This window comes from Tiliqua scincoides, chromosome 2, assembly GCF_035046505.1.
Source record: "Tiliqua scincoides isolate rTilSci1 chromosome 2, rTilSci1.hap2, whole genome shotgun sequence".
Taxonomy (NCBI): domain Eukaryota; kingdom Metazoa; phylum Chordata; class Lepidosauria; order Squamata; family Scincidae; genus Tiliqua; species Tiliqua scincoides.
The window spans coordinates 127,468,544-127,612,722 of NC_089822.1; the positions used below are offsets into that span (position 1 = coordinate 127,468,544).

Genomic DNA, 144,179 nt, shown 5'->3' on the forward strand with positions numbered 1-144,179 from the left:
TCACTGAGCCTCTCTGATCAACCTGGTGCCTGGGTTTTTTCATCAACCATGGTGAAAATATGCATTAATTTTTTTATATTGGAAAGGAAGCATTTATATAATATCTTGACAATATGTTAAAATGACCTTTGCCCATTTTGTATCCCTGTCCAACCTGATCCAAGGGCAGCTATATCTATTGCTCCATGTGTCTTGCCAACTGGCCACAAGAAGAAGAGAAGGTCTGTCATGCTCTTGTCTTTTAAAAGCAACTTGATGTGCAGAAATCAATAGGTTGAGCTTTTCACAGCCTGGACGTGAACATTATCACCTGCTAATGAGTGCACATCAAGCTGCTGTTAATGGTATAGTTACTCTGGCTGGTTGGAAAGATGACAATCCTGTGTCCCACCATCATTATGCTACTGTGTCTGGGGATGAGAAGCACTGGGTTCTAGGGGACAGGTGGATCTTCCCATCCCAGTTAAGGCATAAACTATGCTCTGACGGTCCTGCGCTGTCTACTCAATCCAAATGGTTTAGGTCAGCCCTGATCACAGTGGAGGCATGAATCGAATAGTATAGTAATAAATCTGTACTATCAGTTCTGCATAGTTTGGAGTACATAGGCAAGGACAATATTATTTTTCTCCTCTTTATTAGGACTGAGGCTTGCCCACACAAACTGATTGGCAATAGATGCAGGAACAATCAAAAGGAGATCTTCCTTCACACAACACATAATGTATGGAATTTACCACCAAAATATGTGGTGGTGGCCACTGACTTTGATGGGTTTAGGATCAGACAACTTCATGAGAGATGGATCTGTTGGCCACGATAGCTAAATAGGACCTTCATGTTCAGTTTCATGTTCGCCTACTCCCGTACAATCCGGCTCGTCCTCTCAGGTCATCAGAGAAGGCCTGTTTACAAGTGCCACCGCCTAAGGAGGTACGTGGGGCGGCGGCAAGAAATAGGGCCTTCTCAGTAGTTGCACCAACGTTGTGGAACTCCCTTCCCCTTGACTTGAGAATGGCTCCCTCTCTTGAGTCCTTTCGGCGAGGCCTGAAGACCTTGTTGTTTAACCAAGCCTTCTGACGTTATGGCCTTTTTAACATCTTTTATATATCTTTTAGTTGCTTTTTTACAGGCCCGATTCCTCTAAGAACTGCTGTTTTATGCTCTTTTATTCTGACTCTTCTGACTACTGTTTTTATGGGTTCTGCTAATGTGTTTTTTAATATGTTTTTATCTGTGAAATTATGTTTTAATTTGTTTTATATGTTGTTAGCCGCCCTGGGTCCCTTTTTGGGAGAAGGGCGGGATAAAAATAAAGTTTTATTATTATTATTATTATTATTATTATTATTATTATTATTATTATTATTATTATTATTATTATTCAGTTTGCCTCTGAATACCAGTTGTGGGCAAGGGGAGAGCTGGGTGTCCTGGGGGGAGGGTTGTTGCCTTCATGCCATGCTTGTGGGCTACCACTGCTGGAAATGGGATGTTGGACTCTATGGACCTTTGGTGTAATTTAATGTGTTATGGATTTTTAGGACAGAGTACAATTGTCTTTAACTGTGCTTTTGACTATTTCTGTATCTGCACTTTTGTAAGCTGTCTTGGGTTCCCTTGGGGAGAAAGGCCAGGGTAAAAAAGCTGTAGGTAAATAAATAAATTCGCTGGGCTCTTGTTCAGTTATTTAATCAATGTTTACCGCCCCCCCCATTTCCCCCTGCAATGGAGCACCCAAGGGCTTACCGTGGGGTAAGATCTTATGTTGTTATGTTTACTCCATGATTCCTATTATCCTTGGATTGGAAAGGCTACACTTGAAAGCATGCCAAGCCAAAACGCAGCAGTTCAGGAGATCATGACAGTGTTATGAAGTTTGACTATGTGGAGTTTCTCTTGCTTAGTTTCTACAAGCGAGAATTTTTGTTCAGTTTAGAGGAGTTTATGGTGTACAGCACATGCCTGAAAATCTCTGTTTTCTCAGGTCTCGTTTTAAATGAGGTGCTGAATGGTGCTAAAAGCCTTCAACCATGCAAGCTTTCATGTGGGCCAATGTTTAGTTGTTTAAAGGGCTATTGATCCATGCTCTGGTCTCTTCCTGTGCAGCATTGCCATGCTAGTGACCTGGATGGAAACTGTGCTGATGTGTGGACACTGTGGTGCACACATTAAGGGAGCAGCACACACATTAACACACATTAACAGTCCACATATTAACAGCACACACATTAACAGTCCAAGTCCTAAATATTTACTTCAGTGTTTTAAAAACCATCCTTAAACCTAAAAACACTTGTTTTAGCACGTACAGGAAGCCTGATTAAGATTGAGATCACTGTGCACAAGGAAGAGGGGGATTAACTCTTCCTCTGCTTTCATGTTCTCTGTTGAAAATTGGTACCTCAAATGGGAATTTGTCCATGAAGCAATTGCTTGCAGCGAACAACCACTTTTAGGGGCAAATTGTTTTCATAGCAGTGTGCAATTTTTGGTGAGAAAAACGGCTCAAACAGACGGAGTTATCCTGTGCTCATGGTCCTGATCGTGCACCTTCTGTGCCAGTCTTTCATGGAATAAGAGGCATTTCTGGTGTAAAGCAAGTGAACATCTAGGTTGGCCCTCGGTAACCAATGAGGTGGTTAGAATGAGAGAGCAAGTTGCCTAAGGTTAAATGGGAAGCTTCAACTCAATTCAAATTTAAACTTTGATTGCTCTCGTCTTGGCCCAATTGCTCTTTCCACAGCACCATGCTGAGCCCCCCCCCCTCTCTCTTTTGAACTGCTTCCCTGCCTGGCTGCCTGAGGAGAGAGGCCAAGTCATCTATCTTTGTTCTGCCTTCATTACACTTGGTGATTCTTTTTTCCTTTCTTTTCTTGGCTTGGAGGACTTCTTCTTGCAGGCTTTGGGGAACCTCCTCCTCTTTTTGTCTCAATGCAAAAGGCTGGATGGTCGTGCAATGTGGGTGTCTGTCACCCTGCAGCAGAAATGCCCTACCCCTCTCCCCAAGGTCCTGCCATTAAATGAAGCCCTTGAAAAGAGCTGAGAGCCAGTTGGGGTGGTGCTGTTGGCATAAGAACAGCCCCACTGGATCAGGCTATAGGCCCATCTAGTCCAGCTTCCTGTATCTCACAGCGGCCCACCAAATGCCCCAGGGAGCACAACAGACCTCATCCTGGTGCCCTCCCTTGCATCTGGCATTCTTTCTAAAATCAGGAGGTTGCGCATACACATCATGGCTTGTACCCCATAATGGATTTTTCCTCCAGAAACTTGTCCAATCCCCTTTTAAAGGCGTCTAGGCTAGACACCAGCACCACATCCTGTGGCAAGGAGTTCCACAGACCGACCACACGCTGAGTAAATAAATATTTTCTTTTGTCTGTCCTAACCCGCCCAACACTCAATTTTAGTGGATGTCCCCTGGTTCTGGTATTATGTGAGAGTGTAAAGAGCATCTCCCTATCCACTCTGTCCATCCCCTGCATAATTTTGTATGTCTCAATCATGTCCCCCCCTCAGGCGTCTCTTTTCTAGACTGAAGAGGCCCAAACGCCGTAGCCTTTCCTCATAAGGAAGCTGTGATTATGGGCAGGGCTCCATCTTGCATTCAGGCCAGGGCAGTTTGCTATCAAGGACAAGAGCAGAGTTGCAACCGGTTCTGTAGGATAGGGCATGATTGCCAAAGCCCATGCTCTTGTGGCATCTCAGAAGTGTGACAGAGAGCTAGAGCAGTCACTTTCTGCAGGGGAGGGAAGATGGTGACCTGGGCCTATTGGATCGTAATTCTAAGTCATGCCCTTGTCATCTTTTGCTTTTTCTGCTGCAGTCTTTTCCTCCTGTGTTCTTCCGTTTGGCTCACCTTGGTCCTCTCATCTCCATCCAGCGCTCTGCTGCCAAAATCATTTGCCTCTCTCATCTCACAAGCCACAACACATGCATTAAATCCCTTGGCTGACTTTTTCTCTTCTCCTGAGTCTAGCACAAGCTCCTTGTCCTTGTCTTCAAAGCTCTCTCTTTCCTGTCCTCTGTTACGTTCCCATTCTCTCAAATGTCTCCACCCTCTCTTTCTTGCTGCTCCCCAGGGTTGGGGTTAGGTTGCAGTGCTCTTGGAGGTACCATCCAGAAAAGGCCCTCCACTGCAGTATGCCTGGACCTCCCCCACTTTCTCACCCCCCCCCCAATGTGCTAGGTTTCTGGGTGGCCAATTTACTGGTTCAGGTGGGTAAGCAGGAGAGAATGTCCCTGCTGAAGAATCCCTGGGCATCTGCCCCAGAACTCCTATGCATTATAAGGGCTTGTGGGGCATATAAGCTAACCAGACTTTTGAGAATCCTCATCACTCTGCCAGAAGTCTGTGTGCCTTACAACCTAGCCCTGTCTTCGGGCACTAGCACCAATGCAGTCATGTCAAAAAGGCACATGCAACATCCTACGGTGGAGAGGGGGGTAATTGGAGGGGATGCAGCTGATAAATGAAAACAATGTACACTAACCTGGTAGGCTGCCTGATTGCCATTGCTCCTGTGATTGGGTCATTAGACTAGGATACACTGACCTTCCCCCCTCCCCAGAGGTGCTTGTCACAGAGGAAGATCAGTAGTGGTGGCCAAATTTTTCTTTCCATAGAGATTTTAAAAAGTCTAGTATGACACATGAATTGAACTCCCAGTAAAAACTGAAAGGTGACACTGGCCATAATTCTCTAAAGGTCATCGTAGTTAAAACTTAAAATGAGTCCTGGATTGGAAAGGAGGAGCCTGAATTCCTGTGCATTCTTGTACCTAACAGGCTGCAACTCTTCAGGATCACAGGCAGAGATCTTTCTTCTTGTCCAACCTGGGGGTGCCAGGGACTGAACCTGGACCTCCTGCATGCAGAGCAGACACTTTCCATAAGCTGCAGCCCTATTCCCAAGAGAAGATGAAGGTTATGTTTGAGCATTCTACTTGAGGCACCAAAATGTTTCAAACCAACTGCATAATTGTACTAAAAACACGGTGGTTTGTATGGGCATGATTGCACTATACAAGCACAGAATTTAGGACAGTGCACAGAATCCAGCACCTGAAAAACCTTGTCTTTCACTTTAAAAGAATTATAAAAATGGCTTTCTAGCCCTTAAGCTATGAAGGTAGGCCTGAAAGTGTGTTAGGTAAGCAGTGCCTCGTGCAATCTCAGGTGCCTGGGAGGTGAGCTAAACAAAAACAGTGATCAGGAGGGCAGGTACAAGGCTAGCAAAGACTAAAGTGGCACACAGCCAGAACGTCCAGGCGTGAAGACTTCCATTGGTCATGACACTTCATGGTCACAGATAAGGGTGCTCTTGCACCTCTTTAACCTGAGCCCTGTTTGCCCACTACTGGAAACTTAAGTGGTGACCTTGTTCATTTTAATACTGAAAGTGCCCATCAGGACTGCATTGGATCTGGAACCCTTTGGGTACAGGGCTTCTGTGCCCCAGCTGGCTTTCCCACCCATCCTCATAAGAAAGATAACAAATGATACAAACTGAGAAAAATCTGTTTGATTTGCATAAGAGTTAGAGACCACTGAATGTCAGCTTCTGATCCTGCAGAATTATTGTTGTTTTTTAGTGCAGAGGATATGCAGTCCTAACTGTGCTTTCAATGTGCACCACATTGAAAGCGCAGGTCACATAAACTGACCCAGTCTTTGGTGATACTGGCATGTTAGATAGTGTAGTCTCCCCTTGCTCTTAGAAGATTGTCACAGAAAATGTTCCACAATTAGTTTTGGTTTTTTTGTGCCCCCTATGTGGTTTCTTTAGATGCTCTGCTGCCTTTGTCCATAAGTTGTGTCTTGGCTCACTTTCTTGAGTCATCTGAAGCTGTGACTTTATAAGCACCTGTTTGTATCTCTCCCAGCGTTAAGGGCTTGTGGCTCAGCCAAAGGAATTCTCCTTCCTGTCCCTATGGCAGTGGTTGTCTTTGGGGTATCTGTCACAGTTTTAGTAGATGTTCCCACAGTGTGATAAACAGCAGCCTGGCTTAATGTCTTATTCCCCATGACCTTCACAACTTTGTTTGAGTTGTGGTTTAGTAATTTGAGCATCTCTTGATCATGACGGTTTCCTCTGCTGGCTGGGAAGCAAGCAATGGGCTGATTGAGTTCTTACTGCTTGTTGTCTACTGTGTTTGCTGTGTTTGCTGTGTTGGCTGTCTTTGCATAAAACTACTGAGCCTAGGTGCTGCTTGAAGGGTGTCATAACACAAGCTCTGTAAAGAAAGCATAGAGTGACAACAACTTCTGGGACTGTGGAACTGAACCTTAAATTCCTGAACTCCTGGCAATAGTTCATGTGTGGAGGAGTGCTGGGCCAGGACTCCTGGGTCCTGTTTCTTTGTCTAAATCTGATTCTCTTGTTCAGTTCAGTGCTCAATTTTCCATGGTTCAAGGCCAATACTGTTTAGTGTGTGTATGTCTATGTGTGTGAGCACGTGCAAGGAACAAAAACCCTTTTCTCATTCTGAATGTTCTTCAGAGTATTGCCACCTCATTTTTTGGTGGGGGGGGGGGGAGTGCAAGGTAACCTTGATTAAGTGATTGCCTTGTTCAGGCAGCTTTCTTACAGTAGCTCACTGGAAGAGGAGTGGCCTGGCCCATAGCACTCCCAGCACCTGCCTTCCCCCAAACAAAGAGCTTTTGTTTCACCTGCTTCCCTCCTCTCTCTTGACCGCACTGTGACCTGGCCAATGGCGGCAAGGAATCACACACCTTCAAGATTTGCATCTGGTCCTGATCCCTGCGGAGTGGGGTTAAATATATTGCTGCTAGTCTGTGTTGAGCAGAATAATAGTGCCCTTTGCCTTCCCCACTGATAATAATTATCCCTTCAGCTCCTACTCCCGTGTCCAGGGAAGGCTTCAACTTCAGAGGTATTGGGAAAATGTATGTTCTGTTGTGCGAGCTGCATGTGCAAATGCATATGTCTGGCTGAATGCACATGTGGGTGAGTGTTGCCTGTGAGTGTTGGAAGTATGTGTAAATGTATGTTTATATAATCGTTGATTGGAGTGTGAAATTGTGTGTGACTTTATGTGCTGCAGTGTGTGAAGGCATCTTTGTGACATAGGAGGATTGCTTGCCTGGGATCCATATCGGTGTCTGCTCCCATTTTGAAGGCGACTTCAAAATGCTACTTTCTGAAGGTTTGCTGCCCCTGTTTGGTTATGCTTGTCCGGTGTACATATATGTGCATTTGCAACTTAGGAGTGTGTGAGGATGTGGATACATTAATATATCTGTGAACATACATGTACGTGTGGGGAAATATGTACATCCATGTGCTATGCAGAGTGGTTCATGCGGGACTGTGTGTGCATGTGCGAGAGTGTGTGATGAAGGCCTGCTTCTCCAATTTCAGGCCTGGTTCCTGTCCCAGCTCTTGCTGAGCTTTACACAGTCAGAGCTTGCTAGGTACTCCCTGCTTCCACAGCCCATCCCCAAGCCCAGGGACAAACTCAATTACACTTGGATTTCATTTCAGCTGCAGCTTTTCATGCTGAGACCTGCCTTGGGAGAATAGTTCTCAGAGGTGATAGGATGAAGGGAATGAACGCTCAGTAATAGGAGGGTGGGAGAAACCCCAGACGCATGCTGGGAGACTTGGGTAGTAGGTGGGGTTGTGAATCCCACCCCCACCCCCATGATAGGCCTAGTCCACACAGGCAGCTGTGGGAAATGGTGGAGTCCCCAGGTGATTGAGTGAGCTGAACTGCTTTAGACCAAAGGTGGGGGAATCACATTTTTGAATGTTCTTTGTTTAAACATTTCTTGCCTTTAGAAAACTAATATATCAGGGAGAGGGCTTGACTAGAACTTTTATCTCTGATGGGATAGAGAGAGAGAGTGTGTGTGTGTGTACACGTGCATTTTAGTTGCAGGGAGTTTTTTTAATCTAAGGGAGCATTTAAAAATGTGGTCCTTGACTTGTGGGCTAAAGTGGTACAATCTGTTTTTCCACTTCATTTTGGTGTGTGTTACTGTATATGCCAGCCTTGTGTTAACCGTATTGAGCAGTGTAAAGAAAACTGGAAGGCTGATAGGAATAGTGGCTAGTGGGTAGTGTCTAGCTTACAGTTTTCTGATGCCCATGCCCGCTTTACTTGGCAAACTGGGGGAAATTGGTAGCTACCACCACAGCTAGGACATCAGGAGAGGGAGAGAGAGGGACCACCTGCCCACTTGGGCAGAGCTTTTCATTCCCAGGTGATCAGAGAGTCCCAAAGCATAGGAATGTCCCAACGGCAGACAATAGTGAAAGTGGGATGGTCTGGGGAAGTGTAGCAGTCCACTCCTTTTGAATGAATTGATACAGGCAGATAAAAACAGTAAAAATATAAGGTGTTTATTAAAAGGCATTTACAAAACTTTGAAGCAGCAGGGGAGATAATTGCATGTAAGGAAAAACATGAATTTCTTAGCAGAACAGAAAGGGGGGATGTTTAAAGGGAGATTACAAAGCAGGCTGTGAATAAATGAAGACTGATGCAAAGATACAATAGACGGGCAACCCAATCCTGAGCTGCCCGGGGCGCCCAGACTCGGCGGCACCAAGAAGGGCTGCTGCCGCATCTTGCACGTCCCGGGCTACCGCGGGAGGCACCTCAGGAGAAGGTGACTTTTGTTCCCTTCCCCTGAGTAAGGTAAGCAGCCCCGCAATGGGGCTACACACTTTACCTCAGACCAAAAGGTTGGCGGTAAGGTAAAGGCACTTGTGTAGGGTGTGCATCCTTACACAAGTGCCTTGGATCCTGCGGAGTAGAGCTCTGCAGACCAGCTTCCCATCCCTCCCTCGGGCACGCCTCCAGCCCATTCCCCTCCTCACATCACACTTCCCCGCCCTCTCTCCGCCCCCTGCCGGCCTCCCCCCTCCCCGGAACACCTGCTCCCCACCCCCGCCTGCTATGCCACTGCTTGGCGGTCCAGGAGACCGCCAAGCCATGGAAGCTGGGCAACCACCCCGCACTAGCCCAGCACCGGCGGTGAGGGCTCGGCAGCACGGACCCATGCCGCTGAGCACAGGATTGGGCTCACAGTCTCTGTCTAACTTTACTCCCACTTTCCAGTCTGTGCCAGTTCAGCATCCCCAAGACAGCCCAAAAGTGGCGCAAACAGTGCTCCAATAATGGACCAGGAGTTTTCACTTCTGGGTTTTATAGCTAGGGAGCATAAGCCCTACTTTCTCTGAGGTCATTTGGGATCACACGAAGTCTTTGAATGCCCCTTCTTTGGACATCCAATGGGTGTCTGGGTCCAAAGACTGGCTCAAGGTCAAGTTTATTTGGGTACCAGTTGGGGGAAGATGCTCTTGGGAAAGAGGCCAAATAATGGGTAGTAGCGAGTTGCACCTGACTAATTTAGCAGCTAGATTGCAGGGTCTCTGGAGGGGACGAGGTACTGTGACTCCCATCCCCACAGTTAATTGCTAATTGTTTTTATTAATTCCTTGTGCAGGATCGCAAGCTGTCACTCCTGAGCCAGAATTGAATTTAGCAAAGGAAGTGTTTGAAGGGATCAGCATGCTGGGCTGTTGCATCTGGCCTTGATCAAGTAGAGCTGCCCTGTCTCTCTCATCCTTCCTTCCTCCATTTTGGTCTGAGGAGAACAAACCCAGTGAAAAGTTTGCAGAGAGTGAGAACAGTTAGAGGGCTGAGATGGGCAGCAGCAGAATGGGTCCCAGCCACTGGGAAGACTGTGGTTTGTGTGTTTCCTCTGAACCTCCAGGCTCTCTGCTTCTCAAGTCTCATGACCTGACAGTGGTTGGGGGATCATATCCTTAGTTGCCTAGTAACCGTAGCGCATTTCCTCCTCAGACCAATAGCAAATGTTAACATGAGGAGGCAGCAGCGATGGTTCCCCTTTCAAGGCCAGCAACACCCAAGGCAAACATCTCCAGTGGCCAAGGCAGTCCTGGACACCAGTTAGGACTTGTTTCCTTTTGAGCTGTCAGAGATGGCTTCTTCTAAGGAACCTCTTTTTAAGTTGAAAGCAGCGAGTGTCCATTATTCCAAGATGTTGCCAGTTCATGGGCCACAATGTGGGTTCCTTATTCCAGGTGCTGCGGCTCTGAATGTTCCTTATGCTGTGGTTGCTATTTTGATCTGACCCACCTTAGTTTTCCCCTATAGGTCGAGCAAGGTCTTCCCACCCTGTTGCCTCTCCTCAAGTGTGGCTGGCTGTCTCCTTGGGCTCTTTCTGGGCCAGGAGCTCAGGCCTTAATGAGCCTTTTTCACCAAGGTTCACTCAACGCAGCCTAGCTGTGGGGAAAGAACCCAGGAGTCCTCGCTCCCAGCTGCCGCTTGTGCTGTCTGTTTTCCTGTGCTTGGCTAGATGATATGTGAATATACAGAGGGAATGGTGGGTGGGGGCTGTTGGTGCTGTATGTCCCATTTTTCTCCCCCTCCCCTGACTTTCCCTGTTTTCTTGTTACCTGCAACCCTCATTGAAAGCTGGAAGATGGTAGATGAATTCTGGGGTGCTGGTGCCTCCTTCGCTTCTCCGATTCGGTCCTTTCCATTCTGCACTCTTTCTAGGCCCCCTCCCTCTGCCGCCTGCTTGCCCCACTTTTGAGCGTCTTTAATTGGCTGTGCTTTCTGGAGCCCGTTATGAGTGACTGGGGGAGGGGGGCAGCTTCATGGCAGCAGGGGAGAAGGTTGGCTTGAGTTGAGGTGATTCTGCGGGTGGAAGGAAAAAGGGGAACCCGGAATCGCCGTGTCTAGGCTATTTCCAGCACTATCCCTTTACATAATCGCCCTGCACTTTCCTGACTATGTGAGCGAGTGAGTGTGCGAGGGAAGACAGCTGGGAACGAGGCTGCTGGGGGGCCTCAGTCAGGTAAACTGCATGCAGCATCCCCTCCCTACCCCACCCCTCCCAAATCCCAGACCCAAAAATTAGCTGGGACAATCTGAGGAGCCGTCACGCCTGTCTGGTCCACTTGACCTCCTGGGATTTGCTCTCTGAAGCTCATTGGCCTCAGCACGTTGCTCCATTTCTCTTCTCTGTCTTTCCGACCCCCTGCCCCGCCTCTCGGCTGTGCTTATGAAATGCTTCTGTCTCCTGCTATATGAACAGAGTGTATCCGTAGGTAAAGTTACTTGCAGCTGGCCTTGACCCAGGGCAGAACCTTCTCTGTGACAAGAGGTTTGGGGAAGTGAAAGAGGCCACTCCTCATGAAGACATACACCCCAGCTCCACTCCTCAGGCTGGTTGAAGCAGCTGTAGTGGCAATTCCATAGTTCTTTGCCACTGAAATGGCAGTGACTGGAGTTGGGTAGTGCTAGAGTGCCTACATTTTTTGTGTCTTTGCAGGCAGCAGGGGGAGTTGGATCAGGAAGATGGTCTGTGTGTTGGGGGGAGAGTTAAATCTCCTCACCCAGCACCAGGTGCTCTGATAAAACTATTCCCCTTCCTTCAACCAAGAATGAAATGAATCTCCCACATAACATGAAACTTTGTCTACAGCTTGTGGAAAAGACTTGGGACCAGGTTTTTTTTTTTTTTGGAGGGGGTGGGGGGCTCAATGCTGTCTGTCAGGCATTGTTATGAAGTTGTTGAAGCTTCTCAGTTGTCACCTTGTGGCTATTGAGTGTCCTTGGTGAAAGACAGGATTGTAAATGGAGGGAAACCAATGTGTTGGCCAAGGTCAGCTCCACAACCTGCAATGCCTCATGCCAGGGCTGGCTTGCTTGGGCAGGTGGGCTATTCTTTCCTGCATGTCAAACTTGTGTAGGCCAGTTTGGAGCAGGGGTCCCCTGGTGGTTCTCTTGTTCTGCTGCAATCCAGCCCAGATGGACTGGTTGGCCTTCCAAGGAAAAGAGAGGCTACCAACTAGCCCAGCCTCTCAGCTGCAGGGCAACCAAAAGTGCTTTTCTGAGATGCCAGTGTAGTGCTGGCCCTTGAAGGAAGGAATATACATATGGATTAGGATTTAATTCCTAAGAAGAGAGGAACTGAAAGTCAAAGTTCAATGAAAGTGATACCCTTTGGCCTGTTCCCTAATCCTGGATGTGAGAGATAATATTGTTCAGAAGTGAATAGCTGCTCTTCTCGTGCTCAGATGCATGTTCTGCTTCATCACTTTACCTGTTCCCTGGTTCAGACCATGCACGTTCACTTTTCTGGAACATTTCTTTACAAGTTCAGGCCTCAGCTATGCTGTAGCTTACCTTGAGAGCCGGAGTAATGGTAGCAGAGAGACTGAGCTGTGAATCAAGATTTTCCCCAAGCCGAACCTTGCCTCTGCCATGAACTCACTAAGAGGCCCTAGGCAAACCTCCCCACCAGCTATAATAAGGAGATAATTAGTACTTACCTTCCAGGGTTGTTATAAGGATTCTGTCCAAGATAATATAAGTCAGTGGTTCTCGAACTTTTCTGTCTTGCACCTCCCCTGATCCTTGTAGCCATTGGCCATGGTTCCCCATTACAGCACCTCACCTCAGTTACCCCCAAAATGGGGATGAAGGTGTTATAATTATACACTAGAAACAAGGCTGCCAGCACTCTGAGGCTGCAATCCTAGCCACACTTACCTGAGAGTAAGCCTCATTGAACAAAATAGGACTTACTTCTGAGTAGACCTGGTTAGGATTGTGCTCTGAGTTTGTTAGTAGCACACCTGGAGGGTTTTGAAAAGGGAGGGGGAAAGTGATGAATCTGCTGGTGGAAGGGAAGACTTTGTTTTGTGTGTATCTGCTAATTGCAAACTGATGCAAACTGAGACCTAGAGACTGTTTGGCTGGAATCCTAACCCCACTTTCCTGGGAGTAAGTTCCATTGAACACAGTAGGGCTTACTTCTGAGTAGACCTAGCTAGGATTGTGCCTTTTGTCTTACAATAGCAGTCAACAGAGTACCCCCCCCTCTCCAAAAGGAGGCAGGAGGAAAAAGGGGAATGGCTAAAAAGGAATGGGGATTTTTATTTTTAATCAATTTTTTGAGACAAAGCCATCAAGAGTGACTTTTTTCTTTTTTGAAGGGGGGGGGGAGAGAAAGGTGAAGATCCTGGGTTAAGCTGATACAGACCCCAAGCCTATGTAGGTCTACTCAGAAGTAAGCCCCATTTGCGTCAATGGGACTTACTCCCAGGAAAGTGTGGAAAGGATTGCAGCCACATACAGCAAGATTACGACTCACCCCAAAGTAGATGGGGGCTGCTCACACACATACACCCAGCATGCAGATGCCACCCCTGTTCCCCCAGGCAAGACGGAGGGATGCAGGCTGGGGCATTTGGCCCCCCGCCCACTAGGAGCAGAGGAACGCTCTGCTGCACTGCCTGTACTTACTTTGACACCTGCCAGGAGTGCGCCCTGTGCTGATGAGATGCAGCACCTCCGCACTCTTCTCTCCTCCAGCCTTGACAAATCCCAGGATGCCCAGGGTGAGGGGCACACTGGGAAATGTAGTCCTTGGGGCGAGGTTGCACATGGAGAGAGCTCCGTGATGAGATGCGGCACCTCTGCCTGCCCAACCAGACTTCTCTTCCATCTTCCCCCACCATGTATCACACTGCCCCACCCACCTCACCTCATGCTGCCCCACCCACCTCGTTCTCAGCCTCCAAAAAGCAGCAAGTCAGGAGGCAGCCAGTGCAGCTGAGCAGAGCTCAGCAGCAGAGCAGCTGCCGGCCACCTCTCTCGCTGAGATGCCTGGCGATGCCCCTGGAGGCTAGCCACACCTCACTAGGGAGGCGGGACACACAGATTGAATACCTCAGATATAAGTGAACCACTTTGCATGCTTGGAAAGCAGGCTCTGGAAAAATGTGCTGTGCATTATTGTTACATTGTGCTCGGTATGGGTTTTGGAAAGGAAGATGAGGATCTGTTGGAAATATTTTCAGATTCTTTTCATGAACGCAATGCGAAACAGTCACAGACTTTTAAAAAGGGTTTGGAGGCTTTATTTCTACAATAGTAAGTTACACAAGCCAATTTATTTCAGTTTGGATACAAATGTTCACTCTTCGTTTCCCATCTTGTCTCTCAGAGAACCACACCCAGAAAATCACAGTAAATAACGTGAGATAAACAAGTTACCCATGTGACATTGTATGTCACTTCCACCTCCTTATTGGGCATATTATGACAGGTTTGGTGCATGGTTCCAGCTCTAATTAGGTCATTCTGCCCTGCATGCCAGAATGTTCCTGGCTCACAACTTTGGTTATACAAGATCCTGGAATTCTCCCTCTGGAAAATTATGATCTACATGTTCTGCTAATCATGATCTCTTTAGGTCACTTTGACATAACGACCCACCTATCCTGTTTTTTAAGGGGAACAACAGTCATTCTCTTGGCTCCAATTTCAGTTTTTCTCAAACAAGAGAAGTTAAACCTCTGAAATCTCTATCAGATCCCAGATCTATCAGATACCAACCTGGCCTATAGCATGTCTGTTGCTTCTAATAGATAGGGGAGCACTCCTGTGGGTAGTTTTGATATTAACTTTCTAGTACATGGAATGAGTTTCCTAGTATGGAGCTTATTACCCATTTTCCTTGGAACTCTGCTGTTTCCAGGTTCTGCCTGGGACATGTTGTCTCTCTGTCACTGTGCAGAGGACTGGGGTGGTCTGTATGATAATGAGGCCACCCAGAACATCCATAAAAGAAGGCTTGTAGTTTGGGTGGGAGTCAACTGCACTGTGTGTGTGTGTTGACCTCGGAAGTCATGGCCTTGTCAAGGTGAGTTGTCCACCTCCAGGCTGTGATTTCAGCTACAATTAAGAATGGGAACATAGGCAAGATCTCCTTTACAACCCCACCAAGCGCTGCCATTCATTTCAGTGGGCTATTCAAGAGAATTTTCCTGCAATAGCACTCCATGGTGTATGAGTTGACAGAGGAGTACCAGTTGGATTTTTCACCGCTGGGTCTTCAAATGCTCTGAGTCACTCCAGGGTTTCTAAAATCCTCAGGTGCCCGCCTTTCAGTATGTGTGGAGGTGTGCAGGTGATGGTGCAGTTCAAGTTTCTAGGGATCGCATTTCTAAAACAACAACAACAAAACCAAGATACGAGTAGTTGGCATATTTTTTTCCCCCATCACCAGATCATTGTTAAGTTTCATGGCTTCTTTCCACTTAACTACACACAAATCCAAACATGCGCACTTACTCTGCTGTCGACACCCACACAAATTGCAGTACCATCTTTTATTGATGTTCTGCATGGCCTTGTTAGGAGGGGAAAACAAGCTTGTGTTAACACAGGCAGATGGTGGGAGTTTTTGCTGTTTTTGCTAGAAAGGGTGGATTGCGTTTCAAGCTCCTACACCCCCAAATTCTGGGAATTCCCTCACCTGCACTGAGCCTCTTGAACCAGCTTGAGTATGGTGGTGGGGAGTTGTGCCCCTTGGCCTTCAGTTTAAGTTTTCATTTTCATAACTGTGGCTCATAGGCATTGCAGAAGGATAGCATCTTATAATTTCCAAGCATTTCAATTAGTCTGTCCAACATTTTGGACTTATCCAGATTATCCATGCAAAAATGTTCTCCTGAGCCACTGCAGAACTGCAAGGATCAATTCAAAAATGAAATATCAGTATGTATGTGTAATATGGGAGAGGGGAGCAGCTCTACTGCGAGGAAGGAAAGATATCGGTAGACAGGTGGTGTGCCCCCAAATGTACAATGCAGGCTTAATTTCTAAACATGACAGGTGCAGGGGCTCACAACTACCTGGAAATCATAACTCCTTCTCTAGATGGGCCAGATCCAATCTTGAGATCATGCCTGCCAGATTCAAAGAGAATGTGAAGAAAGATGATCAGCCTTCTGCTGCATTAGCCTGTTTGATCTGCATAGGTCAGTATTGTCTCTGCAGATGGTCAGCAAGTGTTCAGGGGTTCAGAGAGAGAGTCCCAACCCAATCTGGAGATGCCGGGACCAGAATCTTTTTGTATGCAAAGCAGGTCCTTTATCGCCAATCTGAGATCCCTGCCCACACATTCTGCCTGCCTAAGACAAAAGCAGAGTGCTGCTGCCTACAGGAAACAGTGGCAAAGGTTGGGCAAGGGAGAGGGCAGCTGACAAATGAGGCAAGAGGCACAGCAGCCTGATTGTCTCCCACTGCCTCTGAGTGTTTAGGGAGGATCTCCAGGTTGCAGTATGGTCACCTGCCCTTCCCCTGGAGCCCAGGTGTGTGAAACTGTTCAGGGGTTTGCGGTTACTCAGCAGGGAAGGGAAAGCATCTTCCCAGATTCAAATGTGCTGTTATTTACTCTAAATGTTCCAAAGCTGAACTTTGGCAAGGGGGTGGGATAGGGTGGAAAGTTTCAGAAACAAGCCCCCCATCCCTATTAGCAATGCACTGCGGTGACAGCACTGTCAGTATTAGGTCAGTGCATTTGACCCGTCTGCTGGTGTGCATGTGTGTGTCCCAGAAGGCCCTTATTATTTAGTCTCCTGTAGAGATCCTCTAGCTCCTGTTCTGGAATCTTGCCACCACACTGCTGGTAAAAGTGGATGTTAAGCTGCTTTAAGCCCTCACGCCATCCTAGTCCTCCCGAGCAACTGTGCCAGGGACAGGCTGGGCACAGCAAGGACACAGACAGCCTTTAGAGTTGCAGGGTGGCACCTTTTATTTGCCTAGGACTTGGAGGGACATAGGGGGTTGCAGCAGATACAATACCTGGTTGCACACAGAAGTTCCCATGTTCTATCCCTCGCATCTCTAGATAGTGCTGAGAAAGACCTTTCTCTGTCTGGAAACCTTGGAAATCTGCTACCAGTCAGGGTGGACAATCCTGAGCAAATCCAAATTTACCTTTTGGATTAGTAAAATGCCTGTTTTTGCCCTAAGTGTGGATTGCTGTTGGGACAAATTTCATCACCTCCTTCCTTGGAGAGGGGATGGTGGGTGCCTTGTGGCTACGGTAGGAAATAAGGAAGGAGCAGATCCTAAATCTCTGCAGTTAGTTCCTCACTTCCTTTTGCACTACAGCCCTCCTTTGCTGGGCTGAAGACCTCAGAGATAGTGGAGGGAAAAGATCTGTATTGCACACAGCCTGAACTCTTGGTATGAAGTGGAAAACTGAACTTTGCCATGGTCCTTATGGCTGCAGAGAGTGGTCTTGATCTATTTCTGCATCTCACTGAGGACAAGTTGATGATGATGTCAGTGATGACAGGCCCTATGAATAGAGCCTGTGTGTGGTGAAAGCCACATATGTACACTGTCCTGAAAATTACACTGATACATGGTTTGGTTTAACACCAGCAATTCCAATAAGTATTGATGAAAAAGTTGTCTTGGCCTTGAAACAGATTCAAATGCATCACTTGCACCTGGACACTACCAAGAGATGCTTTTGTGATGTAGTCCCACAGGTAGTAATGTTTGCAGGCTAATTTCTGTGTGGGTCATTGGTCTGATCCCTTAGAGCAGGGGTGCCCAAACCCCGGCCCTGGGGCCACTTGCGGCCCTCGAGGCCTCTCAATGCGGCCCTCAGGGAGCCCCCAGTCTCCAATGAGCCTCTGGCCCTCTGGAGATTTGCTGGAGCCCACACTGACCCAACGCAACTGCTCTCAGCGTGAGAGTGACTGTTTGACCTCTTGTGTGAGCTGTGGGTTGAGGGCTCCCTCCACTGCTTGTTGTTTCATGTCTGTGATGCAGCAGTGGCAGCAAAGGAAAGGCCAGCCTTGCTTTGTGCAATGCCTTTTATAGGCCTTGAGCTATTGCAAGACCTTCATTCAAATCATATTTCATCTTTAATATATTCATTTATGCAAATTTATGCAAATTTATTCAAATTTTAAATGTAAATTAATTCTTTTTTCCGCGGCCCCCGACACAGTGTCAGAGAGATGATGTGGCCCTCCTGCCAAAAACTTTGGACACCCCTGCCTTAGAGAATCGTATTGCCTTTGACATTGATCCTCATGGATACCACATAAAGCTACTGCTACTTGAAAGTGATTTTTTGCTGACTCTTTCCATTCTGAGTGATAGGAAAGTTCTGTGACAATCTTCCTGTCCACCCCCACCAGCTTTTTGGCTGATTGGTGTTATCAGTTTGTGCAATGTGAACATAAGAACAGCCCCACTGGATCAAGCAATAGGCCCATCTAGTCCAGCTTCCTGTATCTCACAGTGGCCCACCAAATGCCCCAGGGAGCACACCAGATAACAAGAGACCTCATCCTGGTGCCCTCCCTTGCATCTGGCATTCTGACATAGCCCATTTCTAAAATCAGGAGGTTGCACATACACATCATGGCTTGTACCCCGTAATGGATTTTTCCTCCAGAAACTTGTCCAATCCCCTTTTAAAGGCGTCCAGTCCAGATGCCATCACCACATCCTGTGGCAAGGAGTTCCACAGACTGACCACGCGCTGAGTAAAGAAATATTTTCTTTTGTCTGTCCTAACCCGCCCAACACTCAATTTTAGTGGATGTCCCCTGATTCTGGTGTTATGTGAGAGTGTAAAGAGCATCTCTCTATCCACTCTGTCCATCCCCTGCATAATTTTGTATGTCTCAATCATGTCCCCCCTCAGGCACCTCTTTTCTAGGCTGAAGAGGCCCAAAAGCCGTAGCCTTTCCTCATAAGGAAGGTGCCCCAGCCCAGTAATCATCTTAGTTGCTCTCTTTTGCACCTTTTCCATTTCCACTATGTCTTTTTTGAGATGCAGTGACCAGAACTGGACACAATACTCCAGGTGTGGCCTTACCATCAATTTGTACAATAGCATTATAATATTAGCTGTTTTGTTCTCTATACCTTTTCTAATGGTCCCAAGCATAGAATTGGCCTTCTTCACTGCCGCCGCACATTGGGTTGACACTTTCATCGACCTGTCCACCACCACCCCAAGTTCTCTCTAATGATCTGTCACAGACAGCTCAGAACTCATTAGCCTATATGTGAAGTTTTGATTTTTTTGCCCCAATGTGCATGACTTTACACTCACTGACATTGAAGCGCATCTGCCATTTTGCTGCCCATTCTGCCAGTTTGGAGAGATCCTTCTGGAGCTCCTCACAATCACTTCTGGTCTCCACCACTCGGAAAAGTTTGTGCTGTATCTCTGTTGGGTTCTACCTCTGGATAGTAAGTTTTAAAAATATAAATCAGTGTGTGTGTGTAGGTGAGAACCATGTTGTGTCCCCTAACACCAGAAGGGATAATCCATGTCTCAGGGCACATGGCAATGTCAGATTCCTTCCTACCACCAAGCAGCTGAGGTGGACCAAGGGTCTGTGTGCTCAGGCTGGAGATAAGCAAGGTTTTGCAAGGTTCTGAACTGGTTCAAAACATGTTCGACCAGAAACCAAAGTGGGATAAGAATACTTGCCACAAGCACTGTGTGATCCTGGTTTCAAACCATCTTCAGCTTTCCTGGCTGCTGTCAGGGTGCCATCTAGGCAGGGAAAACACCACCTGTTGCCATGCTGAGCCTCCACCAAGGCCCAATGTATACATCATCTTTGTGGCATGACTACTGTCACAAAATTGATAGCTCACACATTTTGAAGCCTGCCTCCTCAACAGCTAAATGCATTATAAATTACATTTTGTTTGTCTCCCCCCCCCCCCCAAAGAACCTGAAAGCTGAGAATCTCAAGTTTCCTCTATCAACACAGTAATGGAATTACGGAATATACTCTTCTCAGGCTGTAATCTCTCCGGCTGTTATGACTTCTCATTCTCACAATATTTCCATTCTTATGCTGCCTGTGTTGGAAGAAGCTATCCTGTGTTTTCTGGCACTGAATGAAAGTGCTTGATGGTTTTTGCATTTGGTACAGTTTTGGGGGGGGGGGGGGGCTAAGTGGAACTGCCAGCAAGCAGAGCTCCTCATCCAGATGGTTAGGGCACAGAACCTCATTGATGAGATTGGCAGCATAATCCCGATGTCCAGTGGCGTAGCTAATGATTGTGTAGCCCGGTGCCAAGTTCAAAGTGTTGCCCTGGAAGTGATGTCACAACCGGAAGTGACATCACACCCAGGCTTTTTAAAAAGTGAAAATTGGGAGGAACCCACCTCCTCCTCCCCCCAGCAGCTCACCACCAATTGCTCTGCTGTCTCCCCCCAGTCAGTGGCATAGCTAAGGCATATATCTGCCACCTGGCATCAAAAAAAATTAGCTATGCCACTGCCGATGTGGATTCTTCTTACTGCTTTGGAACCTGTACACACAAAACACGCTATGGGACTGCTTGCCAGCATCAGAATGGTGCATGTACTGAATTTGGATCCTGCAGTTGGGCTCAGCAGAGGCCCTGGAAGCCATGAGTTGGGAAAGAACCAGTTAGCAGTAAGGGCTACCACCCTCTTTTCCAAACAATATAACGTTGGTACAGTAGGCCTTCGATACCCTTCAGATGAATGGTTATAACTTTGTAGTCAAAATGTCGAACTGAGCTGAATCCTCAAACATCTTCTTGAGCAGTGGTTCTCACACATTTAGCACCAGGACCCACTTTTTAGAATCTGTCAGGACCCACCAGAAGTGATGTCATGATCGGAAGTGACATCATCAAGCAGCAAAAATTTTTAACAATCCTAGACTGCAATCCTACCCACACTTACCCAGGAGTAAGTCCCATTGATTATCATTGTTAAAAGAATATACAAAGTAGCTTGTTAAAAGTACAGGTCTGTAACATTTCCCCAAAAGCAGTCACATCCCATGGTAGCATCAAGTCTAATATATTAAAAATAAAATATTGAAATGAATGGGACCCACCTGAAATTGGCTTGCAACCCACCTAGTGGGTCCCGACTCACAGTTTGAGAAACACTGTTCTTGAGGATCTTCCCATGCTGAACCAGTGGGGAAGGAAAGACTGCAAGATTTTATTGATGATGATCAAGTAATGAATGATGATGACTTAGCTGAAATTGTTCAGAGACTTAAAACCTTTCAAATAATGGAGATAAGACACTGGATCCAGGGGTAAAGTTGCTAGGAACCTATATGGCGAGAGAGTATAGTCGTTTTGAATGACTAATGGCAACAGCAAAGAAAGGGTTACTTTCTCAGACTTATTAGAGTCTGATTTATAAAGAATACATGCAGCAGGCTCTGCATGCCCTTCAGGGAAATGGGGGTAGAGTTGTAGTTAAAACTATGAAAAGCACCAGCCTGGTTAAAATTCAGTTAGAAGGGAGTGATGACAACAAAGACCTCAAGAACTTATCAGTTTATTTCAGTATAAGCTTTCGTGGACTACAGTTTACTTCATCCAAAGCATCCATGAAAGCTTGTGCTGAAGTAAATTGGTTAGTCTTTAAGGTGCTACAAGACTCTGTTGCTTTTGCTGTAACAGACTAACTCGGCTGCTGCCCTTTGGAGAATGATGGTGATTCACAATAAACTCAGACCCACCAAATGCCTGTTTGCATTCTGTGCAAAGGAAGCCTAAACTCTTGAGTGCCAAACACACAATGCCGATTGTATCATATACAAGTTAGGGTTGCCGGCCCATGTAAAGTTTTTAAATTGATTAAATGTCTGGCTTTTAAGCAACTGCTCAATCAATCATTAGTATATCAAATGTATTTAGATACCGTGAAAGCTCTATCAAGGTGCCTCTTTTTAGGTCCTTGAGGAAAATGGACAAAATGAAAGATGGTTAGGTATGTAATAATTTACAATGTTCTGCACTCTGAAGCTTTTTTCATAGATGAAAAAGATGCTCTTGGTTTTCATTACATTTAGTCCAGCAAGGATGGAGCTGGTGCCTGTGTGTGTGGCCAGCAGAGAGATGGGACCTTCAAGAGCCCCAGTCCCAAGGCTTGCTTATTGTAGGTCTCAATGGTTGAACAGGGTGACAGTGACAAACTTGCATCTAGGATTTAAGCTCTTGGTTGATTAGAGAACAATAATTAGTCATTTAATACTTGCAGTGTTGTTGCAACCCTCGTTGCTTTGCATAAATGTGCTGCATCAGTAGCACTTGTTTGAATGTATACCAGGACTGTGTGTAATCTAAGCTCAATATAATAAGAACAGGACTGCATCCAGGCAGTTCAAATTCTGTGCCCCCAAAAGTTGGATTCTGCAACTTATGAAAATTCTTGCCTATCCAGCTAACCCCAGAATGGCAAGGGAGGGATGATGTGTTCAGTAGGTTTTAGGTTTTAAAAATTGGTCACTTGTGTTTAATAAAGTGGCCCAGTTAAACCCAAGCTGCAGTCTGCTGTCTTCACTGGAGGGTGTGAGGATAGATGGAATGTCAGATGCAGGGGAGTGGCAACAAGATGCAAGTATCTTGTGACCTTGTATGCTTCCTGAGGCATCTGGGCCACTGTGAGATACAGGAAGCTGGACTAGATGGGTCTTTGGCTTGATCCAGCAGAGCTCTTTTTATGTTTTTAATAAATTAGATGCACCTGGGTGTGTAACATTTTGCACAAGCTAAAAAGACTGCCAAGAGCAATGGTGAAACTGACAACCTTCTCCCTTGTACCCATTTTTGCCCGGTCCACAAGTGTACACATTTGGCCCCTGTTGCGTATATGTAACACTGGGCAAAATGGCTGAAAACCGTTGTGTCAGTTTCATCTCTACTGCGGAGCTGGGAAAATAGGGAAGATACCTTGTTGGTTTCACTACTCCTCTTCTCAGCCTTTGCATGGAAAATAGATAATGTTCAATTAGCACTGAACTTTCCAGGACCGACGGTTGGATGCACAAATGATTGCATAAGCAAGCAGAAAGGGAGGAAAATAGCTTTTGGGAAAATATGCATGCATCTGTAGAAGTTGTTTGGAAATACCATGGATATTGAAAATTTTGCAGTGTTTTCCCCCCCCCTCTCTGAGTTTCCATAGGAACTCTATTCCAAAGCTATGGAATAGAATAGTGGGAAGCTCCACGGGAACAAAAGAACCACTGCGGGTCCAATGGTCTGAAATGGCTCTCTGGTTAGGTTGTGTGTTGGCAGACAAAACTGCAGGATAGCTTTGTGGCAAATGAATTGGTCTGTTGTCATGAGCAGGGACTTGACATAGTCCCAAGTAACACTGCCTTGAGCAGTGCAATCAAGTGCACTTGCCATAAGAAACCCTGAAATAGCTTTGTCAGGCATTATGGCTGTCTCTAAGGCCCAAGCTAGCATGGTGAGGAGTGTTGTGTCTGTTCAAGGTTAATGCAGCGTGTGATTTTGGGGATCAGGTGGGGACACTTGCAAAGATCATGTGCCCACAAGAGCAGAAGGGGGTGGACTGGAATTCTTTGAAGCCCCTTTGGGTCTTGGCAGCAGTAGAGGCACAATTGGCCATATATCCAACACACTGGTGCTTCCATGCTTCAGAGATTCATCCATGCATATGCTACTGCTTAGCAAATATGCCAAGCGTTCAGACAATAATAACTGCATTTATATGCCAACTTCCGGCAGTCAAGGCAGTTTATAAATTAAAATAGTAAAACAAACCACAAAATTGTGGGAGGCTGCCCTCCATAGATGTGTGTACACATGATTTTTGCACATGTGTTGTGCTCAACAGGCTTGTATTTATTCCAGTGAGATGTAGCCAACAATGCTATGGACTTGGACTGGGGAGACCAAGTTTCATATCTGCATTCAGCCTTGACCTTTGCTTGGATATGACACTGTCTCCTGACACTGACACTAATCCACCTTGCAGGGTTGTTGTGAGGATAAATGGGGTTAAATTCCTCAGTGCTGCTCTGAGCTTCTAGGCAGAAGGGTAGTTTTGCCAATGTGAGAAAAAAAAAGTGGGGTGACCCATCTGCTAACATGCACACCATGTAAATACTGGTATGCGGATTTGTGTGCTTGAATACACATGGTCCCAACCATTCATGCACATTAACCACTGCCCCAAGTGTCCTCCCCCCCCCCATTGCAAATGTGGCTTTGGGTGTTAGAAACAACATTCAAAACTTGTGTGATGAGTTCAGTTCACACTCTGTATAAAACAAAAAACCCTTCAAAAATCTGTGTTTATGCTAAACTATTCAGATTGTTCTGTCTGTTCAGAAAAAAAAGTGTGCATTCAAGTGTAGTGGTGTTGAAATGTTTATGTACAGCATGTAGTTACTGTAGGCCCTTCAGAAAATGCACAGTAGTGTTGATTTAAATCTCCCCGCTCATTTACATTCTTGTTCAATTCCAACTTGCTAGGTTTTGATTGGTTCATAGCCCTCCTTTCTCGGCTTTGAATCCTGACCTCTGTGTTGTCAGGAAATCTGTTTACAATTCTCTTTGTCTCTCCTTGCCTAGGCAGCCTAAGTCGAGCGGGCCCAATCCCGGCCATCCTGCGCCCACCGCCTGCCATGATGCAGCCGCCCCTCGATCTCAAGCCTTTCCTGTCGTTCCCCATGGAGGCGCAGCCGGCCGTGGGTCTCTTCCCGGGTTTCAACACGGTAAGGCCGTGGCTGCTTCCGGCCCAGGAGGTGCAGGCTCGGGTAGGACTGTTTGTATAACTCCTCCCACTTTCCTCCTTCTCTTCCTCTGCCCCCACCAGAGAAAGGGGCTTTGACCTGGACACCTGGGCCCTGGGAATGCCAGGTGAGGCACCCAGGAAACATAAGCTGGGGTGGTGGTACGCTAGCCTAGTTTCAGTGCACATCTTAGGTAGGGATGTTGACTGTACCTGCTCTAGGTACTTGCTCCAAATAGCTTGCTGAAGGAGGCAGCATCGTCTCACTTGGCAGGATGAAATGGACAATTTGTTGACCAAGTGGTTACACACACACTGATATAATTTTCCACTTGGAAGATGGTTGTCTGTATCTACTTTGTTTCATGGAAGGACCTTGTGAGTTGCAGTAGAGCCCAGCACATGTTGGGATTTGGGGGTCAGTAATAACACCAACATTGTTAGGCTTATTTTGGAGTTTACTGGCTCTCCAGAGCCTGATTCTGGCTGCCAGCCAAATTTCAGTCTTACTGGTCAGGCCAGTAAAAACAATGGCTGGCTGACAACAATGTAGCCCTTGATGTGTGCAGTTCGAGGAGGTTAATGTTCACTGCATGAATGCATCTGACCTTGACCTTGCCAGTTTGCACGTGTTGATGGTTACAATCTTGTGCTGGTGCATGAATACACCTGACCTCATCAATCTGGACACACATTATGGGCTATGTTGCATGAGTTCTAGTTGCATGAGTGCACCTGACTGCTAAAATATCAGGTACCATGTGGCCTGTCTAATGCTTGCTTCCTTGTTCTGAGTTCAAGTCACCACCTAGAAAGATCATGTGACGGCACCCAGATCTTTGGGAACCAGGACCTCGTATGTTACATTTTGATACAGGGAAGCCATGGGCCTTTCTCAGTCCCCTCTCCTTCTGTAGGGAGAGGGTGTGTGTACTCCCAACCAACCGGGGTCTTTCCTTATTTGAAAAATGTGGAACATTTGCCTGTATTGGAGTGCCCTCTGCTGGTAGGAGTCAGAAACTAGATGTTCTGTCTGGCTGCAGGGAGGTTGTGATTGTCATGTCTTTTGTGATTTATGGATTGACTTTAGATCTTGATCCTGCCCCATTCAAAAACAAAATCTGAACAGCATTTCCAGTGGGAAAGGAAATAGACTAGAGCCATACACTTCTGTTAGTAGATTGATAGCCCAATCCTGTGTATGTCTACTCAGAAGTAAGTCTCATTGAGTTCAATAGGACTTACTCCTTTGTAAGTACAGTAGAACCTCCGAAGTTGACCACCTCTCTATATTGACCACCTCCTTAAGTTGACCTAATTTTCACAGTATGGACAGACACTACATATACACTATGGGAGACCAACCTCTCTATATTGACCACCTCCATAAGTTAGAACATAAGAACATAAGAACAGCCCCACTGGATCAGGCCATAGGCCCATCTAGTCCAGCTTCCTGTATCTCACAGCAGCCCACCAAATGCCCCAGGGAGCACACCAGATAACAAGAGACCTCATCCTGGTGCCCTCCCTTGCATCTGGCATTCTGACATAACCCATTTCTAAAATCAGGAGGTTGCGCATACACATCATGGCTTGTACCCCATAATGGATTTTTCCTCCAGAAACTTGTCCAATCCCCTTTTAAAGGCGTCTAGGCTAGACGCCATCACCACATCCTGTGGCAAGGAGTTCCACAGACCGACCACACGATGAGTAAAGAAATATTTTCTTTTGTCTGTCCTAACCCGCCCAACACTCAATTTTAGTGGATTTCCCCTGGTTCTGGTATTATGTGAGAGTGTAAAGAGCATCTCCCTATCCACTCTGTCCATGCCCTGTATAATTTTGTATGTCTCAATCATGTCCCCCCTCAGGCGTCTCTTTTCTAGGCTGAAGAGGCCCAAACGCCGTAGCCTTTCCTCATAAGGAAGGTGCCCCAGCCCCGTAATCATCTTAGTTGCTCTCTTTTGCATCTTTTCCATTTCCACTATGTCTTTTTTGAGATGCAGTGACCAGAACTGGACACAATACTCCAGGTGTGGCCTTACCATAGATTTGTACAATAGCATTATAATACTAGCCGTTTTGTTCTCAATACCCTTCCTAATGATTGGTCAAGTTGTATCTTGACCACTTCAACCATTGCACAGAGTATTAATTTACCCTCCATAAGTTGCCCACTGAATGCGATACTGTGGGCCTGTGTTTTGTCTGGTTTGTCCCATCTTGGAAAAGCAAGAAGCCACGTGACAATCCCTCCCCTATGCCTGCTAGCGTGTGTGTGAAAGGGTTTTTATAGGTGGGCACATTGCACATAGCCGACAGACCTGCGCCGGCTGCCAATTGTACCTGGACATGTACCAAGTTGTGAGGGACATGAGGTTGCTTGTGCATAGCGAAGTCACTGTCCTTTCACTTTGGTTCCCATCACCAGTGCATTACTTTACACTTATATTGAAACACAACTGCTATTTTGCTGCCTACTAGGTCCAAGGTGGTGGTTTTGGAGGACTCCTGTTCGGCACCCTGGCCCTTGAGGTGTGGGGTGCCACAGGGTTCTATATTGCCCCCCATGTTGTTTAACATCTACATGAAACCGCTGGGAGAGGTCATCCGGGGATTTGGAGTTGGGTGCCATCAAGTATGCTGATGACACTCAGCTCTATCTCTCCTTTCCACCTGACTCCAGGGTGGCTGTCTCTGTCCTGGAGCGTTGCCTGGAGGCAGTTGGGATCTGGAAGAGGGCGAACAAGCTGAGATTAAATCCGGATAAGACAGAGGTCCTCCTGGTGCAGAAATCCATGATGCGGGTGCTGGACTATCGCCCTGCTCTGAATGGGGTTGCACTCCCCCTGAAAGAGCAGGTTCACAGCTTGGGGGTTCTCCTGGACTCGCAGCTCCTCCTGGATGTCCAGGTGTCAGCTGTGGCCAGGGGTGCCTTTGCCCAGCTTCGGCTGGTGCGCCAGCTGCGGCCTTACTTGTCTCAGGCGGATCTGGCCACGGTGGTGCATGCCATAGTGACCTCAAGATTAGATTATTGTAACACGCTTTGCGTGGGGCTGCCCCTGAAGACGGTCTGGAAGCTACAGCTAGTGCAGAATGCGGCAGCTCATGTAGTTGCTGGGGGTTGGTGGTTTGACTCTGTCATGCTGCTACTCCAGCGGCTGCACTGGCTGCCCATTCGTTTCCGGGCTGAATTCAAGGTGCTGGTTATGACCTTTAAAGCCCTAAACGGCTTGGGACCAGCTTATTTGAGAGACCGCCTTCTTCCATATAATCTGGTTCGTTCTCTAAGGTCATCAGAAGGGGCCCTGCTGGTTGTGCCATCATTGAGAGTGGTGAAGGGAATGGAGGCCAGAAACAGGGCCTTTTTGGTGGTGGCACCTGCACTATGGAATTCCCTCCCCTTTGAACTGAGAGCTGCTTCCTCATTATTAGCGTTCTGGCGGGACCTGAAGACTTTTTTATTCAGGAAAGCCTTCGAGGCACCATAACGGCTGTTATAAATTTGTCTTTTACTGCATGCCATGTATTTTATCCATGTATTTTATCTTGTTTTAATTGTTTTAACTGTTTTGTATTTTTAATCTTTATCTGCTGTTTTGTATTTTTAACCTGATTGTTAGCTGCCTTGGGTGCCCTTCGGGGAGAAAAGCGGAAAATAAATCAAATAAATAAATAAATACTCTCCCAGTTTGGAGAGATCCTTCTGGAGCACTTCACAATCCCTTCTGGTCTTCACCACTCAGAAAAGTTTAGTGTCATCTACAAACTTGTCCACCTCCCTGCTTATCCCTGTTTCCAGGTCATTTATGAAGATGTTGAAAAGTACCAGTCCCAGAACAGATCCTTGAGGCACTCCACTTTCCACCTCTCTCCACTTTTTTTGTCAATTGCCCATTGACACCCACTCTCTGTTTCCTGGTGCTCAAACAGTTCCCAATCCATGAGACGACCTATCCTCTTATTCCCTGACTGTGGAGTTTTCTCAACAGCTTTTAGTGAGGGAGTGTATCAAACACCTTCTGGCATTTAGTGAATCTGAGGAGACCCAGTGGAGGCCAGGTAGCCTAAGTAAAAAAGTGTTTTTGGTTTTTTTTTAGCTGTTGGGGCTATGTAACATGCTATGGGCTGGCAAGGGATAGCATTGGTCTGCCTGTCTGCTATGAAACCAAGTATTTTTTTTTAACTTGCAATTTTTTTTTAAGCTTATGAATTTCCAGTTGTTTTTTTAAACACTGATTGTGGGCTGTTTATTCTCTGCCTCTTGATATAGATATAGATGATATAAATAGTAAGCATCACTTACTATTTATAAAGTGAGAAAAGGATCAATTCTCATTGATATTTGCAATAAAACTTTTTAAAATCCAATCTAAATAATAATTTGGCCTTGCATTTGTTGTCCTGGGAACTAAACATGATAATATTTAAATGCCTTTTTCCCGTATGTTGACCACCTCCCTATGTTGACCAATTTCCACCACTCCCTTGGGTGGTCAACTTAAAGAGGTTCTATTGTATGCATTGGATTGCAGCCTTAGCCAGGAAGATCCTGCCTAATCTTTAGCACCAGATGGTGACAATGGTAAAGTGCAATTTGCCTTTCCCAGTTTGAAGAGACACTTGGCCAACAGACTGAGAAAAAGAGGCAAAGAAGGAAGGCCCATAGCCAGGGAGACAGACCAGGGACAGACTGCACTTGCTCCCGGTGTGGAAGGGACTGTCACTCCAGAATCGGCCTTTTCAGCCACACTAGACGCTGTTCCAGAACCACCTTTCAGAGCGCGATACCATAGTCTTTCGAGACTGAAGGTTGCCAACATACAATTTGCAGTGAAAAGGGGAGGGCAAGAGTTGGGCCATTAACTCTTTCTTTATCTGATGCTTTCCCCCAGTCAGAATTCTAGATGCACATTTGCTGCATCATGAGGAAAAGTGGTCAGATTAAGGGGGAAAGGGTTGCAGCTAGGGGAAAGAGTTAGAACCCACCTCGCCTCCCCATTTCTTCACTGCAGATTGTGTTTTGTAGCTTTTCGACAACTGTTTTGTCACCAGATGCCTAGTTCAGCCCTAGCAAACCACAAAGTTCAACTGTGCATCCTACTGGTACCAGCTGCTTGTTCTATCAGAGAGTTACCAGCAGGAGGAGCTACTGTCCTTCCAGGCTCTGCTGGGATGGTCAGTGCTGTCCAGCCAAAGTTGTTGGAGATGGTGGCTGTCAGGCACCATTGACTTTATACTTGGAAAATAAGAAAAAGAACAACAGGAGAGTCATCTGTCCTAGACTAAACTGAGTTCCTCTAGGCTTGGAGAACTGGGGGCTCTTCTAAAAGGGATAGCAAACTATAGCAATTGTACCAAATAACAGAGCTACTCAAATCTGCAATAAGAAAACTAAAATTAAAATATTTTTGTTAATGAAGGCATTATCTCCTCTTGCTCTCAGTCCTGGGGGAGGGGGCAGGAGAGAGTTTCTCTAGGCCCCACCAGAAGAGCTTGGAAGTTATAAAGCTTCATACTTGGGTTTCAAAATACTGCCCTGTTCCATCCCACACCCAGCACCATCACAAAACACCTTCCCTGCTGTATCTGTCTGCCACTGGCCAAGAGAGGCTGTTCCTAAATCTTTCCTGATATAGGAACTCTGGGAACTCTCCTGGAGACGTTCAGTTCAACAGCATATTTTTTCTCAGGAGTGAATTGTCTAATTGGAATGTGGAAAACCCACATTCTCAAACTTCTCAAAGACCCAGATTCTCAAACTTGAAAAATTTGCCTGGTTTTTGAATTTGTGTAATGCTTGTTCCTGCTGGGGGTTTAATATATACTCTGACTTTCCTTTTCCATGCTGCTGGCACTTGGTGCCAGTCTGTTCTATATAGCTTAAGACATTATGGGCGCAATCCTAAACATGCCTTATGCCGACCCAAGTTCCTTGGGCCGCCATAGGAGGGTAGCAAACGTTCCGTAAAGCACATTTGTGCCTCTGTGGAAGGAAGCCGCGTCGGCGCATGTAGATGTGCCAACATGCGGAGGCTGGCAGAAGCCTCCGCAGCAGCTTCCTCGCCACTGCTTGTGTCGGTGCGGGTGCGCCGAGACAAGCAGCAACGGTAGGCATGGCGGGGGTAGGAGGCGGGAGAGGGCGTTTCTGGGTGGGGGAGGGCAGGCGATGGGCGGCTCCGGGGGCAGGCATGCGGGGAGTGGGGGGCGGGGCTGGGACCCTGCAGTTATACCGGATCCCAGACCCCGTCCCCATGGAGGTAGTGGTGCAGTTCCGAGGAGACTCATTGGGGCCAGCAGCCCTTACCCAGGGGTAAGGGGAAGAGCTTCCTCTTGCCCCTGGCTGAGTTGCTGCAGCCAGTGAATCTGCGTTGGATGCAGTGCAACCCTCCTGGCTTGCCTGCTCCAGCACAGGTTTGGATTGTGCCCTAAGATGCCTTAGAAAAACTACAGCTGCAGAAAGTTAGTTTGTTCTTTTTCTCCCTTAATATTTCATCCAAGACATCCTATCTATCCCTTGAGGCACCTCACTATGGGAAACTCTGAATTTTGCAATGGATGGAATGCAAGTCAACTGATTGCTCCCAAAGCTTGCTGGACACGGTAGTTATATCATCAAGAAATAAAGTCAAGCCACTCGTGGCACCTTAGTGACAATGACCATCTCTGGACTTTCCCTTCATCTTGGGAAGAGACCTGTTCCGACACCTTCTCCTGTGTCCCCAGATGAAAAACATATGGTTTCCTCAATTGTCCCACAGCAAAGTGGGACAAAAATAGGAATTTTTTTTGGTATGTATAAAAGATATGCTTGGGGCTTTATGTCCTCCCCCCATAAAAGAGGCAGGACTCTTTGGGAGCTTTTTAATAAATGCTTTTAAAAGAGAATTTTCACTTCTCATGTCAACATACAATACCTCAAAAGACAAGTGTATGTCTCAAAAGTTAGAGGGAACAGCATGTGTACACATACTGTGTGCCTGCTGTGTGCCTGCTATTAATGGCTCTTAAGGCCTACTTAAGATATCTATTACTAAGAGCCACATTGGTGTCCATTCACTGTGGGAACATACTTTGGCTGATTGAACCTGTCAGTTTTCTTGAATTATTGTTATTGGTATTTTTATTATTAAAATACTACTACTAATAAAACAATACTATTTTTATACTGGTTTTCAGTTTTAAAAAAAGTTCACAAAGTAGTTTACATGGCAAAACAAATGGGGGAAAAATTGGTTTCCTGTACCAAAGCGAATCACAATCCTGAGAGAGAAAGAGAAAGCATTAAAGAGCCATTGGAAAAGAGGCTATGCTGGGATTAATTGGTGCAGTTGCTCTCCCATATAAGAGAGCCATCATGTTTCAAAAGATGTCTCTTTGCACAGCTAGCAAGGGACAAGTTCGGTTGACAGATGAAATATATATGGTGAGGAAGAGGATCAGAATAATGGCCAAGGTATGCTTGTGGTTAGGTGTTTCAGTCTTGGAAGATTATTTTCCTGACACAAAAGGGCCGAATTACATGTTCAGTGATCAGAAGAGCTCCCAGTGTAGTTCCCATTTTGTAAAAACAAATCCCCCTTCTGATTTGTATTGATGCCATGCTGCGGAGATTGTGCTGCTTTTTGAAAAAGGAAGAGGAAGATGCAATGGGAGAGCTCCCCTATAATGTCTGCTTTGGTTCTTAGAACAGGTGGATCCTAGTTGTCTCAGGGTAGTGCGGTAGTGCGGTCACAACCCAGCTCACGCCTCATAAGATGTGGAGCCTTGCATGTTTGTGAAATCCCTTGGTAATTCGATCTTGGTGAAGGAGGAGGAGCCTACTCTTTTTATGCAGATCAGATGTAGTTTGGATTAGCTGTTCCATATGTATTAAGTGTCTCTTTGGGTGCACAGGAGATGCCTAACTAGATCAGATCGGATCAGGTTGTGGCTACAGTGGCACATGTCTCAAGTGTATCTTGTCTAAAGAATGGCAAATACTCTTCAGCAGTCATAGATGAAAATAGGATCTGCTTGGTTTAGGACAGTATGAATCAGCTGGAGATGGATCTGAGAGTCTGAGGCTGAAATTCTACGTACATTTAACTGGGAGTAAACCCCATTGAAGATAATGGAACTTACTTCCAAGTAGAGATGCATAGGATTGTGCTCTAAGTTAAAATACTTCCTCAGTCAGGGTCTTGCTGACCTTGACTTGTTCCATGCCCTCTCTAAGAAAAATGTGGGGTTGCTACCTTTTCTACAACTGAATGTTGTTGTCTATAACAGCATCTTGATATGTAGGATCATCTAGTGAGGATGCTGATCTCCAAGCTGTGATAAGCTTCAGGATGGAAGTATGATGATTTCTGCGTCTTAACCTGCTGTTAAAGGCTGGATCCCCCTCCTGCCATTAGTTGCAACTTTAAAGTTTGTACAGCATTTGGTATACCCAGATGAGTTCTTTGCTAGTGATAATTATTATTAATTGACCCAGCATAATTTAAGTGCTTTTAGGTTGCATCGATTTTGCTTGGAGTAAAACATGTGCTTAACTCTCTCCAGTTGAAATCCCTAAGACATACAAGCTGATCTATACTGTGTTTACTCAAAAGTTAGTACCATTATTTTCAGTGGGATCTTCCAAGTAGACAGGCTTATGCTAGCAGACTTATGCATATATCACTGAATGGCTTACTCCTTAGAAAGTGTGTTTAGAATTACAGCCTTGAGTCCTTAACTATTGGCTGGATTCTGCCCATAATTGCAAATATTATCCTATAGTCCTGTATTACATTTCTCCAAACCCCTGGCAATGTGGTTGGTTTAGAAGAACTTGTGGACATTCTCAGACCTCTAGTTTTCTTAAAGTATGATCAGGCTCACACAGTCTATAAAGGATTAAATTGGGAAGAGCTGACACCCCCCTTCTGATATGGTTTGCAGCCTTGCCCTAAAGTCCCCCTTTCCTATGCTGGAATCTGTCCCACATCTATCAAATGGGCCTGGAGGTGGGGAGTACAGCACTATAATAGTGGCCTGCTGACACAAGACAATTTTAAAAGCATGTGCAGATGGGGTGGCCAGGGTGCAACCTGGAGATTCACAAGCCCTGTTGTTTGAATCGAATGAAATGTGCAAACCATGTGAAAGCTTCTCTGCAGTCCTCAAAAGACCCTCATTAACTGGAGAAGTCACCTCTGTTCCTCCTGTGTCCTGTTGCTCATGCCTCTCCTCTGCTGCAGCAAGCAAGACTTCAGGCTTGTCTCCTAGTGGCGGGGGTGGGGGAAAGAAGGTCAAGACCTGAAAGAATATGAAGCAGAAGTGGCACAGCACTAGCTGTATCCTTTCCACTCCAAAAGGTAAAGGTGCAAGTTCTGCCTTCCACCTCTGGCATCTCTGCTTGAATGTCAGAAGTGCTATATAATAGTGGGTGGAAAAGGCAGCATTTCTAATGTATATGCAAAGGCCATCAATGGGGTGAGGTGGATCTTGTAGCTAGCTAGTGCTTCTCTAGGGGGTTGAAGGTATACTGTATATGCGTGTACACATAGGTGTGATTTGTTTAAAAAAAGAAAAAACACCACAATAGTAGGATCTAAAATGCTGCTTGGTTTGTTGTGGAGGGGGAGAAGTGTTATGTAGGGCTCACTCCCTGCAAATGTGTATGATGAAGTGATACTGTAAGAATATGAATTGTGAGCCAGGAAGTCCCTGTTCAAAGGTCACCCCACAGACTCATTAGGTGCCATGGGTAAGCTGCTGTCAGCCTCATCATCTCCCCCCCCCCCCCCAGCCATTTGCCACCCTGGGAAGGGAGGTTGAATGATACTAGCTTGTTTTACTGGGTTGGCTGTAAGGATTACTGAGGAATTTCTCCAAGTGCTTCATTGAACCGTGATAAAAACAGGCTTGGACAGGGCTTTTCACACAGGCCAGTGGGAGTGTGTGTGCATGTAGGAATGTGTGTGCATTCCATTTTAGAAATGGGCTATGTCAGAATGCCAGATGCAGGAGAGGGCACCAGGATGAGGTCTCTTGTTATCTGGTGTGCTCCCTGGGGCATTTGGTGGGCCGCTGTGAGATACAGGAAGCTGAACTAGATGGGCCTATGGCCTGATCCAGTGGGGCTGTTCTTATGTGCTGCACAGGTGAGGCTTTCTGTTTCAGTCAAGGGGTGGGCCGGGTCATGCCATGGGGAAGAAGGGGAAAGGCACTCTGTGCATGCTTAGTGGCACCAGGTCGCGCCCTGCCCCTGCAGAGAGGGGCCTGGGCTGAACTGGGGCTCCCACCTGTGAGTGAGGAGAGAGGTGCAGGGCTGTGGTTCCAGTGCAGAGGATGCCTCCCCCTGCGGGATTCTCTGGGGTGAGTCTGAATTGGGGTGGATGTTGCCAAGGGAGGTGCGCTCCCCTCCGCCCTGCCGCCGCTCACCGGCCTGCCCTGCGGCCAGAGGGTGGGAGGGCGATGGGTTCTCTCGCTCCTCCCCGGCCTGGGAAGGAGGAGGGCTCTCGGCTCACGCGCTGCAGCCGGGATGCACCGGGGGCTCGGCCGGAGTAGGCAACGCCGCGAAGGTGCACGGGGTAAGGAGGCGCGCGCTGGGAGCCTGATCCAGGGCGGGGCTGGGGCGCTGCGGACGGGGTGGGGGGCGCGAAGGAGTTCGGGCGCTGCCGTGGCTGCCTCTGGCTGCGCTGCTTTCTCGGAACCGGCTCTTGTCGGACGCTCCCCCCTCGCCCCATCACATGGACGTGGCCCTCTCTGGCTCCTCACGCCCCTCCCCAGCTTTACCCAGAGTTTTGTATGCAGGGATGTGGGGGAGCAGTGCATTGGGGGTTCCTTTCTGCAGCCACGGGATGGGGCGGTGGTGCCCCCCCCCCCATTGCTTCCCTGGCAGGATTTTGGTTTCCTGCATTCACAGCAAGGCAAAAATGGGACCCTGATGTGAGTTTGGAGGCAACCTGCAAAAAAGAACCTGTGGTCCTGATGCTTCTCTCTACCCACTAGGCAGTATTCCCTTCTCCAGCAGAAAGCATCCTCCTGGCTCACTGCTGGAATTCATTACATCCAGTTCCTTTCCCTGGAGTCGGAGTTCTTTGACCTGCTGTCTGCATCCTCTTTTTCCCAGGGCAGGGGAGAGAGCCCAGGGAGTCCCTGGACTGGCCCTGTGCCACTAGCCTCTAGTACTGTCTTGAGAGCTGGGAGTGGTCTCCAAGAATCCTGGGATCCTGCCTGAACTACTCAGTCTCACTGCATTTCCCACAGTTGGGGGGGGGGGGTGTTCTGGTACTCCCTTGTGTCCAAAATCCCAATTTTGCTTGTAAAGAGACTGGCAGTGGTATATGGGAAAAGATTCAGGCTTCTGGCTTGGGGGGGGGGGCAACTGAGTTGAGGAGCACTGCAACAAATCTTCCTTGGGACAGGTGAGGGGAAGCTCATCTCTGTCAGTTACTCTTCTCTGTTGGGGTTTGTATCAACCTTGCCAAATACTGAAGACTGATGCTCCCAGCAGGCAAGCAAGCTTATCATTATACTACCTCCCCCCCCCCAGCCTCATTATCTGCTGTACTCAAGTTTGAAAGCAGATATAACTACACCAGTCCCCAACTCCAGTTCAAACCTTGGAGCCCATGGCACATGGCTGTCTTTTCCTATTCCTCAGTTTATTGCATCCTGAGCTCATCTTCCAGAGCAAACAGGTGCCTTTGCACAGGGTCCAGTGGCTGCCCCATCTCCTGTTCTCCTCTTGCCTTCTATGAGGTGGCTGGAGCTGGGTGAACAGCTTGTAACCAAAGGACAGCCCTATATAACTTGTGGCAGATGTACACACACAGGTCCTTCCCTCAAGTCTTAGTGTAATGAGGAGGAATATGGACCCTGCTTTTCCTGGCCGCTGATGAGACTTTGAACCTCCCTTGCCTAAAAGAGCAACTAGGGCTTTTGCTGGGTTTGCATCATCCCCCCCCCCCACCATGAGTGCACGCACCTATGCATACAAAGTACACTAACGGGCTTCATAGTCCTTCCTGCCATTCCATCCTCCCCTTGCTCATTCCCAGCTGATAATAAATATGCACCTGATATCAAGGCCTTGTGCAGCCCCCCTCTTCCCTCCCCAGCATTTTTGGATATATGCTGCAAATCCCACAGTCATTCTACCATCCTCTCATCCCCACCCCCAAGATGTTGTGTTATACTTCCTCTGATCCTTTCAGCTGGCAGCTGGCTTCCCTGCCACTATTCTTCATTGATTCTCATTTTTCCACTTCACTCTGGCTCCTTTTCATCCTGGCATCTAAAATGCTTTGCAACTACTGTTCAGTCTCAAAACACTGTCCAGGCAATGAGGAGGAGGGAGAGGAGGATGGAACTGTCCAAGGCTGGGAATAGAGACTGACTAGGGATCTCAGCCTTGTGCCCCACTTAAACTCTCTTCTGGAAATGTGTATGGAATGAAACCAAGAAATCTTGACTTCCAAATCTCCTACCCCCCCTATGCCTTTGCTCATCACTCCTGGATTTTTCACAGCTCCCAAATTTCAAGTGGCACACAGAGACCATGGCTCCCAGATTACCTGCCTCCCAACTATTACTACTAGTCACCTCCTTCTCTTCCAGATTTGGGGGGACAACTACGACGACACAGGAACCTTGGCTATCTTTCTCACAGACTCCAGAATTGCTGGACACATTTTCTGAGCTGAAGATACAAGCCAAAGAGCCCTACTGCTTTAACCCAATAATTCCCAAATGTTGTGCCATGAGAAAATAGTTGGCCACGAGAAATGTAACTAACTAACCAAATGCTGACATGAGCCTGAAGTACCTGCCTCAAATGGGACTGCTCCTCTTTGCAGGACTCACAGCTCTACCTTGCCTTCTTCCAAGAAGCCTCTTTTGGGAACAGGCAATTCTGCTGTGTGTCTGCAGTGGATTTGATTGGATCATTCATTCATTCACTCCTGATGTGGCAGAATTTCCTGCCTCCATAGAGATTGTATGTTGAATCTCTGCATGAGTTGCTGCGCTGGGCTTTCCTCTAGGACCCATGGTTAGATCAGTGACTCTTACATAAACACGGGTTGGGCTCCTCCAAGGCTAATTTCTGCTTTTGTGTTCTCTAAATGTGAAATTTCACACCCTACACAACTATGTGATTTTTTTTTAATGTGTAAACTAGCATGTAGAGGGCAGTCTGGATTGGGAACATGGCAGAAAGGGGGAGCTTTAAACCCTTCATTCCTGTCATCATCCCAAAATACATAGGTTGCAATAGCAGTTGCTATTTGACCTGGGAGAAAAGCACTAATTGACACCAAAGTGATGGCTTTCTGCTTTTAGGAGTTTCTGATATACAATTTGACCCTAAAACAATTTGAATTGGTGTGTTGCTTCCAAGCCCGATTCAGAGGGGGAAACGTGTTCAGTAATTAGACTGTTGTTCTAAACAATGCACTCCATGCTTCTCTCGAATTTGAGACCAGAACTGGAAATTCTGGCTTTTAGCTTGTCTTGATTTAGACTGTATTTCTCTTGCTTCTGAGGTTTTATTACCAGAAGGTAATGCAGAGCTGTCAAGGGAACCATCAAGGCCATTCTGTATTTCAGGCAGAACAAATTGTGAATTGGTGGAAGAATGCCCTTGGTGGTTGAGAAAGCAGCCTCTGCTACGTAGAAACAGAGGCTGCATGTGTATGAGCATGTATGCGCACTGGAAAAGAGGGCACAGTTCCTGGGATTGACTGGAGTGAGGTCTGCATCTGTGGTCTAGTAACTCTTCCTGAGTAGTCAACCTGAGTAGTCAACCTCTGGCTGAGCTATGTCGCTTCAGAAGGCACACATGACTGAATGCTTTTCCATACATAAAAATTCCCTGCACATAGTAAGCTAGCATGAAAAGGATTAGAGCCTAGCTTAGCCTCCCTGACATTCTAGTTCTCTGTGTGTAGGGAACGCTTGTGAATGGAAGGGCATTCAATCATTCAAGCTCCCACTGTAGTCTGAAGCAAGCAGAGGTCAATCACAGGTTTGCTACCTCAGGCCCATGTCTCTTTTCAGCACAGGAAGGTGAAAAAGTCCCCTGGTGCCAGGGTCAGATGCGAAGACCAAGGTGGCTATTTCTGGCCTGGGTATTATTTTGAGCTGTTAGCTGCTGAATGTGGAGTTTCTGCTAGTTGGATGTCATGACAAGATGTAGTTACATCTCTACCCGGCGGGTGCCAGCGCTATGCTCTTGAATAGATACCGCAGGCTGCCTGCAGCCAAGCGCAGGCAGCCTGAGACAATTGCCATTCTCCTGCTTGGCCTTGCTTACTTGTTGTCAGGGGAAGAAAATGCTGGCTGCCAGCTCTCTTAGGATAATCTCACAGTTTGGGAAGCTCACAGGCATCTAATAATGAGACATGCTTCCCTGCCTGGAAAATCTTGTTGCACTATAAGGAGCCTTTGGGCAAGCAGCTGCTTCTGGGGAGGAGCTCTCCAGGCTGTGGTGCGGGGTGGGGAATAGAAAGATGTAGTACTTGCTTATACAGCAGAGAACTAAAGAGAAGAAGGCGGGGAATTCTTCCAGGCTTGCTTGCTCCCTGCTGAATTTACTGTGCTGTTCTGCTATGGGGTTGCCAGGCTTTGAAAAAGAACACTGTGCTTTTCCATAAGGCAACTTCATCTGGTCTTCAGATCCTGATTTCACAGAATCCTCTCTCTCCTTCCAATTCTTGTTAATGAAGCAATTGAAGGGAACTTGCCACTGCATGTGTATTCCAGGGGTTACTGACCCCTGAGGAAGGCAGCAGGTGGCAGAGAATTACAACTGCAGAAATAGAACTCTGGAGCAGTTTCTGCAGAATTACAACCTTCCGTATGAGGAAAGGCTACTGCGTTTGGGCCTCTTCAGCCTAGAAAAGAGGCGCCTGAGGGGGGACATGATTGAGACATACAAAATTATGCACGGGAAGGATAAAGTGGATAGAGAGATGCTCTTTGCACTCTCACATAACACCAGAACCAGGGGACATCCATTAAAATTGAGTGTTGGGAGAGTTAGGACAGACAAAAGAAAATATTTCTTTACTCAGCGTGCGGTTGGTCTGTGGAACTCCTTGCCGCAGGATGTGGTGATGGCATCTAGCCTAGATGCCTTTAAAAGAGGATTGGACAAGTTTCTGGAGGAAAAATCCATTACAGGTTACAAGCCATGATGTGTATGTGCAACCTCCTGATTTTAGAAATGGGCTATGTCAGAATGCCAGATGCAAGGGAGGGCACCAGGATGAGGTCTCTTGTTATCTGGTGTGCTCCCTGGGGCATTTGGTGGGCCGCTGTGAGATACAGGAAGCTGGACTAGATGGGCCTATGGCCTGATCCAGTGGGGCTGTTCTTATGTTCTTAACCTTGGCTTCAAGTCTTGGGAGAGGAAGTAATAGCATACAGATGGAAGGTAGGAGGCCCCAGTAACTTCTAATTGGCTGGACAGAGTGTGGAATTGTGAATGGTGGGTTTACATCTTCCTGGGCTGTGGCGCAGAAGGACTTTTAAAATGCTTCACATTGAGTTGGGGGGAATGTTGAATCTGCTCTGGATTCTCAAGAGAGGATGGTCAGGTCAGTAGCAGAGTGGGTATTCAGATTATACCTGGGTCTGTTCATCATTCCAGGAAGTGGGTCTACTACTAGGAGGTAGTGATATAATGTGGATAGATTTACTTGTCTCTGCAGTCAGCTCTGGAGATGGATTTGGATCCATTTGCTGCAGGGTTTCTGTGTGTCTCAGATTAGGAACACTCTGGAAGTCAGGATTGCTGGGGTCTCACCTGAAAACAGACTAGAAATCCATTCATGTTGCTGATGCACCTGGATGCACTCACAATCATGGTGGCCCAGGGATGGACTTTTTCTTCTCACTGAATATTAAGCTGTGAAGTGGAGATTCTAATCTAAATGAATGTGAAACCAGGGCCTTTCAAATGTGATGGCTGATGCCCAATCTGTATGTGGCATTTCAGGGGACAGGGAACCTGTGGCTAAACTCAGGGGAGAAGGGCTGTGTCTGAGAACGAACACCTCTGGATTGATCCCATTCCCAGCCCGAAGACACCAGAAAAATTGGTGGGAGTGTAGCATAAGGGGGGGAGAGGAAGATTCCAGTCTGGGGTCAAGGTTCCTGAGTTGCTTCGTCAGCAGCGATTGATGTTGTGAGGTGGGATCAATGTACGATATCGTATCTTGATATGTTGCAGTGAGATCAATTCCTCTGAATCGTAAAAGAAATTTAATGGTGTATACAATGAAGATTAGCAGTTGGGAGCCCCTAGGCACTGATAATCCAGTGGTGAAAGAGGGTTGTGGAGGAAGGAGGAGCTGCAGCAGTAATGGGAGTTAAAGACAGTCTTCTTCCTTGGAGTCCTCACCAATACTTATGTTCCCTTCTCAAAATGGCAGTCCAGAAAACCTACGAGTTGCTGACTTGGTGCCTATGCTGGGATTGTACTTTGGTTGCTATTTAAGTCGCGGAATTACTTAATTCTTATGCAGAGGAGGGACTCAAAGCAGGACTTCCAGAATTTCTGGCTTTCTTCTAGGGCAAAGGAGGTTTTGCATAGTTTTGGCTCTCCAATCTTCTTGGCTCCACATGCTGCTGTGATAGGCAGTCTACCAGCTCATCCCAGCTGGAAAAGTTTCACCACTGAACTTGTGAATGTTGTCAGTCTTGCAGACATTCTGTATGCCACATTCTGTATCCCTGCCCTGTCAGGGAAAGTTGTTGGAAAGACAAGGATAGAAGGAAGAGTTTGTTGTTTTCTGCGGCCCATGAACTGGCTGCTGTTCAATAGATACAAGATGTAATGACAGCCAGGCCCACCCATTTGAAAATCTTTGGAGTTAGAAAGATTCCATTTGAATTCAACCAGAGATGAGGTCTGTAATTCAATACTCAGCCTTAGGAAGTTATTGCAGAATGCCTCTGAGCATGTCTGAAGTGTCTTTGAATAACTGCTGCTAGTCTGTAGACAAAGAAAAAAGGTTTAGAGCAGCTCACAGTCCTGAACTTCAGTACCAAACTGAAAATTGGTTTGGCATTTCTTACCAAATAAGCTAGTTCAGTGGTTCTCAAACTTTTTAGAGGCTGCTGCCTGATTTATAAATGCAAGGGGTGTGACTGTAATGGAGATTGGGCAGCGGTGTTTCCCCCCCCAAGCAGCACCTTGTTTAACCCTTGATGCACTTCACCTAATCTGCTCTGTCAGTTTTGTCACGATCGCCGGTGGGTTCCAAAGCCCACAGTTTGAGAACCACTGCCCTACATCATTTTGATATTTGAAGCACTAATCCAATTGCATTGGTGCTAGGTACCCTGGAATCAGGCTTCCCCAACAGGACATGTAACTTCCAGGCAAGCTGGTGAACTAGTTCCTCTCTCTCTTTCCCCCTCCCTCCACAACAGACCGTTTTAGTCTTTCTGCTGTCTCTGGCAGCAGTTTTCTTTGCTTTCTCTTGGAAACCTGCCCCAAAAGGAGGGTTCAGAACTTCTCAGGGCAACCTGTTCCATTGTTCAGTCTTAATCTATTTGGATCATAGAGATGGAATTTGGAAGGGAACTGATGGATCATCCTGGCTAGTCTTTTGCGATGAGGCAGGATAACTTCTCCCCAAACATCTTCAGCAGTCCAGCCTTCTTTTGCAAACCACCAGAAAGTGACACCCAAATGTCATTAGGTAACTTATACTGTTCTAGTTAGATTATTCTTGTTAAGGTTTATCTGTCTGTGTCTTCCTGTAACTGAAAGTGAGACCCAGGAAGGAGATAGTGTAGTATATATCCCCATATATTCAGTGATAGGCATCCTAAAGTGCCTTCTCGGTTGAGGATACTGTTGTTTTGTAGCCAAGGAGAGCGCACACAAACTAGAGAACACAAACATGAACAGAAAACAAACTAGGGCATATCTACACTGCTGATTTAAATAGGCTTAACCACCACCAACAGGGAACTTTGGGAATTGTACTTCTATGAGGGTGGTCTGTGGGGGGCTTTATGGCACTCATCAGTCTACAGTTCCCAGGATTTGGGGGAGGGAGTCATTACGGGTGTAAAACTAATAAAACTTTGTAGCATAGCTCTGCCCAAAGACAATAAAAGGCTTAGCACTTGAGACATGTGAGGCAAGGCCAGTGCGGTGCAGCAGTCAGATCAGGATGACCTGGTTCAAATCTCTGCTGAACCCTTATGCTCACTGATTGACTTTGAGCCAGTTGCTCTTTCTTACCCCAACCTACCTCACAAGATTGTTGTGAAGATTATAAGGGCTGGGGGAACAACATGTGCAAAGCCCTAAAATCCTTGGAGGAAGAATGAGATAAAAGATAAATATGGACAAAGGAACTAGGTCTGTTAAGCTTGGACGTTATTTGCAAAGCAACTTTTTGTGTTTCTTGTTCTAGTCAACAGTGTGCAATCAGAGGCATTCTTAAGAAACTACAGTGCCTTTTCAGGGGGATCTCTCCCCCACTTACAGCAAAAAAGCTGGCTGGATGAACTGGGGTAAGTTGTTATGCTAAGGGTCCTGATGCTGAAATCCTCAGAACACTAACTATGATTGACTTGTGAGATTTCGCCTGGCAATGGCCTCATGTTTTCAGGTTGATTGATACTGCTATGAAAGATAGGCTTAATGGCTAGAAAGTTGGGGAGAAAAGAAAGGGCAGTTTTCTAAATTCTGATAACTAAGGCTATGGCTGTGCATTGCTGTAAAGGACTTGGGATAAACCCAGTTGCTGTTTTACAAATCTCTCCTTTTGAATTCCAGTCATACTCACTCTCTTGTAGATCACACACAAATGTAGGTTACCCTGATGTAAAAGCAGCCTTCAGCCTCTGGTTACTGCCAGCTTCTCAAATGTGTACGTTTTTATCACCCTGACAGTGATCAGCATTAAATAATATTGGGGATGTCTTGTTTACATTATATCCAGGTAGGGTTTTGAGTCTCCTCCTATAGAGCAACACCTTCAAATTGAGAACTGAAGTGAGTGGGTAGGCAAATGTGACTATTAATTTAAATCTGATCAGAAACCAGATTATTCATTTAAATATCTTCTTTATCTTTGGATCAGAAAGAGGAGTAAAGGCAAAAATAATAATTAATAAAAGCAATACATTTGGCTTTGTTTCCAGACGAAGTTGCAGTTACTTTACTGTAAGCTAGTTAAGTATGCATAGCATGTGAAGTGAATCTCAAGCTGTGAATTAGGAATCCCTGGTTTGAATGTTGCTTCTCCCATGAACTCACTAGCTGACCTTAGGCAAGGAAGTGCATTGTAACCATTAAGGGAATGGGATGGACTGAAGGGTCAGGAGGCTCTGTCCGGCCACAAAGCTCATTGTATGACCTTGGGCTTGTCCCCATCTCTCAGCTTCACAAGGGTGGTTGTCAAGGGAAAAGAGAATAGGAACATACAACATCCTAAGCGCTTTGGAGGAACAGTGAGGATAAAATGTAGTAATTAAATAAGCTATTCATTCCCACCTCAGTCCCACATCTGTATGTTAAGGATAAAACTGTTAAGGATAAAACAGCCTAACGGGGCTGTTGTAAAGCAATGTATGTGAAGTAACTTTCTAAAGCACTCTAATGCTAGATGTGATTGATTTTTCAAGTACTTGTCCTTGAGTTGATCAGTCAGGATGTATGGTCTTTCTCTGGCACGCATAGCTGCTGGAACAGAAGGAGCAGACCAGGAATTCATCTTGTAAGTTTGGCATGTGCTCATTTTTTAATAGGAAACTTCTTAGAAAGTTGGACCTGTAGCTTGAAATCATTACTCCGGTAAGAAGGGTGACCAGAGTGTTTTCAGGTATATTCCAAGTGAGATGGGCTAATGTTGTCCCAGTCTTCTAAAAGGGAAAAAGGAAGACCTGGAAATTACAGATTGGTCTAACTATGATATCTGGAAGATAGTAGGACAAGATCACAAAGCAGTCAATCTGTATGCAGCCTGATAGCGATGCAGTGATTTATGCTAGTGTGGATTTATAAAAAAAATCCAGCCAGGTTTATATGTGATTAGTGGATTGTGGGGACGCTGTGGAAGTAATTTATCTTGGTTTCAGCAAAACATTTGACAAAGTTATGCATATTTTGGTTAGCAAACTGGTCAAATGTGGGCTAGATGATGATACCATCCAGTGAATACCTAGTTGATTGGAAAGTCCTCTTTAGATTACTCATCAGTGACTCCTCAGCAAAGTGGAGGCTTCAGGAGGAACTTCAATGAAGGGGTGAAATGAATTCTTTTCATATTTGCAGAGGACACAAAACTGGGAGGGGTGGCTAAAGTCTCAGAAGACAGAAATACAATTCGAAATGATCTTGATACAATGGAAAACTGAGCTATGTGGGCGATGTACACTGAAATCTGAGAAGCTGATTTCTGAGAACCAGAAAGGAAGCTGGTTAAGGAACTCGGTGATTGGGAGTGGTAGCTCCGTCATGTCTTTGCCCCACACATGGTGAGCAAAGTCAGAATTAATAAAAAAATTATGTAAGATGACGAAACCCATGCAAATTTGCTCAGTTGCAAATACAGAATTTGTATTGTCTGAGTGGGCAAACTTTTGACACTTTTTTTTTTTTAAGAGTGCAGAGTACTGTACATTCAGTTCTGCTGGTAACCAGTTTCTGTACTTGTTCAGTGTAATCCTGTAATTCACAGGGCTTCCAAAGTTCTTCTGCCAAATCTAACTCTCAAACTTGCTTTACTTCTGGCTATTCTTGTTTTGTACTGTTCCTTTAGATTTTTTCCCGCCTGGTTAAACCATTGTTTTTATACAGTATTATATTGTAGTAGTAATTTCCCAGGCACTCTGGCTTGCATGTTCTTTTTGGGTTGCTGTTGAATACCTGGCCAGGCTCTTCCATGCAAGCTGAAGCCAGATCTTGCAGCTACCAGAAAAACACTAAGCCAGCGCATGGTCTTGGGCCTGGTTGCTTTGTGAAGGAAGGCATGTTTGAGAAGCAGTGTGGATACAGATGGTAGGCTATGCATAGCACTTTTCATGTGTTACATTTAAGGGATGGAAGGAGGGAGAGTAGAACTGCATGTGCCATTTCTGTTCCCAACCTCCAGATATTTACCTTTAATGTGCTTATAGGTCTTGTGTTGGTATGGCTCTTTCCATGTGATCAGGAGCCCTGGAAAAGCAGGTGTCTCAATCATACAGAAAAACCTGTCGCATGTGGTTATATCCATGCTCAGCTGAATTGGGGAGAGAATGGATTGTGCAATCCCATTCCCCTCCCTGCACAATTGTAGTATTCCTAAATGTAGTACTCCTAAATCTCCAGTGTGGACTTATGGGAAGAGAGGCATCAGTTGTACTCCTATGGTTCAGTGGATTGTTTAGTAACATTTAATGCAGATAAAGTTTAGAAAGTATTGAATAGATTAGTGGAATGGAAGGGCCCCATGTAAACTGCTTTCTTCAGGAGATCATCTGTGATTAATTTGCAATATCAAAGAAGGAAAGAAAATGAGGAATGGGCATTTAACTCTGGAGGAAATTGGGGTACTGGGAAATTGGGGAAACTGCTTTAAAGGACCAGAGGCATGTCAGTAGGTTGAACCCATCACAGGGGCTTTCCACTCCATAACACTCTACCTCTTAACTCCCATTGGGGAGGTCAGAGTGCAAGCCAGAAAGAAAAACCAAGGTCATTCCTTCCCAGTGATTCACTCTTTGGGAGGAATGCAGAGGCAAGGCATTGTGGGTTAGAGATGGATCTGTGGGAAGGAGAGGGCTACTAGAATGAAAAGGTTGGGGTCTTCCCAAATCCTAACTGAGGCTTTTGGAGAAGGGAGGCCAGGCTCTTTGGAGGCCAGCTGTTTTGAGGAGGGGATGATAAGTTTGGAGATGGAGAGGGAATTTTGTGATTGTGGGGTTGGACAATAGGGCAAGGAAGTTGTGGGGGGGACAAGATAGAAGTTTTTTTATTGGGAGGAAGGGTCAGAACTAAGTGAAAGGCAATTATGTAGTTGAAACTTACGCAGTATTTAGAAAGAAATTTTCAGCTCTATAACTCTACTATGGGTCTGTGCAACCCTCTCCTGCCCCACCCCCAAATATGCAGAGTGGATGTGATATTTCCCTGTGTCTGAGAACCAGGAAGATAGTAGATTTGCAGAAAAGTAATGATTTAAAAAGGCCAAAAAAATATTTGTAGCAGTTGAGGTGTCTGTCTCAGGGAAGATGTTGTGACATCACCTTAATGCTGTAATGTGCTGATCATCTGTTGAACAGTGTACTTTGCATCGCTTCCCAGCTCCTGCTGGTTCCCAGGAGAGAAGAATGTCACCATTGTGCTGGAGTAGGAGGAAGTGGTCGTGCTGGTACTCCTCCTACCTCACAGCCCTAACATGCTGCCTGGGAGGAAAAGTAATACTTAGGCTCAGTCCAGGGGCCCGCCAACACATCAGTGTAGTGCTGGCTCTGCTGCTGGAAATTGCACCATCACTTGGATCACCACATGTTTGACAAACCTTGTGGCTCTCCCTTTGCGTGTCTCTGAGGCAAACAATCTATCCTGTGTGGAGTTGGGAAATGGATCAGCTGGCTAGCCAAATATTTTCAGCTGACTGATCAATTGATGGTCTTTTGCTAGCAAAATGGCCACTGTTATGACTAGCAGGATGGCTGGGAAAGAAGAGCACATGGAGTACTTGTTTCTTAGGTGGAAGGTAGACCTCACTGCAACACTGTCTGCAGTTGCCACAGGGTCCTCTTCTTAGCAAAAGTACATTTCCTTATTTGAGAGAAGGAAAAAGGAAAGCACACTGATGTGGGCTCAAGCCCTGCCCCCTGGCCCTAAGGATTTTAATTTGCACCAGGCTTCAGTCATTCATGGATTGTTTATGCATGTTGATTTTAATTTTCATTTGAAAATTCCAACTGTTTCCAACTGTTTATGCTGTCTCTGGGGTTCTGGGATGAAAGCCAAGAAGAATTGTTTGAATTCCTTAGGTTGCTCACATTCATTTAAGTTTGCATAATATTGTTATGAGAAGTAATAACTACAGTTGCATTTCATTGTTTCTATACAACAGTTCTCTAACTTTTTTTTTTTTTTTTTGGTCATTGGTGTAAGCCTCTCTTCTTGTTACAGTTCTACTAAATATAATATTGGCTCATTCATTTAACAAATTTGACAAGTCAATTACAGTAATACTAATACTTGGCATTTGTATAGTGCTTTCTGGGTATACAAAGCCTTTTGTGTATGTTATGATGATGTAATCCTACCAACAGCCCTTTAAGGTAAGACTGAGAGAGAGTGATTTGGCCAAGGTCACTTAGGGCCCAATCCTATCCAACTTTTCAGCACTAATGCAACTGTGCCAATAGGGCATGCACCGCATCCTGCAGTGGGGGAAAAGTCACAGAGGCCTCCTCAAGGTAAAGGTACATTTGTTCCTCTGCCTCGGGCCTGCATTGTGGATGCATTGGCACTGGGAAATTGGCTCTTAGTGAGTTCGTTGGAAGAAGTAAGATTCAAACTTTGGATGTTTGATTTACCATTCAGTCTTTTAGCCATTATGCTATCAACTCGAATCCTGTAGTTCAGTGGTTCTCAAACTTTTTAGCATCAGGACCTGCTTTTTAGAATGACAATCTTTTGGGAACCTGCCAGTGATGTCATGGCTGGAAGTGTCATTATCAATTGAGGCTTCAAACCTTAGCCATGATCAGCCAAAGGGCCTATTACACAGTACTCTCATGTTGTTATTTTGCATAACTTGGAATTCAAACTTTCCAGCTTGGAAGTCAAAGCAGAATGCAGACTTGGTTCCTTCTCCAGCCACGCAGCCCCCCCCCCCTTTCCAGCATCCCATCTTTCCACCTTTTCAGGGCAAAGCACTATGCCTCTCTAAGCCCTGGGAGCCCTCCTTGCCCAGCAGCTCTGTACCCTGTATTTTCAGCTCTGTGTTTTCAGTGGTGGCTGAGCCAAGTGCTGTGCAACCCACCTGAAATTGGCTTGCGACCCACCTAGTGGGTCTCAACCCACAGTTTGAGAAACACTGCTGTAGATTATCAAAGAGGGGTGAGGTTTGCAAATAGTGGGGGAATACTTTTGAAATGTCTGAGCCTATGGCATAGGGTGGAGCACGTTTAAATCTGTTCATCATAAATAACCATGGGTTCAATTCAGCCAAAATAAATCCCTTTTAAAATCATACTGATTTTACTGAAAGAGATTCAAGCACACGCTTAAACTCTTGCATTGGAATCAGTGGAACCAAACCTTGCTTTACTCTGGTTGGATTATGTCCTTCCTCTTGCTACTATAGAAAGATTAGACTTTACCACTTTGCATCTTCCACCCCATCCTTATAAAAATGTTGTTCTTATCAGCATCTCTCTGCCCCCTTGTTTAGCAACATGTCATCTTTTATGTGTGTTCCTGTTGTCTTTGTTGCTTTGAATTTCAAAATTAGATTTAATCTAATATTAATAAAAATGATTTAAATTATAGCAACGTATCTTAAATCTTAAACACAGTGAAGATGTAGCTTACTCATAAGGGCCAGAAACTTGCTTCTTAACTCAGGGACAGTGTCTCGGGTTGATGTATTACTGGCTACCAGTTCTGAGCATGTGTGTGTCCTCTGTGGCATGCGAGTCCCACAGATCCATGGTTCTAGGTCCTGCTTCATCACTACAGTCCCTCTGCTTGGTTTGAAGAAGTGGCGATGCACTAACTTTAACTAAAAGAGGTCAAGTGTCTAAAAGGAGCCCTTTTCCATCTGTCCTGGTGAGAGGTTGTGATGACACTCTCTATGGCTTTGAACATCAGTAGTATCTGTTACATGTTGGGCAGAGGCAGTGGAAATGTTAACAGGAAGAGTGATAGGACCTGGGAGGCTGCCAGAGACCCTGTGCTGTTACAGGCAGGGGCCAGGCTGTAACAGACTCAGACTCTTGGGTTCCTTCTGACCTCCACTGTAGGAGTAGCAGGAAATTTGTGGCAGCAGGAGTATGAGAATCCTGTTTCTAGGTCCTTGCTGTGCCTGGGGCCTTACTCTGGGTGTCTTTGGATAGCTAGTGCCTTGGCTTGCTGTCCCCATGGCTTCCAGGTCACAATCCATTGGGCTCAAGGCCAAAACAGACACAGTGTGTGAGATGTGTGATTGGATTTCCCGAACCTGTTTTTAACTTTAAAGCAGCTGCAAAGGCCTGTGACTTTGACTGAAGCAGTGGCATTGGATGAGAGGGTTCTCAACCTTTTCCTCCCACACTGTTTTTCTAACCTAAATCACTTTTGCACACTGCTGTTGCCTTTATTTCTCCCACAGTAAAGCTGTCAGTATTGTGTCTGCCTTTTCCCCATGGTGGGCTAATCACAGTTCGGCGAGGGGATTTTGATCAGGAAAAAGGTACAGGAGAGAAGATTTCACCCACCCTCAGTGCTCTGCTCCAGTCCAGTGGCCCATGGCCACTTGAAAGTTTAAGAAAAGAAACCCATCAGGAAATCAGGTCACAGATCTTTTGTGTCTTGTCTGTTTTGGCCCTCACTGTTGTGTATTCTGTGCACCAAAAACTGGAAAAGGAGGCCTGGGAACCACAGTTGTTTGGACTGATGTAGGGATCCCTGTCTCTGGGGTAGAATTATGACTTGCAGCTTGTTTGGGCTTGTGTCCCACCCCGTGCACAGCTGTCTGGGTAGCTTACAGATATATTTAGGGTGAAGAGAGATGACATATATTTGAATATCGCAGCAGGTTCATCATTTGCAACCTGGCTTCTCAACGGGTGGCACAAACAGACATATCAGCATGCCCAAACACTAGATTGGTGGGTGGACCTCCCTTTGTCCATCAGGTGCATGTCTGATTTATTTTCTTTTTAGGAGAAAAAAATGGTTTTAAAGGCTCACTGAGCTTATACCCCTGTTTGCACCCAGGGCTTTTGGGAAGAAGGATCTAAGGCGCCCAGTTGTGTGTGTTTTGAGGGGGGATGTTTAAAGGATAAAAGTTCCATTTTTTAAATTTATGGAATTTTCTACCACAAGATGCAGTGGTGGCCATTAGCCTCTATGGCTTTAGAAGGAGATTAGATAAACTCACAGATGACAGTTCTACAGACATGAGTTTAGCCACATATGGCTAAATGGAAGCTCCATGTCCAAAGGCAGTATATCTTTGGATATCTTTTGCTTGGGGGGGTGTTTGCTGTTGCCTTCATGCCCTGCTTGTAGGATTCCCCAGAGGTATCTAGTTGGGTACTGTGGGAAACTGGATGCTATATTTGTTGAACCTTTGGTCTGATCAGAAGGGCTGTCCTTACAGCAGGTCCCATGAAAAGCCCTGTCTCCCTCCCTCCATTTTCAGAACGCTCCCTTTTATCTCCACATCAAGTAGCTATGATGGGTTCATATACCGTTCATTACTACTGACAGGCTGATTTTCCGTATCCCAAAACTCACTTTTCTGTCCTGTCCTTAGTCCCTTGAGGTCTGCCTCACTCCCAGTCCCACAGTGTGAAAGCTTGTTTTACAAGAGAGGCTTGTGTGTCTTCTTAAATGTTTTTTTCTGTTCAACATTTGAATATAGTTAATGCCTCACATAATACAGAACCACAGCTTTTTTCTTTTGAATGACAGTCCCTATAAAATACACGTGTTATAAAGAGAGGAAAAAAAAGAATTCTAATAATCTCTAGTAGCTGCATGTTACCTTGTCCTTCTGAAGCAGTGAGGTCTTAAAAGATAAGCACCAAGAAATATAGTCCACAAACACCTCTCCCTTAGACTGGTGTGTTCACTTCTGCTCAAGAGGGCAAGGCATTTGAAGAGAGCTTTGGACACTAGTTAAATGTGTATCTGTGATGTCACTGGGTTAATATGATGTCATTGTGCCTGTGCAGGAAACTGTCAGAGGCAATCATACCATGAGAATGTGAAGCAGCCACCTATGTTGTTTGGGATTTTGGGTACCATGGCCAGTGGGAGATTAATCCATATGTCTCTCATTTCCTTCTTTAAGCCATGCTTCATGTTATGTTAGCTCTCTGTTTTTATTCATCATTGCTTCTCTTCTTCTGAATCCCTTCTGAATCTCCCACCTTCTTAGCAGAGCCTTTCCAGAACCATCTTTGCTTACCTGCATCTGTCATACTGCTCTCCCACTACTTATGTATCAATCCTTCCTCGGCCTCCCCCCAGAGACAGCCCTAACAGGAGACAAGGCAGCAGACAGTGGCATCCTTAAAAGCAACAAGAGTGGGAGACCATCTGATTTGAGGGGCACAGTTCACCTGGACGTTCTCCTGGCCTCATTGAAACAAATGGGAGATGCTGCTTAAGAGCACACAGGCATTATTTCCATTTGGATTTTCTGTTTATCAGCACCAGAATGCCAGCCCCACCTCTCTTGTCCCTTGTCTGGGCAGGAAGTCTGGTCTGGGCAGGAGGTCTTGTCTAGAGGGTAGAGCCTCCGTTAGCTGGAAGATAACATCAGAAGGCAGTTCGAGGACACTGGCAGCTCCCTGAATGGCTGAGAATGGCAAGACCTTGAAGCAGCTGACAAAACCGAGCTGAATGATTCCACCTGCTCTTGGTGTGAGCAAGAAGCATCTTGGCTGTCCATGTGAGAGATGGAGCTGCTTGTCAGCCTGCGTGGGAGAACTGGAGGCCAGAAGTGAGAACAAACCAGGAAGATCCATTCTGAAATGTTGTTGGTTCTTGAAAGAGAGAACCTCTATGATTGTAAAAATCCCCTTGAGGGATTTAGAAATGCCTGCCTATGTAAACCGCCTTGAATAAAGTCAGAGGAGTAATCTGATGACCAGAAAGGTGGTATATAAATACCTTGTTGTTGTTGTTGTAGTATAAAATTGTGAACTCTCAGAATAGGGATTGTCACTTCTGTACAGCATCTAGCACACTGCTGAATGCAACGTTAAGCAATAGTACAGCTGCTCCCATCATCCCATAATTTGTTAATTCTGCATCTTTTCCAGTCTCTGGGGAGCCGATTTCACTTGGCCAGCACTGCAAAGGAATCGATAGCAGTCTCCAAAGTCACCTTTGCAGAGCAGTGCTGACTGCAATGACAGTTCTGTCCTCTGAGCCCCCTCCCCGCTATGAGTTGACCTTGCATCCTTGCCACATGAGATAGCAGCCTCCCTCATCTCTCACATCTTCCCCAGCAAGATGGGGTTGGATTTTATGTTGTAATGGTGTCTATGAAACTATATTATTTTTGGTGTTTACTTTGAAAAACAGCTGTGATTCCCCCCCCCCCCATTTTTCACCTCTATGATTCTGACTGTTTTGCTCTTATCTAAGCAGTGGGAAGTTCAGAACAGCTTTTGCAGAGTCAGTAACCCTTGAAGAAGAGATCACTCAAGATGTAAGCCATGCTGGGTCAGATCAAAGGTCTATCTAGCCTGGTGCACTTTCTCTGATGGTTGCCTGTCAGATGGCCCAAAGAAGCTCCTAAGCAGGGCAATAGCTGTCTGCTGCTGTTTGTCCCCAGCATCTGGTTATCAGAGAGATATAGCCTCTGACCATGGAAGTTGCATTCCAAGCAATCACAGCTAATAGCCAGTGGCAGAGAACTTCATGGAGGATAAGTTTTATCCTTCTTAAAATCAGAATGTACTAATTCATGGACTAGTGGCCTTTACAACTTCCTGTAGCAATTACGGCTCTCAACTGCTGAGAAAAGATAAATCAATTGCCTTCCATCTGATTGATTAAATATAAATAAGCTTGCATAATCGCAAAATCTTTCTAAAATGTAAATGGAAGTTTAAGATAACGTACATTTTTAAATAAGCAAATACTAATTACGTACTGGAAGGAACTGCCATCATTAATATTTTTCTTTCTCTTTCATGCCCTGTTGCAGTCACAAATCAGACCTAAAAATGGCAGTTCTCCTTAAAGCACAGCTCAACTGAGTAAACTGGTTGAAGCTTGCAGATCTAGCATTTATTATTTGCTCACATTTACACCTTACCCTTCCGTTAAGGAGCTCAGGATGCTGCATATGGTTTCTCTCAATTATTTTATCCTCACAACAGCCCTGTGAACTGCTCTACGCAAAGGGAGAGCATCTGGCTTAAGATCACCCAGTAAGCTTGGTTGAGTTGAGATGCGAACCCAGGTCTTCCTGGTTCAGGTCCAGCACTCTAAGCAGTAGAGTGCAGTGGTTGTCTCATCTTGAGGCATAATTTCTCTGGCCCAGTCCAGGACTTGTAGCATGGGTCCCCATCCTCTCTTCACCACCAAAGGCTTGCTCATTTTGAAACATTGGAAGATTGATAGGTATCTTTCAGTGCCTTATGTTTCTGACTGACTGATCTGTGTTTATAGCCAGGCATGGCAGTATCACATGTATGCATATTAATTATACACAAGTGACAAATGCCCTTTTGACATTGTTCATGGCCCAGGGATCTAGTGTCGATTTGATGCAGATCAGAGGCCTCCCTTGTTTATTCCCATGTATTCCAGGGCCTATAAATCCAATCAATGGCGCCAGCTGCTGTTCTACGAGGGGTCTCAAAGGCCCTCATGACCTTGGTGCTTGTCCCTCCCTCCTGCTGCTGCACCCTGTTGACTCCTGCCTTCGAATAGGAAACTGAACTAGGGCTCTCATACATGCTGAGTACAGTGGTATAGCACATGCTGGTTCAATCTCTGGCATATCTAGTTCACAGAATTCAAGTAGCAGAACTGGGAAATATTTCTGACTGAGATGCTGGAAAGCCACTGTTGGGCCAGTTTTAGATGCCAAGGCCAAACCATGGTTGATTGGGAGTGCTGTGGGCAGGGCTGGCCTTAGGAGCTGTCGTGTTCAATTGGAAACACTTTTGCGGGGCCCCCTTCAGGTTCACAAAAAACTACTAATCACAAATGTTACAAATAACATTTTTTTTCTCAACAATATAAACTTGTAAGAAATTACCTATTATTTCTCTTTATTATGAAAAAGTTTTTCTTGCATTTTTCTCTGCAAAGGTGTTTAGGATTTTGTTCCAGTTTAAAGTCCTACTAATTTAAGATTCAATGGACATAATTGACAAACTGTTTCAAACATTCTTGCTGCATTGATGATCTCAAGTACACATTCCCCCTCTTCCCCACAAAATGAGACGTCCTGGCTCCCAGTCCCTTCATACCAGTACTTGCTCTTTTCTTTGTTTTTCTGAACATGGTAATGATTCACGGAATGGAATAATAGAGTTATTATGAGGAAATGGAGTCACGTGCACTTATGAAGCAAGCACATTTTGGTTTCTCTTATTAAGGCTGCAATCCTTATTCACACTTTCCTGAGAGTAAGCCCCAATGAACACAGAAGGACTTACTTAGGATTGTGTCCTGAATCTGCCAGTTTGCATAATCACAGGGGAGGGCTTTAGCAGCAATAAAAGGGAGGGGCAGCACTGACAACGTTCCAGAAGTTTTTAGTTTGATGTTCAGAAATCAATGGGAGAGGCTTTTCAAAGATAAAGAAACCATTCCTTGTATAATACTGTATATAATAAACCATTCCTCATATAATAATGGCATCACTTATAAACTATTCCTCTTCGAGGAAAGTATTGAGGAGACTATTCCTCTTTGAGAGGAGACTTTGAGAGATCTGGGGGAAATATTAGAGGATGAGTATCCAACTCTGTAAGAATACTTCCAGCTCATGGTGCGTTTGGAGGGGGAGGGGAAATAGAGCTGGAGTTGTGCGGGGGAGAGGAGGGAATGGAAATGAAGAGAATAGGGAGGAATTTCTTGAAGTACAGACTTGGTGGGCCCCCAGCTGCCCTCCATATCCCCCCCACGGCCCCTGGTGCCCACCCTCAATGCCCACAAAGGCCATTGGTGAGAAGCATGTTGGGGAGAACTGGAGAGTGCCCCCCTGTTTCCCCAGCTCTTTCCTGACTTGGTGGACCACTGGCTGCCCCATATCCGTCCCCCCCCCATCATGGCCCTGGTGCCCACCTGCGAGGCCTCACAGAGGCCGTCGGTGAGAAGCAGGTCGGGAAGAACTTGAGGGTGCACCCCCCCCACTGCCTTCCCAGCTGTTTCTTGGCCACTCTACCTGCTGCAGAATGAGGTGAGACTCTTTTAAGTATGAAGAGGATAGAACATGGGTTTTGACAGAACAACGCAGAGAAAGGACAGCACAGGAGCTGCAAGGGTGAGAAAAGAGTAGGGCGCGTACCCTACCACCTGCATGCTGCTGCTACATGCACCAATTTTGGGCCAATTGGAAGCCACCAAAGGCACAGCATCCAGAACGAGGCTATGGAAGAAGACAAGGAAACAGTGGGAGGGTGGCCGAGAGATACGCAGCTTTCATGCAAATATGGAGAAAGGGCAGTGTAGGGCCTTGCCATGCACAGGGCCCGACTGGAAAGAAATCGCTCCAGTTGCCCAAAAGCTGGCCCTGGCTGTGGGCTCACTCCTTCCTTTCCTCCACTTTCTGGTTCACCTTCACTGTAGCTTCCCTTGGTGTCCAAAATGGTCAAATATCTTTACTGCTGACCATAGTTTGCAAACTAGAATCAGAAATCACAGGTTGAAGCACACAAGTCCACAGCATGTTCTCAGTGGACATCATGGTTTGGCTGTGACAGCTAAAATGGGTGTCTTACCTACAGTACTGGGGTTGAGCCTTTGGTATGATGATGTGTCTGCCCCTTCTAGCCACAGCCTGCACTTAATCCCAAGGCAGACTCCTTGCTGTCCTCTACCACAACTAACTCAGGCCACAAGGGCAAGCTGCTTCTTTTAGCAGCAAATGCCCAGAACTACATTAATGTTGTCCCATTCACTTGCCGCTCTTTCTCTGGCAAAGCTGAGCATTGCATGGTTTTAAAACAAGATTTATGAGAGGCTTCTTGATGTAATGGTCCACTTTAGTGGATTCTTTGTTTAAATTTGGGTGGAGATTCTTTGTTGTTTTTTTTTAAAATATGGTTCCATGTTTTACATAATTGCTATCCTTTTTTCATCCAGTTGAGAATATTTTGTTGTGAAAATGGGTTGGTGGATAATCAAATTGGGTATTGGTGACAGTGTCTCCCAATTATGTCTTCTATGGTCTGAAGTGGGAGTTTTCTGTGAGTGAGATCATTTACCATCCTCAGAACTACAATTCGTAGACTTCTTTGGGGAAGACAGCCATGCCTGGGATTAGATCTGGTTGAAATTCTCAATGCAGATAAATTCCAGATATTGTATTCTCTTACTAGTACATTAATAACTAATTCATGGCTGTAGCAGCTATGTACCCACAAGAGAATCCATTTATTCCATTCTTTGAGTCCTATATACCAATCATACCTGACCTATGTTGGTAAGAGCTGAACTACACAGAAGAATTGCATTATACAATACTTGTTGGACTGTAGCACTTCAGACCGCAGGGAGGGAAATATATGTTTGAACATAAAAAGAAAAAAAAACCTACTCCTTGAACACAAAAGCTACTATGTCAAGTTGAAGACTAGACAAATTCTTTTCCTTGACATGCCAGTGTCTGGGATGAGATATTAAAAATGCCACCTCCCTGGCTTTGCCCTAAGACAGGAGAGTTTTGGAAAAAAATTCATATAAATATTCAAGTTATTTTCAATTGTGTAATACCCTTACAGCCAGAATTGTTTCTATTGAATATCTTCCCTGAAGGATATAACAATGATTTCAAACACACTTTGTTATACATGATCATTGCAGCAAGATTGGTCTATGCCAGGTTATGGAAGAATTCAGAAATTCCTGGTGTAGGGATGTGGATTGAGAAACTATATGAGATTGTCGAAATGGATGTGTTGACGGAAAGATTGAGGGATGGCAAGATGGAAAGAATACAGAGATTGTGAAACCCGTTATATGAATGGTTAGATAAACGATTATGAAATATTGATTGAAGAGATGATAATTATAGAAATAAGACAGTATTGGCTGCAGTTCTGTGATTCCCTAGTGTCTTTCCCTCTGTATTACCCTGAATATATATATATATCTGTGATTTTCCCTGTACCCATGCCTTAAATCAAATAAAATATATTTTTTTTTAAAAATGCCACCTCCCTTCCATGCACCTGCAGTCTAAAATGGTCCTCTCCAGCACCTTTACACCACATGTTTCTGCTGTTTTAATAGCTGATTTCTAAGGATCTGGGAAGATGCTGCCTTAGTCTAAGACACAACGTGGCGCCTGCAAATCATTTCAACAGGGTGTAATTCCCCTCCCTGCCACTCACATCCCTTAGTGATTCCTGAACATGGGGGATGGAGTGGGAGCTGTTTAAACAGCTGCCGCACCTTCCTTACCCTCCCCATCCCTGTGGAGGCCTGTAAAGTGGTTCCAGTTTCTAGAGGAGCCCCAGGGTCTGTTGAGCTGGCAGACTCTGTTACTGGCTGGGCTAGGAACAGAGAGCAGGCTCTCATTCTCTCTCTTCCTCTCTCTCGTGTTCAGAACAGGGCGGCCCCTCTTCTAGGAGGCTGGGAAATTCTTGTCTTCCTAGCACATGCCTGGAAAGGCCCTGCAGGGCTTGGCCATGGCCCATTCTGCTCATCTGCTTTGATGACCTTCTGTTGCTTGGCAACTTTCAGGAAGGTTGGGAACTTGTTGCAAAGGTCCTAAGTGACACTCTGGTGTGACTAGTCACCATTGCTTCCACAGTTCTCTTCCTTGCCTGTGCTGGGCAGGAATGGCTATAACCTTAAAGAGCTTGTTAAGAACAGTGTTAAAATGAAGGAGAAGATATCTGCTCCTTATGAATGGTTTGTTGACTGGAAGGTTAGGGCCTTGTCTGGCTGTGCTTTGGGTGTTCACCTTCACCATAAAGAGGACTAAGACTTTCTTTAGGAATCTGTGACAGATCCTTTAGGGCATGTGGACAGAGTGGGATTAAGTGAGGAAGCTTGCAAAGGGTCATAGGGGATAAGCTGCAGGGGAGTACAGTTCTGGCACACTGCTCCTGTGCTCTATAATGTTACCAAATATGATTCTCTTTAGGAGGAAACAGATGACCAAGCTGTCTCAAAGGGAGAATGCTTTTCATAGGACTTGTTTGGTTATGTGCATGGGCTCAGTGTTCCCTCAGAATAATACACTGTTGACTTTATATGTTTTAGGGCGCAATCCAAATGCACCCTTGGGCCTACGTAAGTCCTTTGCACTGGCCCAGGAAGGTCGCAAACTTGCTGTAAGGCACTTTTGCACCTCCTTGTGAGGAAGCCAGGCCGGCGCTCCTAGAAGCGGCGACTTGTGGAGGCTGGCACAAGCCTCCACACTGGCTTCCTCTCTCTGACTTGCATCAGCCCAGCTGGGCAGATGCAAGAGGAAAAGGTAGGCCGGGGAGGAGGCGGGAAGGAGGCGTTCTTGGGCAGGGGGAGGGTAGGCGGTGGGTGGACCCAGGGGCGGGCGGGGAGCAGGAGACGGGGCTGGATCCAGTTATACTGGATCCCAACCCCCGTTCCCAGGGAGAACAGAGCGGCTACAAGTCACTCCGCTCTCCTCAGACTTGTGCCACCTCAGGAGGTGGCACAAGTCCAAGGAGACCCATAGGGGCCAGCGGCCCTTACCCAGGGATAAGGGGAAAAGTTTCCCCTTGCCTCTGGCTGAGCCGCTTCTGGCCCCTATCCTGCACTGGATACAGCACAAGCTTCTTGGCTTACCTGTTCCAGTGCAGGATAGGATTGTGCCCTTAGTAGGAAACTGTAATCTTTCTCACACTCCTAGGGAGACCAATGAGACAAACATGCTGCATAATTTTCTTACATGTAATGCAGAATTGGTTGGTGGAACTCTCAGCCACAAGGATTAATACTGAAAAGCAGTGTAACTGACAGCAGAAAAGGACTAGACAAATTCATAGCAAATGGGAAAAACCAGGAGGGAATATGGAGGCTTTTTAAAGTGTCCTTTGTCATCCTTGGTCAATATTTCCAGCATTGTGATTCCCAACAAAAGCACTTCAATGAACACAAATAAACCTGTATATCAACTTCCTGAACATTGCTATTTGGAGTTATCAGGCTCAATGGGTCAACTTTGGAAATGCTGAAGACTAAGAAAACCTGAGGAAAGGTGCAACTTAGTGGTTGTTCTGCTTTACATGGCCCTGGGATGAAACTGGGAACAGGCCTTGGGCTTGCCTGCTCCCTCCTTCATACAGTACTTTCTACCAAAGACAGGAGGCAAGTGTAGCACCAGGATGTCTCACAGGAAAAGCAAGATCCAGTTCACATGGTCAGGGAGATCGCATTCAGAATGTCACAGGCTCTCCCTATTTACCAGGGATCTTTACTAGTGGAGAAGGTGCCCAGCCCAGCTATTTCAGTGAATTTTAATTTTTCTCTTCACTGTCCTAGATCAAGTCTTTGTGCATTTCAGTACATAAATGCCACTTCTTCTCAGAATGGCACACCTTAGTTTGTTGTACTTTTTCCCCCTTAATTAAAACTAAATTTGTGTGATTACAACATACTTTCCAACCCATAAATCCAGGTTTGCCAGTGAAATGGGGGAAGAGCTTGAGGCAAGATTGTGAAGTAGCTCGCTTTTGGGAACGTGGAGGAGCCTGATTTAGCTTCTGTTAAAAGAAATTGGCAGATAAAAATGCCTCAGTGCATGGGGACAGTGACATAAATTTGCCATTAGAAAACCTCTCTGAAAGGCTCCATTTGGCAGGCCAGTGGCAAAAAAGAAGGGCAATGCAAGACTGCGGATCTGACCAGGCCATTGCCATTCATGGTAGTAGAGTATTTTGACAGCCCAATCCTATCCACACTTTCCTGGGAGTAAGCCCCATTGACTCTAATGAGACTTACTTCTGAATAGACATGCATAGAATTGGGCTGTAAATGAGCTATTTAAGTGAAGTTCAAGTTTTTGTGGGAAGAAACCTTCAGGAAGTGACATTTCAACAATGACAGTTCCCAGAATGATGTATGGACTATATCCCCCTCTCCTTTTGTGAACTGGTTAACATTTGCACATATTAAACTTGCCTCATTTTCAACTTCACTTTTACTTATGATAATCCATTTTTCATGTGGAAGAGAATGTAGAGGAGGGGATTTTATAAACAGTTGAGTGTTTGGATGATTGTAAGCTTTACATTCACATCACAAACCCATCTGTAGCAAGAGGTGCTTTCAGCTTCCTGTGTGAAAACACCATGAGGAGATGTATGGCCACGTAGGCCTTGATCCACTACCTGGGGTGAACTGGCCAACCTATCTTGAGGGTCTCCATATGGTGCACTGTCCTCAATTTCTGCCTTCCTCTCCACATTCTGAATCTTTGTGATGAGCCAATTGGCGTTGGTTTGAGCTCCTGCCTTTCCAACAGCTGCCTGTTGACAATTATATCGTAATCCCAGGGACGGGGCCAAACAGTCAACCAAGCCTGGGCTCTGCTTCAGCTTTGTACCAAGAATTTATTAATTATGTTCTGCACTGCCAAGTGTCTCAAGGAGATTCTTCTAGCCAATGGAAGGGGTCTTTTGCAGTAGCTCCAGGACAGCTGCATCTCTGTGAGGCTCTTGGTTGACCAGCCAGCCAATCAGAGTTTTGCAATTGCTAACAATGGTAGAGATGGGAACAGTGCAGGTCTTGTGAATTATCCTGGAGGGCTCAGGGAAGGAAGTGCCACAAAGATTGCAGTTCTTCTGGGAAGAAATTTCCTCAGTGCAGCGTCATCCAACGCAGTGTTTGATGGAGTACAGAAGCAGGTCGAGGATGCATGACATAGGGGGAGAGACTGGAATGAGTGATGGTTCTCCCATGATGTGGGAGTGTGAAAGAGATTAGCCAGAGCAGTAACCCAGGAAACACCCAGATCTCTGACCTGCTGTTAATGGATGGAGTCTGGCCTTGGCTTCATTCCTGTAGCTGCCAGATTTGATAGAAAGCTAGATGTGATCTTCAGTCATCATGGGCTGGAGTTTCAGAATACAGAAAAGATTGGCTGGAACCCCTTGGGTCAGGGCAAGGAAGCTGAAGCCAGACTTAAGACGTCATTTCTATAGCATTCTCTTGTGCAGTTCTGCTGGGGTTGAACTCCCTGGCTTCTCTAGTCCTCCCCACCCCAGACTGACTCTTTTGAGGGGAAAATAATATATTGTTGCAAGGATCTTATAAGCCCCTGCAGTTTGGGCTGGCATGCTCTGTTAACCATTCTTAGCATTTGTAGAGTATTCATCATCTCAGCAATCAAAGAGGAAGGGAGTTGAATGTTCCAAAAGCTAACATGATATATTGCATAGTGTGGAGCTTGGAGCAGAGAGGCTCATGTTCAGATCTCTGCTTGCTGGGTGGCCCTGGGTAAGTCGTCATCAGTTGGTCTAACGTCTAACCTACTCCACAGGCTTGTTGTGAGAACATAAAGGGAGAGCTTCACTGGTGCCTTGGAGGAAGGGTGGGATACAGGTGGGAGAGAAATAAAATCTGTATTGTTCTCCCTCGAGTGTGTCAGATGAAGGCCCAAGTGGAGAGGAATTTGCTTGCCTAACACCATCTAGAGAGGAGGATCTTGTCTATTATGTTTGTTTCTCACCCTTCCTGTAAGAAGCACAGGGTGATTAGTGTGTTTCTTCCCTCTCCATGTGATCCTCAAAACAAGCTTATGAGGTAGGTCAGGGTGGGAGTGACTAGCCAAGTGAACTCTCTGGCTACATGGGGGATGTTAGATTATGGCTGAGCTGTGAAGCAGGGGCCTTGACTCATGTGCTTAGTCGCATCACTAAACCAGCTCTCAGTGCATCCCTGATGTGGTCCTCTTTCCCCCACACTGATGCCCAACTGTCTTGCATTGGTGCTTACGTGTCCCTTTGATCCCTAAAGACTGCCTTGTGTTTGATGTTCCATTTCCCCACTGCAGTGCCCAGGTTGACCATTGTGTATAATGCAGAACCTCTTTCATAGCAGTCATAGCAACATCTCTGGGGCAGATCACCCAATCCCCTCTGACTGCAGCAATCATCAGAGACAACCTGACATTTCACTGTCTAAGACAAAAATTCCAAATTGCACCCCCTCCCCATAGTGATTAAAAAACAACAATAAGTTACTGCTGTCATTCAAGTGGTATTCTGAAATCTGACAACTGAGGCAGGTTACTTCACCCACCCCTGTTCTGGCTGGGCCTGACCATTTGGGATCTGCTAACTTCCAGCCACATAAACCTAGGTTGAGATGGTTGTGTACTTGCCACTGCCACTACTCAGCACAGGTTGACTTTGAACACAAGATGATGATCCCTTCAAAATTGTGTTGCCAAAATTTTGAGATGAGCTGGATGCAGGCTAGGGTGGTGGCACTCACACAACCACCTTGCTGTGGGCTGTTGAACCTGAAAACTCTGACTACCATAAGGGTGAGATGGTCATGTGACTTGACCTTCTGTTAGACAAGTGAATAAGAAGAATTTATGAGCAGCAGGTGTAATCGCTGACCACAAACTCTGTTTCTTCCTCCCTTTCCCTGGCAGATGGACCCGGTGCAGAAGGCAGTGATCAACCATACCTTTGGGGTACCCGTAGCCAAGGCCAAGCGCCCCATTATCTCTTGCAACGTCTGCCAGATCCGCTTCAATTCTGAGGTGAGTCTTTGGGGAGACAGTGACTCCAGATCTGGGTTCAGATAAGTCAACCTTTTGCCATAGCAGCAACTTCAGTAGGATGGTGATGAGATCATGGACGACAGATATGCAGAAAGCCATTGAAAAGAGTGATATCGCTTCTTCCTAAAGCCAAATGCAATTTATCAGGAAGATAGAATGTGTGTAAGAAACTGGCAATCTTTGTAAGTCTGGATTTAGAAATCTCTAAATTTTAAGGATGTCAACAATTGGGTTGATCTTTTTTCCAGTCTCCTGCCTAAGCCAAGGTTTTCCACATCCCCTTAACTCCCATCTTGCAGGAAGTCAACAAGTTGCATTATATTCAAGGACTCTCAGAATAACATGCATGAACATATGAAGTTTTCTTTTGCTGGCTGAAGACCATTGGTATCTCTAGCACAATATTTTCTGACTGGCAGGACTCTCAAGGACGCAAGCAGAGATCTTTCCCACCCTTCTTAGTGGAGATGCAGGGGACTGAACCTGTAACGTACTGTGTGCAAAGCATATGCTCTACCACTGAACTGCGACCCCTCCTAAAATAGCTACAGATGACATGAGCAGCAGAGGAACCAAAGCACACACTAAAAGAAAGCCCAAAAACAAAATTACTACGCAATTTGATCTGAGTAGTAACTTGATACAAGATGAAGTGTGTGTAAGATCTGAGTAAGGTTGCAGTCCCATTTCCCTGGAATTAAGGCTCACTCTAATCAGTGGTAGTTAGTTTTGAGAAAGCATGTATAGGCTTGCACTGTCAGGACAGAAGTACAGCACCATGGAAGTTTTCCCAGCTCCATGTCTGTCTCCCTTCTTTCTTGTAAGATATATTGTACCACAACATATGGAATGACATCAATTTGTGCATTTTCTCTTCCCAAGCATCAATGATGGTAAGTGAGGGGTGTGAAAAAGCACAAGACAATGACATCATGTCACAGGTTTCGGTATCCATTCATGAGCAAGAACGAGACATGGAGCTGTGGCAGCATTCTTGTCATGTCACGTCCCACCACCCTAATCATCCAGGATGGGGTAAAAAGCTCAAAGCCTTGTCCAAAGTACTTAGGCAATGAGACTAATTTATGATGGTGGACAGTAGTCTGGCAGGCAAAACTCAGTGCAGGAGGAGTAATGCACACGACTATGGAAGGATGGCAGACAGATACAGGAAATGGAAGTGGGGGCTCAGCTACACCAAAAACTAATGATATATTTTAGTACATTTAAATCCCACATTTTTATCATAGGACACAAATGGCATACACGGGGCTCTCATCCAAGCACTCACCAGACCCAGACCTGCTGAGCTTCAGCAAGGTGGTTGCATCATGTGCCTTCACATCATGTCCCAAGAATTAGAACCAGATTCAGCTTGGGGGAGTGTCAGAGCACCCAGAGGTAGAAGGAACATGGGTATTAACTACGAGCCCATGCTTTGTTTCTCAGGCATTCTGTCTCAGGCATTAATCTGGAAATAAATATTTGCTACTTTGGAATTTTAAAGAATCTCCAGATACCACTTTTTTTCTCTTCTTTTCAGTTGCTAAACTACCTCATGGTGGATTTGCGCTGGAAAGACTTGCAAGCCAAATTTGCATCTAAAGGCTGCAAATCTTTGTTGTGCGTTTTCCCCTTCAAATATAGCAGCTTCAGGTATACCATCTACAACATGAGGCATTTGCGCATCTAGATGTCTGTGGGTGCTGTCAATGCCTGGAACAGCTTTTATTTATTATTCCTATTTATATACCAGCTTTCTCTCAAAATGGTCTCCAAGAAGTTCATAAATATTAAAAATAAATAAACATGCATACCGACTTACATACTGGTTCCATTCTGGAGGTCTGACTGGAAGTTGGAAATGTACTTAGATTGAGACACTGCCAGTTCCAAAAAGCACTGCAAAGGACATACTACACTTTTATAAAAATGCCAGTGCAGCTGTCTGTAACTCAGATGCCTGTAAGTTGGTTGTTTGTAACTCAGGGAGGTAGCATAAAACCACAAAAACAAATCAAAATCAGAAGCATATCATAGCTGCAGCAGATAAACATCAGTCAGCTACAGCTTGTATACCTGGTGGAACAAGTATCTTTTTAACAATATCTTAGAGATAAAAAAAGATGGGGCCCCCTGAATCTCCTGGGAAAGGAGGTTCCACATTTGGGGGCTACCATAAAGGAGATCCTGTCCCATGTGTATGCCAACCAAACCCCTTTGGTGTTGTCATGTGGAGCAAGGCCTCCCTGGACAATCAAAGCTGGCTGGCAATTTCACATGGCAGAAGACTCCTTAAAGTTATCAAAGGCCCAAACCATAATGGGCTCTAAAGGTAAGGACCAGCACCTTGAACTGGATCCAGAAATTGATGGGAAGCCAGTGTAATCCCTGCAGGATAGGAGTAATATGCTCCCCCTGCTTGACCTATAGCAATCTGGCTATAGTGTTCTGCACCAGTTGCAATTTCCAGATACTTTTCAAGGGCAACCTCGCATAGAGTGCAATGCAGTCATCTAACTGACAGGTGACCACTTAGCATTGTCACCTTTCTTTTTCCTCTGTTGACAGAGCCAGTGTGTCTTCTGCATGACAAGTAGAAATTTAGCAGCTGCGGTTTTTTCCCCCCATCTCTTTGCATCTCCAAGCTGGAATGAGCTGCACCTGCTGAATTTCTAGTCACCACACAGCAATTAAGGCACCAGAGAGCTTCTGTCACAGAAGAAAAAAAAATGTAGCAATCCTGGATATACTTATATGACAGCCTAATGAAGTCTCAGGGTGTGCTTGGGCATCCTGGAATAAGCCAGGCATGAGTGTTAACAAGCTCGGGAAAGGCCGCAAATGTACCACATAAGCTGCCTGGGTGCAGTTTCAATTCCTGACATTTTGAACAATGTGGGCAAGTGGTGCTGCTGTTGTTTCATGCTGATGATAAGTGATATGGACAGAGATATGTGGAAAGGAAGGTTAGGAGAGGACAGGACAGAGGCACACCAGTCCAGATTTATAGGTTGCTTGACCTTACTTTATGTTCTGCCTTCTTTGCACAGAGCCAAGCCGAAGCACACTACAAAGGGAACCGTCACGCCCGGCGGGTAAAGGGAATTGAAGCGGCCAGGACGCGGCAGAAGGAATCAGGAGCCCGTGAGGGAGACAAGCCGGGACCAGTGGGTAGCCCATCCTCCAGCACTGGGGAAAGCGATTCAGACCGTGCAGGTACAAAGCTTCTTGGTGCCTGAAGGGAGAGGGAGTGGGCGTGCACAGTGTGTGAGGTACCTCACATTCCCAGAAGGCAGCAGGCAGGTCCCCTTGAACTGCCTGTAGCTCAGTCCGCAGTGGAGCTTTGTTCCTGATCTTGTTGTCTCGGCTGTGGAAGCTACTTCCATGCTTCCATGCCTAGGTCCATGTGAAATAAAAGGGGTGGCGGTGAGGGTACCCTGAGCACACATGCATTGAGCATTTCTCTCGCCACTGCATAACTAATGCCCATCTGTGCATAGTTTAGGGAGTGGAGAGGACAGTGTCCCAAAACATGTTTGCAGCATATGAGAATGTGGGTGTGTAGGTCTGTGGGAAGAAAGTGCCATAGCTGGGTTGTAATGTGCCTTCTTCACATGCAGAAGGACCCAGATCCCTGGTCTCAAATCCCAAAGAACTCCTGCCAATCACTATGAATGGAGCACTGGTTTTACTCAGCAGTGTGGATGGACCACAGGTTTTATGAGCGGAATCTCATCCCTAGCACATTCCACTGATCAGGAGGAATGGTTAACCCTTTTCCTTTCTGGGGGAAGGTATGATGAGTGCTTTTAAAGTTGACTGGGAATAGGAGCCCCATCAGTTACCTTTGTCCTTGCTCACTTTTTGAGCTCAATAAAAGATTAACTGCATTCTGCACAGCTGAAGGGCTGAGGGTGAAAACTAAGTGCTGCAGGTGGGGGAGGGTCGGGCTTGGTCACACATCCTGTCTTTGACGTCTTTTCTATCCTCTCAATGCTGGAAACCTGAGCTTGGCTTGTCAGCACCGGTGACGGCTGAGCAAGCGGGTAATTAAATCGCATCTAATTAAACATTGATTGTGGCTCTGATGGCTGGTAGAAATGGGAGCCGAGGCTCCAGCCAGCACTGCTCGCTTGGGGAGAGCTGCCTCCCAGCTGTGGAGGAGGGAGCTATGTGGTCTGTAAGGTACTCCCCTTCTCCTCTTGCAGTCCTGCACAGAAACATTCCATAGAATGCACTGGTACATCCTTCCCCACAGGGCTGCTGCCAAGTGTATTATCTCATCCAGTTGCTCTCTGAACCGAATGGGCCTTAGTCGTCGTAATGGCAGCCCCCGTGGTTGCCAGATTGGTCAATCATAAGACCTTGGCCATACAGGATCTTCTCCAAGTCCACCTCTCTGCCCCCACAGGCAGGGCTACTGCAGTATCCTCCAAACCCAGAGGACACAGCTGGCAGACATGCAACTCCTCCTGTTCCGTCCAACCAGGAAAGATCCTGAATGAACAGACTGAACCTGGCATGTATCACTGTGACCTGGTTTGCAGAAGCAAGAGGAATTGCAGTCTTCGAGCTCTAGGATACCGCAGCAGTTGTGATACCCTGTTGTGAGTCCATCCCCCTGTCAGTGCCGGATCCAGAAGTCATCCTGTTTTGAGTTTTTTCTGGATGTTTGAGATAGGATACGGATTTTGTTGCTTTAGTACCCACTCTGCTGTCTACTTCACTGCCTCAGCTGCTGGGGTGCTCTTGGGCAATGTTCCTTCTAAGGAGTCCACACTGGAACCTGGAATCTTTTCTGCAGCTCCAGCCTTCCATTCCTGGGCAAGATGCTCAAGGGAGCAGTGAGTCAACTCCTGAGATTGAGAGACTGATTATCTTGGTCCTTTTCATTCTGGTTTTTGACCTGGTTTTGCAACTGAAATAATGTTGGTAGCTCAATTGGTCAATCTAGGGCAGGTCTTAGATGTTCCTGTTAGTTCTTCTGGACCACAGTGACATTTGATACTATTGATCATGTATCCTTCTGGAACATCTGGCCAAGATGGGTTTTGGGAGCCTGCTTTATGATGACTCTGGTCTTCCTTGGAGGATAGATTTCAAAAGGTAGTGTTAGGGGAGTTCAGCTCTGCACTACTGTTTTTGACCTATGGTGTTCCTCAGGACTCAATTCTGTCCCCCATGCATTAAACATCTACATGAAACTTCTAAGGGAGGTCATTTAGGGTTTTGGCATGGGGTGTCATCAGTATGCGCATGACACCCAGTTTTACTTCTTTGCCATCCTCAGCTGGAGAAGTGGATACATCAAATTATAGCACAATCCTGTCTTGCGCTGGAGCAGGTAGGCCAGGAGGCCTGCACTGTATCCAACACAAGATAGGGACCCAAAGTGGCTCAGCCAGAGGCAAAGGGAAACTCTTACCTCCGGGTAAGCTACTGCAGCCCCTATGGGTCTCCTTAGACTTGCACCACCTCTGGGGGTAGCATAAGGAGAGCAGAGTGGATGCAGCCGCTCGGTGCTGCTCAGGAACAGGGGCTAAGATCCGGCATATCTGCTGGGTTCCAGCCCTGCTTCCTGCCTCCTGGCTGCCCACCCCAGACCCTTGCATCAGCTGAGCTTGGCCAACGCAAGGCTCCCTGTCTCAGTCGGCGCAGAGGCTGGATTCAGCCGTACACCAGCCCAGCCGACTATAGGGGAAGCACAAACATGCTTTACGGCACGTTTGCGATCCTCCTGGGCTGGCACAAGGGACTTGTGTTGGCCCAAGGGCAATTTAGGAATCTGCCCAAAGTGTCTTGGATTGGTGAAGGGCTGGATGTGAGCAAACAAACTGAAATTAAATCCTGTCATCTTAGATTCTCCTGGTCAAGAGAGCTGCTGATTCAGTGACGGCACATCTACCTATTGAAAAGGACTAAAAAGTTTGAGAACCACTGGTCCAAGCCACCAATGTGACCCATGATGCTTTTGCCTAGCTTCCACAGGTGTGCCAGCTCTGGGGATTTTGGTCTTAGTTCAGCCTGGCTTTGGGTATCCATGCCTTGGTCACCTCTTGTTTGGATTACTGTAATGTGCTTTCTGTGGGGCTGCCTTTGAAGTCCCTTTGGAAGCTTTGACTGGTACAAAATGCCACTGCCAGAATTTTATCAAGTGTGAGATGTTGTTTTGTGCCTCTGTTGTTCTGGCTGCATTGGTTGCCAGTTTGTTCCTGGGAACAATTCAGGGTGCTAGTCAGAGACATTCTGGGGGGGGCGGCAGTGGCAAGGGGAGCAAATGCCCCAGGACACCATGTCTCCAGAGGTGGTGCCACCTTCCTCACACCCCTGCCCCTGTCCAGGGGCTTTCTGAGAGCCAGGGAGGCTGCGTGTGGCCTCCCCAGCCCTCCTGAAGGCCAAAAATTGCTACTTTCAGTTTTTGACCAAAAAGCAGTAGTAGTGATTTTTATCCTTTTGGAGTCCTCTGAAGACCCCCTGACAACAGGGGTGGGGGGCTCTTGGTGGGGGAGGGGCAGCACCCTGTGGTCCTGGCTCCGGGCGTCACAGGGGCAAGTTCGTCAGTGGTTCTAGTTATTTCTTTTTTACAACCCTAAACAGCTTAGAACCAAGGTACCCGAGACCACCTTCCTCCACATGAGTTTGCCCATTCCCTGAGATTCACTGGGAAGGTGCTGTTGTGTGTTTCTCTCCAAAACATGGCTGATGAAGGACACCTGAGAGGGCCTTCTCCTTGGTCTCCCCCTCCCTCTGGAATTCCCTCCTGTAGGAGGTTCATTTTGCTCTCTTCTTCCTATTTTTTTCCAGAGGACACTGAAAACTTACCTGTTGACAGGCTTTCTCTGATTATACTTGATTGGTTAATTTTATTGCTCCCTTGATTTTTCTTTTTCTCTTTGAAGTAGAATAAGTTTCTGGAATTTGCTCTGCTGGCTTGTTGTTATGGTTTTTATTGTCTATTAATCTCTTTCATAAGCATCTTTGAAGAAAGGTGCAACATAAATCTTTTACAATAAACATAAATAAATATCCAGGTTGAGAGCTTTCATTTTTAGGGAAGGGGTAAAATATAGAACCAAAAATAAAATAATGATCATCTTTGTGGCTGATAGCTGTCTTGGATAACTCTGGTAAACTGGAAGGATACAGACTAGTGAAAAATAAGCAAACAGATCAGCTTGCAAATAAAGGGAGGTTTAGGGGTGAAAGCAGGACTGTCATTTGAGCAAGAGGCTAGTGGTTTTTATAAACCAGGAGCAACTTCAGAGCTGAGATGAGATTGTAGTATGTCAAGAGTCTATTTTTCTATGCTTAACCTATATACAGTAGTTTGTCCTATCCAAAAACAACAGTGTTGTGGGCCTGTATGAATATGCCTTAGCCTGAGTCAAACCATTGATCCATTTAGGTTTAGCCATTGTCCAGAGCGACTTGGAGCAGCAATCTAGAAATTCAGGGCAGGAGCGGCCTTTCCTAGCCCTTTCCTGGTGATCCCAGGGATTGAATGGTGTACGTGCAAAGCAGTTGCTCTGTCACTGAGCTAAAGCCCTTATAGTCAACAGCCTATTTCATCAGATTTATGAAAGTGATGGACTTAATGTGTCTGGGATAGGGCAGGGTGAGTCTGCTTTACAAGGTGAGATTAAAAAGTAAACAGCCACATTCAGACATCAGAGACACCGCACATGAATTACTCAGCTAATATGAAGTCCCAGTCGCTCAGAATCAAAAAGCCAGTAGACGGGACCAGAAACACCCAAGTCCTTGCAGGCGGGTGTTTAATCTGCATACATTATCTACATGGTGAGATAATTACTGTGTGCAGCAACTTAACCAACCCAGTTCTCTATTCAAGCCAACAATAATAATGTGCATCTGTTAGTGAAATCCAGTTAAGTAACCTCATTCTAATGGATGTGGTTGACTTTGGGGAGTTGAGCATTTCATAGAAGTCTTAAATTTGCCAGGCTGGCTTTTATTTCCCTATCTTTTAATGCATTGCAAAATGCATATTGTTCCTTTTAGCCTTGAAAGAGGCCGTTAGGGTAGCCTGCAAAAAAGACACAAAAATGTAAAACACACAATTGGAAATTAGGCTAAAGAAAGAAAACCGACACCACAAGAAACAATTAATTCAGGCCAGTTCATAAGAGCAGCAGTTCCAGTCCTAGCTAGGGGGCAAAAGTGCATGTCTAAACAAGAAGATTTTTCCAAGCTCCTCAATGCCACCAGCAAGTCAGCCCAGCAGGTTTTCTTAGGAAGCAAGTTCCACAAAAAGGGAATGCACCAAAAGATCTGAAATTCTTTAAAACCATCCTCTAAACCAGCAGTTTTCAACCTTTTTCATTTCACAGCATGCTGGCAAGGCGCTAAATTTATCAAGGCACACCATCAATTTTTTCAACAATTGACACAGCCCACTGCATTGCCAGCGGAGTGAGGTGAGGTTTCATCTCCCAGTGGCTCTACTAATAAATGACCTGCCCCCAAACTCCCCTGGCATTCCTGTGAATCATTTGCCTCACACCAATGTGACATAGCACATTGGTTGAAAATCACTGCTTTAAAAGATGCACTTCAAATCAAAATTGGTAATGTTTGGTTTGTTTTTTTAAATATTGCTTTGAGTTTGGGCACAATCCTACCCTGTGCTGGAACAGGCAAGCCAAGAGGCTTGCGCTGTATCCAGCGCAGGATAGGGGCCATGAGCAGCTCAGCCAGAGGCAAGGGAAAACATTTCCTCTTACCTCCAGGTAAGGGCCGCTGGCCCCTATGGGTTTCCTCGGACTTGTGCCACCTCTTGAGGTGGCGCAAGTCTGAGTAGAGTGGAGCGACTTGGAGCTGCTCCATTCTCCCTGGGAGCAGGGGTTGGGATCCGGAATAAGTGCCAGATTTGAGCCCCACCTCCCGCTCCCTGCCCACCTGCCCCCGGGGCTGCCCACCACCCACCCTCCCCCCATCCAGGAACATTTCCTTCCCGCCTCCTCGCCGTCCCCCACCTACTTCAGAGCCTTGCGTCGGTGCAGCCATGCCGCAAGGCGCTCAGACGAAGTCAGCACAGAGGTTTCTTTCAGCCTCTGCAGGCCAGCGCTTCCCAGTCTCAGCGCTTCCCTCTGAGCGCCAGCCCAGCTTCCTCCCAAGGAGGTGAAAATGACTTGCACCAGCCCAAGTCAAGGGCTGGATTGCACCTGAGGGATGGCATCTGCCCATGGTGCACAACCAGGAGTGCAGGAAACATCCTTTGTAAAGACAAGCACAGCTCCTGCTTAGAGAAGAGCGCATGCAGCACCTTCACCAGCTATCTGGATAGGTAGGAAACTCTAGAAAGAAACAGACCTGAGAACCTGTGCAAATACTTCTAAACTGGGGAGATCAGCTGCATCAGATCTCTGGACCTCAAGCACTTTTCCCCCTCCACCCAGCTAGAGGAGAAGAGCCATTTGTGGCATCAACACAAGCAAAGCTGCCTACATGATTGTCTTCCCATTTAGGTGTAGGGAAGAGATAAGATGCCTGCTTAGCCCCAGTCTATATGCCATGTTCCCAACTGCCAGTGAATGCCAGTTGTCTGCTGCATTCTCTTGCCCCTATCCTCCATCCAGTCAAACCATTTTCCTTCTCACACAGTTTGGCAGTCTCTGAATGCGTTGTCTTTCTAACAGAACTAACCTGTGAGTCCAGGGCTGTGCTGGTTTGAACCAGAACCCTGGATTCTCACACCTGGAACTAGCTGAAACTTTGTAAGAATCCAGAGCAGACAAACCCTGGCTTGTTCTTAAACTTAATCCAGAGATTACTGGGTTCACATTTTCCAGCATAGGAGAGGTGAAAATTGTTTAAATGAACAAACACCTGAAAGTCAATGCAGGGTTTTCAGTGAGTTCATCTGCATGCTTTCAGTTCAGGATATAGGCTCTAGCTTTCAGGATATGCACTGACCTGTTTGCAAGATGTTCAGAAGGCACATGTGTACCCATGCACACAGACACACACGCACAGACATGCAATCAGACACAGAATTCCTCCTTCTAAGTAAAGAGGCACCTTTAAAGTGCAAAGGGGAGATGAATTGTCCCTATCTGTCCCAGGGTATTGTCTTTTCGAGCAGCTCCTTACTAGTGTGACTCTTTGTTTTAGATTGGGGTCTCCAAACTTTTTGGCCAGAGGGTCACATCAAATATCTGGCATGGTGTGGAGTTCCGGAAAAAAAATTTAAATATAAAATTTAAATAAATAAATTAGAGATGGAACTTAGATGAGTGAATAGATGAATGAATGGGCTCATTCATTCAACCTCTCTGGCCCTCAGAACACCCTCCAGACACAATCAGAGCACAGTTCTGGTCATGTTCAGTTGAGCGGGCCAGAGGCTTTCAGGGGACAAGAGGTTGGCCGCGGGCCAGAAAGAGGCTTGCTGCGAGCTGCATCTGGCCCCCGGGCCGGGGTTTGGAGACCCCATTCTAGATTGTAAATCCCATTGAAACAAAGAACGCTTTCTTTTTCCATTTATTCTGCTATCTAAGCAACCTTGTGAACTTTTTTTGTTGTTGAAAAGCGGCATGTAAATATTTTTTAAAATAGTGTGAAGCAAGTATTTGCTGTAGGTTTATCCCGTCCCCGCCTTTTTTTTTAACAAGGTCCCTCACATTTACTCTGAACTTTGTAGGGTTCTGAATGCCCATAGCTGAGAATGTTCATCAGTTCTAGCAAATGCTTGGCATGGATGCTGTCGTCTAATGATGTTGGAAGTTCTAAGAATGGTTACTCAAGTCTTTTGCTTTCTGGCCATCAATGACCTCAGACATATATTTATGGGTTCCCCCGACTTCCATAAGAAAGACTTGCTCACTTTTTGTTGAGGCTTTTAGGATGCGTAGGGGTGGCAAGAAGTTGATTCAGGTGACTCACTAAAGAAGGGTGTAAGTTAAACAGAGCACACGCTGCTCCTTTTCACACTTGCCATATGTTTCTGGCTAGACAAGGGCTGGTTTACATTGTTGTCATAACAAGCCTGGGCAGGGCTCCAAAGCCATGTTCTAACCAGAAGATCTTGCTCAAGGCTTTTCATTCTCTATTCAGAGAAACCCAGGTGGTACACATGCAGCTTGTGTAAGTTCATTGAATGAATACAGGCCTTGTATGCAAGAACCAGAGTGGTGCAGTGGTTAGAGAGCTGGACTTCACAGCAGTGAGACCCGGGTTCAAATCTCTGCTCAGCCAAAATCTCAGCAATTTTCAATCAGTGTGCCGGGGCACATTTGTGTTCCGTGAATGGTCTGCAGTCCTACTGCAGGAGCTGGAGGAGGGTCATTTATTAGTGGGGCCATTGGGGGATGTGAGCCCCCCACCAGGAGTGCAGTGTGCCTTGTCAATTGTCAAAAAACTGATGGTGTGCCCTGACAGTTTTAGCACCTTCTCAGTTTGCAGTGAGATGAATCAGGTTTAAAAATTGCTGACCTGTTATAGGGTTGTGAGAATATAGGGTGAGAATAACATGGGAGGAAGTGGGCACCATGCACGTCACCCTAAGCCAGGGGTGTCACACTTGTTTCATACTGAGGGCCGAATAGCATTCATGATGCCTGCTGAGGGCTGAAAGTGATGCCATTAGGCAGGAAGTGATGTCATTAAACCGGTCATAACCAAAAATAAGCACTTTTCACTTAGGAACTCGTTAGCTGCAAATGACAGAAGAGAAAACACACAAATCTTGATCATGTTTCAAGACATGGGAGAGTCTAATTTTCATGTGGGCTGCCCTTTCAGCAGTGCCACCTCAGCACTGCTAAGCAGATAAGAGCCCGAGGGCCTGATAAAAAACTTCTGTGGGCCGCATCTAGCCCCCGGACCTTGTTTTACACCTCTGCCCTAAGCTCTTCGGTGTAGTAGGAACATTTTCATAAACTGTTTTTGGTTGGTCTAAACCTAAAAACAAACACAAGCTCACAGGGATTGTGGTTTCCTGCTAGATCTCAGGAGGAAGATTTACCACGAGTGAGGAGTAAGATTTATTTACTATGTACTTGGAGAATATCAGGGATTCTTCCATCCCAATGGCAACCATCTCAGATGGTAAACCTACACTTCACAGGCCTTTAACTTATGTTGAACGTGAAATTGGGGCCTTGGAAGTTAATTCCAGCATATTGATTTTGTAGAGGGCCTTGCAGTATTAAGTGAAGAGCTTGGCAAAAAATCAGAGAATAGTATACCTAATAGATAGGGCAACGGTCTCCAAACTGAAGACCACAAAGTATTGGGAAGACCTTCCCTACCATGAACAGAGCTTACTGTTCTGCCATGTTGCAGCTTTTCTGGGCATCAGATCTGGACAACTCTGGGCAGTTACGTCAATGTTCCAATGCCCCAGCAGGCATTGCACCCAGATTTCTGGGCAGACTTGACTGCCCAGAGCAGTGTTTCTCAAACTGTGGGTCAGGACCCACTAGGTTGGTTGTGAGCCCATTTCAGGTGGGTCCCCATTCATTTCAATATTTTATTTTTAATAGACTGGACGCTACCATGGTATGTGACTGCATTTGGGAAAATGCTACAGTTTGTACTTTTAACAGACTGCTATGTATGTGTTTTTAACAATGATAGTAAATAAGACTTACTCGTGAGTAAGTGTGGGTAGGCTTGCAGCCTAGAATTGTGAAAAAATTTTCCTGCTTGATTACATCACTTCCGGTTATGACATCACTTCTGGTTGGTTCCGACAGATTCTCATTCTAAAAAGTGGGTCCCAATGCTAAATGTGTGAGAAACACTGGCCCAGAGTGTTGCGTTGTCCAGATCTGGTGCCCAGAAGAGCCATGGCAGGGCATAACATTAAGCAGGCAGGAGGTCTTGTCTAGAGGGAAGAGCCTACTAACATCCACAAGGTCGCCAGTTCGAGGCCACCGGCACCGTGCGACCTTGGAGCAGCTGACAAGCTGAAGCCGAGCAATTCCATCTGCTCTGAGCGTGGGAGGATGGAGGCCAGAATGTGAAGCCAGATCAGAATGAAACACCTTGAATGTAGTCGTTCTTGAAAGAAAGAACCTTCTTTGAAATTGTAAAAATCCCTATTTAATAGGGATTTAATAAAGCCTGCCTATGTAAACCGCCTTGAATAAAGTCTTGAATAAAGACCAAGAAAGGCGGTATATAAATACCTGTTATTATTATTATTATTTCATTGCTCACAATGGGGGGGGGGGGATTCTCCCAAACCTGGATCTGACCCACGGGCCGGGGTTTAGAGAGACCGGAGATGGGGCTTGATCCACCAACTAACATCAGTTGTGATAAAGGTCCACTGAAACAAATTTGTTGCAATGAACATAAAACCTGTTGCTTTCAATAGAACTTTGTGCAGCAAACTTTAGGTAGAGGCCAAAATATTAGGTTTTCCAAGTTCTTAAGTAGTCTTATTTCCTGTGCTTTTAGCAGCTCACAGGAATCAAGCCAGCAAGGCTTTTCCCATAATTTTATTTCTCTGTCAGAGAATAGTTTACCTGCTGTCATGCTTATGTCAGGCTACTGCTAAAGGAGCAGACTAGTAAAAAGATGGTCACCCCAAGTGTACTTGAACCTAGTCAAGTTCCAGCCCTAGTTCTGCCGCGAACCAGTTTTATGGCCTAAACCAAAGATAGAGTTGCCTCCCTTCGTCTCTTTTGACAGAGTTGCCCTCCTTCTCTCACTGCGCCTGAAAGGCAGTGATTTAGCAAAAGAAGCTTTTCTTGGTATGAAGATGAATCACACAATGATTAAAGACTCCGGAGCAAGGCCAATAAAAAGTCGTCATTCAGAGTCAAAGAAGTTTGAAAGAAGAAAGTACAAAAGCACTAGATCTTGCTTTGCACAACTTGTGGTGGAATTGCCCATAATGCGGTCGTAGTTTTCATCTGTCAGGCAGGCGCACGGTGACCTACTTCAGGGCGGAACTGTGTGGATGTGAAAAGATTAGGATTGCATAGGCATTTTAACATGGTTTTGGAGATTATTTTATTTTTACCCTGCTTGTCCTCCAAGGAACTCAAGGCATTGTATACAGTTTTCCCTCCTGATTTATCTTCGCAACAACCTGATGAGGTAGGTTAGACTGAGAAAGTGTGAGCAGTGAGCAGCCCAATCCTGAGCTTCCCGGCACACCAGGCTGCCGTGGCATCAAGTGGCTGCCGCAGCATCCTAAGCACAACCAGGCAGCCTGTGGCAACTCCTCAGCAGAAGGGGGCTCTGGTAAGAGAAGTGGCCCCACAATGGGGCTTCTTGATTCTGTGGCAGCTCTGGAGCCGGTGTGGAATCGGAGACTCCCATGTCGGACTGCACAGCCTGACACAGGGCTTAGGATCCAGTGGAGCCAAGCACCACTGGTTCACCCTCCTCCCGTCCCACTCCCTTCCCCACCACGCCTCCTCCCCACCCTTCGCCCACCTCCTCCCTGCCTCCCCCTGCCCTGGAACATCCCCTCCCAACCTCCCCCCACACCCTCACTCACCTCTCTGCTGCCAGGTAGTTCGGGCAGTTGCCGGGCAGCGGAATGCAGGCCCAGCATGGGCTCGCACTAGGCTAGTTCCAGCACTGGGCCTGTGGTAAGGGCTCACAAATGTGCCTCACAGCACGTTTGTGACAGTACACACACTGGCAGTAATCCCGGTGTGTGTGATCTGGATAGGGCCCTTAGTGAGCTTCATGGCTGAGTGGAGTCTGACACTAACCATTGTACCACACTGAATTCTACTAGCTGAAATAAATTAGACAAATGTACATGGACTGGGCTTTCACATAGTGGAACGCCAACACAGGAGTTGGGCAGAGAACTCTAGCATCATCCCTTTGACCACAGTCAGTTCTGTTAAGGGTCCATTTGAACTCTTTGGAAAGAACCACTGCCACGTTTTTTAATTGTATCATAAGCTGTAAGGACTAGAAACTTGTTTGTTTTTAAATGAAAGCTGGGGTTCTCAGGATGTTGTACTGGGCACCAAATATTACATTCAGAGCAATGCAGTCAAAAGTGGACAGTGTCCATGCAGCATTCCCTATATTAAGCTAAAACTGCTCCTTTCTTTTTTACCTCCAACCCTGAACCCATTTCCGTATAATCGATCAAAGGGACTATACTGTACTTGGAACAGGAAGTCTCCCCTCTAGCTCCTGTCCATTTCTCCCATGTGATTTGCTTTCTTGAAGAAAACTGACAACTAAAGCCTGTTAGAAATACAATTGTTGCATGCCTATCTGTGAATGAAAACCACATGCTGGGCTGGCAAGCTCATAAGTTCTATCTCACAGGCTCAGACTGTGCCTGTGCAGCATTGCACAGCTTTCTCTCCCCCCTCCCACCCCCGCAAGGTCCTGAAGTGCATACAGAATATAATGCAAACAAATGCATTAAACAAATATAATGCAAACAAAAACAAATGAACACTGAGAATGTCAGGAATCTAACAGCTGGACCAAGCCAATGCTTTGTTTTGTGGTACTGTTTCAGCCATGAAACGAGTGTTATAAACTAAAACTACTTTAGTTCATGAATCAAGGAGGCAAGACAATTTGGGAGACCAGCATATTCTGCTTAATATGCATGAAGGTTTAGCCTGGGGGCTGGTTGATTGTTTAATAAATGCGTACACCACTTTTCCAGATTAAAATCTGCCCAAAGCAACTTGCATAGCGACATAACAACATAGCCATAAACAAATCCAGTAGCATAAAATCTGTGTTGGCTAAAATATTGTAATTAGGGGTGCAATCCTAACTCCCCCCCCCCCCATTAGGCCAGTTCAAGTCACTTGCACCAACTTGGGGCTGTCACAAATATGCCATAAGGCACTTTTACGTTGACTTAAGAGTCAAGAGGAAATGCGCAAGGAGTTGTGCTGACCTCCTCACACCAGATCCGGGCCTGGCATAGTAAGATTACGTTGGCCGAGCTTGGCTGACAGAGGGGTTTAGGGTGGGGAGGGAGAGGGCAGGGAGGAGACAGGAAGGAGGCGTTCCAGGGCGGGAGGAGCGTGGGCAGCAGGTCCTAACCCTGTTCCTCCTTATCCTAACCCTTATCCTAACCCTTATCCTAACCCTGTTCCTCTGGGTAGCACGGAGTGGTCTAGGCCGCTCCACTCTGCTCAGATCTGTGCCACCTCCTAAGGTGGCGCAGATCCGAGTAGACCCATTGGGGCCACTTTGGCTCTCCCTGGGATAAGGGGAAAAGTTTCCCCTTGCCCCTAACAGAGCAGCAGTCGGCTCCAAACTTGTGCTGGATACAGTGCAGGCCCACTGGCCTGCCTGTTCCAGCGCAAGTTAGGATTGTGCTGGGGCAGCCCAATCCTGAGCTGCCCAGGGCGTGCGGCTACAGCAGTGCCAAGAATGGATGCTGTCGCATCCTGCATGTCTCAGTTTGCTGCGGGCGGCGCCTTGGGAGAAGGGGACTTTTGTCCCCTTCCCCCAGTTAAGGGAAGCAGCCCCACAGTGGGGCTACTCACTTGATTGGCGGTAAAGTAAAGGTGGTCATGTAGGGCACCAAGCAGACAGGATCTGGTGGACCTGAGCTCCACCAGACCTGCCTCCTGCCTCCCTGCTCCATCCCCCTGGCACGCCTCCTGCCCACCCTCTCTCCTCCCATCACCGGCCTCTCCCACCCCGGAATGCCTCTTCCCCCCACTTACCCCGCGGCTCAGCGGTCCATGAGACTATTAAGTAGCGGAGGACAAGCGCCTGCCTGGCACTAGCCCAGCGCTGGCCAGTGTTGGGCTAGCATGAGTGCTGGCCCGGCAGTAAGCCTCACAGACATGCCTTACGGCATGTTTGCAACAATGCGCTCCGGCATAAAGCCGGAGCGCCAAGCTCAGGATTGGGCTCTGAGTCAGTTAAGCCATTTCTGCCCAATGTTGCATATACACAACAGGAATCAAATGTGTACACCTGTGGACTGGGCAGAAATGGGTTAAAAACATCAGCAGTTAAAACAGCTTGTCAGGTTAAAACACAGGGCTAAAATAATCTAAAACCCCGGTGAAGCAGATGTGCTTGGAGGAAAGGCAATGAATGTGGGGGCCTGAAGGGACCTTGTTGGGCAAGAAGTTCCATAGGTGTTGTGCCAGCACTGAAAAGGTCCTGCATTTGGTCATTGCTATCAAACCTGCAAGAAGGCCAGAGAGCAGAGGCTGGAAAGATGTCCTATGAACCTGGATAGGTTTTATGTTCAAAGGTGTTCCTTCAGGTCGGTTAGCCTCGGTCACATAAGGCTTTAATAACCAACATTTGGGTTACAAACTGGTAGCTAGCACTGTGCATGCAAGACAGACACGATATGCTCTGAGCGCCTCCTGTCAGCTGTGGCTGAGGCGCTGTATTTGGCCCCAGCTGCAGTTTCTGGAGCTTACCCTCTTTCTTGCTGGGGCTGCTCCTGAGCCTTTGACAAAAGCTTGACATGCACAAGTGGAGCATGGAAAGCTTTGCCTGTTACAGTTGTCTGTGTCAGGTTACTGTTAAAGACACAGGAGCAGGGCCAGGTGTGGGTCCTGAAACAAAGATAGTAACCTTAGCTATAGCCGAAGTGCTTTGCGTACAGAAGGTCCCAGGTTCATTCCACAGCAGTTCCAGGGAGAGGATCTCTGGTACCAGGGACTTTCTGTCCTGGAAACCTTGAAGAGTTTTGTGTTTTTTTTTCCCAGTCAAGAGTAAACAATACTGAGCTAGTTAGGTGGCCTGACTCAGCAGAAGTTAGCTTCATATGTTCATAACTGGCCTCAACATCCTGTCTCAACACATCTGGAACAAAGAGGCAGGATTTTCCAAAAGCCATGAGCCAGGGTCACCAGATGCCCCAGAGTGGAGGCTCTGCTGGCTTTCTTAGTTGTGCAGGGAGTTGATTTTGGCAAGTGCTCCTTTCTGTGCCAGAGCACTGCAATGGTGAGAGAAGTGGCACTTGCTGGAATTCCTGCTTGGGTGAGTTCTCTGGCATCTTGATGCAATTCTCTGACCTCTGGTCACGCTAGCATGAACCCCCAACACTTCTCTCTGTTGTTCAACATTGAAACAGAAGTTCACCAAACCACTCCCTGGAACTGTGACGTCTTTTCTCTCTCTTATCGGCCATGCAGTTTCTAGGTTGAAACCAGAGCTGCATTTCTAATGGAAGAAGTGATCCTATAAAGCCAGCAAGAGAGATTGTCAAGTGCAGGTGACCTGGGATTGGGCAGTCACATCTTTCAGGCATTCTTGGAGAACTAACAGCTCTGGGCACTGGCGACTGCTGTGCTCGATATCAAGCTCACTCGTCCTGCCGTACTATCGGTTCTGCGTGCCGAGCCTAGGGAGCCTTTTGTTTCTGTTTCTGTGTTGTGACTGTGTTAATGAAATAATGGGGGATAATTGGAAGCACATGCCTGGCTGTTGTTTGTGCCGGTGACAAGCTGATCTGGGCTGGGCGAGGCTGAGCTGGGCCAAGTAGGCATCTGTCTGAGCCTAAAACCCATCAACAACAAAGTCTGATTCTAATTGTTTAGAATTGGAACTAATAATAGCTGCTTGCTTTGAGGCAAATGAGAGCAACACCCTTGATCTGCTGATTCTACAGTAGTGTGCAGCTCAGGCAAAGGGGGAGCTGGCAGCTGTCCTTGACCTATGAGACATCACTGCTGAGAGCATACATTGAGAAGGACAGGGGGACAGGTTTCCATTCCAGGTAGCGCTATAAGGTATTAAGAATGCCCTGCCACCACCAGTGTTACCCCAATGATAAGGTGGACAAGAGAGGAAATTTTGCAAGAATAGCTTTTCTTGCCCTTGTAGATCATGCTATCTCAAACAATTATTTCATCTACAAACCTATCAAAACAGGGGTGTCAAATTCATTTCATAGAGTGGGCCAGATAGCATCCGTAGCACCTTCTGAGGGCCATAGGTGGCATCAGTAAGCAGGTGATAGCCAGAAATAAGCACTTCGTTCTCAGGTAGGAACTCACTAGCTGGCAATGACAGAAGGGAAAATATGCAAATCTTGATCATGTTTTCAAAACATGGGAGAGCCCAATTATCATGCAGGCTGGCCTTTTAGCAGTGCTTCTGCTGAGGCATCAATTTGCAGCTCCGCAGCTGTCAAGTGATGCCTCAGCAGAAACAGTGCTGCTGAAAGGGTGGCTCATGTGATATTTAGGCTCTCCAAGTGCCTCAACAGCAGCATCTTCTCTCATCTGTTTTGGTCTGTCCCTTCTCCTGCAGCATTCCTTGCCTCCTTCCATCTCTTCCTCCCAGAGCCTCAGCAGAGTGGTACTGCTGAAAGGGTAGTGCTGGCAGAGCCCAAATCTTGTAGGCTGGATAAAGACCTTCCACAGGCTGTGTCTGGCCCACAAACTTTATATTTGACATCCCTATATTAAAAGAATGGATTCTCTTGGTCACCGTGTTGTAGGCACTACATTTCCTGGGAGGGTGTGTGAACAATGAAGGGCACAATTCACACCCACTTTCCAACACTGACATATGGGCAATGCAGCTCTGAGGTAAGGGAACAAACATACCATTACTTTGAGGAGGCCTCTGTGAGTGCCACCCAACTGCAGGATGCAGCACACGTCCCATAGGCACAGCTATGCCAGTGCTGGAAAGTTGGTTAAGATTTGGGCCGAAGTCGCCTTATCCTGGGTGAGGCCATCAGTTTATCTCACTCACTGTTAGTTATAGCAGCACTTCCAACTTCTAAATGGAGATTTTCCGCAGGCCTTACCTTGAGGTGCCAAGAACTGAACCTTGGCCTTTCTGCATGCAGGGTATGTGATCTACCATTGAGCAACAGCCTCTCCTCAGAGCGTTGGTTGTGTCACCGGCATGTCAAGATGGCAGCTGCTTCCCAGCCTTCACTAAAACCAAGGCTTTCTTTGAGAAGGAGTTTCACATTTTCTTCTGACAGGACTCCTATGCTCTTAAGAGATGCATGGTGGGCAGGAGTGATTGTACCTGTATGAAGATGATGTCACAGGAGTGATTGTACCTGTATGAAGATGATGTCACAGGGAAAGATTAACCTGTTGAATGCCTGCCTGTCACACAGCTGTTGAAAGCATAGGAACTTTCTGAAAGCAGAAGGGGGGAAAGGGGGGACAGAGGGAAGCTATATAGACTTGCCAGCTTCTTATCTTCAACAGTACTCTGTCGTGCAGATATTGAACAGATAGTGCTTTTTCCTGGCATGGAAAGTAACAGGAAAAATTTCACCTGCTTGATTACTTTGTGGCAGTCTGTTGCTAAAGGCATAGCAGCAATTGGAAAAAAAAAATTGGCAACCTAAAAATAATAGCTGCTTGACAGTGGATTGCATGATTTTATGTGTGTGAGATCTGAGGTTCAGTGCTTACTATCTCTTATTCAAAAAAATCCACCATTTGCTCTCTCTGCCTAAGGCCATGGAGAACTGGCTTTGCAATGCTCACCATCAGTTAGCACTAACAATGGTGGCCTAAATCCTGGTAGTTTCAAGCCACCTCAGAAATGGAGTGAGTGTTGCCTCCAGTTAAGAGCTCAGGGAGTGTTACTCAAATCAAAGAAAAGGATGGGACCCAAGATGCACAGACAAATGGAATGCTCCAAGGTCCCCTAAGAAGAGAATCTGTGGAATCTCCCAATACCAGGATAAAGCAGTTAACTTTCATGCAGAGGCAACCAGCACATGTTGGGGTTTTTTTCCATACTAATTGGCATTAGCTAAGGTTGCCTGGGAATTTCTCCTATGCTTTAAAATCCCATGATGCAGCAGGAGATAAGGAAGACGTAGCTTCCCTCACCCGTTCACTCCTAGCTGTGTCCCCTTGTCTTTCTAGTTGCATGCTACAGCTGCAGGGTGGTGGTGATGGTAGCAGGCAGATTACCAGCGAGGAACGAGTGGAAGCGATGTCTTCTGTGCGCCTGCTGCACAAGAGCATTTCAAAGCATGGGAGAAATCTCAAGTTGTGAGCAGCAGTCCTAGTCAGGGCAGATTAAAAGGGCAAGGCACAGTGTGTATACAGTAGTCTCATGTGGCTAGTTAGGATTCTTCTTTCACATCAGTAATTGCAAGTGTTTTGTTCAGTTTCCATAGAACACAAGGCCTTTGTAAAATAATGTTCTCCCAGAGCTGAATTTCAGCAGAGCCTCAGAGCTGAGACCTGAAACCTGTGGCAGTCCAACTGGGTCCATAGCCTGATGCTGCCCTTGATCTGGCACTGCTGCTGTGCAGGGTTGCAAAAGAAAGACAGACCCAGGAAGAAGAGGCAAGCCACTTATCTCTCTCTCTCCCCTTCCCATGCAATCCTTTTCAACAAAACAGGAAATGAAGGCCATGCTGGGAGCTCCCAGCATATCTTGCACTTCCAGTGGGAGAGTGCAAGGATAGAGCAAAGTAAATAGGTAGGTTTGTGGATGTTCCACTAAAGTGAGCAGGAAGCAGATAAATATGACTCTGTCTGCAGTTAGTTGGAGGGAGGCAGTGGCTGATGTGGGGTAAATGACATCCCAAGACTGCTGCCTCCTACTACCCACTTCTCAACATGAGCTGTTTCATGGCCGGGCTGACCCTGCTAGGGACATAGGTCAGCCATCGAGACCAATGGTGAAGGTGAATTAAGAATGGTGCAAATTAGACGAATGGCATGTTTTGAGAACCTGGTTCCTAAATTCTAACTCAGCGCTATGTTGGGCTACTTTGTACTAGAGAGGTAATGTCTTCCTCTTTGCATTATCCCAGAAAAGAACAGATTTGCCTAAAAGGTATTAGTTGTGTCTTTTTCTCAGTCTCCCTCAAGGCTCATAAACCCTATAGCCTTTCAGTTCAGAAACACACAACAAACAAGGCTCAAATCCCATTTGGAGCTGAAAGATGAAAAAGCTCTTCCTGCTTAAGGATCCCAAAGGGTAGAAGGGAGGACCCACTGAAATGCACACCCATCCTACAGCTCAGATTGCCTGGGGGGTGTGCTGTCTGTACAGAACTGCTTGTATTTAGGGGGCCAATGCATTTAGCCAGTGGAGGTGATGGGGAACATTTTGCAGATGAGCGTCTACCCCTGGGCTTACTCACATTTGCAACTCCTGCGTCTGTTCTAAGATCCTGATTATTCTCTGAAGGTCATGTATGCTTACTGTCTTATTGCATATCCACAGTGGTGTCACTAGGTGCAGGAGGCCAGTGCATCACCCCCATGATTGGTCTTCTCCCATGCAGTGGGCAGTGTACCATCACCCCACCCCCACTGTTTCCTGTTGATAGACACAAATATTTCAACATAATAATAATAATAATAATAATACAGGTATTTCTATACCGCCTTTCTTGGTCCTCAGATTTCTCCTTAGACTTTATTCAAGGCGGTTTACATAGGCAGGCAAATTTAAATCCCCGTAGGGATTTTTACAATTTGAAAGAAGGTTTCTATCTTTCTATCTAAGAAACCACAACATTCAGGTGTTTCTTTCTTGATCTGGCCGCACATTCTGGCCTCCATCCTCCCACGCTCAGAGCAGATGGAATAGCTCGGCTCAGCTTGTCAGCTGCTTCAAGGTCGCACGGTGCCGGTGGCCTCGAACTGGCAACCTTTGGATGTTATCTTCAGGCAAACATGGTTTGTTTCATTGCATTCTGCTGTAAATTATGCATAAAATGGTATATAACTTGATGGATAATTGCTACAAACCGTGATTTTAATGATTTTGGTCACTAGTAGTGTCACCACCACCACCCCTGAGGATGTAACCTTATTAACACCTTATTGGTTCAATGCTGTGTCATAATGATATCTCATTGGCTCTTCAAACAATCTATGTCATTGGTCCGTTCTGAGTTAAAGAAATGTACTTTTTTGTCACATAAGACAGTTGCATTTTTGTTTTCTGGTTTTTGGGCCATAACTTTCAATAGAATGGAGATATTTCACTCTGGTTTTTTTCATTGAATTCTGCTGTAAATTACACATTGAATAGTATATAGCATGATGGTATTATTCTTACAAACCGCAATTTTAGCGGTTTTGGTCGCCCCTCCTCGTGCTCATCACCCAGTGCGGTCTGTACCCCCAGCACCCCAGCCACTGCATATCTATGTCCCTCTTTGCTATAAACTATTTACATCTTCCCTCACAGTGGTTATGGGGGGGAGCCCTGATACCAGTGCTACCGTCCTTCCATACCTTTCCCATGCCAGGGCCAAAATCAGTACACCTGCCACCCCAAGAACAGAGCCAGGCAGAGGAATTCCATCCTCAAAAGCTTTCCTCCTATTTATGTGAAGAATTCCCCCCAAACTGCCCCTGAAACAGCATGACCTAGCACTGGAACAGTCTGCCTTTTGCAGCAGTGGGCTTTCCCTCGTTTTATATTTCCAGAGGCTGGATGTTCACCTTCCAGGGCTGCTGTAGCAGTTGCCTGCACAGAGCCAGGACTTAGACTAGATGAGCTCGCAGGTCCCTTCCTCCTAGACTACATGTTATTGGATGTAAACCAGGGGTCTCCAAACCCTGGCCAGGGGGCCAGATGCGGCCTGCGGCAAGCCTCTATCTGGCTCACAGCCAGCCTCTTGTCCCTTGAAAGCCTCTGGTCCACTCGACTGAACATGACCAGAGCTGTGCTCTGATTGCATCTGGAGGGTGTTCTGAGGGCCAGAGAGGCTGAGTGAATGAGCCCACTCATTCATGTATTTATTCATCTAAGTTCCATCTCTAATTTATTTATTTAAATTTTATATTTAATTTTTTTTCCGGCCCTCAGCACTGCGCTAGATATTTCATGTGGCTCTCTGGCCAAAATGTTTGGAGACCCCTGATGTAGACTACATGTAGTCTAGGAGAACAGGAGCAAGGCTGTGGCTGAGTTCAACTGAAAGAAGGCAGATGAAAAGTTGAAACATAACAAGAGTTTAGAAGCAAACAAATTCTCTAACAGAATCATATAAAGTTAGAGTTGGAATTAACCTTAGAGGTCATCTAGTCCCAGCTCACTACAAGCAGCTGCTACAGCATCTCTGACATGAGGCTGTTCAGCCTCTGTGTGAAAATCTCCAGTGAAGGAGAACCTGATACTGCACGAAGTAGACTGTTACAGTGCTGGACAGCTCTTAAAGTTAAGAAATTATTCCTCATGCCTGGCCTAAATCTACTTCCCTGTAGTTTCAGCCATTGATTTTAGCCCTGCCCGCGGGAACCACAAATAGTAAGCCCTCCCTTCTGTGTGACTGTCCTCCAGATGCTTGAAGACAGCGATCATATCTCCCCTTAGTCTTCTCTGCTCCAGGCTAAACATACCAAACTCTTTTAACTGTTCCTCATAGGACTTGGTTTCCAGACCCCTCACTATCTTTGTTGCCTTCCTCTGAGCATTTAGCTCACTGGCCCATATCTCAAAGGAGGAAGAAACGGAATACATAAAACGACCCATCTGCCTAGCGATGTGGTCTTTCTGCAGTGGTGCAGATTTTAAAGTGACTCTGGAAAGCCTCTTTCCCATTGAACAGCACACTGAGGCTTTCATAAGAGAAGCCTAGGGTTATAAGAAGGGAGCAAGGGAGAACCACATCTAACCAAAATGATCAAGGGGTTGGAAGACCTTCCCTATGAGGAAAGGCTAAAACATCTAAGGCTTTTAAAATATGAAATTTTATATTCATTAAATTTTAATTCATTCATTAAAAAAAATTAAGGGGACACACAACAGAGGTTTATATAGACTCTTCCTCTTTACTAATACAGTGCACCTCTGCTTTATGGTGGCCACATGTTCTGGAGACACCGATGTTTTGGGAAAATATTGAAATGTGAACCCAAGAATGCATTTTGGTTTTTTGGTAGTTCATTCTAAAACCTTCCAAGTTGAATTTTCTGACACAGAGTTAAGCTATTTCCCTCTCTAAAGGGTGATTTAAAAGTGTCTCGTGTACTCTTTAGGGGGCATGGTTATCAGTTTACCCAATGCTGTAATTATAAAACACAAATTACATGGCTGTGTTCCTCCCTCAATACACACAGCCACAATGTTAAAAAAATACTGCTATTGGCTGAGGTGCTACCAAATGCTTTCTCATTGCTGATTGACTTACCTATCACCCACGAGGTTCTACTGGCAGTAATCATGAGCCCATCATAAAGTGAATAGCTCAGTGGTTCCCACACTACTACAGGGGAGTTGGGAACCAGGTAAATGTTTGCGTGGACAGGGAGGGGCGCAGCAATGATCACAGCACTGCCAAAGGGCTTTTTGGGGGTAGTGCTGGCCTCCTGCAGGGTTTTGGAGGCTCTCCGCCCCCTCTGATGTCCTCCGCAGCTGCTGTAAAAAGCCCTTATCTCTTATTAAAACCTTTAGATGAGAGATAATGGCTTTTTACAGCAGCTGTGGAGGAGATCAGAGGGGGCTGAGAGCCTCCAGGACCCTGCAGGAGGCCAGTGCTGCCCCCAAGTAAGTAAAAAAGCCACTTGGCAGCAGAAGCGCCGTGATCAGTGTGGCACCATCACTGCCATCAGAGCAGGGCCACTCCCCTTAAGGGGAAATGCCCTGCTTCTGGTTCCCCTGGTGGGTTGCAACCCACCAATTTGGGAACCGCTGGAATAACTTATCAAACAGTGAATCTTGTTTTACTACAGAGAATCCATTTGTAAAATGAACCCACTGTAAAGCGGGGGTTCACTGTGTTAGAATTTGGATTTGACCAATGAAGTGGATTGGCAGAAGATTCAGGACAGACCCCTCTCCCCAAAAAGGAATGTTTCACAAAATGCCTCATTTATCAGATCCCTCAGGATTCTTGTGTTCTGATCTTATATTCAGTTCTCACATAGAAATCCAATGCAACTGCAGACCGTGTCGGGTTTGTGTGTAGCAATACTGTGTTCAGATTCTTGTCCACGCAGCTCAGCAGGAGTCCGTGGGAAAGGCATCTCTTCACAGGGTTTCCGTGGGGATAAAATTAGATCCATCAAGAATTTGTTGTTAACTCAGTTTGATGTGTGGGGGGTGAGAGAAGGCAAAGGTAAATACTGAAATGAAGTGGTAAGTGTTGCTCTCAGTCCGAGAGCAAAAGTATCTTATGTATTGTGCTCTGAATGGGTATTTCTCAAATTCTTTTAACAAGGACAAACCACACTGTCCATTATAGAGACAAACAGCACAATCCTACACGTCTACTAAGAAGTCTTATTGTGTTCAGTGGGGCTTACTTCCAGGAAAGTGTGTATAGGATTGCAGCCAAAAACACCATATTTCAGGACTAGCTAGTAACCTCATGAATCAGGTGGATTTTTAAAACTAATTGAGAGTTTCAGTTACCATTTTGAAGGAGGTCTTGGCCTTAATGATGAGTCATCATTCTACACAGAAGAAAGCTCTGTGGATGAATGTTTATCAGGTTGTGTCCATGCACCTCTTACATTGGTATTCCTCCAAGGAACCCGTGGGCTTCATAGCTGAGCAGGGATTTTCCACATCCAGTCCCAACACTGTGGTCCCTGCACTGCTCTGATAGTGCATTGGATTTATTAACCAAGCAGGAACTTGAATAGCTGTGGAATCTCTGCAGTGCACATGTAGCTAGTAACGTGTAGTTTGTTGTAGCTGGTGGGAACGCGTAGATAGAATGAAGCATTATTTATTACGTAGCATGCTATAACACACTACAGCAGAGGTCTTCAGCAGCTGACTCACAGTGCAATCCTGAGCTGCCCCGGCACCCAGGGCTGCAGTGGAGCCGAAATTGCTGCCCCTACATCCTATGGACGTCAGGCGGCTTCCAGCATCTCCTTGGGGGAAGGGGACATTCATCCCCTTCCTTTGTGCAAGGTAGGAAACTCCACAATGGTGATACTTGACTCTGAGCTGGCTGTTTAGCTGGTGCAGGGTAAAGTAGCCCCATCTCCGGCCAGGAGACTCCGACGCAGAGCTTTGAATCCGACAGAGCTGCTCCACTCCAGAGTGCCTACCCCCCCACCCCAACTTACCATTCCACCACCCAGAGCTTGCATAGAGCGCCAGACGGCATCTGGCCGGCCTCCAACTAGCTCTAACTTTACAGGCATGCCTTATGGTATGTTTGCAACAGTGCATGCCAGCGGTGGGCCAGCACAAGGTATCAGGATTAGGCTTCCAGTACCAGAAGTGGATCATGACTTGAGTGCTACCATCATTTTGGTTTGAGGCTGAAGCCTGCACAGTTAAAACAGTAGCCAGGGCTAGGGGTCCTAGACGAGGTAAACCCTGTTGCTTTGTCCAGGTCTCCCAATCTTTGTGGGCCTCCTCAGTCTCCCATCCATCTGCTTGCTCTCTCCTGTTGCGGTAGTCCCTCTGCATTGCCTGTTTCATCTTTTCTCTTCCTCTGTCTTTCAAAACCGAGTGCACAGTGTTGACATATCCCTCTTCTCCTCTCCTCTCCTCTCCTTCCAATTGGCCGAAAGGAAAAAAAGGGGTACAACAACATAGTAGTTGATTGGTACCTGCCCGATTGCTTGCCCACCCATCACCATCTGGGCTGGTGAAGGTGGACCCATGTTGCAGGCTGGGGTGTGAGGTGGGCCTCAACTCTAGTGTAATGATCTTCAACTTGTCAAGAGTTAGGTCCCACCATCAAGAGCCCAGACAGTGAGAGTGGGCAAATAACTGGCCAGATATCAGCCAATCACTAAATGCCACTGCTATATTTTTCTGCCCCTTCTTTCCTTCTGGCCAATTGGAAGGAGAGGAGGGGCAGAAGGTGGCCTGGCAATATGCTTTATTGCAATCACTCTAGTGCAGAAGGCGTATTTGTGAAAGCCAATTTCTTGCATCAGATGATCACTGTTGCAAGAGATCACATACTTTTGCAAGACATGTCTTTTAAGGGCCAGTAGCTCTTATTGCAAACTGTGCCACAATGGTTGGAAATAAACGTATCCTTACCTCTCAGTAATAAATCAGTTTTAAAACTGATAGGATGATGGTTGAACAGTTTTTCCCTCCTAAAATCACACAAGGGTCATACTAGCAAGTAATGAAGTAAGCTGTCTGCTTCTTCTGTACCACAGACACTGGAGCCTTTTTCCCCTTGGAAAGTTTTATAAACTATCCCTTCAGCTACAGTGCCAAGAGGTCACAGGAGAAAGCTGGCTCCAACCATCCAGTCTATGGGCTGCAGAAGTGAAAAAAGGCAAATTCAACCAGAACTCAGCCTGAGAAATGGGAGACCCTGGTTTTAGTTCACCTCTGTGACATTCTCTGTTTGTGGCTATGTTTGCAAAGTCTCACCATTGAACTCTGAAATATTAGAATGCAATTGAACAGAACATGAGAAGAGTCTTGCTGGAACAGATCAAAAGATGCAGCATTCTGTTCCCTGGTAATCAGCCACAATTTCCCAGCAAGCCCACAATCAGGACATGAAAGCAATTGGTTTCATTTCGCTCGTGTGGCTAATAGCCATTGATAGACTCCGTGAATTTGTGGCAGCAGATTCCTTATGTTCATTGTGTGCTGTGTGAAGAAGAACTTTGTCCTGGAACTGTTGCCAGTCAGTTTGAGTGGGTGATTTCAAGTTCTGGCATTACAGGAGAAGGAGACAGAAATGCTCAGTCTCTCCATGATGTTATAATTATGCAGACAGGGTGGGCTCCAAGTTTGAGGGGGCTTTGGCAAAGCCCTCCAGTGGATCCTTTTGTGCTCCTCTCTTGCAAGTGTTCGTTCACATGTTCAGGACACAGTTCTACCGTGCAAGTTTGCTCAGTGGCTCAAGTCCACCTAGGCAATTTTCACAGGAGGGAGAAAAATGTGACATTATTGTGATGATCTGCCTTCAGGCCTGGTGTGTCCTGCACAGAAAAAGACCAAAGACCCAGTGCTACTCTTACTGGCAGTACTGGAAGTAGCTTGTTTTCATCTACCTACAATACTTGGCCCTCTAGCACCATTCCAGACGGATCCTAGAGCCAGAGATTGTTGGAAAGAAGACATTCAGGTTGCTCACTTTCACCGATAGAGGTTGTGAGAGAAGTGCCCCCACCATAGTCTCTACATCTGCCACTGCCCAGAAAGCAAGAGCTCACCTGTGCTGGATTGCATCTTGCTGGTAGGGTCTGGAGTAGAGTGTGAGTACCTGCTTTGCATTAGCTCTCAGATTTAATGCTGAGCATCTCCAGGTAAGGATGGAAAGATACCTGCCTTGAAACCCTGGAGAGCCACCGCCAATCAGACCAGTGGTTCCAAAACTTTTTATCATTGAGACCCACCTGAAAAAAGTTTCACTTTACCAGCTAAGAACATAAGAACAGCCCCACTGGATCAGGCCACAGGCCCATCTAGTCCAGCTTCCTGTATCTCACAGCGGCCCCACCAAATGCCCCAGGGAGCACACCTGATAACAAGAGACCTGCATACTGGTGCCCTCCCTTGCATCTGACAAAGCCCATTTCTAAAATCAGGAGGTTGCACATACACATACCTCAAGCTGCTCAAGTTTCTGTGGCTATAAAGGTGATCAGGTAGCAGTGTTCCCCCCAAGTAGCAGGTTGTACGTAGTCTAATCTACCTTGTCAGTTTCATGACCTACCAAAAATTGGGTCATGGTCCCACAGTTTGGGAACTACTGGAGTAGACAGTACTGAGCTAGATAGGCCAGTGGTCTGACTCAGCGTAGGGGAGCTCCTTGTGAGCATAGGAGAGGATCCACCAAAGAGTATTTGCCAGGGCCTACTTGACCTTATTGACTGCCAAGTGCATCCTCAAGCATTGCACTATGGTAGTCAAGAAAGGGACTGGAACTAAATCTGCAGTGATCAGAAAGCCATTATAGAAATGTGCTGTGCCACCATTTTCAGTGAGAATCCCATCACTCCTGTCACATCTGCTTCTGATTACTTTTTGGAAAGATCAGACCAATTCATCGAGGAATCTGTCTCAGGTCTGTTTGTGGTGAATAACCATTATAGTTAAATAGAGCATCCATGTCCAGAGGCACCATACCTCTGATTACCAGACTCACTGTGCGTTAGAAAGAGCTGCTCTGAAACATCTAACACTGGTTATTATTGGAGCCTGAATGCTGGACCAGAGGGACCCTCTGATGTGATCTTTGGATGAAACAGTATGAGTGGAAACGTAGGACTAAGCTTTGCAGCTATGTTATTTTTTAATTGCTTGGTACTGACAAGAGAACTAGGTGCTATGAATAGATGCAAGGTCACACGTCATCTCTGTAGCCTGAATCCTCTCATTGTGCTAGGACTTTGCAGGCTCAGTGCTTAGGGACGCCAGGTGACTCATCAAAAATCCCATGCTATTGGATAATTTTCTCCACATTGCTTACCCAAGTGCTTTTGCATTTTGTGATTTGTCCCTCCAAAGATAGCTTTGTAAACCTGCCATTGCTCATTGCTGGTTTTTTAACCAGTGGTTTTTTAACCAGTAGGCAAACAAGAAGAAGCTGAAAATTCTCCTGCCACATCCAAGAATCAGGGACACCGGGCTATTAGGTAGTAAACAAAGGATTTCGTTATATCCTTTAAAGAAAATACTTTAAATGCATTTGATAAAACATCCAAATCCTGGATGTCACAATTTAAAAAATTGCCTGCAGTTTTTTTAGGTTTGGAAACACCAAATGACACTCTCGGCTCCTCCAAGTTACATCCTGCCATGCAGCCCTCCTTCCAAATTGCTTTGTTATACTGTCACCTAGCATGGGCTGACAGTTAGAAAAACCTGTATCTTCTAGAGCAGTGTTTCTCAAACTTTGAGTCAGGAAATCGCAAGCCAATTTCAGGTGGGTCCCCATTCATTTCAATATTTTATTTTTAATATATTAGACTTGATGCTGCCATGGTCTGTGACTGCATTTGGGGAAATGTTCCAGACCTGAACTTTTAACAAATTATTATGTATATACTTTTAACAATGATAGTAAATGGGACTTACTCCTGGGTAAGTGTGGGTAGGATTGCAGCCTAGGATTGTTAAAAATTTTCCAAAGTGGGTCCTGGTGCTCAATGTGTGAGAACCACTGTTCTAGAGAGCATAAGATCAGAACCATCATGAAACTGTGGGTTTCTGCAAAGTTTCTAAGTCTTGTCCCCACAACAATTATGTCATTCTGTAGAAACAAACTAGAAGCACAAGGAAGGGTCGTTAAGTCAAGCTGGCACACCCACACCCCAATTTTAAACTAGGAAACCTCTGGTGGAAACAGCAGAGCTGGTGATTAGGCTGCTATGAAATGGTCTGCAGTTGCACATCTTTGTCTTTTTAGAGGTCCACAGGGATGTGTCTTTAGAATAGGGTTCCAGGATGTGATTTTAAATGTGTCTAGTCCACAAGTGAAACCTAGGGCAAGTCAGGAGGGGAGCCAGACAGGTTTTAGCAGCTCAAGGGGTGGCGGTTGGTGGGTTTGGGAATTTAGGGGATATATACTGGCAACTTCTGAGAGACAAAGGGAGATGACTTTGGGCAGATGGAGGAGGAGAACCTTGTGAATCAGGGCCCAGGAACATCAGAATGTAATTTTAGACCTTCCCCACCTGAAAATGTTGCATGTTTTCTTTTTGAAAAAGAAAAGAAAAGGGAAACACCTGAAGCCAAAATGCCAGTAAAATGCCTGATGGTGGGACTCTAGTGGAGAAGGGAGCTGGGAAGAAGAGGAGCTGGATCCCCTGCATTCTCTCAACAGGCTCTGAGGGAGCAAAGTTACACCTCCTCCCATTTTGAAGTGGCAGAGGGGGGATGCAAGCCAAGCCTGGCAGGCCTCAGGTGACCCTCTGCAGCTTTTCCTGCCATCAGTCCTTCTAGGAGTGGTTGCTTCTGAGCTCATGCGTTGGCAGCACTTCACCACCTTCTGCTGTGGCCTAAGTAGTTGCAATAGTGCCAACAAGTTCTAGAATAGATCACCCAGCTTGCTCTGTGCTGTAGTGCTACAAACTGAAGCTTAACCTGCCAAAAAGGGAGAGGCAGGAGGAGAAGGGGTAGAGAGGGAGCGTTCCACTCTTGTTAGTACCCCTGAATTTGCATTTTTATCTTTTTTTCAGTTGTACACAGCAAACTCTATAGGACCTATAGAATCTTACAACCCATACTATGGTATACTAAGCTATAGTATAGGTTAAGTGCTGAATACTAACAGGAATGAGTGCAATGCATAGTTCATCTCCCATGGAATCCCAGGAGAGTAATTCAGGGTGGGTTGGGATAAGGATCTTGACAAGAATTCATCTAGCATCTTTGCCATTCCCAGAATTCTTTGAGGAAAGCCATGACAGTAGTACTGGCATGAAACTGATACAAGTTTCTAGTTCAGAGATGTGCAAAAAGTTTGTTCGAATGTGAGGTTTAAATCAGCTTTGAGCCTCTCTGGCCCTATACATGTGAGTATGTGATGACTGTTAATGAAGAAAGGAAGCAGAAACATCTTTTGGGTGGTTAAATAGGCACAGTTTGTTTGAAAGGACTGATAAGTGAAGTTTTATTTATTTTATTTATATAAGAGATTTATACCCCGCCTTTCTACCCTGCTTAAGGGCCCTCAAGGCGGCTGAAGTTTTACTGTCACTGTTCAGTGTGTACACGCTCTACCAAGCTTCTGTACTGGAAAATAGGTAAAGGCGCTCAGTCAAGAAACGCAGGCGACAGATGGCAAAAATGTTGCACCTCTGTTTATATCAGCTTATGTAAAAGTAAAATTTTAGAAGGAACAGTTTCCTTGTACGTATATTTAACACCACATCAGCCAAGCTGCATTTATCAAACCCAGGAATTATGGTGGCATAGTTTAACACACGTGGATTTCTGTTGCATATTCTGAATATACCCCCTAATACAACACTTCTGATGAATTTGTTTTCAGCAGCTGAGATGTATGTAGCAGCTGACTGGAAGAAAAGTCAGGACCTGATTTCAGAGTGGTCCCTCAAGATATGCACTTTTCCTTTCATGACAAAACTGAATGACAAAACTGTCATTGTGACAAATCATCATTCACAAACTCTACATATCATGTCAAAACTGTCATTCTGTACTACAAATAACCAAATGTATTGAAAGAGGACATTCTTTGTAATTTTCTAGAACAGTGGTTGTCAGAGTTTTAGCACTCGGACCCACTTTTTAGAATGAGAATCTGTTAGGACCCACCAGAAGTGATGTCATGAAGTGACATCATCAAGCAGGAAGAGTTTTAACAATCCTAGGCGGCAATTCTACTCACACTTACCCAGGAGTAAGCCCCTTGACTATCTTTGTTAAAAGCATATACATAGTAACCTGTTAAAAGTACAAATCTGTAACATTTCCCCAAGTGCAGTCGCATACCATGGTAGCATCAAGTCTGATATATTAAAAATAAAATATTGAATGGGGTCCCACCTAGTGGGTCCTGACTCACAGTTTAAGAAACACTGTTCTAGAACTGTAAGTTTCAGGACAAGAGCTGTCCTTTCATCTTTTTTCTCCATGCTATAATTTCTCTGCTATTTTGTTAGCACGTGTGTCACAGTATCTGTCACATTTTTGTAAATAACATATCGTAGAAATAATTGGAGCAATAGAGGCATAATTAATTTTGGATGTGTAAATTTGATCAGTGTAGGTTTTACAACCCTGCCCAGTCCCCAGCAGAAGTCATCCACCAAGGCCATCTCCATCTACGTTGAAAGGACTTTTTTTTTTTTTTGATCCAGAGCATCATGATCTAAGACTGCATCTTCAGAATATGTATATGCACTTCTCTGTTAAATAGCCTTTTGCAGCTTGAAACAGGGATTTGTTTATTTATGAATACTGTACATCTGTCCTTGAATACAGGAGTGTGGAATACACTTTTGTGGAGTGTTCCTGTATTGCATCTGTTTTGGGAGCTTCTTTTATGTTGGATTGCCCATTAAACAGGGGGGAAAAAAATTAGATATTAGACTCTAGGCTTTGCCTACAGCCAAGCCAAAGGGGTGCCTTCTTTTTGCAGATGTTTTTGGCAACAGCAAACATGCACCCCTTTTCAGTAATTATTTGGGGACTGCAACAAAAGAAGGTGAAAGTGTTTGCCCATTCAAATGAGGCTAATCAGTTGTCCCATTGGCTGGGATCACATGTAACTAACCCAGGATGTATTGCCCTCACTTGCAATTAGTTGCCCTCAGTGACATCATTAGCTGTATCTGATTAGCAACATAATGCCACGATTATGTAGAATGTAATCATTCTAACTCAGTGATTTTCAATCTTTTTCGTCTCACAGCACTCTGACAAGATACTCAGTGCACACCATGCTGTTTGTGGGAGGCTCACAGCCCCCAATGGCCCTACCAATAAGTGACCCCCAAACTCCCGTGGCACACCTGCAGACCATTCGCGGCACGCCGGTGTGGCACACCACAGTGGTTGAAAATGGCTGCTCTGACTATATGATCCCCGATTGGCTGGTACTGAAAAAAAAGAAGCCCTAGCAAGTTACAGCAGCAAATGAGGGCAATAATAGCTGCAAAAAAGCATGGAAAAAGAGAAACATTCTCAAAGTCAGATGCTGGGAAATATTTTGGGGCCCTCAAAAGCATTGCTTTTGCCCTCAAACCTGAAACAGCCAATTGTTCAGCACAATCATAGTTTTTACATGCCAGCAGTTGTTTAGAGGCTCACTGCTTCATTGACATCCCATCAATACCAGCACTGACAAGCAATCTTAAGAGGCGAGACATTCAGGCTCAAATATTTAGAAAATGTTCTTTCCCCTGTTTTCACAGAGACTCAGAGCAGCTCACAATAAATAATGTATCAAAATGCAAATGGGGTGTGTTTTCTGCTGTCAGTATACACTTTGAAACTCTCCATATGCTTTCCTTGTGCCCAAAATATCTCTCAGTACATTTCCGCTTTCAGTGGTTATGCTGCCAGCTTTGTTTGTCGCAGTTTTGTGCTCCCAGAGATTCAAATTCCAGCTTTGCTGATGTTATCTGACTATCCCCTGATATTTCACTGACTGGGGGAGAGAATGGGCTTAATGGATACTGCCCACTAACCCAGTACCAAGTACACGATATGTTGGTGCTCTCCTATAAGTGTTTTTTCCACCATTGCATTCCCTGTTAGCTCAGTAAAATGGGGTTTGGAAAACATATTTGCCAAGATAACATCTCATCTGAGAGGTTCTCCATTATTGCTGCATTTTCTCTATGAGTGAGCCCTGGAATGAAAAAGATATTATGGAACTGAGTCTTGGTGTGCTTTTGCTGTCATTAATCCCTGTTTTTTTGAGCCGTGCCACTTCTCATTGGTATGCATGTGTGTCCCTGCCTAGTCCTCGGTTTCAGCCCTGATGCCTTCTCTCTTTTTCTTCTGCAGCTGAGCAGCTGAATGGTGTCGGGGCTCCAGTGACAGTGACCCCCATGCCAGCACCTGCCTCTCCAGACAAGCAACCCTGCCTGGCCTCTCCAGCAGCAGGAGCAACACCGCTCCACTCAGCTCCATGCCCTGAGCCTAGCCAGAGCTGCAAGAGTGGACCAGCCTGGGGCACCAAGGTGGGAGAGAGCAGCACCTCGACAGCAGCCGTAGCATCACCAACTGCTCCAGGGGGCACTCCCAGTAGCAATGGCAGCACCAAGCCTGATGAAGAGAAGGCCAAGAAGCTGTTGTACTGTGCGCTTTGCAAAGTGGCAGTCAACTCACTCTCTCAACTCGAGGCACATAACAAAGGTATGTTGTAGGGAAGTATGGTTTGGGGTGGAGGGAAGCATGTTGTCATGGGAGAATAAAGGAGTGGGTGGACCAAGGGATAATGGAGAGACTGTTGAGGATGTAGTTATGGCCAAACTCAGCTGCATGTAATTTTTCGCTCAGCGTTCTCCGTTACAAAGTACCAGGGGGGGAAGGGTGCTTTGCAGTGTGGCAAGAAGGTGCTTTCTCACCCTTGCTTCCCAGAAGATTTTCTCTTAGAACCACTTCCCACTTCTTTGCCCCTGATATAGGGTTTTAGATTGAAGTTTACAATATAAAGATAAATCCATGCTAAAAATAAAACTAAAGTTCTATGTTGAGAAAATCCAAATTCTGCCTGAAGAAAAGTAGAATTCTGCAATATGTACAGATTATGCCACTTGGGCAAATCTGCATAATTTCTCTTGTTTCGTATAATTTGTTCTAGTTTTGCTAGAAGCCCCACATTAGAAATCTTATCTACCGCCACTTTGGTTTATGAAATCTCAGCAGGTATTGTTCACATGCATTTCTAGTAGAACTTTACAGGCATAAGGGCTAGAAACTTGCTTTTTAAGATCAAAAATCATCCTGAATACAGGTCTGGGATTGAAAGTCTTGAGTTGCTTACAAAGGGTTTCTTAAGTCAACAATTGCTCCTCAAAAACCTTCTGAGCAAGCACATAGCTAAGAGGTTCCCCATTGAATGCCAAATGTGAGACATGAAGGCAAGAATCCTAGTTGCTCCCTCCTGGTCTTCCCAGAACAGAAAACACAACTCACCAGCTGCTAAGCATAACCTACTGGAGCCCTGTGTTGTGCTTGAGAGCCATGGGTATAACTCTGCCTGTATTTTGGGGAACAAAGTGATGTACTTCTGTGATTCATGGAGAATATCAGGCCAATCCTATCTAAATCCCTGTGCGGCAATGTAGCGGCAGCAGTGTGGCTACTGTTGTATTCCATGGTTGATTTTTGGCTGCTCGAGGTCTCCTCAACGTAAGGGGACATTTGTCCCTTTGCCCCAGTGTAAGCCCCAGCAACCACAATGGGTCAACTTCGATCTGTGTCAGTGATATCATTTGTGCATGTCAGTGTTTGAATATGACATGCACGGCGCCACCAATCCCTAGGCCTGATCTGTCTATTCCCAACCCCTTCTCCTCCCCATTCCATAACCTCCCTGCCCTCCCCCTGCCTCTGCACTGGACTTACCTGGTCCAGAGAGCTGCTGGCACGCACAGGAAGTCTTTGGCCTTCCTGCAGCACGCTGGCTCTCTGCACTTTATAGTGCTTTAGCTGCAAATGCTTTGTGGCACTTTTGCGCCGGTATGCGGAACACACATTCCACCCGCTCAGTGCTTGAATAGGATTGGGCCATGTATCAACAGGCCTGGTTTTAGCAAGGTAGATGCTCTCACTTATAGCCCCAGATTTTGTTGAAGTAGAGTGAGAGAGACAAAGAATGTGCCGGCATGTGTGCATAAGTGCTCTTTGCTTCAATAAAAGTAATAATTTTTGCTTTATGTGCTCCCACCCTATCCCCACTATATAAGGACTTCTGCCAACACTTCTGCTCAGCTGCATTTGGTGTTGATAGGGGTGGGAAGCTTGATTTAACTCTTTTCCTAGTTAACACCATACATACCACACTCCCCCCATGGTGTGAAGAAGACTTTAGTCTTCCCTAGAGCCATCATACTTCAGGAAGAGATGCCTGCCATAGCTTGAATGTATCATTCAAAATCCTGTAGAGCTTATTGAACAGCACTGAAATGCAATAGTGGATATTGCAGTGTCTGCAGATGGAACTGTTGTTTTCTTTTATTCTCCTGTACGGAGTGAAGAAAATAAAAGCAAAACATTCAATGAGAAGGCCCTTGAAATGGCAGAGAGATGTGAGGGGATGTGGTTGGGGGGAGGTTCTCATCACACAATCTACCACTTTAACACAGAACTGGTCCAGTTTGTCTTTTCTATATTCTGTTTGATCTTGGAGCCATTACTCTATTCCATCAGCCAACACTGCCATTGAAGATTGCCTCCCCCTTGTTATCTGGCTCATCTGCTTTTAGCAGCTACATAACTAACAGAAATTCAAAAGGGTGCATCTTTATACTTGGGAAAAGTACAAAGAACAGAAGAAACTTCACTTTTTTTAACCTCATTCAGCTGTTAAAGGCACAGGAGCCTTGCCAGAAAAATGGTGACAAAACTTTGAGCAGCCCTCCCTCCTCTGTCCCCACTCCCCACTTCACTGTTACTGCTGTATGTGTGTTCAAAAATCAGTTTTTTTATTACCCCAGAATTTCCCAGAATGCTTTGCATCTTTTGTCATGCAACCCTGGATTCAAAAGCCAGAGACTTGAGTGTGGCTGCAGAGCCCCTGTGGGTAGCCAAACAGACATTCCCCTCAAAATGAGCCCAGAGGCAGGAGAATAAACGTCCTCTGAACACCAGTGCTTCCCTTTTCCAACCAACTTTTCAGGATGGGGAGACAGGGATGAGATGGAGACTGGAATAAATAACACCCAGCTGCTTTTGAGCAGCCTGAGCTTCTGAATTAAGCTGTATCCTCTCTCTAGCATCCAAGTGGAAAATTCAGTTCTCTTGCCCAAGTGGTAAAATATATAATAAATTAAATAATGTATTATAATGCTATCAGCGCAATCCAGACTGCACATTCGGCCGGCGCAAGGGACTTGCACCGGCCCAATGTGCAGTCTGGATTGCGCTGATAGCATTATAATATATTATTTAATTTATAATAAGGCATGTTTGCACCTACTTGTGAGTCGGCAAGGCCTGTGCGCAGAGGCGCGCCAGCCTGCAGAGGCTAGCATAAGCCTCTATGCCAATGGAGGCTCCGAATCTTGCTTCGGCTGAACTCTGTTGATGCAAGACTCTGGGGTGGGCAGGGTGGAGGTGGGAGGGGGGCATTCTGGGGCAGATGGTGGGCAGCCCCAGGGGCAGGCAGTTGCAGAGTTTGAAGCAGGGCTGGGATCTGGCAGTTATGCCAGATCCCAACCCCAGTTCCCAGTGAGCTCGGAGCAGCTTCAAGCCGCTCCGCTCTCCTCGGACTTGTGCCACCTCAGGAGGTGGCGCAATTCCAAGGAGACCCATATGGGCCAGGGTGCCTTACCCAGCGGTAAGGGAGTTTCCCCTTACCTCTGGCTGAGCCACTTTGGGCCCTGTTGGCTTGCCTTTTCCAGCACAGGATAGGATTGCGCTCTACTTCTGTTTATCTGAATATTGTCCATTTTACATCAATATTTTTTGTGCTTCAAATATTTTATATTTATCAGTTCACAGTCTGTTAATATTTGTTCAGTTTTTAAATAATAATGGACAATTTCATGGCCTTTAGTGGCAATCAATGTTTACTGTCTGAGGAGACAAAATTTTTGCTAGAGGTCTGTCCAGTTTTACTTTCGGTTTACTAGATTACTTTCTTTGACAACTACTGGCTGTCCAGTTTGTTCTTCCAGAGTGATTTGATCCAACAGGCCTGCCTAGAGGCTTCCAGGCCCTGATGTGCTTCTGGCATCATTGATGTGCACCAGGGTTTAGAGGCTTTGCCCATAGGAGTGCTCACAAGGTTAAGATGGTTCTATTTCATGTCCATTTCACACGCACCATAGTGCCCAGCCCCTGGGCTTCCTGGGTTTTTCTTTGAAGGGGAAGTGTAATTGACATTAAACTGACATCTAGCTATTTTTAAGTGACCTTGATGCTTATCTTAAGACTTGTCCATAAAAAGCAAGGTTGGAAACCGGACCCCACCTCCATCCAGCCTGTCACAGAAGTCCAGGAAAGATTATGATGATGCTGTAGGTACAAACAGACATCTGAGGTTTGTCCCAGCCCTCGTGTTCTCTAGCCTTCCCTGTGGATTGAGCTCACTGCTAATTGTTGTGATCAGCCTGTGTCTGAACCACATCACACCTCTTCAGACTACAGACAGAGGCTTGCATGACTGAACGTTTCTGTACAAAACATTCACTACTCGTAGAAGACTAGCTATCAGGATTCTAGCCTAACCTTAAGTAGGCAAAAAATAGGGGAAGCAATTCATCACAAACCCATCAACTGATCTTTCATCAGTGAACTAAAGGACACAGAACAAATTGTATGTTAAATTCCTATAAGCATAGGGTTATTAGTCCTGTTATTACAATGAATTTCCGATACCTATAGATTAAATTTCTGTATTTTGAAGGGCTAGATTATAATATATACTGTTTTTGCACATTGCATTCACTGTGGAGGAAGCATCCCACATGAAATGCTGTAAGAAGATTTGTTTAATGGACATTTCATAGAGGGACATTTTTTAAACTTTCCCAGTTATGGAACTGCTTCCTGCTCTTTGCCTAGGTACAAAGCACAAGACTATCCTGGAAGCACGTAGTGGGTTGGGGCCCATCAAGGCATATCCACGCCTGAGCCCTGCAGCTGGAGGGGAGCCAGGCAGCCAAGATCCCAGTGCTCAGGAGAGAACCTTCCACTGTGAAATCTGCAATGTCAAAGTCAACTCGGAGATCCAGCTCAAACAGGTGTGGGGCCCAGTCTTTACACCATAGCAATGGAACCTGCCAGCAGAGATCTTTAACAGGAAGGTCTGAAGAGGATTTGATGGAATACAGAATTAGCCAAAATTTTCTTTTTGAGCTAGGACCCCGCATCACTTTTTAAATGCTAAGTTATGGGGCATGTGAAATAAATGCTGAAGAAGATGGTGCCTCTCTGAGCATGTACAGAGTGCATTCCATTCCCCACTGAATATGACTCTAGTTTTAGGTGGCAGAGACTTTCAAGCCAGAAGGATCCAGGCAACCATGAGCCCCAGCACCTCTTATTTCATACAGTTAGCCAGTGGTTCCAGCTCTAGTCACTCAGGGAGCCAACCCTGTCATGTAGCAAAGTGAAATCATTGATTTTGGACTTTAGTAATGCCAACAGAGTGGGAGATAGATCTGATCCTTAGGGCATGGTAGTGCTGTTGTACAGTTCCCAATCAGTTGTGAGCTTTACACAGGATAAACTCCATAGTTTGTGCTACATATTACATGGGGGTGGCAGGGCAGGGACTGCCATTCAGATTTTCTGCATCAGGCCCTGAAAGGTCCTGGGCCAGTGCGACACTTGGGGGTGGGGTTTTCTGGAGCATCCAAGTTTAAAGGCATTTCTTTTTACACCTTAGCTATCCTGTAGGTATGCACCCAAGGTAAAATGTGCAAGTACAGAATTTAGTTTATCTAGAAGTGGCTATAATGAGCATGTTGAGATTTCGGTTTTTGAGTTCCACTCACATGGCTAGATGGGGGTTAGGGAAATAATGAGGAAGATCATTAGAACTTCCTTGGTTGTTCATGAGCATCATGTCTGTTTCTTCTTTGGTTCCATAGCACATTTCCAGCCGGCGTCACCGGGACGGAGTCGCTGGGAAGCCCAACCCTTTGTTGAGTCGGCACAAGAAGCAGCGAGGCATAGCAGAGCTGCCGGTGAGTGGAGACATTTCCCAGGACAAGTTAGCTGGTTGCATCTCCCCTTTTTTGAGTGTAGCTGATAGCCAGTACCCTTCGCCAGATGACAGAGCTGAACAGGTGCATTTAGAATTTTGAGACCAAAGTTCAGTGTCGGGACTAAAAAGTCAAATTCTAGTACTGAAAGTCAAAGTTCAGCTTCAGAATTAGAACTGGAGGAATCCTTCAGATTTGAACCCTCGGACATCCTGGTTCAGTACTGGTTTGTGGCCACCCATTGAGCTTCATAACCAAATAGGGCTTTCGACCTGGTTCTACTGGTGTCATTGTCTCTGATACCCATTTCTGTCTGTGTCTCTATAGGGCTCCCTGGCCTTCCCCAAGGAGCTTCCCAAGTCACTGGCAGCCGGTTTGCTGCCCAGTCCGCTGGCTGTGGCAGCAGCCATGGCAGCAGCTGCTTCAACGCCCCTGACACTGCGACCAGCCCCAACACCACCACTGTTGCAGGGCCCACCTCTGACGCATCCACTCCTGCGCCCAGCTCCGGGGCCCATCCGAACTGCACATGGACCCATCCTCTTCTCGCCGTACTGATGCTGCCCGTCCACCCACCTGCCTGCCACAATCCCAGGACTCCTGGCACCACTGGAACCGCCCCCCTGGCAACTAGCAACTGGCCCCGGCAACGTCACACGGTGCCCAGCCCCATCCAATGGGAACGATGTACTTTTTTTTTTAAAACTGGAAAAGGAATTATTTTTCTGAGAAGAGAAAAGGGACCGTCTCGCCCTGACATGCACACATACACACGAGCGCACCTGCTCTCAACCCCACCTGGGGTCCCAGCCAAATCTGCACAAGTGCTGGGTTCCCCCATAGGCTGGGCTGGGGTGTGTTTCTTTGTGTGTGTTTGTGTGTGTGCGCAGCGCACGTGTGTCAATCACATCTCCCGAGGTACGAAAGGCTGGGGAGCGGTTGTGCTTCCCCCGGGACTCTGTGGAGCATCAAAAGGGGAGGCAGTTCTGGTACCTCAGGGACTGATCAGCAAGCAATCTCCTTTCATCCCAGAGCTAACAGGGCCCCCTGGTGGGCCCCCACTCATACAAGCCATTGTCCACTTGCACTGAGAGATGGGGGTGTGTATGTGTGCGTGTGCAGGACAGAAGACAGGGCCTCAGGAAAAAGAGCCCCTACTGCAATAATGCTGGCCGGCACCTCCATGTACATATCCCCCCCCCCAATTTCCTTTCCTGCCCTTCTCTGTGCTGGCCCCACCATCACTGCGCTTCCATGCAATGGGGTCCCTGTGCCCCCCCACCGCTTCACCTCGACAAGAGACTGACAGAGCAAGTACTGTGCTTCCCATTCCTCTTGCGCTAAGGGGCAGAGAGGCGTAACCCAGTGCAGAAAAGCATAATTTCCTATTCAGAAGTGACATCCATGCACCTGGGTTCAAACACCCCTTTTTTCCTTTCCTTGCCCATGTTAGGAAGGGTTAGGGAATCTGGGCTCTGTGTGTGTGTGTGTGTGTGTGTGTGTGTGTGTGTTTTAAAGTCCTGTTTTTATCAGATCTGGAAGAGCCAGGAAACCTTCCTCATCTGAGCTGAGGAAAGCGGGACTCCGTCACCTCAAGAGGAGGGGACAGGGTCAGCAGCAGGGATGGGAAATGGGACTCACACTGCGATCTCATCAAGTAGGAAGAGGGACTTCCAGTTGTTCATTCAACTGTGTCTGCAGGGTTCTTAGCATAGACTCCTGGCTCCTCTGTGCAAAAGGGAGAGATCTCTCATTAGGAGTTGCTTGCATCTTTCTGCCTGCTGACTTTTTGTGTTGTTTGTGCTGTTGTCATGGTAGCACAACATCTCCTTTTTCCTTCCCCTTTGCTGTTTCTACAGAGTTGGGTCTCCAGTCGTCGTCCCCCACCCCTTGTTGAGTGGGTGGGACATTAACCAGGAGGCCAGGTCATTTCCTGGAGATTAAACCACCCCCCTCCTCCTAAAGCCCAGCCCCACCCGGAGTGCATAAAATTCCAGATGCTTGTTAAATTTCCTGGCACACATCCCAGCTGGCACCTAGCAGTGGACTCTATGCACATGTGTGTGTGTGCATGCATTTGTGTGTGTGGATTAATAGAATGACTGAGGTTCTCTCTCGCTTTTGCTCACACACACATAGGTCTGAGTTTCCCATCTCCCCGAGCAGAAGAACAATGCAAAGCCCAGGACAGAACCTTGTAGTCCAAGGAGGAAGGTCTTCCACACCACGGCCAAGGCACTGGCCACACTACTCTCCCCAATTCCTGCACCCCTGATAAAACTGTGACTGAAGTTCAGAGCAATAGAGACACTGGCGTGTGTGTGGGGGAAGGGGACCTCCCTTCCCCCAGGCTGGCATGAATCACGCCAGGCCTGTCCCATGTTACCTCAGTCCTTGGAAGCCCATGGGGCCCCCCCACCCCTCTCGCTTCCCCTGCTCTGCCCACTCCCAGGTGTCCTGCTCACCTCAGAGTGTCTGTCTCTCTGTCCGCCATCCATCTGCCCACGCTCGACTCTTGCCCTGCCCTGCCCCCTCCCTCGTTCTTGCTGACACCAATGCCTTTCTGCTCATCCCACATTGCCTTCCTCCCCACCCCCGGACAACAATAAAATAAGTGATAAGGCTTCAAGTATGCCTGCATTCAGTCTGTCTTCGTGTCTGTCGGGTATTCCAGTGCTTGAACTCGGATTTTCACCATCCAAGGATGTGACCAACCTTTGTAAGCTACTGTGGACTGTGTGTTCTCAGGGCTCAGAGCCCATATCAGGTGCAGAAGGGAATGTGCTTCATCAGGCCCCTGTGAGGGGCAAGTATGGATTGGTTAAGCGTGGTATGAATACTAGTAACCTTTTTCCAGGACAACATATCCATACATTTTCTTTGCTCTGGCTTCACTGACCTAAGAGACCCTGAATAAGAGAACATATTCCCTGGGTCTCAATTTGGGGGTGTCTATCCACAGCCTCAGTCTGACTTTGACTCTGTCATGGTACAAACCCTTCCATAATATGGGAGTGGGGGGGGGGGACAGGGAAGCCAACTTCTTTGTTAAAAACAAGCACAAGGCAACTTACATGTTCAAAAACAACCCCCAACCTCAAAAAAACTCAATGTAAGAATACAATAAACGTGAAAATAATCAACATCAAAGCAGCAGTCTAAAATGGGTCACAATCTCACTCATCTAAAAGATTATTTCAAAAGGCCTTTGGAAAAAAATGGGTCTTTAATGGTAATTAAAGACAGGAGTCTGGCTTAACTCTCTGGGGAGAGAATTCCATAGACGTGATGCTGCCACCAAATAGGCCCTGTCTCTGTTACAACCCAAATGTAGCCCAGGCACACAGAGCCTGCAAAGGCGCTGTGCTCAATTGCAAACAGCCTTGACCTCCCCTGCTTCTCTTGCCCAGCTTCAGTTGCCATGATCACCACATTGGAAACATCAATGTAGATTGTTCTGACAGTCTACAGGAAGTAAAAAAAATCAGGAAATTGTATTAGTCAAAAATGGGAAGGAAAAATGGAGATTCCTCCATTCAGGCCATTTTGCACATTATGCTATGAATGAGCATGCAACACAGACTTTTGTGCTTCTCTGCATGTTTCCACAGCATAAGCAAGGATATGCCCAGGAAATGTTACAGTATTAATCGGTGCACATTGCAAGTCTGCAGTGAGGTGCCTGAGGCAGCATGCCAAATGCACCCCCCCCTTATCCCCCGGAGTATCAGCCACTGCTTCTGCCGCTCCTCTTCCTTCAGCACCCTTGTTTCAAAATGAAAAGAGGAACAAACAGAGCAGAGATGTGTAGTAGTTACAGCGTTGTGCCCCTCTGTGAAGCAGGATGAAGTGGGCTGCTTTACGCATCAGATTGTGGGCAACAAGATAATGGCAGCTCACCCAGTACCGTTCCCATAGATGGCCTGCAGAGGAAGAAAGGTGAAATGGCACCATGGATAGCTCTTCTTTCCTACCAGAAAAGAAGGGAAGAAAATTTGAAGAAGAAACAAAATGAATGGCTGGATGATTTTAACAGAATAAGTTAGGGAAGGGAGGGGTGCCATTAAATGCTCTGCCTCGGGTATCAAAAGACCACCGACTGGCACTGGAAGTGGCCCTAGATGTGAAAGTCTTGACAAGTCTGTCTTGACCTGCACTGAACCAGAGGTAGTAGCAGTGACTAACCCACATCAAGTGATGGCAGCTATCTCAGGCAAACCATTCTGAGTGTCATCAGAGTCTAGAAAGTTGGAGATGGACAAATCTGATCCATAGGGCACAATTCACTGGGACACAGCAGTGTCTCTACTTCTGCAGCCCAGGGTGGTGACTCGTGGCATCATCACCCCCTCCCAGCATGCAGATGTGAAAATAACTGGCAATGACATGATGACATCACTGCCAGTTCCAGGTTGCAAGCCACTGACAAAGCCCCTCAGCTCCTAGCTGGGCTAAGTGCCTTCTTTGCGTTCTCGCAATTGAGAAGGCGTGTGGAGCATGAGGCGCCAATGGTGATGGATGCAGCTTTGTGATCTCACTGCCGCCGCCCCCCCCTTCTCCTTTGTAGGCTCGAGCCTCTAAAGGAGGAGGAAGGGGGTGGCAGGTAGATTGCAAAGCTGTCAGGAGACCATAGCATCTTGGCTGGACCTCGTGTGGTACGCCCTTCTGGTGTGGTACCTGGAGCAGCCCATTCCCCAGTCACCTGCTGGCTATGCCACTGCTTGGATGTTCTCCTGTACAAGCCTCACCAAAATGAATGATAGCTTAAAAGTATAGTGTTCCTATGAAGTTTCCTGTCATTCCCATAGTGCTTGTATAGAAGAATTTCTCAGTGGATGGTCCCTGGGCCCCATTTGTGTGGAGCTGCTATTCAGATTTCCCCCTTCCATCACCAAAACGTCTCAGGCCAACCATGCAGACCACTCTGACTTGGGGGATTGCTTCAGGACTGGCTGTGAGTTTCCTATGGACCTACCTTAGGCCTGCACCAGCCCAGGAGAGCATACTTGCCCAAGCAGGAGACAGAGCAGCAGGAAGGGTGGCCTAAGTGGGTTTCCTGTCTGAGCAGTTGCCATCCCCAAGTAAAGTAATTCATGGGGCTTCAGACTGAGTTTCTCCATATCTGAGGGGATCTGTATAGACTGGGTGCTCGCCATTATGCAAGGTCTCCCCAAACCATTCTCTCAGAACCATTCTTTCTTTTCATACTCCTGCCTGTACACCAGCAAAGGGCACAGAAAGGAAGCTACTGCCTGGTGTTGCTTTAGCCCTTCAGTACCTACAAATAGCAGTATTTTGCTTGCAGGCAAAAATTGCTTGTATGGGCATGGGATGAGCAATGCTGGCTCCCACCAGGAGGGGGCGCACAGCTTGTTCTGTACAACGTTGGTATCTTTACAGGATTGAAAAAAAAAAAACTTCCTCCTCTTATCTATCCAGGTTGCGAGATTTCTTGCAATTGCACTACCGTATGGCTTGGCCTATGGCAGGTTCTTGACCATTTTACTCAAAATCCTGTAAACACTAATGGGAAAGGTGCCTGCATTCATAACCATTTAAAATGACCTGGACCCTAAGACTTTACCATCTCAAGAATCATAAGCGGATGTACAGATGTCCATTTTACAAAATATTTGCACTCAATACAAATGCAAACTTGTCTCTACAACAGGAGCGCGCAGGCAACCCACTTACTAAGTGGTGAAGTGCATACTGTGGTAAGTTACTACATGGTTAAATGGCTGTCTGTGTTCACCTCCAAGGCAACACCTGAGTCTGAACCTACTAGGTTGCTAACTTGAAACATGCCCCTAGGTTTAGAGCCCAGGCTCTCTGGCACAGGTACCCCCCTGCCTCACCAGGTCCTCTGCCTACTGTTCCCTTCTGCTCACTGCAGCAGGCAAGAGAGACAGGAGAGCAAAGGAACCATTCAAAAGATGGGCAGGAAGTGCCACTGCTGCATACTGTAGCACTGCCTTCAAGTGCTTAAAGTTCACACAGTGCATAGCTAACCAATGGAACTCACTGCCGCAAGATGTGATTGCCACTAGCTTAGAGGGTTTTTTCTTTTTCTCCAAAGGATAAAACAGATCCACAGAGCATAAGTCTATCAGATAATGGTTAGTCCTGAAAATGACTTGACATTAGTTCCAGAGACTGGGCATAATAACCCATAGAGAGGGCAGTCACCTTCACATGCTATTTGTGATCCTCTGATGCCACCTAGCCAGTTGCTGTTGAAAACTGCACAAAACTGGCTGGACTGTTGGCCCGATCCAGCAAGGCAGTTGTTATACATATTTTGGTAACAGTTAGTGTTTGGGTTGGGACCTAGCAACCCTCTCCAAGGAAGGCCCGAGAGTCCACACATGCACATCTCACCACACCTTATTCTAAGGAAGCAGCAGTTCCACCTTCTGTTGTCTGTAAACCTCTGTCTCTGCAAACGTTCAGCAGCATGTCTGACTGAAGAGAAGGTGCTCTTTGCAATTTCTGGCTAATGGAGAGAGCAGGCTGGGAGCTAATCAGGCCCTGAGCAATATCTGATGGTATGTAATCTGGCCTCCTAGGATAGGCTGAGTGGATTCTATGGAAAAGCCTGTGTTGCAGTCCCAAGGCTGCCAGATCCTGACAACCAGGCTGTTGGTGATATGCCCCAAGATTAACCATGCTTACAAGTCTTGCACATCAGTATGTGAAACCACAAAGAAAGTTCTAAGAAAGAGAAATCCAAGTGTCCAGAAAATGATGAGGAAACAAATATTCTGCAGAAGGAATCCCTGGGTTCACATTCCAGCTCAGCCCTGGATTTACTGGAGCTGGGGATCAAGGCTCTTGTTTTTCCATCCTTTCTGAGAGCCAAAGTTCAAGAAATGTAAGCTGCATCCTCCCTGGGCAGCATAAGCAGTTGCTGTGCTCATCAGCTCCCCACAAACCAGCCTTTCTCACTGCCACCTCTCACCCTGGTCATGAGCTTTTCTACCCATTCACTGCCCCCATTCTGTTGTCCACCTCCTTCCTTTTGCTCTTGGCCTTATAGTCCCATCTCTCCTCCTTTAACCACACTCTTTTAGCAACCCTCCCCATTAAAGAAGCAGGCACAGATTTATTATATAATCAAGTAGCTCTGCATATAGAGCAGGGGTGGCCAGATTTGCTTAATGTAACAGCCACACATGATAAACATCAGAGGTTTGAGAGCCACAATATTTAAAAAGCATTTAAATTCTTTTAAAATATTTACTCACCAAGAACATTAAACTTAAATTTTAATCCTTTCAGTTTAAACCCAGTAAAAGTTTGAAAATTCCTTCTTGACCTTTTATATTAATTGTGATGCAAAAAAAAAAAAAAAAAAAAAGGAGCTCAGCCAACATATTTCTGAGAGCTGCACATTAAATGTCAAAGAGCTGCATGTGTTTTGCAAGATGCAGTTTGGCCACCCCTGATACAGAACATACATTTTCTTCCCTAGTCAGCAGTCTCACTCAGTCTTGCCCCAGGCACAGAATAAGGGAACACTCAACTTCCTTCCAGAGGCAGATCTAAGGCTCAGGCCAGGCTCCTTCCTCCTTACCTCCCCACCAGAAAAAAAAAAAAATCTATACACTGCCCATAGCTTTCTTGACCTAATTTGAAGAACACAATCCAAAAATGCTTTCAGAACATTCAGAGTATGGCTTATAGCAGCTCTCCTACACTGCTGCTAAAGCTTATGCCAGTGCTGTGTAACTGACCATATCCACTCAGGACCAGACTAAGTATCACACAGAGTGATCCTGTCATGGGATCCCTCATGGCACTTCTTCCTGACCCCTGCAGATCAACTTCCTTCAGTCACTCCAAATGTGTGTGCCTGTCTGACATATGTTAGGTGTGGTAGACTGCAGTATTTTTGCTCTGTGTGCCTGTAATCGCCTGCCTCCATCCTTTGGGGATCTGGTAAACATGCAGCACTCTTTCCTGGGGGTGTTCCAAAGCTGGATATTTCTGCCACATTTTTGTGTTCAGTGAGGTCCCTCTTTCTGAGGAACATTTCACACACCATCAGTTTTCTATATGGATGTCACCCCTATTAGGCAATAGCATTCATTATCTACTCTCATGACTGATCCATTTGTACAGATTTCACCCAGTATCCATGGCAGGTTGCCCCAATTGGAGCTTGACTACTATGTCTGTGGGGTGGTAATCTCCCAAATGAAAAAAGGGTTCTCTCTTATTTCAGCCCTCCAGAAACCTCCTCATATAGTGCAGGTAGGGGAGGGTTTAACTTCCCAAGAATTATCTCCTCAACTATCACCACTGTCTCCAGCATATTCTAAGCCATTAGGAACTCGAGCAGGCCAATTCCCCCTTCCTCAGCTTCCTATTTCTTCCCCCTCAATTGATGGCCCCCTTCTCTGCCCTCAAAACTTCTATACTGCTTGAAAACTGCTTGAAAGCATAAAATAATAATAATAATACAGGTATTTCTATACAGCCTTTCTTGGTCCTCAGATTTCTCCTTAGACTTTATTCAAGGCAGTTTACATAGGCAGGCAATTTTTAAATCCCCGTAGGGATTTTTACAATTTGAAAGAAGGTTTCTATCTCTCAAGAAACCACAACATTCAGATGTTTTTTTCTTGATCTGGTCGCACATTCTGGCCTCCATCCTCCCACTCTCAGAGCAGATGGAATAGCTCGGCTCAGCTTGTCAGCTGCTTCAAGGTCGCACGGTGCCGGTGGCCTCGAACTGGTGACCTTCGGATGTTACCTTCAGGCAAATGGAGGCTCAACCCTCTAGACCAGACCTCCTGCCCTCTGCAGGACTCCTCCTGCATACTCTGTCCTTGTTGAGACTTTTGATGTGTTCATCCCCCCTTTTTCTTTTCATTTGCAAATGAGTTGTGTTTTTTTAATATGGTGAGCATGTAGAAGCCACTACCTTGCCTGTAGGTGGCCCCATTTCACTGCCCAGAAGACTTGAGACCAACAGGATCCATAGGTGAAAGAATGATAAAGCCAATTTCCAAAATTCTCTCCCACTAGAACAAGAAATAGATCCCAGAACAGGGCTATTCGAATAGGGGCAGGCTTGATTCTTAATGGCTGGATGACCAAGGGTAAGAGCAGATTTACCTTCCATCCTGATGGTGTCTCAGGAGCACCTTTTTCAAGTGAGTGCTCCTTTTTTTTTTTTTAGCAGGGGGAGAGTAACTGGCCCACCTCACCCCAGCAGTGTCTGTTTTAGTGGCTGTCTGCTGGTATTCTTTTTGCATCTTTTTAGATTGTGAGCCCTTTTGGGACAGGGAGCCATTTAGTTATTTGATTTTTCTCTGTAAACCGCTTTGTGAACTTTTAGTTGAAAAGCGGTATAGAAATACTGTTAATAATAATAATAATAATAATAATAATAATAATAATAATAATACATGAATGAGTGCACTTGAGGGATACTTTTGTGGTGAGAACACCTGCCCTCCACTGCCTTTAAGCTGTGTGGCAAAGCCCCTCATTGACAGGGATTCCCAGAGAGATATACCCCTAATGATCCCTGCCATATATAACCCCCATGTCCACATATTTATGTTCTTACAGTTATATTCCACTTCCTTTTCATTATGCTTCACTATTGGAAGCATCCTTGGGGTTCTCAAACAGCCTCACAACTAAGGACTGACCAGACCCAGACCTGCACAATGGATGTCATGATGATGGATGAAAAAAACCTAGGCTGGAACTACACAGATTAAACGTAGCTATGAAGCCAGGAGCAGACTTGATTCTCAGAGTAAAGGGGTGCCTTATGGACATCTCACTCCACCCCATTACCTTTCCCACAGAAATGAATGATACTCATTCACTTCAATGAGAGGAATCAAGCACTCCACATAGAGACACTGTTGTAGTGAAGATAAAACTCAACCCTTAACTTGGTGCCTTGGCATCCACTGGCAGGGATTCCACATGGATTGCAATGGCGGTCTCTGTGCACAGTATGCAAAGATATACCTTTCCCCCAGTCTGGGGTCCTTACAGCAAATAATTCCTCCTTCCACAGCCAACCTTCTTGTCATAATGGCAGCCATTCTGTTAGCTTATAATAAAGGCATTGGCTGTTTCATGACTTCCTTAATTCATTCTAGAGTCACAGAGTTGGGGGGGGGGGCCTTGCAGACCATCACATTCAATTCCCTGCTCAATGCAGGAAATCCAGAGATACAACATCCCCAACAGATGGCTCTCCATCCTCTGTTTGAAGAGCTTCAGAAAGAGACAGCCCACTGGAGATCTTCCTATAGTTAACCACCAGCGTACTTGCATAAGTACTTGTACTTACCTGTAGGGCAAGTACTTGTACTTGCCCTACAGGTCGACCACAGATGCCATACAAGGACATCTGCAAGAGGGATCTGAAGGCCTTAGGAGTGGACCTCAACAAGTGGGAAACCCTGGCCTCTGAGCGGCCCGCTTGGAGGCAGGCTGTGCAGCATGGCCTTTCCCAGTTTGAAGAGACACTTGGCCAACAGTCTGAGGCTAAGAGACAAAGAAGGAAGGCCCATAGCCAGGGAGACAGACCAGGGACAGACTGTACTTGCTCCCGGTGTGGAAGGGATTGTCACTCCCGAATCAGCCTTTTCAGCCACACTAGACGCTGTGCCAGAACCACCATCCAGAGCGTGATACCATAGTCTTTCGAGACTGAAGGTTGCCAACAAAAACTTGCATAATGCTTTAACCCAGTATTCAGAGTTTGGTTTCACACAACCAAATACCATTTCTGTTTTTTCTCAATTGTATTTTTCATCCACAGCCAACCTGTCAGCGCTTTTCAAACTCTCTTGGAGTGTTTGAGCTGCTGTAAGTCATTGAGGGAGGGGGGGAGGCAGTGGGGATGGGGGAAAGGCAGTGACGTGATCCCCAGGATCGTGCCACTCAGGGGCTTGGCTGTACTTACCAGAGCCGCCTCCAGCCTCCTGGGGGTGCGGGGAGCCCTGTGCGAACGTCTGCAGGGCTCCCCAGCCTTCCAAACGTGAAAGTGGCACAATCACTCCACTTTCACTTCCAAAAGCCTGGGGAGCCATGCAGATGCTCGCACAGGGCTCCCCGCACCCCAGGATGGCTGCTGCAGGGACTGGTGAGTGCATCCCAGTCCCTGCAGCCCCGTTAGCAGCCTCCTCCATGCCTCCTCGCTGCCCTTGCCTCTTAAGGACCAGGGCCCTCAGGTTGGGGCGTCACGATGCTCCAGTTTGAAAACCTCTGCTGTAGCTGAAAGGAAGGGTGGGTTTTGAGCCAAATGACATGCTATATCAACTTCCATATAACTTCCCCTAATTTTTTTCCATAAAAAGCAGGCAGTGGAGGCCGTCATCAGGAGCAGAGGAAGGGCAGGTAGAAAGGGGAGGGGGTGCTCAGCTCTTTTTCTGACAGCAATTTTTCCTCTTAAAATTGCCCCCAAACTGCTTTTCTCCTTTCCACCCTTCCCACCAGCAGAGTTGAACATTTCTTGAATCATTCCACACGCACACGCGCGCGCACACACGTTCAAATCCTTAAAGCAGATGATGTCTTCCATCAATTAATACAATTATCACATTATTACAATGAGAATTCTAACAAAACCTAAAGGGATTTCATCCAGCTCTGCAGAAAAAACAAAATGATACCTTCATTCCACTTCATCTGGCAATGTACACACACCTCAGCTGCTTCAAGAACCTTAATTAACCCTTCCATAGTCACCTTTGCAGCTTTCCACCAACGTGCTAATACAATTTATGCAACAAACAAAGGAGTTTGTAACAAAGTTATTGATTGGCCCTTGAATGCCATCCTCAATCTTAATATTGAATTCTCCTTTCAATTCAAGCCTTATTCCTGTTATTAGAAAAATAGCTCCTACAGCTTGCAGCCAATATATTTGAATGAGAACAGCTTCAGCATACATGACAAAACTGCATGATCAGAATGATATTTCCAGAATTTGAAAGTATGTTTTGAAAACCTTGCAAGAGTTGTTGTGTATCAGCAGTACAGCGTACACCGGCTTTTGCTGAATTTTTTTTTCCCCTAAAAGATGAATATAAATCAGACAGGCAGAATGATGTTTGTAATGCAAACTATCAGAATCACCTATGAATTCTCCCCAAAGTTCTAGCTGATACATTTGTGTCCACAGCATATCAACCCATGCAGCTAAAGAAGTGGAAACTTTCTGAGCCAGTAGACTGTACCACACCGGATCATAGACAGATTATTGTTGAATGCTCCACCCTATCAAAAAAAATTTTCTACTTATAGAGGAGCATTCAAAAACACTACCCCCCATCTACAGTCTGGTGTGGCCCATTCTGTCATTGCAGGACTACCCACCTCATTCGTCTGTATGTTTAGATCCTACCACAGTTTCTAGCCAAAAGAGGTTAACAAGATCAGATTCTGACTTACAGGCCAATCCTGAGCTCCCGTGGCACGCGGCTGCGGTGGCATAGAAAACAGCCGCCGCCATATCCTGCGCACCAATGGCAGCCACTGACAGCACGTCAGGAGAAGGAGACTTTTGTCCCCTTCTCCTGGATAAGAAAAGCAGCCCCACAATGGGGCTACTCAATTCACCGCCAACCAAAGGTTGGCAGTGAAGTGAGAGCTTTCGTGTTGGGCGCCAAGTCCCACACGAGCGCTCTGGATCTGGCAGAGCATCACTCCACCAGTCCCGCCTCCTTCCATCACCACTCCCTCCCCCAGGAACACCTCCCATCTGCCCTCTCCCCACTTCCCCATCATGCCTCCTCCCCACCCTGTCCCCACCTCCCTCCTTCCCGGAACACCTCCTCCCCGCTCTCTCCCCCCACCCCTGCTTTCCTCTCCATGCCTCAGCAGTTCATGCAACCACTGAGTGGCAGAAGCCAGGTGTCCGCCCAGCGCTAGCCCAGCGCTGGCCAGCGCTGGGCTAACACAGGTGCTTACCCCTGTGCCTTATGGCATGTTTGTGACAGTGCGCACTGGCGGTAAGCCGGCACGTTGAGCCAGGATTGGGCTCTTATACAGGTGTGACAACCTTCCTTTCTTTCCAGCAATTTTTCCCCCAATGTTGTGTTAACCTTCACATTGCAATAACCTTCTCAACTGACCATCAACACTCCTTAGTTGCTCTAAGACAAAAACACCATACTTGGAGGCACACATACTCCAGTGGCATCCAGCCCTGTGATTTCAAATTAGCCTCCTTGTGCATAATGTAGTTATTATGTTCCACCAAGTCTTCAGATTTAGAATCATTATATTTTTCCCACTGAGAGAAGTCCCCAACTGTGTCTTCCAAATTAAAATTTTAGTCTCTGACGGCTAATCCCAATGGGGAGATGCCCGCACTCAGCTTGTTTCTATATTTTTCCCAGGCTTTCAGTAACAGCAATGGTATTAACTTTTGCCTCAGCAAAGCTTCACACTCAGATTTGTCAGTCCGAGGTAATGGCTCTGAAGCAATAATGTTTGTTCCAAGCAAAGGCAAGCACGCCAAACTAGACATTATGTGGGTGTTCCGTGACTGGAACTCTAATTGTCGTTTTCTTTCCGGGAGAGAGAGATTTGAACTGGGCAATGGCGTATGTGGGTGGAGGTTTAACACTTTCTACCCTCTTGGTTGTTTTTTTAAAAAAGAGTTTCAAACACAGGATTTCCTCATCACATCTAATTTAGCCATTGGAGGGTCCAGTAAAACATTCACTAAATTGTCTTTCTTAAAGGTGTTCTTAAACCTGGAAGCATCACTTAAGTAATAGCAGCTGTGGGGGTCGGTGGGTTGCAGGTTGAGATCACTGTGGCACACAGGGAGGAAGGAGTTAATCCTTTCTCCTGCTGCCATATGTATTGGAAATGCATTCTCATGGAAGATTCTCATGCTAGCAGTAGCCCCTTTCTCAAGATCAGCCAGGAAATCTAGGGTTAACCCCAGGGCTCTAATTAGCATTGAGTGTGCTGCTATAGCTGCAGCCACTAGAAGCAGCCAGGTCATTAAAGGGATAAAAGCAGCACCTGGAGCAGTGAGAGTTTGTGGGTAGTAGTAGGAGCAGAGTTTGGGGGGGGGGGAAAGGAGGCAAGAGGGGACTAAACTGACTAGGCCAATGGACTGGTGGACGGGCAGCAAACTGGTGGACTGACTCATGGACTAGCTAACTGGTCCAAACAGAGACTGCTGAATGGTGGAAAGCAGAGGTGGCGCTGCTGAACCTAGAGGAGCTGCTGCTTTGAGAACTGGGAAGAGGGACCTTGCAGCCTATGGGCAAACCACCTACCAGTCACCTTCCCACTGGTGCTGGGGTACAGCAGTATATACAGCAGTGTATACACTGCTAAAGCTAGCTGTGCTTGAGCCAGGGGTGGGGGTGGGGATTAATTAGCTTAAAGTGGGCATAAGTTCTCTAAGCCAGTGTTTCTCAGACTGTGGGTCAGGACCCATTAGGTGGGTTGTGAGCCCATTTCAGGTGTGTCCCCATTCATTTCACTATTTTATTTTTAATGTATTAACTTGATGCTGCCGTGGTATGTGATTGTATTCGGGGAAATGTGACAGATCTCTACTTCTATCAGGGTTCTATGTATATGCTTTTAACAATGATAGTCAATAGGACTTACTCCTGGGTAAGTGAGAGTAGGATTGCAGCCTAGGATTGTTAAAAAATTTCCTGCTTGATGATGTCACTTCTGGTGGGTCCTGACCGATTCTCATTCTAAAAAGTGGGTCCTGGTGCTAAAAGTTTGAGAACCACTGTACTAAGGTATTTCTTACCTCAGCTAGCCTCAATTTGGGACTCTATGGGGGGAGGAGCCCCCCCATAGACTCACTCCATGACGTCTTGGGCTCTAGGTGGGAAGATCCTCAGAAATTATCTGTTGTCTTTTCTCTGCTGCCAGGGTATATGGTGGGCAGAGGCAGGAGGGCAGGTGGGACAATATACCAACAGCCATGCCTGCTGATGCCATTATTGGCTGTGGTGCCTGTAGTCATTCTAGTGGCTGGCAGGGGGCTGTTACCCCAGTCAGCCACTAGTCGTCACTCCTTGGCCCTGCATGTCCCCCTGCCCCTCACTCCTGGCTGCACTTCTCTGCCTGCAAGTGCTGGGGCTGATTGGATGTAGTGATTGTCTCCTATGACACATGGATGTCACATGGAGAACATGCTGACGGCATGCCAATACCATGCTGATGATGTACTGATGTCAGGATGCTGCTCCATGGGTAAAGGGCTGTGTTGGTGTTTCCACGTTCCCCGGGGGTATTACTGTGTCAGCATTACTCTGCTAGGACAGGCTTGGCATTTGACTCTTATTGTGATGGCATCACTGTGCCATTGGCATGGTATAGTCAGAAAGGCCTTTGGATATATGACAGATACCATCTTGCCAGCATCTGTGAGCTGTTGGCTCAGCGTCCAAGTAGGACTGGGCTGTAAAGCACTCAATAGTGGACTATAAATACTGTCTAAGTTCTTTGTCTCAGCAATTGATCTCTGCTCTATCTTTGTTTCCTGTTCTTATAAGATGCAGCACTGATCAAAGAACTACTATTACTGATGCAAATGCATCCCATAAATCCTTTCTATTGTCTACAATTCCAATATTATGAAAATAGACTTCAGTATCCTTGTTAATATTTCCCCTTATTATGAAATAAGAGAGAGTTTAAATGTCAAGCTTCTTTTCTTTTGGCTTTGGTCTATGCCCAAGCACAATGGAATGGAGGGATGAACTGAACAAACAGTATTGTCAACAATATTTGGCTACAATCTTGTGCACACGTCCCTGGGAATAAGTCTCATTCATCTAAGTGAAACATAATTCTAATCAAACATCATAGGATTGGACTGTTTGCCTAGGATATCTGGTAAGATGTACGAATGAAATAGGAATCATGCCTGTTCAAGTCTCTTATTCCAGGATTTTAAAAAGAATTTATGTATTTGAAATCAAGTCTCTCTTATGGAGATCCCAGAGGGTGAGAGGATATACTTGAAAACATCTCAGCAGCATCAGGGAATGAGAATGTAACAACCCTCTCCCTTTCCAGGAAGCATTACTAGCGCAATTCTACCCGCTGCCATAATATGCAGCACCACCAATGTTGTGTGCACTGCATGCTATGGTGGGGGGAGTGATCAGACAAGAGGTATGTGAAAATGTGTCTTTATTTACCTCCCAGTAGGTCTCATGGTCACCAATGGCTCTCCTTGGACTTATGCCAGCTATTTTGATGGCATAGGTCTGAGGAGAGGGTGGGTCCAGGTCAGGAAAGAAGGCCAGCATGGGGTCCAGCCTGTGTGAATGCCCCTCCTGCCCTTGAACCATCACCACTCCCCATCCTGATCCTTTCCTGAACTGCCCCTCCATCACTTTACCTGCACCAGCCATGTGTCAGATGGTTTCCTCCTGTGAGTGTGTAGCATGTGACAGTAGTGCAACATTTGTGCTGTTACAAGGTGGATCATAGCATGTAAGTAGCCTGTAGGATTGGACCATAAATCTACTTTTACTTAACCTGCAACCAGGAGGAAAACACTCCAATACTACATGCAAAACCAGCAGTGTCTCACTACTTCAGTGCAAAGCCATGGAAGGATTGGTCCCACAGTTGGTTTTGGAAGCACAAAGGGAGGGTTGATTCAGACAAGAGGAGAGGAAGAGGAGGGATGTTTAATTTTCTCCCTTCCATCACTGCTTCCCCCTTCTCCAAGCAACTTTGTCCCCAGGCTTTCCAGATATTTTTGCAAGGTGAGTATGTGCCTGGAAGGAGCCTTGCAGGTGAGAGAAGTGAGTTGGAGGTGGAACACAGAGGGAGAAAGCAGGAGGTGAGAGAGGGGTTAAGGACTGTAAAGGGTTAAGGCCGCTCACATGGCCTCCTCTGCATATTGCTTTGCAGCAAAGAACCAGGATTTGAGGTTTCAACATTTATATAGACGCTTGTGGCAAATCCTGTCTCTCTATAAACATCCCTCTCCTTTCTTGAAAGGGCAAGATCGTGTCTCTCAGTCCTGTCCAGTCAAACTGATACACTGTTGGCAACCTTCAGTCACGAGAGACTATGGTATCGCGCTCTGAAAGGTGGTTTTGGAACATCGTCTAGTGTGGCTGAAAAGGCCACTTTTCTGAAAAGGCCACAAACTGATACAATGAGTGAAGGAAGACCCCAAAGGTAAAAACATCCCAGCTTCCTTGGCAGTCAGAAGACACACAGCTGCGTTCAGCTGGGGTTTCCAGGCAGCCAAGCGGAGGATGGGAAACTGGAGAGAGCATTTCCTCTCAAATGCCCCCTTGGAGAACAAGGGGCCCCAGTGCAGGATGGCTTCTCAATAGAGCTGTGAACTGAGGACAGATTTTATATGGCAATTCTCTCTTAATTGACCAATTAATTGGTGAACCAAACATTTAAAATGAAAATAAAAGAACACAATATTTTGGCACAAGTGACGACTTGAGAAATATGAATATAGGTAACAATTTCTTCTCAAGAACTGCCTGATTCAAGAGACAACGGCCATGCTGGAAACAGTGAACTCTCTCTCTCTCTCTCTCTCTCTCTCTCCTGCAGGGGATGTGTCCAATTAAGAATCCATGTTTTTAAATCTCGGAATGAATGAACCCTTTCAAGCAGAGTTCTCATGAACTGCAGTGACTTTCTCCTGGGGGCAGAGAGAGACATTTCGGTTGAGATCAGGACGCTTCTAAAATCAGCCCAGAATGCAGGGATGAAAAAGACCACAGATGTGCAGCCTATCTTAGGCATATTTACTAAGAAGTAAATCCCATCAAGTTTAGCGGGGCTTACTGCTAGGTATGGGCCAAATGACATGATATGCTAAGTCTATCATAATTGCTGACAGTCTTAACTTTCACAAATAACAGCTGCAGGGTGGGGAAGAGGGTCAATCTAAATCAGGACTATTTTGCCTTTAGCAAACCCCTTTTGTCCCCCACAGTCATACTCTGGTTCTCTCCCCCCCCCCCCCGCGCCCCACTATTTCACAAGGGAGAAAAGGTTCCATTGGCACTGTACTGATAGAGGGCATCATATAAATAACACAAATATTTCTGCGTGTGCAGACCGGCCCAGTCATGAGGCTTGTTGAAGTGGCTGTTTTGAGTGGTGGGCTGGAGGGGGTGACCAGTTGGGGTCTCTGCACACACTGCACTTGTCTACGATTTCCCCTAGGCCACAGTCCACCTGACCACTCGCCCTCCGATCCAGGAAGCCACTGGGTGGGAGTAGGAGTTACCGCAGTGATCTGTTTCCCATGTGCTCCCCCTACCAAAAGGAGAGAGTGCAGAAAGTTCACAGCAGCCCCCACATCCTTCTTCTTCCTGGCCACTGCCATGGCAATCTTCTGGAAAGGTGAGCCAGCAGAGAAAAGGTCCCCATCACAGCTACTCTTTTCACCTGCCCCCAGCCTGTCTGAAAGGGAAGCAACCCCAGTTGGACTTCTAGAAAAGAGCTGGTGTTGCTGCACTGAGGTAGGTAGAGAGAGGGAGATGGGGTGCTCACAGGCATGGAATGTTGCAGACCTAAAATGAGCATGCCCCCCAAAAGAGGGGCAGTGTCAGCTCAGGCTGGGGCTCAGCTTTGGGTTGCACTCCTGTGTTGTATACTTGGCTGGGATTCAAGTCCCTTAGTTTCCAAGTCACTGCCTTGAGAAGGGATGGAACATGCATCCTTTGCAGGACCAAAAGATGAAACCCTCTAGGCAACAGTATTCAAAGCTGCCTTTTACTGAGCCAGCCCACCCCTGCCCCTGGCTGGCTGACCTGAAACAGCTCTCCAGGGTTTCAACCTAGGGTTCCCCTCCAGCTCTACCTCAGGATCCCAGGGACTGTGATCTCAGGTCCTTCTACCTGCAGACAAAGTGTTCTACCACTGAGCTACGTCATCTCTTCGAAACAATGCAGCATTTGGTGACACTGTTCTTGGACTGTACCACTTTTGATTGAGGGTTGTGGACTGCATGAGTGAATGCTCCTCCATCCAGGGAGGAGTGTGGACTCTCCTTACATATAAAATTAGATGTCAAGGAAAAGAGGTCTGGCCTATCCTTCACCCTGTTTGGCTAGGAAGGCATGAAGATTATGAGGGACATTGTAATAGAATACAACAACATCACCACATAATCCAGGGGTTATTATGCCATTAGTTCTCAATATCTGAACCATTCTTAACGGTGGAACATATTATGATTATGACAGGCTGTACCTCACCTTTGATTCTGTTAATTATGCTCTTTTGTTATTTGAAATTGATTGTGTTGCCAAAGGATCAGGAGATGATTATGCTCTTATTAGAGCTGCCAGGTTATTAGTAGGCAGTGGAGAAGTGTAGGTCCTTCTACTATATTAGAGGGGTTAATTAAGATCTGGCATGTTTAATTAAACTAGCTAATGTGTTGAGGATTTGGGAAGGGGGCAGGTTGTTGATAAATTTATTAAAACATGGAGTTCTTTCATTTTATTTTGGAGTGACAAAATACAGGACAACATACAACTGACTGATTCATTAGAAACATTTAAACAGATGATACAGACTGGGAGGAAAAGAGTGATTTGTACTTGTGATATGACAACTCTATGTAAGTAGTATTATGTGGTAAGATTAAGTGGTAAGACTTACCACTTGGGATTCTTTAATTTTACAGGAGAGAGATCCTGGGGTGCTGGTGGACAGCTTGATGAAGGCATCGACCCAGTGTGAGGCAAAAGTGAAGACGGCTAATTCCATGCTTGGGATTATTAGGAAAGGTATTGAGAATAAGATGGCTAATATTATAATGCCATTGTACAACGATGGTAGTACTCCTGGAACATTGTGTCCAGTTCTGATTGCTGCATCTCAAAAAGGATATAGTGGAGAAGCAAAAGAGAGCAACCAGAATGATTACTTCCCTATGAGGAAAGGCTACAGCGTTTGGGCCTCTTCAGTCTAGCAAAGAGGTGCCTGAGGAGGGACATGATTGAGACATACAAAATTATGCAGGGGATGGATAGAGAGATGTTCTTTTTCCTCTCACATAACACCAGAACCAGGCGACATCCACTAAAATTGAGTGTTGGGAGAGTTAGAACAGACAAAAGAAAATATTTCTTTACTCAGCATGTAGTTAGTGTGGCATGGATGTGGTGATGGCATCTTGCCTAGACGCCTTTAAGAGGGAATTGGACAAATTTCTGGAGGAAAAGTCCATCACGGGTTACAAGCCATGATGGCTATGTGCAACCTCCTGATTTTAGAGGTGGACTACCTCAGAATGCCAGATACAGGGGAGGGCATCAGGATGCAGGTTGTATCTTGCTGTTTTGTGTGCTCCCTGAACCATTTGGTGGGCCACTGTAAGATACAGGAAGCTGAACTAGATGGGCCTATGGTCTGATCCAGCAGGGCTCTTCTTAAGTTCTTTAGGTTGGTGGTATGAAAACTGTTTAACCTTCTAAGTGTTGGAAAACTTACAAGTGGATAGATGCATTTAAAATTCAGGCACAAAATTACATTTCATTAGTACAGTACATGCAAGGAACCATCACCTGTGAATGGGGCACATACGCTTAAATTACTTGGACTCCATTGGTGTACCTGGGGAGGTTAGGGAGTACAAATGCCCTGGGGCACCTTGTCTGTGGGGTGGCACTGCTGCCCACCCATCCCTGCTGCCACTTGCCCTCTGGAGCCCTTCTGAGGGCCACGAATGCCTCTTGCAGTGTGGCCCTCTGAAAGCTTTCTGAGGCCTCTGGAGGACCATTAAACATTACTTCTGGTTTTCCGACAAAAACTAAATATTGTTTAGCGGCCCTCCATAGGCCTTAGAAGATTTCAGAGGGCTAGAGAGAGCCATGTGAGGACCCAGACATGACCAGTAAGTGGGGGATGGCAATCTCCTGGGGGTTTGTATTCTGCAGTTCTGGCCCCAGGTGGCATATAGGCCAGGATCGCAATTGTTGGGTTCTCCACAGCAAAGTGGTGATTTAGGAAGTTTCATTCATGATTGGTAATGTTACGCATTAAGTTTTAGGAGTTTTAGGAGCCAAAATTGTGACTGGTTTTCTGTTAAAACCATGATAGGAAAAGTCATTATGTCAAGATGACCTGCAGAGAGAGAAAAACATGTGCATCATAGCTTTCCCAAAAGGAACATTCCAGGGTTTTATGTAATCAAAGTTGCAGGCCAGAAACCTCTCCATACATGGCTGACAGACTTCCCAGTTAGGGCTGGAACCATGCACCAGTATGCCAAATAAGGAGAGGGAAATGACATGTATATCACATGGGTCAGTTGTTTGTGACAGAGTATAAGTAAAGGAGTTTTGGGTGTGGTTCGGAGAGAAATCAAAGATCCACCATGGGGTAACTTTGAACCTGTATCCATCCTAATCTATTCTTAATCTGTAAATAGCATGTAAATAAATTTTCTATATGCTTTTAAAGGAGTCTATGTCTGCTTAGCATTTGACCCAGAGACCAAGTCCCAGAAAACTCTCTATCACAGGGTAAACAGGGAAAACATATGCAGTTGTTTCAGGTACACATCGTTAAAATGGTGTTAGAGTAGGGAATGGGAACTAACTGCCCAATCCAGTGCAACCCCCTGATGATCAGCCTAAAGAAAACACAGGTCATAGTTCAGGATGTGGACTCACCTCCCTGCATTACAATCTCTGCGCATGAACTGGAGGTTGTCCATGACTTTGTGTACCTTGGCTCAACGATCTCCGACTCTCTTTCTCTCGATACCAAGCTAAACAAACGCATCAGTAAAGCAGCTACCACGTTTTCCAGACTCACGAAGAGAGTCTGGTCCAACAAGAAGCTGACGGAACATACCAAGATCCAGGTCTACAGAGCTTGCGTCCTGAGTACACTTCTGTACTGCAGCGAGTCATGGACTCTCCACTCACAACAGGAGAGGAAGCTGAACGCTTTCCACATGCGCTGCCTCCGACGCATTCTCGGCATCACCTGGCAGGACAAAGTTCCTAACAACACAGTCCTGGAATGTGCTGGAATCCCTAGCATGTATGCACTGCTGAAACAGAGATGCCTGCATGTCGTGAGAATGGATGATGGGCGGATCCCAAAGAATCTCCTCAATGGAGAACTCGTGCAAGGAAAGCGCCCTACAGGTCGACCACAGCTGCGATACAAGGACATCTGCAAGAGGGATCTGAAGGCCTTAGGAGTGGACCTCAACAAGTGGGAAACCCTGGCCTCTGAGCAGCCTGCTTGGAGGCAAGCTGTGCAGCATGGCCTTTCCCAGTTTGAAGAGACACTTTGCCAGCAGTCTGAGGCTAAGAGGCAAAGAAGGAAGGCCCATAGCCAGGGAGACAGACCAGGGACACACTACAATTGCTCCCAGTGTGGAAGGGATTGTCGCTCCCGGATTGGCCTTTTCAGCCACACTAGATGCTGTGCCAGAACCACCTTTCAGAGCATGATACCATAGTCTTCCGAGACTGAAGGTTGCCAATACTATACAGTAGGGAATGGGAACTAACTGCCCAATCCATTGCAACCCCCTGCATGGTGATGCAGCAGTGCCAATGTGGTGTCCGTGGGAGAGTTTCAGCACCTGGAGGCCTCCTCAGGGTAACATTTGTCCCTTTTTCTGAGTCAATAGAGGGCCCCAAGATCTGGAGAGTCCCCTTAAAAACAACAAATAGTGGGTGGTCTGGTAGAGAGTATAATCCTCCCCTTCCTGAGAGAACTAAGTCAAGAAAGCAATAAAAGTAAAAGAAGTTTATTATGAAGGCTGAAAAATCAAAACAATGGAGGGAAAAATACAAGGGATAAAAACAAGGCACTGGTCAACTGCAAAGGAGAAAAAAAAGAGGGGGGATAGTAAAAGTTGGCAAGGATACGAAAAAGCAAGTAGAAAATTAAAAGTCTGACACTCCTAAACTGGGTACGATCCCTACCACACTACTTCATACTATTCCAGGGTCCTGGTCTAGGCGCCCACTCTTGCAACAAGGTAAGCACATGAGTTTCATCTCCCCAGGGTGACTCGACATCCTCTTTTTCCAGGCCATGTCTTCTTTTTTAGCCTCTCGTCCTGGAAAAGAACTTAAATGTTGTCCTTTTCCCCATGAGTGGGCTCCTGCAGGGAGCATATAGCCTTCTTGTAATTAATCAATTATATGTAATATATATTTAAATTTAATAGAAAGTAATAAAAGTGTTTAAATTAACCACATGGAATAAATATATGAGTGTTTTTAGCTTTTATTTTGCCATGTCCTACATTTTTCTTGGATGTCCTACATTTTGGGTATCTTGTCCTCTTTTGCATTTATGACATTTGGTCACCCTGCACCTCCCCTGCTGTGAAACGTCAGACACGTTTGATGCCAGACCTGGGCAGTCATCATTCACCTTGTCCTGCTTCTATAGGGTCAGGCTGGGAGTGACACTTCCAAATATTCCACCAATTGCAAAACAGCAGTTATTGGCAGCCCTGATCATGCAAAATCCTCCAGAGTGCAGAGATCTCTTGGGAGTCAGGTTTCCTCCATGGGGGTGGAATTTGTCTGGCACTGGCACTCTCTCCTTGCAGACTCTTTGGGTTTGGTGAGCCTGGCAGAATGACACCAAGGGTCATGTTTGTTTACCCAGGGTGTCTGTTCCACTGCACTCTGCAAAGCCCTAGACAAATATGCATTCTTGGAAAATAAACACATGTGACCTCCTAGGATCAAAGATGCTGCACCAGCTCCAAGAACTAACAGCACACTTGGTGTAAACAGCACACATGAGGACACGAGATGCTCCACAAATAAGACAATCTGAGAATCCCCTGAAAACGAGGGGACCCAGGAGAATCTGCAATGAAGAAATGCCACTTAGACCACCAGTCCCTTTGGCAGTATTAAGCCAATCAGTCTTTCTTCTACTTCTCTCTTTTTCTTCTTCACTTCTTCTCTCTTCTTAGTCTCTCTTCTTCTAAGGCCCATCAGCACTGCCGAGGATTGCTTGAGGCACTGAATAAAGCTCCATATTCCCCCTTCCATGCCTACTCTTTTCGTTTCTACAGGACCAGGGTGTCAGTATGGGGTGCCAATATACTGTACACATTACAAGGAAGGCCTGAGCTGGGTCTGTTGTCTTTAAAAAGAAAAAAGCAGAGGGTGCAAAATACCATTAGACCACAGCAGGGAAGGAGGCAATGCAGCCCTGAGGAAAGGGAACAAATGTCCCTTGACCTGGAGGAAGCTTCTGTGACTGTCCCCCTATTGCAGGTTGCAGTGTGTAATGACTGTGGCTGCATCTGCTGACTCTATACCGCCTATATCACCTACCTAGTACACTTTTATGACTTATAATTATAATGTACATTTTAAATAAAAACACAACACCACTTTCTTCCAGGGATGGGAAGTCGAGTCAGGTGACTCAAGACTGAGTTGTGAAAATCAGTGTTTTTCGCTGACTTGTTGAGACTCAAGTCACCTGTGCCAATCACTTGGGCAGTGACTCGAGTCTGAGGCCACTTGACTCGGCACTGAGTCCCCATGCATGTGCACTGGAGTCTGTGGCTGGTCTGCTTGCTTACTTCTTTTGTGGCATGAAAGACCTCGTGGAGCCATCATTAAGACTGGGCTAGCAGCAGGGAAGTTCCAACCAGGAAGCAGAGAAGGGTTAATGTTTTGCTTTTGAATCAGGTGGGAGGCGGGAGTGGGTCCTCTTGCCCATCTCTAATGGAACTGATGGTCAATGGACGAAGGATGGGCAGTCTGGTTTTTTTTCCTTTGGATGAGGTAGGGCAAAAGAAGGAGGCCAAGGGGGTTCTTGTCTTAGGATTGGCTGGAGAAGCCCAGGGATGGAGAGGAGGTACGGAAGCATGGGGGGGGGGGGTTCATAGCACACACTTTCCAACCACAAGGCTCCATTATTACTTGGGAGGAGGAAGCCTCATTGAATGACCAGCTGCAGTGGGACCACTTCTGAGTCGAGCTGCAAAGGATTGGGTCATTTTGGTAAGCATCACAGATGCTGCATGTGACTCTCCTCCCTTGCCTCCCTCTTGCCACTTCTGTCCCCGCTCTCTTGCAGTCTGTCCCATCCCCTCCCACCTTGTTTACAGATAGGATTGGGTCATCAAGGGAGTGTTTAAAGAGAACTCTGATACACACACACTGGCAGCAGCCCTGTTTTTCCTGCAGCTGGTTTTTTAAAGGGAAAGGCTCAAGAGTTGAGTCTTTTAGAGTCTGGGCGACTCAGAAGGTGCCCGTTATGACTAGTTTTTGAGTCGTGTTGCGGGAGCCGAGACACGTGACTTGACTCGAGTCAAGCCGTTCCTGACTTGCCCATCCCTGCTTTCTGCACTTCTAACTTTTGGAAAGCACCAAAATCCACAAAAAATAAAAAAAATTTTCCACCACTGTTCATAACATGTAGTATAGCATGTTACCTGCTTTTCCAATGTCTGTATAGAGTCCTTTTATGGCTTGGAAGAAGACAAAAGGAAGCAACAGTTCAAATGAGAGAAAGGAGATGGTAGTGACAGTCGGACAGAATTTTGAGGGGCCCAACCATGAAGCAACCTGATCTGACTTGCATCAGAGGCAAATAGCAAGAGGAGAGAGGGGGCAGTTAACTGAGGGCACCCTTCACTCTGAATCTTCTGCCATCTCATCTCCAGCCTGCACACTGATCTGCTCTCTGCTTGCTAAATGCTTCCCTCCCCTCACTTCATCCTCACACAGGGTTTAAAGTTGAAAGGAGCATATCCTGCAGCCGGAGCCTGTGTTAGGAATGTTTCGTGGAAACAAACTGATCTGCCAAGTCCACCACACCCAGCTTGTGCAAAGCTCATGGCCTCTTTGGTCTCCCGTGACAAGACTATTTACACCAGGAGGAATCTCTTTTTCCACTCAACAGCCACAGCTTTTCCATGCACATAAAGAATCATGTAAACATCAAAGACAAACGGAGATGTGCAAAAAGAAACAACTGTCTGAGCCAACAGCTCCACCCACCCCAGGGCCAAACCACAAGTAACCAGCTGGAACCAACTATTCTCTCTCTGTGTGTGATTGTGATTACAAGATAGCATCTTTGGAGGATTCCTTTCTGAAGAAGTTACTAGGTGGATCTGAAGGGACCAACATCAATGTTTCTGAAGCTTTATCTTTGCACTGCAGACTGGGGGCTATATAGAAGATGGCAAGACTAACTCGAAGTAGAAGTTCAACCGCACTTACTGGCCCATGAGGTCAGTGGTGTAGCTAAAGAAGAGCAGGGAGTCAACTTGCCCCTGTCCTGTCTCAGATGCTTTGTCTTTCTACCACAGTGGTTCCCGGACATCCAACTGCCAGGGCCATATCATTCAGTCTTGTTCTCATGATGGACCAAGACAGGCCAATGATAAGAAAATTATTTTGTACATAACTCTAAGAATTTTCTCAATAGGAGAAAAGTATTTGCAGCAGCAGGGTCGCGGTCTCTCTCTCTCTCTCTCTCTCTCTCTCTCTCTCCCCCCCCCCCCCGGCTCTCAGCAAGAGCAACCCACCCAACAGTTACTTCATCCAAGAGAAGGGGTGGTGGTGGCCATGGACAGGGGTGGGGGTGAAGAGGGAGGAGAGTGGGACACACATAATTATAATGCCACAGGGCTTAGAGGGTCAGTCAAGATACGTTGATGAACCACATGTGGCCCACAGGCCATAGTTTGGGATCTCCCATTCAAATAGCTGTATGAGACAGCAATTCAACAGGTTCAGCTCTCCACCTGAGAGGATGAAGAAGTGTAAACACAGGAAGGCAAGTAGAGGCACATTAGCACAGACTTTCTGCTAAGAGAAGGACAAGAAGCTATAGAGGACAAACATTCCAGACTCTCAGCAATCATGAGATGTAGAAGTCTGTTTTAAAGAAGATGAAAGCAAGTTTTTCAGAGAGTATCTGAGTCAGCCTGGAAGCACTGCAGACCAACAGTGTAAATCAATGAGCTGAAAAAGAAAGAAGTATCCTGAATCACCTGATAGCAGAAAGATCTTTGAATGAGTCTTCAGTTTCATTTCCCTCAGTCTTGGGGTTCCTCCTCCCTAACCATGACTCGGCCAGAGGGGCTGTTTTCTAAGGGGCCCACTCAATGCGAACTTCATTTTTCTTTCCTGTTACGGAGAAACTGTGGGATCTAGACCCACAAATGACGTGGGATGGGCAAAGAAGTGCCAGGGTCCCTTAATGGATGTATACTAGTCTTCAGTTTCCAACAGTGTGAGCAAACTTTACACAACAGTTTAGTATTAGATTATCCCACAAACCAAACATCCTCCTTTACAGCTCTAGTTCTTTCACTTGACTTATCTGAAGCTAAAAGAACTTAACAAAAAGGAGAGAAGGGTCAAGAGGCTCAACATACACGCAATACAAAGGTAAGACCAATACAAGTAATTTGTAGGGTTTAAGTTCATTAAAGTGGCTCTGTACTAGCCTTTTCACCTCGTTGACAGCAGGCTGACAATCAGAATTCTCACTCAGACAGTAAACCCATGTCAGGGCTGTACTGCTTGAGATGCTCATGTGATTGTTTTATTCTAGCTTACTTTTTTGTGGGGGTGGGGTGTTTATTGAAGCTTGCTTTATTTTTTTTCAACGTAGTAGTATAAAAATACTTTAATGTTATCCAATTTAAGGCCCCTCCTTAAATTCCTGCACACAGAAAACTAGCATCTCAGGGAGAAGGCTAGTTGAGTCTAGAGGCCTTCTTCCTGATCTCTGTTTTTCTACACATGGGGATCTTGTTTTCTATGTTGGAGGAACATCTCTAGATGAATCTCTGCCTGCTGTCTGAGGCAGTATGGTCTTGGCACATTTCGGTGAGAATGAGGCCAAAGTCTGTCAGACCTGGAATTGATGCAGGACTCTGATACAGGTTAGCTGCAGCTGCAGATCTTCAATCTGTCAAATATGCACTGTTTGTAGAGTCCCTGCTGTTGCAGGCTGAGGACTGAATGAAGCTGAATCAGAAAGTCACCGTTGGCTCCTTCACTGTCTCATCTGAATGGCTCTATTCCTTCTTTCCCCTTATTTTCTCTCACAAACCAGCTCAGATTCTTCTCAGATCTTGTCCTGCAGGTCTCCACTGGAGTCCATACTGGTGTCCAGGGCCACAGAGAGCTGGCATTGGGCCTGGGGCAAGACACCTGATGGGGGCCCCCCTTCCTAAATTTTCCTACAAACCAGATGCTACTACATTTCTTTAAACACATTTTTAATTGACAGTTTTAACTTGGCATGGAGCAAGGTTAAGACTGAGGTACCCAAATTTATTTTTGTTTTGTAATAAATTTGTTTTACAATAGTTTGTTTTGTCATGACCTGGACCCCCTGGAAGCCTGGGCCCCGGGAATTTTGCCCCCTACCCCTTTCTCCTTAGGCTTGAGGGTGACACCACTCACCTCAGGGGCCTGACACTCCCACCAGGTTATCTTCAGGAGTGTCCACATGTTCTGAGGAGGCTTTCATTGCTCCCTGCACTTACAAGAAGGTGATGCTCCTGCCTGCCTTTCTGAGGGTGACTGGCACCTCTACAACTGAATGCAATCAGACAGCACCCGCACTCAGAGTTTTTCCTTGTGTCTTCTTGAGGGTGCTTGGGTCCTAGAAAGGAGAGGGCTGTGTTGCGGTTGCCTCGCAACTCTTGTTACCCATTTACCTATGAAAGCTTGTGATTCAACAAGTTGAACTGAGTTATGTATGGCCACCCACTTCAAAACACCAGTTAATACTGCCTGCCTGGGACTGCAAAAATTTGGAGAATTGTACTGTGCACTAACCATAGAATGAGCTTTCGGGCTGCAACTTCATGTTACTGGTATTTATTGGCTCCTTCCACACTAGCCTTGACTGTGGTATTGACACTATTTGCTCACTCTGAAAAGCCTGATTCTGCTCATTGCAAACTGTTGCATATCCACGCTATCCTTCCCGTCCCGTCCTGTTTTGTCTTGTTTTGTTTTGTCAAATGTTGGTTTATCACCATGCTTTTTAGCTTCTAATGTGATCAAGTGCAAACTTCCCAGTGCAATCAACCTGCAGCCCTGATGTCTCACCTGGTGAGACACCTGGTTGTGGTCCTTACATTTACACCGCCCCAGGTGAAACTGACAGAAAAGACCTGAAGCTGAAGAAACTGCCTTGTCAGTTTGATGGCCACACACATGCATTGGGTGGGGGGTGGCTCAGATCAGCTCTTGCTGATCTGAAGGTGTGACTTGCAGGCAGAACTGAGCTCTAGCACGTCTTGCTTTGTGAGTCACTTTGGGCATTTGCTTTGGCATGGGAAAGGCAGAATACAAATATGTCAGATAAATAAATAAATAAAATAAATTTGGTTAGAAATATGATCAAGTGCACTAACAGTTCACTGTGGGAATCTGGAGGAATGGCCTCATATGAGCAATGTGCTCACTGCACAGACAAGACAGGAGTGGAGAAGGAAGCTTTGAGAAGGCAGAGCTGATTGTGGGTCATGATTTCACCTTCCCCCTTATGTGCCTCTTGGTGGCTTTAACTCCTTTGCACAGGCTGGAGGAAATTGCACTTCCCAGCATCCCCACAGCAAAGGAAGTGTGATCAGGCTTAGAGTGGGTGACAGTGGTGAAAGCAGAAGTGACCTGGCCCAGCAATCCACAATTTTTGGCTTTGCCTTTCTTGACCTCTTGGGGTGTGTTTGATATTTTTTTCCTCCCCTGCAGAGTAGTGGGGTGCTAGGTATCCCTCTTCACATACACACATACACTTCTTCTACACTTGTATTGAGCCATATGGTTAGTCATTTCATAAACGGGCAACATTCTTTAGCTTTTTCATGTGGATTTGATGCACAGCTGCCTTAGAACAATATTGTGGTTGTCTGGAAGGACCCCATCTTAAATCATTTCTCTCTCTTTGTGTTGAAATAAAACTGGTATTTTAGGACATGCTTCATTAGGGACCTTCTTCAAGCATTATTGTATTTTACTTGGCATTTTGTCAAATTGCATCTTCTGCAACCATAAAATTGTGCATGGGATGGATAGAAGGATGTTTTTTCCCTTCTCGCACAATACCAGAAGCAGGAGACATTCACTAAAACTGAGTGTCTGAAGAGTTAGAACGGACAAATGAAAATATTTCTTTAGCCAGTGTGTAATTAATCTGTGGAACTCCTTGCCACAGGATGTGGTGATAGCATCTAGCCTAGATACCTTTAAAAGGGGGTTGGACAGATTTATGGATAAAAAGTCCCTCAGAGGTCACAAGCCATGGTGGGTATACACAGCCTCCTGGTTTTAGAAGTAGGCTATCCATGTCAGATGCAAGGAAGTGGCAACAGGACACAGGTATCTTGTTATCTTGAGCGCCCCTTGAAGCATCTGGTGGGCCACTGTGAGATGCAGGAAGCTGGAGTAGATGGGCCTTTGGCCTGATCCAGCAGGGCTCTTCTTAAGTTTATGTGCTTTTATTTTTGTTATTCTGCTTCTTACCTGCCTATGATAAAGGCCCTAACTTTATTCTATTATCTGTGTCCTGTCTCATCTGGAGTTTAACATAGTCCACTCTGATTTTTCACTGGAGATGAAAATGACAGGCTGGTGGAGCAAGCCTGTACTTAAGGGTTCATTATCAATTTGCTTTGACCCACCATTCCTCTTAGCTGCTGCAATAGGTTGAATCTTTCGTGATAGGCTTACTCATGTTACTGGTATTCAAGTAATCAACTGTCTGGAGAGTTTTGTTTTTTTTTAAAGATCTGATTAACTGCATGGCTGAGAATGTGAGCATACAGAAACATGTGCTTTCAAGAAAAATGCCAGCAGCCAGGCATCTTATCTGAGAACATTTTATGACTGAGAAACTTAAACTGTAAATTTTTCAGCTTGTGTACTGAATGGAAGTCTTTCAGTTCTTCCTTTGCTTGCTGATCTGTTAGTTTGTGGGATGGGAGAGAGAAGCATTGATGGGCCGGATGTCACTTGTGGGTTGCGCGTTGCCTCAATTTTGTGTTGAAAGTTGCCTTTGCTGTTCCCTTTAGCCAGAGTACATCTCACTGCATAGCTAAATGAAACAATAGCACCACCTGCTGACAATGAAAGAAATAATGGCACAATGATTTCAATACACTTCCTTGCATTCCAGCTTACCCTAATGCTCCATGAAAAAGGAGGAAATGGCAGTCACATAAGCCGTTCACAGCTTTGGGAGAGATGCAGTTGGCTGCTAAAAAGTGATCTTAATCATTGCTGCACAGGAGAAAAATGAGAGGAGCAGATCTGTACTGCAAGGGAGAACAGCAATCTGAAATGAACCTTTTGCGGCTTCTGCAGCCTTAATCTGGTCCTGCCTCCTGCAGCCTCCTGTTTACTTTCTACTTAGAATCTTTAACATACTCACTGAACTGATACTTATGTCCATAGATGGACACTTGGCCAAATGTCCCAAGCTAACTGTCATTGTTTATCTCTACGCCTGGGACCAACACCTTTTTCTTCTCTCTCTGCCTTTCCCTAGACTAGTTGGTGTTAATCTTTAATCTTTTTTCTGACCTTTGTTTAAATCTCTGCTTGAAGCTTCTGTGGGCGAGTCAGCTAGAGCCCATGAACACAAGTGTATACAGAACACAAGTATATACAGGTCCTGCCAGTAAGCATTTGCCCGCCTTGGGGGAAAAAAGGAAGTTGCTTCAGGGTGTTTGGAAACTTGGGAGTTTTTCTTCTCTCATGCAAGGTATCACAAACTTTTATAAACAGCTGCCTCGAATGTTGAGGGCACCAAGATCTACCGCCACTGGGCAGTTGTGCCAGATTGCCTACTGCTGACAGCACAGACACTCTCAGCTTGGCACAGTAAGTCCATATCAGTCTTTTTTTTGATATTACAAAATGAAAATTTGGAATTTGTAAACCTCTGCTTTCTTTTCTGCAGCGTTCTGTGTCTCTTGGAGATGCTATGTCTCATTATATTTCAGAATTGGTTTGACAGGGGGAGCTAACAAGTAGAGTTGCCAGCTTTTCTTACAGTCTACTGCTCTTGAACTTTTAACAGCAGCATGATCTACATTCTGTACAGACAATAACAAGTGACAATAATACTTATCTCTGTACTGTAAAAATCTTCACCTCCTGATTTCTGCAGTTCAAGTTGCTATTAAAAGCACAAGAGCAGGCCAGGGTCATATTTTTCTGATCAGCTGGCAACTCAGTAATGTGCCACCAGGCTTTCTGGTCATGCTTCTGTATCTTATAGTGCTCTCATTTGCATAAACTTAGTATATGGAAGCCTTTCCCAAAATGGAAATTCTACTTAAATTTCTGAATAAGAGCCTCTTGATAGGCACAAGAATGGGGCCAATAAAAGATGTAGACATGTGGCTCCTAGGTAGCTCAAGTTTGGTCCTTTAGCCACAAGAGAATGCTCTTGCACATGCCTAGAAGATATTTTTCCTTATTATCTCACATGTTCCAGGGTTGAATACTACTGATGGAGCAAGGTTCTAAGCCTAAGCCATGGGAGAACCCTGGCTTAGTTTAAGCCCTGGGTTCAGGAGATTACTATGTTTTGTTCCTTATCTTCTGACAGTTCTATGATTCAGCTGAGAGTGTGGAGGAGAATAAGTATGCAGTAGCAGGAAAATAGACTTTGGGGATCCAGTTAGGGGACCCTACACTAACATTAACGTGGCAATCATGTGTGCAATTACCTGAAAGTCCAATTGAACATGCTGAGACTTCCCGCCAAATAAACATGTATATAGGATTGTAATGCCTAGATTCTTAGTATTGTATGCAGTTCTTCAGCCCTTCTGGAGTTGGAGGACTGCCAGTGAGACTGTGGCTACGTTTCTGCAAGTGCAAGAACACGAGGTTTGTCTCATTCAAGTCTGGGATTCTTCCTTTTACCAGGCCAATAACTTTTTCCTAGGGTCCAGCTCAGCTTGGTCTTGGAGAAAAAGGTAAGGGTGTTAGAATCAGGTTGTACTTAGCCATTCCATTTATAGTACGTCTGCATGGTACTTCTGGAATGTGGAAGGGGGGTGCTCATCCAGTCTTGCATAATGAACACCTTTTCCTTACCAAGTGTGCCTTGAAGAGCTGTGTGACTGGCAGGCATTCAACAGGTAATGCCCTCTCTCCTCACTGCTTTTCTGCACTGGAAGGACTCTAGGGCAGCATTTCTCAATGTCTGTCCCCTGCCATACCACTTCACACGGTCCACCTATCGGAAGTACCACCAGAAGTAACTTGCGGTGATGTCATTGCCAGTTACTTCTGGATTGGGAGTTCAGATGCAAAGCAACAAACACTGGTAAGAAGATCAGTGCGGACAGGAGGGCTTTTTCGAATGCGCAAAAAACGCAGGCTGGAGCTCTGCCTGCTGAGCCAGGCCTCCTACTGCTGCTTGTTGCATTACGTTGCTGGTCTTGCTGCCAGGTGGCAGGGATCTGGGGGTCCCAAGTGTACCACCAGACACCACCTCAAGTAGCATCAGTGTTATGCGTACCACTGGTTGAGAAACACTACCCTAGAGCTTGAATATGTCTGCCCTGCCCCTATTAAAGGCAGGTGGGCTTGGGGGAGGGGGGTGGAGAGATAGAGCCCTGCATATGCTTTGTTGTAAATCCAGCCCTATTTGTATCTTCTGCAGTCATAGTCCATGTATCTGGCAAAATAATGAACCCATACAGGCTTAATGTGAATGTTTTGCAAGTAGATTCCAACAGCCTTCCTTTCGCACAGGCTTCCTTTCTACCTAACTAGTCAATGGATTAGGGGAGAATCTTGCCTTCTCTTCCATGTCTCTTGTCGACTTTGAGTCCCCTGTCTCTCTTTTGCATGCACTGTAACCAAAGTATATTGAGATGTAAGCCCGATTGAACATGCTGGGGCTTCCCTCCCCTGAAACTGTGCATGGGCTGTCAACCATTTTCCAACAAACTGCTTCAAGTTCTGCCTGAAAGGGAAAAGGCAGCAATCTCCTCCAGCAGTGTACCCTGCCTTTCCTCCCACAGTCTGTCTGGTCCCCAGCTCTTGTGGCTATTTTTTATTTAAAAAAAAGAAGCTGTTTGTTTTTTGCCCAACAGCAGCTGCCATGAGATCAGCTTCTGCCAAATCAACCAAGACAACTGTAATGGCTGAAGACAGAACAGATGGATGGCAACAGAAAGCAGTGTGTGGTGTAGTGAGAGAGTGTGTTGTAGTGGATAGAGTGTTGGACTAAGACCAGGGAGACCTAGATCGGTATCTCTGCTTCATGGTGAAGCTCCCTAGGTGACTTTGGGCCTGTCACTCTCTCTTTCCCTAACCCAATGGTTCCCAAACGTTTTAACACTGGGACCCACTTTTTAGAATGACAGTCTGTCGGGATGCACCAGAAGTAATGTCACTAACCTGAAAGTGATGTCATGGCCGGAAGTGACATCATCAAGCAGGAAACTTTTTAACACAGCCCATATGACAAAATCAAATAAAATCAAATTAATAAAGGGCACATCCCTAACCAGGTCTACTCAGAAGTAAGTCCTATTTTGTTCAATGGGGCTTACTGTCAGGAAAGTGTGGTTCGGATTGCAGCCTAAGTAAATTAAAAGTTTACAATAAGTTAAAAAAAATTATTTATTAAAAGAAAGAAGAACCCTCCTAACCCTCCCAAGCAGTTGCTGATCTGTTTAAAAAAATTATCCAAGTATTCCAAAGGCTGCAATCCTACCCATACTTACCCGAGAATAAGCTCCATTGACTCTCATTGTTAAATGCATATATATAGTAGCCTTTTAAAAGTTCAGATCTGTAACATTTCCTCAAAGACAGTCACATATCACATACCATGGTAGCATCAAGTCTAATATATTAAAAATAAAATACACATCGAAATGAATGGGGACCCACCTGAAATTCACTCACAATCCACCTAGTGAGTCCTGACCCACAGTTTGAGAAACACTGCCCTAACCTGTCTCACAGGGTTGTTGTGAGGATAAAATGGAAGAGGGAAGAATCATGTGTACCTCCCTGAGCTCTTTGTTTGTTTGATCACATTTTTATAGCACCCTTCCTCCAAGGAGATCAGGGTAGTGTACATAGTTCTTTCCCTCCTTTTGTTCTCACAGCAATCCTGTGAGATGAGCAAGGCTAAGAGAGTGTGACTGGCCTAAGGTCACCCAGGAAGCTTCAGGGCTGAGCAGGGGATTTGAACCTGGATCTTCCAGGTCTCAGTACAACACCCAAAGCGCAACACACAACAAAGTGTGTGTGTGTGTGTGAGAGAGAGAGAGAGAGAGAGAGAGAGTGTGTCAGTCAGTTGCACTAATTCCGTCAGCAATTAATTCAGCATTGCTATTCCGTGTATGAAAGGTGGAGAGCCAGGACGGCATAGTGGTTGTGGTGTTTAAACCTGGCAGATCCAGGTTCATAAAGCTTCCTGGGTAACCATGGGCCAAGCACTCTTAGCTTTGCCTACCTCACAGGGTTGTTGTGAGCACAAAAGAAGGGGAGGGACTATGTATACCACCCTGAGCTCCTTGGAGGAAGAACAGTATTAAAATATGAAATAAATACATAAATAAATAAGACATCGCACTATCTTGCTGTTATCAGGTGATTAGGCTCTGGCCTGTGCAATTGTTCTAACTCCTCAGCATCCCAAAGGACTGGCACTAGCCTGGGGTCATTAAATTTCTGACCAACATTGCATATACACAACAGGGACCAAATGTGTACACCTGTGGGCTGGGCAAAAATGGGTTAATCGGAGACCCATTGGGTCACATCTAGGAGGCCTCCATGCATTGCTCATCTTAAAAAAAAGTGTGGCGAAAGTGATGAGTGGTAGGGGGAATAGAACCAGCATCCCAGTTTAAGGTGTGAGGCTGATGACCCACCACTCCTAATGTGTGGCTTTCTCTGAGTGGCCCTCTTGGAAAACTAGTTGCTGATGAGAGCTTCTGACTCTAGCCTTGGATCAGCAGAATGTGGTTACTGCTGTATTCTTGTTCTGCATTGGCAAGGTTTGAGCAACCCCAGACCCTTCCTCTTTGTCAAGCCACTTCTCTCTACCTCACTCATATCTGCCTTTTTTAAAAACCACCCAGACCTCCCTCTTGCTCTTGTCTGTTTATGAGAGATCGCAAGCTTGTGGGGAGGGGTGGGGAGGGGGAACCACAACAAGACTGTGCCCTTGGGAGCTGCAAAAGCCATCTCTGAAACTGGAGCTCTGGTTGCCAACTTATCAGCTCTCACTTGTACCTGCACCTTTAAAAGTGGTTTGATTTTTTTCAGGCATTAATATATGAAAAAGCTTATCTCCGTGCTGTGAAAAGCTTTCCCTGCTGAATTCTATGCATCAAGCTGCTGTTTAAGGCACAACAGAAGGCTGGGACAGTCTTTTTTTCTGGTCAGTTGGCAGCCCCAATAATTGAAACACATAGCACCATACATATCTCCTGTTCATCATAAGACGGGGCATGCATGTTTAAGTGCTGTGTGGTAACAGACTCCACACTGGTAGTGTTATTTAAAGGCCCATTTTGCCTTTCCCAGTAGCTGAGGATGTCTCACTGGAATTCCTGGGGGTACATGCCTCCAGTGCCTACGCCCCCCCCCAACCCCGCCACAGCATCCCATCTCAGACTTGAAAAGGGAGCCAACTAGGTGGAGGATGGAGTCAATTAGGCAAGATTTGGAGACGTCTGTTTCCGTGGCAACGTCCCAATTAGGCCTAAGAAGGAAAGAATGGGGTTGTGCTTTGATCTCCCTTCCCTGGAGGAAGCTGGGATGTTAATCAGAGAGAGCCCAGTGTATGCAAGCCAAGTAGCAGGCCTCTGGCTCCTGGCTGGTTGGCAAGGAAGCCTCTTCTCACTCACACTACATACACCCGCTGCTGGGCTCCACTCTTCTGTGCTTTGTGGCAGAGACCCCAGTTGAGACAGAAGCCCTGTCACTCCAGGCATAGTAAATAGAAGACATCCCTAGTCTCTGACATCAAAAGGCAAGAGCCCATCGGGGTGGAGAAGAGGCCAAGGGGGATAGGGATAGACAGTCAGCCCTCACTATTTGAAAATAGAGTAATTGCCCTGGGTCTAACTCAGACTGGTCAGAAGTGGCTTTGGAAGTCAAGCAGATGGGGAGTGGCTGCTGGGAGTGAGAGGAAAACTGAGTGATGGGGACAAGTCACAGAGGACGTCCATCAATGGCTGTATGCAGTGACGATGAGGAATGGTCCCTCCAGGGAGTCAGTAATCCAGGGATATTATTTTTAGATTGAATCCTTGATTTGCACATCCAGGCTTGATGTCACTGACCAAGATCTCAAGATCTCTGCCTCAAGATCTCTGCTATGCCCTCCCAGCTTGGATCAGGACCACCTTGTCACTCTCACCACACTTGCTATTTTATGTAGGTCTGATCCACACCAGAAGGAGCATCACAGGCCCTGGTTTGTTCATTGGGTGAGTGTTGGGCTCTAGTGGTCTGGGTTCCTACTGCATTATGAAATGAGCACCAGGACCTAGAGATTTCTAGAAAGGTCAGACTCCTTTCAGACCTTTGTGACCTCATTTCAATTGTTCATTGATTTCAACTGGATAACCCAAAATGGGTATAAAGAAATCCCAGATCTGATTTAAAAATGTGTTCGAAGCAGAGTTTGTCAACAGCTCAGGTAAGAAGGGTATGACTGATGACCATTTGCTATGGTCAGCAATTATAATCAGAGAATAGCAATTTCCACTCTACCCTGCTGGTGTGCTTCCCTGGGACATCTGGTTGTCTGACTGTGACCCCAATGAAACTTACAGCTCAATCCTAACCCCTTAGGTCAGTGCTTTCCAGCACTGGCATAGCGATGCCAATGGGACATTTGCTGCATCCTGCAGTTGGGTGTCACTCACAGAGGCCTCCTCAAAGTAAGAGAATGTTTGTTCCCTTTCCTCAGAGCTGCACTGCCCTTATGTCAGCGCTAGAAAGCACTGACATAAGGGATTAGGATTGCGCCCTTAGGCTGTGATCCTAACCACATTTTCCTGAGAGTAAGCCCCATTGAACAAAATTGGACTTACTTCTGAGAAGAACTGGTTAGACTGTGCCCTTGGAACAGAGACAAGGTTCTATACTGGGTCATCAGAGGATCTTCCTCCTCCAGATGGAGGATCTTCCATCCCTAGTTATTTTACACAGCTAAGAGCCACCAATAGCCTTATTCTCCATGAATTGCTGTCATCTTCCTTTTTGAACAAAACATCACTTAGGACTCCCACAAACTATTCAGGGAAGAAGTACTTCTTTTGCCTGCCTGTAAGTCACTGCCAATTGGTTCTGGAAAGCCACATGTTCCAGTGCTTTTGCTTGATCCCTTCTCTCTCCCATCCCCTCTAGGTGCAAAGCTCCCAACCTTTCCATCAAAAGCACATCCTGGAAGCACTTCTTCCCAAGATGGCTGACAACTTCTCCTGCTACGACCCATCCATTGTTGGCTACCGCTATGTGTCTGTGAGTTGGGGCATAGTGGTCACAGTTGTGGGCACAGTTGGCAACATCTTGACCCTGCTGGCATACGCGGCGGAAACCAAGCTGCAAACACGCTTCAACTCACTCATCGTCAACCTGACGCTGGCAGACCTGTTGTACTGCACCTTCCTACAACCTTTTTCAGTGGACTCCTACCTACATCTTCACTGGCGGGCAGGCGCAGACTTCTGCCGTGTTTTTGGGATGCTGCTCTTTGTTTCCAACTCGGTCTCCATCTTGACACTCTGCCTCATTGCCATTAGCCGCTACCTGATCATCGCCAACACTGCCCTCTTTGACCGCATCTTCTCCCGCCTTGGAGTGGTGCTCATCATCCTGATGAGTTGGGTGATTGGCTTTGCCAGCTTTGCTCCCTTGTGGTCTGCCTATGTGCTGGTGCCCAAAGTCTGCACCTGTAGTTTCCATCGCATCCGCGGCAGGCCCTACACCACTATCCTCATGGGCCTCTACTTTGTGGTGGGCCTCGGCTGTGTGGGCATCTTCTACTTCCTCATCCATCGCAAAGTCAAGAGTGCTGCCCAGGCCCTGGTTCAATACAAGCTGAAGAAGGCGAGCCTGAAGGGAGCCCATGTTGCTGGAACCAGCTCAGCCACACCAGGACGGTACCAAGAACTGGATAGTGGGGCAGACAGTGGAGTTGCTTCCCAGCATTCCTGTGATGCTCTGCCCTCAGCACCCACGACAAAGACCCCTCTTCCTTCCACTTCAGAGAATAGCGGAACGTCTTCTGTTGCTCAGCCTGTGGCTCCACCTAAGAGAACTACTACAAGCCAGCCCAAGGACAGCAACACAGAATTTCGCAGGGTGACCCGCATGTGCTTTGTGGTCTTCCTTTTCTTTGTTATCTGCTACATCCCCTTCCTGCTGGTCAACATTTTTGATGCTAGGAACCAGGCTCCGACTGTCTTGCACATGATTGCTGCCAACCTCACGTGGCTCAACAGCTGCATAAACCCAGTGCTTTATGCTGCCATGAACCGTCCGTTCCGTGAGGCCTACAGGAATGTGGTCTACAGTTTCACACAGAGATTCCACAGGTGCTGCTAACTGGTAGCAGGGCTCCCTCCGTGGATATATTCTCTTCTGACTTTGGCTTGTCCTAAGGTGGGCCGTCATTAGAAAGATGTCACACTGGACGATTCCCAGTCTTTGACGAGGCCCTTGGCCACTTCTTGAAACTGAGGAAATCTCCCTTCTGGCTTTGTAAAAGATGACAGAAGAACTGTTTGGCCTTGCCAAGATCATCCTCTGGGCTCTTGTTTGAATGGGCATGGATACTCACGTGTTGCCTAGTTTGCATGATGCATGTTGTGGATGTTTGTTGGGATTGTTTTTATAAATATAGTGTCACGCATTTGCATGTCTCACTAAATAGCCACCTTTCCTATCTCACTGCCTCAACTCAGAACCATGACCAAGATCACCTGAGCCCTGAATGATTAATAATAACCAATAGTCTTGAAGTGTGATACCAGGTCTAGGGATGGAAGGGT

General features: G+C 46.2%; 2 protein-coding genes across 2 annotated transcripts; both read left to right on the forward strand.

The window, feature by feature from the left end:
- The first annotated feature begins 24,292 nt into the window (after positions 1-24,292).
- ZNF385A (zinc finger protein 385A) lies at positions 24,293-105,001 on the forward strand. The gene is made up of 6 exons (XM_066617089.1): positions 24,293-24,379; positions 62,883-62,993; positions 66,068-66,233; positions 103,023-103,201; positions 104,054-104,149; positions 104,495-105,001. The coding sequence occupies exons 1-6, from the start codon at positions 24,293-24,295 to the stop codon at positions 104,723-104,725; spliced, it is 870 nt and encodes a 289-aa protein (XP_066473186.1). The 3' UTR covers positions 104,726-105,001.
- Positions 105,002-141,787: 36,786 nt separating this feature from the next.
- GPR84 (G protein-coupled receptor 84) lies at positions 141,788-143,733 on the forward strand. The gene is made up of 2 exons (XM_066612814.1): positions 141,788-141,820; positions 142,534-143,733. The coding sequence occupies exons 1-2, from the start codon at positions 141,788-141,790 to the stop codon at positions 143,731-143,733; spliced, it is 1,233 nt and encodes a 410-aa protein (XP_066468911.1).
- Positions 143,734-144,179: the final 446 nt, after the last annotated feature.

What these genes read in the sequence shown, in the direction of transcription:
- GPR84 (XM_066612814.1), top strand. Translation starts at nt 141,788, where the DNA reads ATGTGTTCGAAGCAGAGTTTGTCAACAGCTCAG. An exon ending in AGAGTTTGTCAACAGCTCAG is followed by an intron (nt 141,821 to 142,533) that starts GTAAGAAGGGTA and finishes CATCCCCTCTAG; the next exon opens with GTGCAAAGCTCCCAACCTTT.
- ZNF385A (XM_066617089.1), top strand. Translation starts at nt 24,293, where the DNA reads ATGCAGCCGCCCCTCGATCTCAAGCCTTTCCTGTCGTTCCCCATGGAG. An exon ending in TCTTCCCGGGTTTCAACACG is followed by an intron (nt 24,380 to 62,882) that starts GTAAGGCCGTGG and finishes TTTCCCTGGCAG; the next exon opens with ATGGACCCGGTGCAGAAGGC. An exon ending in AGATCCGCTTCAATTCTGAG is followed by an intron (nt 62,994 to 66,067) that starts GTGAGTCTTTGG and finishes TTCTTTGCACAG; the next exon opens with AGCCAAGCCGAAGCACACTA.